General features: G+C 35.8%; 2 protein-coding genes across 2 annotated transcripts; both read right to left on the bottom strand.

Annotated features, from left to right (window-relative positions):
• Window positions 1-39454: 39454 nt before the first annotated feature.
• Window positions 39455-82914, bottom strand: LOC149166440 (U-box domain-containing protein 13-like). The gene is made up of 3 exons (XM_089430165.1): window positions 82599-82914; window positions 43673-44904; window positions 39455-39628 (listed from the first exon to the last, which is right to left on the bottom strand). The coding sequence occupies exons 1-3, from the start codon at window positions 82912-82914 to the stop codon at window positions 39455-39457; spliced, it is 1722 nt and encodes a 573-aa protein (XP_089286291.1).
• A 12927-nt stretch (window positions 82915-95841) lies between these two features.
• Window positions 95842-100870, bottom strand: LOC149166439 (uncharacterized). Its single transcript, XM_089430164.1, has 6 exons — window positions 100460-100870; window positions 98930-100243; window positions 96948-98446; window positions 96402-96414; window positions 96217-96309; window positions 95842-95994 (listed from the first exon to the last, which is right to left on the bottom strand). Exons 1-6 carry the CDS (start codon window positions 100868-100870, stop codon window positions 95842-95844), a joined length of 3483 nt encoding a protein of 1160 aa, XP_089286290.1.
• Between the last annotated feature and the right edge of the window lie 43309 nt (window positions 100871-144179).

The raw sequence follows: 144179 nt of genomic DNA, 5'->3' as shown, positions 1-144179 counted from the left end.
AACCTCTAACCTATCAATGGAAAATAAAAATTGAATCGTGATTGAGAAACTTGATTTTTTGGGGTTTCAAATTGGATTAGATATATGGGAAAGGATTTAAATGCTTTCGAACAAATTGCAACAAGATTCAAAGAGCTATTAGATCGCATCAAATTTGGAGTTTTTTTTGCCTCGTGGGGCCTACCGCGATGGCATCAAAGCTGGAGCTCCTATTTTTGGCGAGGACTGTCGTGGGAGAAGTAGAGGAAAAAAATGAAAAGGGGTGGTTATTCCTCACGTGATGCCCTACATTTAAGCCAAATCACGTTAAATTAAAGTTTGCAATAGTAATGCATGACATATCATTTTAAAGTCACATTACTTGGGTTGGTTGACTAGAGATTGATGTAGAAGAATGAACTTCTTGATATTTGGGTAGAGCTGTTATAAAAACATTGAACCCATTTCCATGTATAGACAATGTCATGGTGCCAAAGACAGTTGAGAACCGGCTAATGGAATGTTTCCTCGCTTCAAAAAATTGTGGCTAGTTGAATATATTAATGGATGGGTTGGACTGCTAATTGTTGATTGCAACCAACACTCAAGAAGCTTTTCCATGTATCCGGTAGGGTAAAAGCTTGACAAGCTCGTGTGTGATCACATCATCTCTTTGAAACTCTCGTGTGCTCTTGGAGACAGACCTACTTCTTTGGATTTAAGGAAGGCAACACTATAAATTGAAAGTGTGGTATCACAGTTGTTTGATCTGTGTGTTCCATTCTTTTGATCGCTATAGTGCGAAAATCATGATCAGTACAACATGAAAATCAGGGGGCTATATGCCTTATTCTCCCAGTGGAATAATTTCTACCTAGGAGCCTACCTGGAAACTATTGATTACTATAAAAGCTCCACATCTGTATAGTCTATGTGGGAGGGAGGATTCAACACTAATAACAATGTAGATATTATCGCATTATGGGGTGTACTTCGTACTACAAAGTGGTTGGGGTTAAAGATATTATAGGTTTTTGGTGATGCTAAGGGAATCATTGATTGGGTCAAGGATTATAATATATTTAATCCAACCATTTTATTAAACTGGATGAAGCATATCAGGAATATGGTAAGTACTTTCTAACACATTCAATTTGGTCATATTTGCAGGGAGAAAAATCTGAGTGCAATTCTACTATCCAAAAGAGGTATTTCGAAGGAGCCTCGTAAGATCTACTTCACAATTTTTGAACAAGATGTAATGATTAACGTTGGCAGCATTACATACTCTTAGGAGAGATTTTTTTTTTGTAAGCCCACGAGCGTCGTATTTTTATTTTGGGGTGAACATTGATGAGACTATGAGATGTAACAAATTGGTTTCTTTTTTAGCAACATGGATCTTTAATTTTGGGGTGAAACAATGAAGTTGTAACAAACTGGTTTCCTTTTTTAACAACAAGGATCTTTAAGTTCCAATATAGAAGATGAAAGGGTGGTAGATAGATTTCCATTTTTAATAGACATGTCCAGATGGTTGTCTATATTCAAATGTGACAAAAGAAAGTTACCAAGTCGTTGACCCATGATATTGTATTCTCTTTTCTATTTTAATGAAAAAAAAAAACATTTTTTTCTTCTGAAAAAAAGGTAGCCATTAATGAGAGTGATGTCCATGGCCTCACGAGAAGAGTAATTCATCAAAAAGGATTGCCTTTTTTACAATATTACATTGCACATTTCCCTTTCTAGTTACCAACTCGTCATCTCTGAGATAAATGACTCGACATCAATGCCTTAACTCATTCAAACCCTTTCATATGCCCAAAAACCCCACCAACTCCTATTAGAAAAATGCAAGATCCAAAATTTATAGAAGAGCGGATAAGTGGATCTGGATTTTGGAAGAATAAACACTTAACTGGATGGATCAATAGAGAGATCAGGATTCTGTGTGAGGGAAGGGAATCCTGGAGAACCGATATGTGCTTCAAGAAGACATCGAGGCATGATATTTTTAATAAGATCCAGGCAAATCAGAAATAGGTTTGAGAATAGATATGCTCAAGACTTGAGCAAAAACATTGAGTATACACATTCACAACTGAAAAAGAAAAATTGAAATTCCCATTTAGATCTAATCGAAAATTGAAAAAAAAAATTGACCCCCCAAAACAGATTAAGTGGGGCATGATCTCCTACTCTCACACCATATATAAGAGTAATTACTCACAATCTAAAAATAAATAGAATACTTCAATTATAATAATGGAGGAGGCCCTTTGTTGGTTAAATATAATTATGACAATTATGCATATATAAATTGTAGAAATTCCCACTGTAGATCAACAGATTATGCAATAGACTAAAGCAAAATACAAGATCTACTTCTACAATAAACTTTGCGGAAGCTTAATCAATTTGAGCATGATCAATGAGAACACATATAATTGAGAATGAGAAATCAATCACACATAACACAGAAGAAATAACCTGGGGAAAGCCTCAGCCTAAAACCTCAATCTTTGTATTATCATACAAGTGGAAATATGTTCAGATTACAAAAAGAATCAGCTCACAAGTGTTAGGACCTCATATTGTCCCTTTTTGACCATACATTTTGCCATGATATCATCCTTTTCAACCTATATTTTAAAAGTCCTTGTTAGTGTTTTAACCCAATTATCCCAAAGGTATGATTCTTCTCATCACTATACGTTTAATTATTTAGCATATAATCATGATATCTTCATAGTTAATCTTTAAATTGTTAAGTTGTTGAACAGTTAAAGAATGATGTGCAGTCTGCGTTGCTGAAAGTGCCTGGAATTTGCAAGACTATTTTTGCAATTGATGAAATAGTAAGAACGACACGTAAATCTCGAAGCTGAAACAGTTGAGATTTGCATTCTAAATTTGACAGCAACGGAGGAACCAGACTGATCAACGAGGAAGCTGTTGCACTGGATGGAACGCCCATAATCTAAAGACAGTATTATTGTAACAACATTTTGTTGACGAGAAACCGATTTCCTCGTTTTTTGTATAACGGGTTAAAATAGAATTTATAATGTAAGTCTTTTGTAATAGATGTCTCCTCTTTATAACAGAGGAGACATCTACATTAGAGGGGGGAACAGACTGTGGGAGAGGTTCAGTTGAAGGAACAGGACTAGAATTCTTTTTGTAATATGACAGATTGATGGATGAATAAAATTTTGTTCTGAACATATTTTTCTAGTTCTTGTCTCCTGGGGAATCTTGTGAGAAGGACAGGGCTGACCTTCATCACAAGATTCACCCATTATATTTCTGCAGTGTGTCAAGTGCGTCTTTTATTCATACCTTGTTAACAAGTACTGTTTACTGGATATTGTTTATAATACATTTGCTGAAACTCTGCTTCTTTCTCAATTGATTATTGTTCAAAGTTAATTCATGAGTGTTTCACTAGTGATTAAGTTACAAAGTGAATTGGCAAGCTAGATAATCAGAGGCAGGTGCTGAAGATTCCCGCTCTGGGGATAGGGTCCTGATTCTCTATTATAGCATAGCCATTGTTTTCCTTTGCAGATTGATTCTTTCCCATTATATGACTCTTTGAATGAAATTAAGCATTCTTTGATAGTTATCTGCAATAGATTGTATTTTCTGTAATTCAGAGTGGAGCTTCAGTTTGTTAAATTGAGGTGTGATTTGTTTGTACTACAACTTTTGTTGCTTTTAGAATTGAGTACATATAGTACGCAGTTTCCTTTGAAATAACAAGACTTCCCTGGGTTGAAAATTTATGTAGCACTTTGTTGTTTAAACCAATAAGCAACTAAAGTGACCAACATTTTGGCGCCGTTGCCGGGGAAGGCAATTATAGATTTTAAAAGCACTGATGATTTTCTTGTAGATATGAAGGATGTATGAGAGGACGCAAGAAAAATAATCCTATAGGTGGCAAGGGAAAAGGAAGAGGAGGAAGAAAAACTTTCATTGATGAGATTATTTCAAAAGCTGACACATCCCAGAGGCTAAGCTCTCGGAGGCCACAGATTCAGCACTCTCTCCAAATGGACTACCAAACAGAGGAAGTAGTGGGACTTGAAAGGGTTGTAGAAACAGTAGAACATAGCGAGGAACCAGTGGAGGAAATTGAAGAACCAATAGAAGATATTGAAATTGAAGAACCAATAGAGGGTATTGAAGTTGAGGAACCAGTTCAGGACATTGAGAGTCCAACAGAAAACACTGAAGACCGGGCAAGTGCAACAGGAAAGCAACCAATGGATGGAAACTTTGAAGGAATCTTTGTTGGAGGACGTAGAGGCGAAGGAAGAGGCGATAATTCTCTCTCCACCTTGGAATTCCCTATTGAGGAACTTCCTAGAGGTACAACTCCTATGAAGAATATTCCACTCTCAGCCCTACCTAACTTCCATGGTTTATCCTCTGAAGACCCTGATGAGTTTCTTTTCGAGTTTGATATATTGTGTAGAAGTTATGATTATGTTAATAATGCTCAAAAATTAAAGTTTTTTCCGGTAACATTAAAAGGAAATGCACTAAAATGGTTTATGAGCATGGGAGGTCATGTGATCACAACATGGGATCAGATGAAGGAGAAATTTCTAGCCAAATACCAAGACTATTGATGGACGAGAGAAAAAAGGGAGGAATTATTCAAGATGGTTCAGAGGGAGGATGAAAATCTCGAGGACTTTGTGGAAAGACTCCAGTATAATTTGCAGAGATCTGAGCACCCTGATGTAAGTAAAGATATTCTTAAAACAATATTATTGAAAGGGGTAAGGGATGATTGTTTAGATATGTTAAATATGCTTGGTAAAGGGGATATATCTAAAGAATCGTATGATGAAATCGTTAACCTCTAAAAGAGGTGTTCAAGAGGAGCTACAAATAAATCAAAGAGCAGGAATAGTACTTATTCAAGGGTGCAAAAATCAGCCAGTGGAGGAGCAAAAAGAGAGAAATAGGTAATCTACTTGAGGAATTCAAAACTGAAATTTTAAGTTCTTTTGCTTCACAGGTTGATACCTTGCAGGTTAAAAAGAAGCAGGCAGAGGAAGAAGTTGCTTTGGCCATTTTCTGCCCTAAATGCAGAGAAAAACATCCGTTAAGGGAATGTCCACTGGACAAGGTACCAATCTGCACCATTTGTGAGAAGGACCATGAAACTCAACAATGCCCCTCTTTACCCGGGATAAAGGCAGTGTTACAACAACTGAGGAGGAAGCTGAAGCAGTTTATCTGCTGACACAAAGGAGGAAATGGCAACCACGAGGACAAGGTACGAACTTTAGTATGCCATTTAATCATTGGAATAATTGTCCTTCTTTTAATCAAGCAAATTACCCACCCTTTAACCAAATGCAATACCCACTCTTTAATCAAATGAATTTCCCAGCATGCAGCAAACAAATCCTCCCTTTGTAGATCTTGCAATGTGGACTCCCTGGCTTCTACAAAAATCCTATTTTAATCAACGGAACCCAAACTGGAGAGCTCAACAAACTCCATTCACAAACCAATTTCCTCAGTTCCAACAACAAGTTTCTCTCCTGTCAGGTACCCCACCGAATAATCAGACCATGAAGCCTCAGCTGCCTATACAACCATACCCTAACCCTAATAATAATAATAATAAAGCTGTGTAAGTCATCGACATTCAGAACCTACCTACATCTCCTGTGCAATGTAATGATATTCATTTACGATCTGGGAGAATAGTTGAGCCAATCGTTGACGATATTACCTCTTCTAACTCTAATAAGGAAGAGACGGAAAAGAATAATTTACTGAATAAGGGTGTTGAAACAGTTGAGCCATCCTCTAACAAAACTGCTGAAACAGTCGAGCCATCCTCTAATAAAACTGCTGAAACAGTAGAGCCACCATTCCCGGAATGTCTAGCTCTTGCTAAGACACCTGAGCCGCCTGTTTTTAATCTTCTAGGGGAACTACAGAATCTTTACGTTAAAATTCCACTTTTACAAGCACTCAAAGATGTGCCCATCTATGTCAGAACCATAAGAGTCATTTGCATCAAGAAACCTGGTAGGAAGGCTAAAGATCCCCTTACAGTTCATGTGATGGGTGATCTAGCTGCTTTAATGTCAGGAAAAGTTCCTCCTATAAAATATGGTGATCCTGGTCACCCTACGGTCACAGTACAGGTTGAAAAAACTATTGTTTCACGAGTTCTAGTAGACCTAGGTGCTGCTATAAATATTATGACCCTTGAAACTACACAGCTGTTAAAGTTGAAAAATGTAATTAGAGAGACACCAACTATCCTGGAATTAGTTGATCGTTCCACAATCAAACCAGAGGGGGTCATTGAAGACCTAATCATTTCAGTCGAATCTTGGAATTACCCAGCTGACTTTGTTGTATTACAGACTAAAGCTAAGTTGTGGGGGCATCCTTTGATTTTGGGGAGACCCTGGCTGGCTACAACAGATGCTTTCATCAGCTGTAGTTCAGGCTCAATGACAATCTCTAATAGGTGTGAAACTAAGCAGCTTATGCTATATCCTCATGCCACACCTATGATTAACAATGATGATTCTGTATGGTTAGACTATGAGGATAATGATACTCAACCCATTTTGACCATTGGACAAGCCTTAACTCTTAAAGACACCACAGAAGATGAAGTAATTAGTAATTTTATTTCTGAACCTTCCTCAGTTACTTCTGAAACATATAATCAGTTAACTGCAATTCTGGATCCTGAAACACAGGAAAAGTTTAAATTTGAAAATCTACCTCAAACATCAACTGCTATCTCCTCTAAAAGCATGACAGTAGAAATCGAACCTGGCAAAACATTGAACATAAACCCCAATTTATCAGATGTTGAAACACAACAGCTAATGAAGTTGCTCTGTGAAAACAAGGAAGCATTCGCATGGGATTACACAGATATGAAGGGGATCTCTCCTGAATTATGTACTCATCGTATCTATATTAGGGAAGGGGCTCGACCAGTCTGTCAACCCCAGTGGCGAATGAATCCCAATTTGAGGGAAATTGTTAAGGAAGAACTTTAAAAGTTGCTTAATGCAGGGTTTATATACCCTATATCTGACAGTGAATGAGTTTCTCCGTTGGTAACAATACCTAAGAAAAGCAGGAAATGGAGAGTGTGTGTAGATTATAGAGCCTTAAACAAAGCTACCCAAAAAGATCATTTCCCCTTGCCATTTATTGATCAGGTGCTGGACAACTTGTCAGGGAAGAAATTCTTTTCCTTTTTAGATGGTTTTAGTGGATATAACCAAATCAGAATTCGACCCCAAGATCAAGACAAGATCACTTTTACTAGTCCTTGGGGGACTTTTGCTTAGAAAGTTCTTCCATTTGGACTATGTAATGATCCAGCAACGTTTCAAAGAGCAGTGATAGGAATATTTTCTGATATGCTTAATGATTCTTTGGAGATATTTATGGATGATTTCACTGCCTATGGTGTGACTTTTGAAGATGCATTACAAAACCTTGAGAAGGTACTTAAACGATGCATACAAGCTAATCTTTCCTTGAGTACCGAAAAATGTCATATGATGATGAACGAGGGAATTGTACTAGGACACTTCATTTCATTCCTTGGGATTCAAGTGGATCCATCCAAAGTACAGGTAATTCAGACCATTCCTATTCCTAAAACACAAACTGATGTAAGAAGTTTTTTAGGACATGCTGGATATTACAGAAGATTTATCAAAAAAATTCTAAAATAACTTCTCCTTTGTTTGTGTTACTTATGAAAAATGTTGAATTTAAGTGGATTGATGCTTGTCAGAAAGAATTTGATGAACTTAAGCATCAGTTGTCTACAACTCCTATTCTGAGGGGACCTGATTGGGCACTTGCCTTTCAGATATCCTCTGATGCTTCGGATACTACAATTGGAGCTGTCTTGGGACAAGAAGAGAATAATCTTCCTTATGCTATCTATTTCATTAGTAAGAATATGACCCCTGCTGAGCTTAATTACACAGTTACTGAGAAAGAATTTTTAGCAATTATTTATGCTATTAATAAATTTCGACATTACATTACTAGTTATCCTACTTTTGTTCATACTGACCACTCGGATATAAAGTATTTAATGAATAAATTTGTTACAAATGCTCGAGTTACCAGGTGGTTATTGTTACTACAAGAATTTGATATTACAATTGTAGATTGACCAGGTAAAGAAAATGTAGTTGTTGATTTCCTTTCTCGGATAAAAATGGATGATAATACTCCAGTAGATGATTCCTTTCCTGATGAATACTTGTTTGCAGTATCTTCTCACTCACCATGGTATGCAGACATTTCCAATTACCTGGTTGTAGGGAAGCTACCATCACACCTATCACATCAAGAGAAAAGAAAGACCATTCAACAAAGTGCTCGGTATAGCTGGATAAGTGGGTGTCTTTTTCATACAAGACTTGATCATGAAATCTGAAGATGCATTAGAGAAGATGAGGTTTATGATATATTGAAGGCTTGTCATGATGACCCTTGTGGTGGGCATTTTGGTGATAAGAGAACAGCACATAAAATTCTCAGGATGGGTTATTATTGGCCCTCACTTTTCAAGGATGCAAAGAAATATGTCAGGGCCTGTGACAGTTGTCAGAGAATGGGCCAACCCAATCATAGAGATGAAATGCCATTGAACCGTCAGGTAATACTTGAACCCTTTGAAAGATGGGCTCTAGATTTTGTAGGGCCAATCAATCCTCCATCCAACCAAAGAGTTTATATATTGGTTTGTACAGACTATATAACTAAATGGGTGGAAGCTAAGGCACTTATTAAAGCTAATGCAAAATCTATTTTAACCTTTTTATTTGAAGAAATATTCGTTAAATTTGGAGTGCCTAGAGAACTAGTCACAGATGGAGGACCTCCTTTCAATTCTCATGGTTTTAAAGCTACGCTTCAAAAATATCATATCAATCATAAAATGACTACACCTTACCACCCCCAAGCTAATGGTCAGGTGGAAAGTACAAATAAAGTCATAGAAGCTATTTTAACGAAAACAGTGAAGGATAATTGGAAGGATTGGTCTCAAAGACTGCCTGAGGCATTATGGGCTTACAGAACTACCTAGAGAAACACTACAGGTTTTTCACCCTATGAATTTGTTATGGTAAAAGTGTTGTTTTTCCTATGGAATTTGAAATTAAAACCTTAAGAACTGCTTTAGCTGTTAACCTTGATTTTACTGATGCACAGACAACTAGGTTGCAGCAGCTGCAGGAATTGAATGAAAAAAGGTTGGATGCCATCCATCAAACAACTATGATTCAACAGTAAAGAACTAGGTGGCATGATAAAACTATTAAGCACAAGCAATTCCAAAAAGGTGATTGGGCTTAATTATATGATTCCAGGTTTGAAAATTTTCAAGGGAAACTACGAACAAGGTGGCTGGGACCTTATGAGATAGATACTGTTTTTCCCAATGGAATAGTAAGGCTCCTAACAATTGATGGTTCTAAAACTCCATTGTTAGTAAATGGGTATCGGCTTCGTCTGTACCAGCAACCAATTTCTAAGGAGGATTTTAAGTCCACTTGCATGGCAGATTCACATTATATCTTTTTGGGGGAGCCTGCTGCCCCTCATTGCATTTAATATTTGCATTATATATTCTTGTATTATTATTAGATTAGATTACTTAACTAATAATCCCTGTCAAGGGCTGCCATGTTACAATTTATTATTTTGCAGGTCTTAGATTCGGAGGCTGGCTGAAGGAACAATTGCATTGCAAGCAGGATCAAGTTTCAGTTTGGGAAACATTGCCATTCCACTTCAATTCATAATCCATCCCCTCATACTACCCTTCAGCAACATTTTCCTATTTTTCTTTAATAGCAACATCTCTTTTTCCCGTTGCTGAAACACCAATTTTTCCCCATTTTCTCCATTGCTGAAACACCAATTTTTCCCCATTTTCTCCATTGTTGAAACACCAACCTTTTCCATCTTTCTAAAAAATCATCAATTTTCCCATTTTTCCGTAATTGAGGAATCAATTCCTCTCAAAAACGACCAATACATATCACTTTCCATTGAGAGAATCAACCATTCATCCTGATAATTGTGTTCCTTCACTATTACCTCCTGTGAATAGAGAAAGCCTTTCATATAAATACCCTCATATCTTACAACCCCTTTTCATAACCATTGGTGATCTATTAACGACAAGATTATACTTTCAGCACAACAATCAAAGGTAAAACGTGAGGTATGTGTGTTTATGTGTAAATATTAAACTATAGTTAATGAGAAGATTCGGATATGATTGCCGAAAACACCGTACATTCAAAACTTATCATTTTAGTCGCAGTTGGGGGGAATATCAAAATTTTGCAATCATTACCCGATAGGCCAATCACCGTCATTTTTACTACGATCGTGTCTCGTCACCCCATCTTTGTCTTATTATGTCATAACCTCATTTGTGATATCTTACTCTGTCTCCGCTACGGTAACTCGGCTCTGTATTGTGCATTTTATTGAACCGGTAACTATGGGAGGTAACGTTGTTCGAAATGAACCTGGTTCAACGGCTCTATTGGAATTACACCCAGAAGCATATCAAATTTTTTTGCAAGCAAGCTGGGTGGACTATTTCCGAAGGCTCCAGGAATTTGATTCTCAGCAAGTCCTGGAATTCGCACGTAATTTAAAGGAAGGTTACTCTACTGTTCAGGGAGTACGAATTCCAATAACAGAGGAAGATATAACGCAGGTTTCAGGATTACCATCCGATGGCATTCGTTGGTTCAGTCGTAAACACATTATTCTGAACGCACAACAAGATTTTCTTCTACCTGGGGAATGGGTTGAACCTAAAGGCAGGGGTGTTGCACTACATTCATTACCACCTCGATGGCCAAAGGTTGCAGAGTTTGTCAAACACTACCTCACCTGTGAAGGACGTTACCAGGTAGTGTACCAGCATGACTTTGTGCTGTTGAATCATTTAAGACATGGTCGTTTATTAAATATGCCATACTATCTGCGTGGGTTTCTAAATAATATGTCACATTATTCCACAAATGCAAAGTACCCACTCCTTTCCCTCACTCACCATCGCCTGGTTCAACTTCTAATCCAGAGGGGCTTTGCCCTGCAGAATCCTTCTCCCCTTAACAACCCACCCCAGGAAGCTGCTAAAGTTCCTCAAACAGCAGCCGAAAATCCCCAAGAAACTACCAAAATTTCTCAAGCAGCAGCTGAAACTCCTCAATTAAATGTTGAAAATCCCCAGCCACCCATGACAGTTAGTCAAATTAACCCCTCCATTGCATCAACCTCACCCCATAATTTACCTGAATCATCCACTCCCACTATCCATATCCCCAGCGATGATTTAGACGACGACATTCCCCTTGCTAAGCTAAAAAGGAAAAGGCAAGAAAAGTTTGTGCCCCCATAAAAAATACGAACAAGGGCCTCAATTAAAGAAGCTATCACTTCTGATGTCCCTCCTACCACAGATTAGGCCACCCATAAAAGAAAAACCACTATTTTTCCTGCCTTCTTACCTCGAAGATGAAGGAGGACGTCTTCTGAAGCAGCAACAGAGACCGCCACCCCAAATTCCCCACCCATTATCCTAAAACCTCATACCCCACCAAACCCCGAATCCTTACCTTCCTCACCCTCGGGTACCGAAATTCAAAATGTTCAGGATTTTGTGACATCATTCCTTTCAGAAGACGCAACTGCTCCACAAGAACCAGCTGCTGATTTATCAAAAGTAGACACCCAAGACGATGTACAGCATGTAGCTGTCCCACAAGAACCAGCTACTAACTCAACAGGTGTTACACAAGAACCACCTGCTGAGGAACAAAAGATAGACGACCTAGAGGTAGCTACCCCACAAGAACCAGCTACTAACTCAACAGGTGTTACACAAGAACCACCTGCTGAGGAACAAAAGATAGACGACCTAGAGGTAGCTTCCCCACAAGAACCAGCTACTAGTCCAACAGGTGCTACACAAGAACCACCTGTTGATGATCATGATCAGGAAATAGATCAGGACATAGCAGCTACTGACTCAGCAGGTGTTACACAAGAACCACCTACTCATAAACAAGAAATAGATAATCAACATGTAGCTGTCCCACAAGAACCAGCTACTCGCTCAGCATGTGTCACACAAGAACCACCTGCTGATGACCATGACCAGAAAATATACCAAGACATGGCTGCTACTGACTCAGCAGTTGATACACAAAAACCACCTGCTGATGAGAAAAGTGTAGATAACCAGGGTACTGCACGAACTGTAGTTGTTACAGAAGAACTAGCCACTCAGTCGGCTGATATGCAAAATTCGCATGACCAGGAGGATATAGCTGTTACAGAGCTAGTTGATGACCCAACAGTTGTCACACAAGAACCACCTGCTTAGGATGCAAATAATGAAGCTGTCATCAAACAACGATCCTCCCATCCATTTGAACCAACTATAGAGACTGCAACTGCTACAGAAGGCCCTGTCACATTAGCTTCCCTTCAACAAGAAAATGAGTTTCTGAAATCTGAGATTGAGGTTTATAAGCAGGAGTTAAGGATGGCAAGGGAAGCTTATGAAAAAGAACTTAATCTGTATACTTTATCTCAGGTAGCATCTGCAGTTGAGAAAGGTGCAAAAAAGGATCGATACAATGAATACAAGTGCAGCCAATGTGGTGATCTCCATTCTTGAGCTGGTTATAAGATAATCGAAGTCCCATTGCCTGGATCCACTCCTGCAGTTACTCTTGTTATAGTTAAAAAGGAACGCCCTGCTATTACACAAGAACCAGCAGGGCCTTCAAATATTTCTGAAGAAGAAGTGAAACCGCAAGTATCCCGGCCTACCCTGGTCGTTAAAGCTGAAAATCCTGCACCAAAGTCTACAAAGACGGTGTTTACCCAGACTAAACCTCGGTGTGCAGCGACTGTCTTCACTCAGACCTCAAGCATTCAAGAACTCAGGGATATATGGAAGAAAGAGTATGCCCTGTCACAAGAAAAGGCATTGCAGGAACATAAATCATTATGGCAGAATCATGTATATAGAAATTGGGAAGTCTTGGAATAGTTCCATGCACAACATAAGGAAAATAAGGAGTTGAAAACTAGACTGTCTCTTATCTTTGAGTTAGTTCAAAGACTTCTGGCCACCAGGAAACCATCCTTTAACTATTCTGTGTTTCTAGCAGAACGCCTAACATTCTTCCAAGTAAAAGCAATCAGAGATGGATGACCTCATGAGGTGTCTACACCCTAGCAGTGTATTGAAACCTTTGCAGCAGCATCAGTCAGTGAACATAATATATTATGTGAACTCTATCTCCATAATGAAGCCATGCCGAAGGATAGAAAGCTTAATTTGATTCCTGTGGCTGGTGAAATTCAGATTAGAGACTTTGTCTCTTTCATGGCCAATCAACTCACGTGGCAAAACACTTTACTTTCAGCAAAACATAACGAAGAAAATCACTTTCTGTGGATCCGAGCTGAACCAAAGAATGCTATTGTTTTTGTTGCTGAACATCATCGGGTTATAGGAGAACCAGGAATGACTAAGCATATCAGATAATTACAGGTAGCAGTGTTAAAGGAGTGTCAACATATGTCAAATAAAGAACCTCTTGCCATACAGGCAAACAATCTATTCTGGGAACATTGCCCTAAGGAGAGAAGGGAATACCATCCCTTTAACCCTCTTAATATTCACGCAGCAATTTCACGAATACCTATCTACGTTAAATGTGTTCAATAGTGTGGCGAAAAATGGTTGGGTTATCATTTTCATTTCCCACTTCTTCGGTTGCCAGTACAGCAATATAAGGCCTAATTCAAGGTGTCCAAAAAGGAGGAGCTTGCAGCATGGCAGAGATTACAGAGTGTCCAGGGCTTCAGAGATCCGGTTGATAGCACCTTCTATACTTACTGTATAAGTAATTTGCACTGTACATCCCAGTACTCATACTCAGACTCAGAGTAAATGTTGCATGGGGACATGCAACTGCTTCAGTTGGGGGGGATGTTAGGACCTCATATTGTCCCTTTTTTACCATACATTTTGCCATGATATCATCATTTTCAACCTATATTTTAAAACTCCTTGTTAGTGATTTAACCCAATTATCCCAAATGTATGCAATGATTCTTCTCATCACTATACGTTTAATTATTTAGCATATAATCACGATATCTTCATAGTTAATCTTTAAATTTTTAAGTTGTTGAACAGTTAAAGAATGATGTGCAGTCTGCATTGCTGAAACTACCTGGAATTTGCAAGACTATTTTTGCAATTGCTGAAACAGTAAGAACGACACGTAAATCTCGAAGCTGAAACAGTTGAGATTTGCATTCTAAATTTGACAGTAACAGAGGAACCAGACTGATCATCGAGGAAGCTGTTGCACTGGATGGAACGCCCATAATCTAAAGACAGTATTATTGTAACAGCATTTTGTTGATGGGAAACTGATTTCCTTATTTTTGTATAATGGGTTAAAATAGAATTTATAATGTAAATCTTTTGTAATATATGTCTCCTCTTTATAAAAGAGGAGACATCTACATTAGAGGGGGGAACATACTGTGGAAGAGGTTCAGTTGAAGGAACAGGACTAGAATTCTTTTTGTAATATGATAGATTGATGGATGAATAAAATTTTGTTTTGAACATCTTTTTCTAGTTCTTGTCTCCTAGGGAATCTTGTGAGAAGGACATGGCCCACCTTCATCACAAGATTCATCCATTATATTTCTGCAGTGTGTCAAGTGTGTCTTTTATTCATACCTTGTTAACACGTATTGTTTAGTGGATATTGTTTATAATACCTTTGCTAAAACTTTGTTTCTTTCTCAATTGATTATTGTTCAAAGTTAATTCATGAGTGTTTCACCAATGATTAAGTTACATAGTGAATTGGAAAGCTAGATAATCAGAGGCAGGTGCTGAAGATTCCCGCTCTCGGGATAGGGTCCTGATTCTCTGTTACAACATAGCCATTGTTTTCCTTTGTAGATTGATTCTTTCCCATTATATGACTCTTTGAATGAAATTAAGCATTCTTTGATAGTTATCTGCAGTAGAGTGTATTTGCTGTAATTCAGAGTGGAGCTTCAGTTTGTTAAATTGAGGTGTGATTTGTTTGTACTACAACTTTTATTGCTTTTAGAATTGAGTACATATAGTACGAAGTTGCCTTTGAAATAACAAGACTTCCCTGGGTTGACAATCTATGTAACACTTTGTTGTTTAAACCAATAAGCAATTAAAGTAACTAACAACAAGCTATCCTGCTCTCTCTGCAATCAAACAATGCTGCTCATAGACAGTCAAAGGCTCTCACAACCTTCTCCTCTACCCTCCAAGCCTCATATTTCCTTGCGCAATTTTTCCTGGGGTCCAATGCTTCCACTTGTGTGAATTCCCACCTCACATTGCTCACTTGGCTCAGAAATAACTGCAAACCTAAAGGAGATAATTCCTTCTGCATGGATGTGTTTCCTATATAAGAAAAATCCTCCAACTGATAGTACACTGTCCCTTCCTCGGATCTCAATTGGGTCTCTAACTAAATTGACATGCACGAGTTATTTATGAGAGAATATTGAGTTATTTGGAGGACAACAGTTACATGCATGCAAGCATTAACTAACTGAACTCACAATCAATTCAACAAAATGTTTGAATTAATCTAACTGGACTTGACTCAGTTAATTGAGCCAACTAATTACAACTCATCCTTATCTCTTTAACTGATGGATAAATTCCTCAATTAATGGAGACACTGTTGCATGTCCCCACATAGACTTCAAGTTTGATTTTCTACAACTAATTAACTCAAGATGAATTAATTAATTATTTTACAAAGAGTTGCTAAGATCAAATTCGAATTTTACTTCTCAATTTTAGTTCAAGGACTAACTAAAATATGAATCTAACCCGAAATGCTATTTATAGCAGTGCTATTTTTAGCACTTTCATTTTTCATTCCTTGTTGCTATGTCCAACATTGGTACCCGAACTGCTATTTATAGCAGTGCTATTTTTAGCACTTCTTGTTGTCATTTTCAACATAAATTTCTATTTGATCTTACAACACATTATAGTTATTGTTGGAGATTTAACTCCTACTTATCTTTGACATTCCCCATCGTAAAATGTAATTGTTACACGAGTTGCTTGATATTTTCTCAATTAGTTGATTGTGAGATCAAAATGGTATCTCTATCTTAGACAAATATTTGATGTATTTATATATATGTTTAATATAATAAGAATATAGTTTTATGTGTGCAATTATTTTCTAAATTGGTATCAAAATTGATACCTCTAGGTTAACTCCCTCAAGCCAAGGCCCAAGAATATGAGGGAAATGTAAGTGTTAAACACATACATAGAATAAACAGAATGTGAAAGATAAAACATGAATTACATTTACTATTCATATTGATGTACATTTATAATACATTGATATGACTGTTGGATTGATATTCCAATGTCTCTTGGAATCCATTTGGTTGTTCAACTTCCACACCATAACACTTAGCGGATTAGGTGTCCAACATCCCGCCCCCCTTAATCTGAAAGGGTATATACAAGTCCAAGAAGAGAGCTATAATACAAAATACAATAATGCATGACAAAAATAGGCTGAATGTGCTCTTTGAGATGATGGCATAAGGTGGGAGAACTCGAGGTCTCAACCGGCAGTGGTTTAAGGATGACCACGAACACTAGAATGCTTAGTGCAGTTCCTGTAACTCTTCCAAATCTGGCAAGAAGTTGAAGTCTTCTGCTAGAGGTAGCACTCCTTAATGCTTTAAAGAGGGACACCTTTAACCTAGAAAAGGGAGGTATGGACCCTGTGGTGGTTTAAGGAAAGCCACCAACCAAAGGAATGCTTATTGCGATTCGCGGAACTCTTCCAAATCTAGAAAGAAGTTGAAATATTTTTCTAGAGGAAGCGCTCCTAATTCTTTACAAAATGAGACCTTCAACCTAAAAAATGGAGGTCTAAAACCTGCGGTGGTTTAAGGAAGGCCACCAACCAAGGGCATGCTTATGAGCTTCTTTGTCTCTAGCTACAACTTTGAATCTGGGTATGGTGTCTCTAGCTATAGGCTCAGGTAGTCGGGTTAGGTTGTGGCTGAGGCTCGCTTGATACATCTTTGAAACTTGTATATGACCATCAATTCCCCTCCCGTTAGATACAAGGTGAGAAGATGAAGAAAACTAAATTGTAAGACTTTTCAGTACACGTGAACAAATTATGTGATATGAGCGAAATATCTTCTTAGCTATTGAAGACCATTTCCAAGAAGAAATCCATCCAAGTTGAATCTCTATTCTTGCAAAAGACTTGTTTCTAAAGCATTTGTTTGAAGAATGCGTATGCTGGCCACAAAGCTTGCACGAGTGAAGATCAAAACAATGATCTTTCACATGGCCAACTTAGTCACAATGTTGGCATTTGAAAATCTGTTGTGAATGTGGAGAAGGAGCAGATGAAGACGAGTTGTCTTGAAGGAATCTAACACTCTGAAATTGAATTGCCTTTGAGTAGTCTCGAGTCTGAAAGGATGCCTCCTTATCATATCCAAGACTTGTTCTATGCTTTTTGTTGATAAGCTCTTCCAAAGTTATTATGATTGTCTTAGGAAGTGTAGGTTGAATTTCCACACTTGCATGCAAATCTGCTCCTAAAATGGGCATTGGATTTGAATCAACATCAACTTGACCAACTTGATCACTTGGGGGCTGTTGATTCTCAAAGAGAGGATTGTTAAAAACAAGTTCAAAATGTTGCATACACTGTCTTAACTCATCTCATTGTCACTGTGATTCAAGTTGTAGAAACTCTATCTTTTCATGTGCATTTTGTAGATAGGTTTGAATGCATGAAAGAGAGGCTTTGCTAATTTTCACAATGTCATTATCAGTAGACAGTGTTAGGTTATTCAATAACTATAATACTCCATTAAGTCGAGCCGTTTTTTCAAACAAATCAAGCTCAATAAATGGAGAGGTGTTAGCTTCTCAAGGGTGTATATATTGAGCACACTTCTTTATGTTGTGATGGGGCTAATGCTAAGAAACCTAATGTTAGTCAACGAACTAGGTCAAACTAGTTCAATCACAACCTTCCTCTCATTATTTGATCCAACTTTCAATAACAAAGTCAAAAAAATCTTATGATCCAATAATAATGTCACTCTTGAATAAGACCACTTCTGCAAACACAAACGAACTTAAACCCATAAAATCCAAACATTTATCGAAGGTTGAAGCGCAAAAATGAATACAAGGTTGCAAAGATTATTCCAATAGGTGGAAATAACAAACATACAGGTGCAATTATAAATATGTTTGATGTAAAATAGTTCAACAACTCCAATGCTCATACATTGCGCCACTCTGAAGTAGACCTACGTTGTTCAACAAAGCTCACACACAATGGTTGTTTCAATGAAATTATGGGTTTCAACCTGCAAAAGTTAGCTATAATTTCATAATGACATCATAGGGCAACGAGACCGGTTTCAACTTGGAATATAGAAAGAAACTCACACATCTCGCAAAACGCAAATGTAACACGTTCAATGTTGAGTCACCATGAATCAATATTCAACGCTCAATGTAGCACATTCAACGTCGAGTAATACATTCATAAAATATCAATGAACCAACGCTACTATATGATAGCCGCACCCATGATGCCCAACACCAGAAGGGAAGAATCAACCACAATAACAGTCAACGGATGATGGAACTAGCGTACATTTAAACTTGTTCTCACACTCACTGCTCACAGATTGTAATGGAAAATCTCTATCGTTTTGGTTGGTTGGCGCAAAAATATTCATAACCAAGAAGAAGAGCCCCAATGGGCACAATAGCTTATTGAACTGACCAATCTTCCCACTTTTCTGTAGGTTCACTATGCTTCTGGTGTTTGACAATTTTTTTTTAATTTTTTTTCGTTGGTAAGATCACAATTTAGGTGAGAACATTCACACTACCTTACATTATGGAGTCAAGAGGAGACCGAAGATTTTAAGCTATGCGTGCTTTGAAACCAGAGACTTTGGACATATATTCTACGCTATCACCGAATGACTTTTTCAATGCAACGACCAACCCACTTTTTTTGTTTTAACACTTCAATCACCAAGATACAATATGTACCCCACACACACATATATATGACAGCACTAGGAGATATGACCTCAAAGGAGATATATTAATTGAACAACGAATATATAAATGCAGGATCCCCGCTCATAGTTGTGCCCAAAATTAAACAACAAATAACACAGGTCGATAATTCAAACCGGCTTTCACCAACACCCATAGGAAATCTCATCAAGTTCAAAATACGGCCCGTCGCCTTGTGAACTGTCCTTCCTTCTGTCTTCCGATTTGGAAATTTCTTCTGAGGATTTCCACGATACCAGCTTGACCATGCAATATTTCAACGCACCATACATTTCTCTAAATATTTAAGCTCTCCCTTAGAATAACTTCTGTGTGACAGGACACAATAGCTTTGTCTTTGTTATGCTGATGACGATGAGTTTCTTCCGAAGGCTGCTGCAACACCTCGTTTTTTGGAAGAGAGGGTGCAACAAGCTCCGTAAGACAACTCCCATTACCAAATTCCGGAGATTTATCTGTAACTACTTCTTTCGAAATATTATCTTCCTTCAAAGGCATCGCAGGAGCCGTTGCTTCTCCTACCTCGTCAGAAAACAATTCATTCGTTGGTTGCACTACTTGAGACCCGTGCCGCACAATTTCCCGGGAACCTCTTTGCAATGATGATCACAACAACTATACCTTCCCTCTACAGGGTAGCGATGGCATTTTCCGGTTCTCATGCTCATGCTCTCACATCTCATGGCACTTACACTCTCAGGTTATGTAAGAGACGCTCTTACAATAATTTTTGTTCTCGATTCAATCTTTTCACTCAATTCATAGACCAGACAAGGAGACATAAAGGGAGAGGTGAGCGTTAGGTATGCAACGCAACGTTGGGGAGCATTCAGAAAAATGTTATGTTACAGGTGTGGATGCACTCTTGAAATAGGCAGGTCTGGGCAGAGTGCACACAGATGGGTAGAACGCACCCAATTCACAAAGATAGAGTCAGAAAATGGTATTACTGTCATCCAGAGACCAAGAAAGGAAGTAGCTGACAAAGGGACAACTCTACACAAATGCAGAGAAACACCTGAAATCACTGCACCATAAAATTAGTGGTTCTACTTTGAGCAGGGTAGGAAGGAACCTCGCTGACAGACAGAGATGACACAAATCTTTTTTGAATTGATTTTCAGAGCTGTATGCACACAGGCCAATGCTATTCAAGGATAAGCTTAAATTGGGGACTTGTAAATCTGATGTTCTGATACCATGTTAAACACATACAATGCTCTGATATTATGTTAAACACATACATAGAATAGGGAAAATATGAAAAATAAAATATGAATTGTGTTTACTATTTATATTATATTGATGTAAATTTATAATACATTAATATGAATGTTGGATTCATATTTTAAAAGCTCTTAGACTCCTTTTGACTGTTAAACTTCCACACCATGACCTTTAAAAAATTATGTGTCCAACCATAAAAATATTCTACTGTAACAGTAAATTAGCGTGGGTGTGTGAAGAGATTTGTGTGACTATGTGGTGAGTTTAATGAAATGTGAAATTCATTATAAGCATGTTAATGTGTCTCATTATATGGCAAAAGCAAAAAAGTACTCAAATAAATAAAGATAAAAAAAAATAATATAAAAATATCAATTAAATGAGTTGAGTTTCATACTTGTTAATTATAAAAAATAAATGCTAAATTTGTAACAAATCTAACTCACAATAAATTTTGGTAAAAGCTATAGTGAACCTATTTAATGGGTTTAGAAAATATAAATAATGTTATAAAAAGTAAATACTAAATTTGCAAATAAGTCAACTAATAGTAAATATTGGTAAAAGCTATGGTTAATCACTCACAAAATATAAATAACTTGATGTAAAGTTAAATGAAATGCTAAAACTCTTTAAATATATATATAAAAATAGAAGTAGAATTTCTAAACAAATAATTTTATATATTATATTTTGAATAATATAAAATACCTTATTATAATCATAATTAAAAATTTTATTATAAAAAATATAAAATATATTTTAAAAAATTTCAAAAAATAATTTTAACATTTTGTTATATGTTATTTTCAAATTTCTATTAAATAAAAATGATTTTATAAACTTGAAAGAGTAGTTTCTTGGGTCGCAGTTTTATATATAGAAAATATGATCATTTTTACTAGTATTTTAGTAATAATTAAAAAATATGCTTACTTTTTATTTTTAAATTTGTTTAGCAATCTTTAGAATGTTTACAACACATCTCTTAAAGAAATTGGAATTAAAAAACATAAATCAATAGAGAAATGGGGGGTCGCGGTTTTGTCACTACTTAAAAAATTATGTAAAATATTAATGATACCTTTTAAAGAAAATGAATAAATTAGATAAAAATTATATATTAAATTTTAGAAAAAATATGACATGAAATTGAATTTAAATTGACATGTTTTGTCTTCTTTTACCACCACCTAGTTTTTGATGATTTTGTGAATTTAAGAGTAAACATTCCAACTCCATTTATTTTTATAAAACTTCTTTGCCACAAAAAGGGAAAAAGTGATACACATTAACATGCTTTCACCCAAGTCAAGTCTCACCATGCATTGGGCTAGGCACTCGGACCGAGGATTTTAGAAAACGATTCCCTGTTGTGATTTAGTTCATGTTATGTTATTGATTGTGACACATGGTTTGAGTTGTGATTTAGTTCATGTTATGTTATTGATTGTGACAGAGGGTTTGAGAAAATGATTCTCCGCTCTGATTCGGTTACTGTTATGTTTATTGACTGTGACGAGAGTGGTCACAATGTCATAACAATCTCCCTCCAATGCGAGCCTAGTGTGTTTCGAACACTACTTGTTGGAGTCACGATTGCCTTTACACCAAAACCTGCAGGTGTGAGTAAACAGACACATCACTAGATTTAAGCACATGCCACGAAACACATGGAGAGGGTTGACCTTCTACACCGCCATTAATGGGGAGCCAACAGAAAGATTGGTTCATTCTCACGGGGATGAAATGGTTGGCCTTGTTCGAGTGTACAATCACGATTTGAAATTCCACCTAAACATCTTGCGGGCTGCAAAGAGCTCATGTCTTTTAGAGTTGGTTTTGGCCCTCTGTTGTGTCGGACCTGTCTGATTATTGAACTGCACTATAACTTTTCACCAGGAATCATGGCAGCGTTAGTGCGTTGTAATTTTCAATCCTCCGATGATAGTCATGCTAATAGCACTTTGCTCATGGCGAAGAATTTGGAAATGTTGGTAAGAGCAATGTTTTGTGTTGTCACTGAAGAAATGGCTTCATCATGCAAAAGAATAAAATTCCATCAGTGTGGAAACAAATCACAACCTAGAAATTCTTAAGGGAGAATAACAAAAAATCTGACCTTTGTGATAAGCGATGTTTATATTCTTTGGCTCGGTTGGATGGATTTTTAGGAGATTATGCAAAGAAAAAAAAAGGGATTGAGCCAAGCTTGACTGCATGTATGAGTATATTCTCTCTACACCTCCAATCATAGCTATTGGTGGAAGCCCGAGAAGTATCTCCGCCTTCTTGAGCTCCTACACGCTTGTTCGATGGAACTCGTGGTGACAAAACCAATAAAATTTGTTAGAGCTATGATGATAGATCAACCCACCATTTTCCACAGTGTAATGATCTTACTATATTGGTCAATAGTAAATTGAAAGGGAATGACTTGAGCATAAAATAATCTTGCTGGGTGAAAATGGGTGTAAGCTGATCATGTCTTGGAAATATATATCTATTATTATATTAGTTTTAATTTGTAAATATGTATTAGTGATATCATTGTTAGCAAAATAAAAATAAATCATGAAGAATTACCAAAATCAGATAAAGAATTTATTTTGTAAAACTAATTTTGGATTCAGTGTCTATATTGATTACCTTGATTACTTAATAACTTGTGTGTAAGTTGGTTTGAAACAATTGTATTTTTAACGGATCGAGTGGATGTAAAGCTCAACATAGATGGTTATCTAGTTAGTTTGAAAGTTGTGGATTTAGAGAAGGATCTTCATTAGTTTTTTAAGAAATGAGAGTGGTTTGATAGTGAGGTTATGTGACAATTTGTGAATGTTGTTTAATAATTGAATTATGGAGATCTATGATGTGAGAGTTCAAAAGTGGAACTTGGGAATACATCTTGCCAACTAAGGTTATGAAATAGGTTTGATGCAGTTCACTCTACATGATTTCGAAAATGATTAGAAATGCTAATAAAAGCTTTGCTAAACAAGAAGATCAAAGATAAATACTCCTTAAAGGAGGGTGTTGGAAATTAACTCCTACTTTTCTTGTGCATATTGAATGATATTTCTTGACATCATAAAATGTAATTGTTACATGAATTGTTTGATTGTTTGTTAGTTAGATTTAAGAGATTTAGTCACACTAAAATATATCATAATTTAGTGTTTGGTTGAAATATTTTCTCAACTAGTTGATTATGTAGTTAAAATAATATTTCTATATTAAAGTAATATTCAATGTATTTAAATATATATGTTTATATAATAAGAATAGAGTTTTGGTGTGAAATTATCTTTTTAAACGCTAACTCTAACACTCGATAGAACACTACATAAAATTTTGTTGCTAGTGTAGACAATCTTGAATTTGTCGTGAATAGGCTCTTCCAACATTCTGTCTTTGAATGTGAGAGGCTTTCATGGTAATCATTCGATTTAGTGGTTGGTAATGATGGAAGTCGTGGACGAGGAGAATGTGGATTCCTGGAATCTGCCAAAGAGAAAATTAGAGATCGCGTGGATATAATGTGTTTCAATCCATTATGTTCACTGGGCAAGAGATATAAGGAACTATTCCAAGTTGGAATATATGCCTCTACTCATGCTTTATGCATTCCTTGGATATGAGATATCAGGAACGAATGCAGTATACGTGAATATGTGAGAAATAAATGTTTGAAGGCTTGGAATCAGTGACCAAACCGGGACCGTGTAGAGCCGCATTCTAGTAAGGCCCGATTAACAAACTAGTGAGGTTTGAACCATTAATGTGTTAGAAGAAACTGGAAGTAATTCCAACTACCTAGAACCAATATTCAATAGTGACTTTAAGGCGATTTCTAGAAACTGTTGACAAAGGGGCAAGCTTCTTCAGGAAGCCACCGCCCCAACCTCCAGAGCTTTCTCTTGATGTATATAAATACATGATTAAACAACGAATGAAACCAAGTTGTGAAGTTCAAGTCCTATTCTATGTTTGCGTCCCTGCTCTCTCTGTCTTGGTATCAGAGCTATATCTAATATGGTATCAGAGCTGAGGGTTTCGGCAGAGTGGAGAGCTTAGGAGTGTGGGCTGTTTTGAGTTGTGAGAGGTCGCCCTGTGGTGCTGTGTGCGCGGTCCAGAAGATAGAGCTCAGGCGAGTTGTGAACTTCGAGTGCTGCCTAGTTGAGTGTTGAGAGCTTAAGGCTCTTCTGTGAGAGAGAGTTGTGTGCTAAGTGCCGCTGAGTGCTGTGAGTGTTGTATTGACTATCTGCTATGTTTTGAATATATAATGATGTTGAAAGAGCATCATTGAAGCACCGCGTGTGGAGCCTAGAGCGCCGAGGAGAACCGAGGTCGGTGCAAGTGAAGCTGTGTGTTGAGGACGCGTTGAGTCCTGTGTTGCCGGGCTGTTAGAGCGCTGAAGTGAGGGTTTTAGCTTAGTTGCAGTGTTGTGGAGCTGTGACACTGGTGAGGTTGTTTTGTGCCAGCTGACTGTCAGATCGGTCCGCTGCGGTGAAGAACTGGAGACTGTCGCTGAGAGTCTTGTTTGTTTGTAGTGTTGTGTGTGGAAGAGCTGTGAGAGAGCCTGTTTTGTGCGTTTTTTAAGAACTAAGCTGTGCGGAGCCCTGAGAGCTGGTTGAAGAGGGCGTTGTGCGTTGGAGTTGTATGTTTGTTCGAGCGCTAAGGTGTGTGCCAAGAGGAAGGCGTTGAGCTTGAAAGTCTTTGACAGTGTGAAGAGAGGAGACCTGTGTTTGGCTTGCGTTGTTTTTTTTTGTGAAGGAGCGAGAGATTTGGTTTTCTTTGTGTGAATCCGGGACTGTTTTTGGTGGCTGCGCGTGGCCGCGGATTGCATCCGCTTGGCAACTTGGCCAGAGCTGGAGCTGTCGTGGCGTAATTTGTGTTGAAGAGACAAGGTGAGGGATTTGTGTTCATTGTTCGCGGGGCGGCCTTCGTTGTGCATGTTAAGAGCCGGGAATCTGCTGAGTTCTTGTGTAGTGCACGTGCCCAAGGCAGGTGCCTGCTCGGAGCGCTGGCACACAGGTTGCCTTAATTGATGGCAGATATAATAGGGAAGGAATCTGGCGTGGAGTGTGTCTCCCTGCGTGTGAATCTTTGTCATTGAAGGCCATCGAAAGGAGATCTGCTCCATCTCGAAATTGGAGAAGAAAAGCTTGTTGCAGCCAGCGTGGTCTCCGTGTGTGAAGTGGTGGATTGTGTGCCGCCTGGACGAGAATAGCAGTGGCTCTGTCTAGCGATTGGAGCCTGTGTGATTTAGTGGTGTGTAGGAGCCGTTGAGGCTTGTAAGCATCCGAGAGGGCCGAGATTTGTGAGGGTTGTGGATCTCACTGTTGGAAGAAATTGATCTGTTGCGTCTAGAGTCACAAAGTGTATTTTGAAATCCTGCCTTGCATGTTGTATTGTGCCTTCTAAAATGTTGTTGGTGTGGCCTATTGTGTGGAACTAGTTTGTGCTGGCTGTGGGGTAAAAGCTTGTGGCTTGGTATAGTGTGGCAGTTGAATTTTCTCAAATGGAAATAGTGGCAGAAGAAGTTCTGAATCAGATAGAAGAATTTGAAGACACTGATGCAATATTGAAACGACTAATGCTAGTTTTTCCAATTTTCTTAGGTAAAAATTTTAAGCTTTGGGCAATTAAAATGGAAGGATTGCTTGGTTCAGTAGATTTATGGAAATTTGTCCAAGAAACTTCTATGAATTTGAATGATAAGTGTAGAAATGCAGTAGCACTGTTTCTCATCATATGAGCTTTAGAAGAAAATATTTTGTCTAATATTTTACATGAATTTGGTGAAATGCATAATGCAAAAATATTTTGGAATGTTCTTGAAATGAAATACAGTATGGAGGGTAGTGAGAAAGCTGAAGTTGATGAAGGTGTTGTTGCTAAAAGTGATTGTGTTGAAAGCATCATAGCTGGGATTAAGGCTGAAAGTATGTCTTTAACTAACAATAGCATAGCATGTGATAGTGAGGAAATTATCTGTGATGCAGAAACATATGAAGTCAAATTTGATGACAATTATGTATCCCATGATGAGTGGTTAAATATGATGCATGAAAAGCATCTTATTGATGACTTGTTGTTTGGTGAGAAGAGTTGCCTACCTCTATACAAAAATCAAATGCAGGACAACATGTTTGTAGTAACAGAATTGGCGAAAGAGGTTGAAGACATGAATCAACCAACCATGTCAGCAAAGAAAAATGAAGGAAGCAAAGCTCTTTCCAAAGAGCACGATGACAAAAATCAATATGGTTTTGATTATGAATCTAACATTGTTTTTAAGTGTGCAGATATTGACAGCCAAGAAGAAGCAATAAAAGAAGAAATTGCAAGCATTAAGGACAAGTATAAGTCTCAAGAACATGAAGCAATGTTGAATACAAAGAATGTTAACCCGCAATCAAGAAAGGAGAAACTCAATCACTATCTTATGACAAGAAAGGTGAAAATGAAACAACACCAACAAAGAAAAGGGAACAAGCATGGACCCTTTAATAAGAAGGCAAAAATAAAATGTTTTGTTGTAAGCCTAGCTGAGACTTAGACCAGCAGGCATGACAATTAAGAGTATAGTGTCTTGTTTATTGTACTAAGAGTATGTTTGTTATATAGTTGGAATTAAGGGGGAGTGTTGGAAAAAACTGGAAGTAATTCCAACTACCCAAAACCAATATTCAACAGTGATTTTAATGTGGTTTCTAGAAATTGTTGACAAAGGGGCAAGCTTCTTCAGGAAGCCACCGCCTCAATCTCCAAAGTTTTCTCTTGATGTATATAAATACATAATTAAACAGCGAATGGAACCAAGTTGTGAAGTTCAAGTACTGTTCTATGTTTGCGTCCCTGCTCTCTCTTTCTTGGCATCGGAGCTATATCTAATATAATGAAGAATCGTTCACCACGAAAATGAATCGGCCAATATGAAATCCAATGCACACGGCAGTGCTCTACAGCTCAGGATATTTAGTAATTTATTAAATGTTATAAAGAAAAAATTTACGATTATATAAAATTTCATGTATTACTACAAACTATATATTGTAAAAATGTTGTATTAGCAAATCCGTTTGCCCTATATTTTTACCGAAAAAGTTTATGGAAAGTGAAATTATTAAGATATGTGAATCTTTTGTAATAGTGTAAGTCAAAATTTGGTAAGTAACTTTGTAATGAAGATTTCATTAAACCACAATTTATTCTTGGAGCAAGTAAATTCAATTCAAAGTTGAGTTAAAGTGGAATAAAATAAAATTAAAAACTTTATGGAAGTCGTTAAAAGTCATGGTCATGTTGACTCAGAGTAAAGTTGAGTTAAAGTCAAAGTAATAATTTTATAGAAATGCAAAGTTAAGGCTAGGTTAATTAGGTTAAATATATTATAAATTTGTGAGAGTCTAAGCCAATGCAAATCATGTAAAATCTTGATAAGGGTGTCTCAGTTAAATTTACTAAACCAAGATCAAAGGTTGTTTGATTGGACACTATATAATCTAACCTAAAAATATATTTTTATGTAGGTATATAGCATATTTCAGTTACGTCATGAAATTTGTTGCTATAGGAAACAAAAAATGAGAAAATGATAAAGAATTTATTAGAAAAAAGAAATATGATAAGAAGAAAACAATGAGAATAATGTAAGGACAAGTCTTTGATGAAGTGAAGGAAAAGGCAAAATCTGAAAAGATGAAAAAATAAGAATATGACAAACAACTAAAAGATAGAAGATAAAAGAGGATGGTGAAAGAAAGCGAAGGAAAACAAAATAATGAACAAAATATCTTGATCACAAACAAAATATGTAGTGACAAGTTGAATCCCAAGAAACACGAAGTTGTAAATGAAAAAATGAAAAATAAAATAGCAGAAGAAACATAAAATCAGTGACAAACAAATGTAACTAAAGTGAATCCATGGAAAATGAAATCCCTAATTTTGATAATCTTCCTTGATACTGTTGTTTTTTAATTATGGGAAAGAAAATGATAATGAGTTTGCAAAAGGGGCATACTAGCCTCTAACAAATATATATTTGAAACTTTGTCACTAAAATGAGTAATAATAGATGTAAGCAATGGTAAATAAATTATAACACTATAATTTAATTGTTGATGGTACATTGTAAATCAAAAACCACTTATCATGACAAATGAAATTTTGTGGCCAACTAAAACCACCTAGTGTAATTAATGATTCATGGTAAGTTGAAACCATTTGACAATTGTCTTGGTGGAGAGTAATGTACCAAAACCCACATACAAGTATGAAAGCTTATTCTTTGAGAAATTGTGAATGAATCATGTTTGAGAAAAAACTTATTAGGGAATTGGTGGATATATTAGTTGGTAATCCATTTATTCATGCAGATGATGAATTTTTTTTATGAACTTCAATAAACACAATGTTTATGTATTGTAGGTACAAGATGAAAATTGAAGAAGATGGAAGATGAAGAAATCAAAATATTTGAAAGATAAAGCTGACAAAAGCTAGAATAAGATTGAAGATAAATAACATAGAAGATGAAGACAAAGACTTGGACTAGTTCAAAAGAGCAATTGAAGAGACAAACGACCATGATTAATTATGTAAATAAGAAGTATTTGTTAAGGAGGAGTTTGAACAAATAACTCATACTTTGATGTATACATGTGTCTAGAGTATGTGGTTTCATAAATATAATGTAACAAACTAAGGTTAAATTTCTAGATACAAAATTATGAATAAGCTGTAGGTTTTAACCCCGTATAGAAATTACTTACATAAGAATTCTAGAAAACAAAAAATAAATGGCGAGAGCATAAAACACAAAACAAATATACACAGAGATTTTCTCCTGGATCCCAAAACTGGGACTACTCGATTGATTTTTCATTATATTCCTTTCAATGTTGCTATATATATATATATATATATATATATATATATATATATATATATATATATATATACCGAAGCATCCACAAACAAAAATTCATTAACCCTGGATTAGAACATAATCGTAGTTCCCTTAACTGGATCTACAAAATACTATGGACAAAAAACCATCGTGCCCAAAACCATGTGCGAAATCCATACACAAAACTATAGGTAGGTCCGCCCACCTAATATAGGGTCCAAAAAAAATTTCTCGGACCATTGCCCCAACTCCGTGCAGGGGGTTGCCACCCCCAATGCGTGGGATAGTAGTGAAAAGAATATAATACAAAACCAACATAAAGATAATAAGAAAAATTAAGAGTAAAAATTGATAATTTTTTTTTATAAAAAACAATAATCAATGGTTAATCTAAATATCTAAATAACAGAGTTGTTATAGCCCCTAAAGTATAAAAAAAAGCCTAATTGTACAATGAAAATCACAATAAAAATCTAATGATTAAATAACCCTTTTAATGTTTCTTGCAAACTCTCTATGCTCATTCTCTATTATGTGTTTGAGAGTATTTATTGCTAAAACTTAAACCCAACGTAGTGGACACTCGATTTTCCATTTATATTAAGCCACACAACAATTCATTTTGAACATAAACCTTCATCTACCACCCACAAAATACATTTGCTACAAACCTCAACGATAACAATTTTTTCCGGGAAAATTTGTTGGTGTTATTAAATGTATGATATAGTGACATCAACATGGCTAGTGTTGAAAGTGACTTAGCTATATTTTATTCGATGAAAATTTCTCATATTTACATATTATTACCATTTCTTTATTGAATTTTTTTTACTAAAGTGCAAATTTGTTAATACATTTAACCTATATAATATAATCCTTTAAAATTACATTAACATTATCATAACTAGTATTAAAAATAAATTAATTATTTCGTATTAAATACAAAATTCTCATTCCCACATATCTTTACCACTCTTACCAATTTTAAGTGGACAACTCTAAGGTTGTGTACAATAATAATAGTTATATTGATAGCATGATCATTATGCTCAATGCACTTACGATATTTGTATATTGATTAATGCAACAATTACTTTTAAATATTTCCATTACAGTCTATTAATTTTTTTATTCTTGTACCTCGATGCTGGTTTATGCGGTTTATGCACTCGTGATATTTTGCCTTGATTGATGTTTGTTTTTTTATTTCATATTATATTTCTATCTTAATCATTTCTAATTATTTTTATTTCAGGATATTAATAATTTTTCATATAATATATTTTTTTCGTACCAGTAAAATCGAATTTGTCAATGGTGCCACTCTATTTTTTTAAATGTAAAATGGAAGGTTTTTTTGGTATATATATATATATATTATATATATATATATATATATAATAAAATAAGATAAAAATAAAATAATCAGCACAGATTCAGATTCAACACAAATTCAGTTTTATATAAAGTAAATAATATGTATAAATACCAATAACATTGAGCTTGCCATTTTATTTGATTTTCCTCTCAATGTTTTTGTCTCTGTTCATACAGCTTTCCAATGGTGGAGTTCTTAATGGAGTCAAGGCGCCTCATTCTTATCATCATGATCTAGTGTGCTTGGAGGTGGCGGAACCATAAAATCTTCAGAAACTCTAAGGCTCAATACAAGTCCATTTTGCACTGTATCAGCTCTTTTTTTTTACTATGTTTCAAGCAACAGGCCTAATTCTTTGGGCTAAGCCTGTCTTTGCTCCGTTCTTATGATCATAATGATAAGCATATGTTCCCATGAATTCTGTCCCTTCTCATTTAGATACATCTGTTTCTTTTATCTCTACAGTCTTCCTATAATGCTGTGATATATGTCATCCATCTTATTATGATTCTTCTCAAAGATATTTTGTTTGGAACTGCACATTGTATCCAATCATGGTTTTTTATATTAACTTAATATAGTCTATGATGTTTTTCTTTATGAAAAAAAAATATATTAAACATCCAAAAAAAATCTAATTACTTTTAAAAGTCATAAATTAAAAAATAATGTACATTCAGCCGTTAGATTATACTTTTAAAAAGTCATGTACATTCAGACGTTTTATTTGGCATAAAATAGTCGTACGACCCGCATATCGAGGCTACATTTTGTCCGAAAATATTTTCTTGTGCCGTCTACAGAACTTATAATTTTGTTTGGAAAATATTTGTTTCCACTTCAATCTGATTGTTTTTGAACTGCAAAATCTGAAGGTTATTTGTTTCAATTGTGAATTTGATCGCTGTAACCAAAATTTCGCAAAAATTCTTCCGTAATTAGTCGAAATCAAATAGTGAGACTACGGAAAAATAGTTATATTTGTTTGCATTCATTATCATGAGTGCACTGAGTAGACTTTTGATTTTGTATAAAACAGTAATAGTAATAAAATAGTGTGTATAATTGTTTTCATTCATTATGATGAGTACAGTCAGACGTTTGATTATGCATAAAAGATTGTTGGTATACTTGTTTGCATTCATTCATTGGTATACTGTAGACGTCTAATGTATTTATGGCACTTTGGATTCCAAACTTCGCAACTACTAAGCACGCATACTAATGAATGCCATTGTTCCCACCAAGGACACATAGTCATGAATCAAATTCCTTGGTTATCCATTGCTCTTTCTCATTGGTAACCAATATTTACAATGTTATAGGTCTATTAATACACTCTAAAGATAGTTGTTGTTCATTTTCGTTTTGTCTATTCAAAATTGAACACGTAAGAGCCCTTCAACTTAGAGGAGTGCTCAGCAAAATTCACCAGTCAAAAAAATTTAAGATTTGATTTTTACAAGTTAAATTTCTAAAAAAATTTAAATAATATTATAACATGTCGTGTGAAGGCTTCGTGTCGACCTAACATTTCTGAAAATTCAGGTTATATCTGAAAATTTTCGTTATCTGTAGAGTCACTTTAGAGTCTAGGGTAGTGGCGCGAACTTGTAAGGCGATTGCATTGTCTATCGTACAACTTGCAGTTATCAACATTAATTCAGGTTCTATGAGGTGTCAAAGATCGACGACCCTCAACTTGGAAAATTTTTGTATCATTTGCTGTAACTATCCTTCCCAAAACGCTGCCTCGCGAACCATGTCAGTTTTTAGGCTTTTATTCATGAATTGTGTCATTGTATTGATTCTCGTTCGCGGAAGAGATATTGGACCCTATATGGCTATGATGAGAACAATGGATGGTGTTCTGATGGATTATACACGTCCAGGTTAGGGTTTCCTTTTTTATTTGTTGCAAAACCTATAATATCAATTCTAAAGATAACTTTACAATAGTCAAGACGTCTGTTCATATATATATATATATTCAAAGGTTTGAATATGTTATTTTTCTTTTTCTTTTCCCTCTTAGATTTGTGCGCTAACCTGCCTTGGTATTCCTCACCAGGGTTTTTACAAAGTACCTCAGAGATATTATTAGAGCTAAGTTCGTCGAACCTCATAGGAACTACATTAATTCGCAAATTGGGTAAGCTAACCTGCCTTGGTATTCCTCACCAGGGTTTTTACACAGTACCTAAGAGAGATTATTAGAGCTAAGTTCGTCGAACCTCATAGGAACTACATTAATTCGCAAATTGGGTAAGCTTTTTCCATTACAAGGATTACAGTATCCTTGCAGATTTCTAATTAAAGTAAAAAAAAGCTTGTTCTCGTTTGCTCAAGAACGCCATATGCTAATGGAAATAGGTAAAAGAAAATGGCATCACAGGCTTTCTATAACATAGGTAGGGTTTCTCCCGCATATAACCATATTTCACAGTTTCAATGTTAGTGTTTCTAACCCTTCTCTTCGTTGACACGCAGTATTATACCGTTCTAGAGCCATGTTATCTAACCACCCACTTGGTTGATACCCTCGACGTCCAGTCAACTAGTTTTATTGAGGTTCTTACCTATTTTTCCTTTTGTTTCCAGATTCTACAACCATGAGGTCGGAACACATTAAAATCATTTCTTTTTGACATGGTTTTTAGTGTACTAAGACCCTAGGAAAGGAAGCTTATTTCCAAATTAAATGACTTTATCGTTTGTATTTCATGTTCATATATAAATAGAATATAATTCTAGTAGTGGCAAGTTTGCAGCCATTACCGTCCCGACAGTTGTAGTGTAAAAAAGAGATGGCTATTACTTACACAGTTTATTCTTCTTCTCCTTTTCCCTGTGCTGCTTAATACTGTTAAAGATTGTATGTTCCTTTTTGCAGTGAAGATATTTCGACTATTTATGTTAAAACTCCACTATGATTGTACAAATTATGGTTTTGGGGTTTTAAGGGTTTCTTTATGTATTAGAGCTTTGTATGCATATGCTTCGATTTTTTTTTCTTTCATACGTTGTAATTAAAAAAATCAAGTGTATTAATCCAATACCTCGGCTATGGATTTTTATAATGAAACCTGGAATATATTTATTCAAACTCCAAGGGTTTTTAATAGTTTTCTTTGACATTAAAGGTTATGAAATTTCTAAATAAAATTAGATCTCTAAACTTTCTGCCTCGCTCTTTATCTCTGAAAATTATGCCATATGTAATAGCCTTTTATTAACACAAAGATGGATGCTTTTTTCTTAAAAAGAAATGTGAAGATAATATACAATGGTCAATTAAAATGCATTTTTTTAAAGATTTTCATTATGGAAAGGCTACATGAATATATGTTCTTTTAATTGAAATTTTAGAAATTAAGACTGCCCTTTGAAATTTGGCCACTAATCTGTAACCAATATTTACAAATTTATAGGCCCATTAATACACCATAAGGATAGTGTTGGGGAAGGACTCTAACATCTGTGAGTCCATATACATAATTTATTCTACAAACACTTTCCAATTAACAGTGACGGAAATGGTTGATGTCTCTGTACGTATTAACATTTATCATCCATGGTTGATGCAAATGTCAGATGATCCACCATGCGCATGATGGATCTGAACTACCCATATCATATTTTGAATTCATTCGAACCTCTACCGATATTTTAATTTTCCCACCGATTTTCTTTATTTTGAATTTGCCCACCCACTTTATTTTGAATTTGGTCGTGTATACTTCTAACCAAAGTTGTTTTCAAGTCTGATGTCGATAACATGTATGTTTGTCAAGTGCTAACCTTTAGAGGTTGTGATCAACTATGCATCATAACCTTTATATCTGTAGGATGCGTCAATTAGATTTCCTCTCTCGGTTGACCTCTGCTTATTTCTTTTGATAGTTCTTAGCTACCCTCTATGTCAAGATTTGTTGTGATAATTGCAGCCATATGTTCAGCATCGGCAGTGGCAACATCAACATTCATCTACAACGAGACCATCATCGACGACTTCTCAAGCATCTCAGTGCGACCAATGTTTGTTTTCATGTTGGTGATTCTAATCTTAGTCATGATGTCTCCGGTTGATTGTCTAGGGATTTTGATTGCAGCAATGCTAACAGATCGTCACGAGTATCCTTATTCATATCCATTGATTCAGACCAGTTTAATTTTCGAAATGGTGAGCTTCATATCTTGGAGTGCTCTGGCCACAAAGTTGGGTATAAAAGGTTTTGATAGAAGGGTATAGGGTGCTCTTCAAACACTCGTCTAGGTGAAATGGGCAACTGGCAGTTATTATTAGACAACTAATACTCAGGATTAGGTTTTTGTTATGGTAACTAGTTGTTAGAGTCCAAGAAGACTTGGAAATTGAATCAATGGTTTGTTTTATGTATTTATATGTGCATCATTCTTTCAGATCAATTAATATACAGTTGTATTTGGTTACCAATATTGTGTGTCTAGATGAAAATCAGATTTCAATTAAAAAGGAGTTGCAGCTCACAGGTGAGTACTGTACCTGGAGACTGCACTCAAACAAAGAGATTCTCTCTGTTCACTCTACTATACTATTCATGAATGAAAGATTACATCATTAAGTACATCACTAGAAATCAGGTAGTTGCAAACAAACTCCTAAACTCTAGGAACAAATCCTAAACTAAGGAGATACGTTACAACTTATGTAACCATTTCTCCATTAATACAAAATAATATTAATTATTTTCAACTCCCCCCCTTAATGGAGAAAGGATTATCTTGAACTCCTAGCATCCCTCTAAACAATTCAAACTTTACACGCCCAAGAGGCTTAGTAAAAATATCAGCCATGTTATCACAAGTTTTACAATATTCAACACATATCTCTTTTGACTGTTGCTTCTCTCGAACAAAATGAACTTGAGTATCAATATGCTTGGTATTTTTATGAAAGACTGGATTGTTTGCAAGCTTGATGGTACTCTGGTTGTCAGTTTTGATGATTGTTGATTCTTTCTACTCTTCTCCTGCATCGTTGAGAAGTCTTCTCAACCAGATAGCTTCACATGTGGCTGCACACAATGCTTGGTACCCAGCTTCACATGAAGATAGAGCTACAGTGCTTTGCTCTTTGCTGCTCCATGCGATGACCCCAGATCCAGTGCTGAATGCGTAACCTGTGATAGATCTTCGATCATCCAAGTTACCTGCCCAATCAGAATCTAAAAAACCTGCTAGAATAAAATCAGAAGTGTCAGTGTACAAAATGCCATAATTACTAGTACCACTAAGATACCTCAACACACTTTTTGCTGCGACCCAGTGACTTTCAAGTGGTTTTGACATGAACTGGCTCAACACACTAACAAAATATGCCAAATCTAGTCTAGTTGTAGTCAAATATATCAAACTGCCAACTAGCTGTCTATACATAGTGTCATCCACCTCTTTAGTGCCATCGTCACTCCTCAACTTTAAATTTTGCTGTAATGGTGTTGCTACTGATCTGCAATGCTCCATTCTGAACCTTTCCAACAAGCTTCTGGCATACTTCCCTTGAGTAAGAAAAGTTTGTCCAAAGTCTCTCCATACCTCCAATCCCAAACAATAATGAAGGTTTCCAAGATCTTTCATCTCAAACACTTGTGACATCTGCTGTTTGATTTCTTTGATCAGATTGTTAGCATTCCCTGTTATGATCATATCATCTACATACAAAGAAATCAAAATAATTTGCCTCTGTTTATTAAACTTGGTATACAAATTTGGATCATTCAAGCTCCTATGAAAGCCATGCTGAACAAAAAATGAGTCAATTTTCTCATACCACGACCTGGGTCCTGTTTTAAACCATAAAGCGCCTTTTTCAATTTACACACAAGATGTTCCTGTCCCTTTTTCACAAATCCTTCAGGCTGTACTAAATAAATTTCTTCTTTCAAGTCACCATTCGGAAATGCAGACTTGACATCTAGCTGGTGTAGTTGCCATTTGTGTTTTGTTGCTAAGGAAATTTGCATTCTAATGGTGTTTAATTTGGCTACAGGAGCAAAGGTGTCATTAAAATCTATTCCCTCTTGCTGTGAGTAACCCTTTGCTACCAGTCTAGCTTTAAGTTTCTCTATACTCCCATCTACATTTAATTTTGGTTTATACAACCATTTACATCCTATGGGGGTTTTACCTTTAGGCAATTCAACCAAATCCCAAGTATGGTTTCTGTTTATTGACTCTATTTCCTCATACATTGCAGCCCTCCATGCATCAGATTTACTTGCTTCCTCATAATTTGCAGGTTCTACAATGTTTAAAATCTTTGACATTAATGCATAACCTTTCAATTTAGAAGATAATCGAGTCTTCCTACCTGATCTCCTTTGTAGAGGACTTACCTCAATTTCAATCTTTTTCGAGCTTGCATCTTCATTGATTATATCATCTGTTACTTCTTCTTCTTGTTTCTCCTCCTGCTCTTCATCTTCCTCACTGTTTTCTTCCAATAGCAATGGAATGTGCCATTCACTGTTAGAGTCATTCTTTCCTTCTTCAACCTGTTCATGAAATATGACATCTCTGCTTGCAAAAACCTTGTGAGTCACAGGATTAAATAACTTATATGCCTTGAACTCAGTGCCATATCCAACAAATATACATTTCAGGGCTTTAGGATCTAACTTCTTCCTATCTGCCTTAGGTATATGAGCATAAGCTTTTGACCCAAATATTCTTAAATGACTCACTGCTGGTTTGAATCCAAACAATGCTTCAAAAGGGGTTTTGAAGCCTAAACATCTAGTAGGACTCCTATTCTTTAAATATACAACAATGTTAATAGCTTCTGCCCAAAGACCATTTGATAGACCCTTACCTTGAAGCATGCTCCTTGTGCACTCCACAAGAGTTCTGTTATTTTGTTCTGCCACTCCATTCTGCTGTGGAGTGTGAGGCCTTGTAAACTGTTGCACAATCCCATTATGCTTGCGGAAATCCATGAACTCTCCCAACCTGTATTCTTCCCCTTGATCTGAGCGGAGAATTTTTATCCTTTTTCCTATCTGGTTTTCTACCATGGATTTAAACTCTTTAAAATACTGAAAATCTTGACTCTTTTTACTCAGAAAGTATACCCATGAAAATCTAGTGCAATCATCTGTAAATAAGAGAAAGTAATATGCTCCTCCTAATGACCTGGTTTGCATGGGTCCACAGATGTCTATATGCACCAGTTCTAAAATATCTCTTTCCTTTCTTTTAACATGCAAAGGGAACTCTTCTCTATGCATTTTCCCTAATGCACATCCATCACAATCCAGCTTAACATTATGGAAAACAGGGAGTCCATCGACCATACCTTTTCTCTGAGGTAGGATGAGGTCTTGCAGATTAATATGGCCGAATCTCTGATGCCAGAGATTTTCAGCTGTCGATCCAGCTACAACCATTGCCTGCTGTGGCATACTCTTCACATCTAGTCTGTACAAATTCCCCAAGCGCACTCATGTTGTAACTGTTTCCATCTTGCTATCCTTAATGACACAGTTAGTCTTAAAGAATTGAACTTGCATGTCCTGATCAGTAATCATTGAGACAGAGACCAATTTTTTCTTAATTCCTGGAACATACAATACATTTTTAAGGTGTCTAATGTCTCCGCTAGGTAATTATACAGGAATATCACCATGTCCTTTGATCTCATGTCCACTATCATCTCCTAAATAGATTTTCGACCCACATGAAGTTTCTTCAAGAAATTCAAACCAATCCTTCTTACCAGTCATATGTGAGGATGCGTCAGAGTCGACATACCATATGTTGTCCTCATCTTCCTTTGAAGCTGAAAGAGCACAATCGACTATAAATAGTCGAAGTTCATGGCTATGATCCTCCTCTTCCTTAACGAAGTAACCCTTATGTTTTCTCTATTTGTTTCTTCCTTTGTCTGCCTGCCTCTTATAACAATCTCTAATCTCATGTCCAGGTTTTCCACAGTAAAAACATTTCTTGATGGGAAAATTATTAGGAGACATACCTTTAAACGGTCTCTTCTGAAATATGTTGGCTCCTTTCTGTTGTTGTTGCTACAATTGTTGATGTTGCTTCCCTTTAAACTGTCTCCTTTTTGCCATCAGAGCAAGGTCATTGCTCTGAGATTTCAAATTTTGTCGTCGCTCTTCTTCTTGTATCAGAATCCCTGTCAGCTCTTCAAATGAAGGGGCTTTCTCCCTTGCTGACAGCCCTGTGATAAATGTCTGGTAATCATCAATCATTCCATTCAACGTGATCGTGACCAGATCTGAATCGGAAACTTTCTCTCTAATATCTCCCAATCTGTCCTTCAGGTCTTTGACTCTCGCAATGAATCCAACAGTGGATTCATTCTCCTCCATCTTCAATGCAAACAACTTGCCTTTGAGTGACAAGACACGGTTTGAATTCTGCGTCTGGTATAGGTTTTTAATGGTCATCCAAATGTCAGCGGCCGATTTACAGTCTCTAATATGTGGGATAACATTGTCCTTGACGGACATCTTCAATATGACCTTTGCTTTTGTCTCCCTTTTATCCCAATCTTGTTCTTGTGTGGCTGATCCCGATCTCAGCTCATTTCCTTCAATGTGCCACCACCGGGCAAGTCTGATCTGCTGCCACCGAACAGATCTGGAACTCCAATGCGCCACCATTGGGCAAATCAGATCTGCTGCCACCGAACAGATCCGGAACTCCAATACGCCACCACCGGGCAAGTTTGATCTGATGCCACCAAACAGATCCAGAACTCTAATGCGCCACCACCAGGCAAGTCCGATTTTCTACCACCGAGTAGATCAAGAACTCCAATATGCCACCACCGGGCTACTCCGCTCTGCTTCCACCGAACAGAGCCGGAAATTCAAAGTGCCACCACCGGGAAACTCCGATCTGCAAAAGTTACAGACTTTTCAAAGAGAAAGAGGTTGGCGCTCCTTTGACAGCAAAATGCCCGCGCCAGAAACAAAATATACGCGAGGCACGAAATTGGCGCTATTCATCCTGGATTTTCCGCGCCAATTGTAATTTCTGGCACGCTGGCGCGCTTATCACCCTCAGAACCACACCAAGTGGCGCGGCTGTTCCTTAAAAACCCGCGCCAACTCTTCTTTCCGCTCAAAAATGGCGGGACTGTTTGCGTCAAAACCGTGCCAACACTTTCTTGCGCTCAGAGATGATCAGTCATCTGAGACCTGCCCTCAGGTGTTACTGCAGTCCACCTGATTCTACAAATGCGCCACTACAGTTCTGTAATCAATGATGCATCCTAAAAAAAATTAAGGCTATCCCTACTTTGAGCTCTGATACCAAGATAAAAGTAAAATTTGAATTAATCTCACCTGGAGACTGCACTCAAACAAAGATAATCTCTCCGTTCACTCTACTCTACTATTCATGAATGAAAGATTACATCATTAAGTACATCACTAGAAATCAGGTAGTTGCAAACAAACTCATAAACTTTAGGAACAAATCCTAAACTAAGGAGATACATTACAACTTATGTAACCATTTCTCCATTAATACAAAATAATATTAATTATTTTCAACTTGTCTAACAGTGATATCAGAGCAGGTTAAATGCTCTATTGAATGAGAGCATGGTTAATATGCTACGTTTAATAGAATGAGCCATGGTTGTATGGCCTTCTTATAGAATAGATGCATAAACAATGGTCGTTGTCAAGTACATAAGAAGGAGATCTAAAGGCGTTAAATTTGTTTGTTGGTACGACCATCGATTTTGAGGGTTTTCCCTTTCTATATACTAAGGGTAAACGATTGATGAGAATTATTACAATGCAAAACTTAGAAGAAGCAGGGTTCATCCTATTACAACTTTGGAACGTATCGAGAGAAAGGAGGAGTGAGATATTTTTGGATGTGAATGTAGATGATGGTGAGATATGCATTATGCGTTGAATTATTTGTGTTGATGAATTTTGAAAGGCCATGCTAGATATGTGTGATGATTCAATTTATATAATCCGAAATAGGTATACATTGGAGTTTAACAGTGACTACATATTAGTTTTCTCTGCGTTGAATCCTAATTTGATTATTTGAAAAAGGACTATTTTTTAGTCTCCAAGAAGAAGATAGCATTAACAATGTTATGTCATTGTCAGCTTTTATGCTAACGTTGCAGAGCGTTCAACAAAAAAGTCACTATTGGATTCCATTATTGATTTCTGGATTAACATAAAGTTGAATGTGTCCATGGATGAGTAAACAGACCCCCTTCCTCTGTTGCCTTTGTATTTTAGAAAGGTTGCTATTTTGGTTGGATGCCGAACTATGGCAAGAACAGGTCAGATAGCATTCACCACTAGAAAGTTGAAGACACATAGCGATTTTGGATCCTGCCTAGTTAAACTACGGTGTGGAATGTGAATGCTAGAAGTATAATTATGTGTGGATCAGTTTTACTGAAGGCCATCCTTGACTTTTGAGCAAGACAAGATTGAAGCAGTTCTAATTCTCCATTCGATCCCTGGACGCTAGACGACTTTGGGAATTCAACTCTTTTTTTTTTTCAGTCAAAGTCGTCTGCATTGGAAGTGAAACGAAGAACCAGTTGAAAGAATTTGAGTAGTTGGGTGTAATATACCCTCTATGTGACAGAGGTCGAGCAACACAAAGTAAAGAAAGCAAGTATCAAGTTACAATACCCATCCTAGCACAATAAGAAAGTCAGAATTTGAATTGCAAAGGTGTCTCCAACATTTCTAGAGCATAGGTATTGTTTGGATTTGCATGGGAATTTACCATTGTTTCTTGTGTGCCTGAAGATGTCGACAGAGTTAAAAGGCTTGCAGAGTTGACAATATGTTATTTTAATTTTTCAGAACTGTTATTTGAAGTCTTCGATACAAAATTTAAGTTTCTTGGATTGTTGGTGCAGTAGAACATTATTGTGTTTTGTTAGCATGTTGCAATGAATGATCATGATTCATCTTCAATTATGGGAAATAGTTCCATGAAACTAGAATCGTGTTGCACATGTTTGAAGTTTTTTTTAACAAAAATAGGTATGTGTGAATTTCAATAAATCTCATATCCGTGATGTGCTATTTGATTTGGTCGCTGATCACTGGTCGAAATTTTTGGGGAGCCATATTATTTAAATACAGTTTTACATTCATGAATCAGTACGACATTTCAGTTTTGTGATGCAAAGAATGTATTACCATTGAATGGTGTTATTAGCAACATGAATTTCGTAGTACTGTCAGTGTGTTGAAAACGTATGAGTCATGTACTGAATGAAATGGTCAAATGTCTTCAGTTTGTTAATGCCAGTATCCAAGCGCATGTTGACACAACATGTGTTTCCTTTAAAACCATAAATAACTCCACGGGAGCAGGGGTTAAATTTGATGGGTGACCCTACCCGTCAAGGAATTTTTTTATGATGTTTTTATTTTTAAACTTCCCATCATATGACTTTTAAAATTTATTTGTACAAGTTTAATCTAATTTCAAATTGTACTCATAATTGTTCAACTTTTTCGTTCTTTGTTGTACCATTCAGCTCAAGTCTCATTGCTACACTTTGTTTTGAGACCTGCTGATCAAATGTTTTTGCAAATTTTCCAGATTGTTCAAATGTTCTGAGTTTTTTTGTTTAAAATGGAAATAGTGATAAAATAGATGGGAAATATATATTGAAACAACAAAAAATAATATTATGAAGTGAAAAAATATATATTCATAATTACTTTCACAAGAAAATAATGAATGTTAATATTGTTGCAACAAATTTGACAAAAATAATTCACTCACACATACCATGTTTTCCATTTGAGTCACTACCATGTTAATCCCATTAAAAGAACAATAGTTGTGAAATAATTTTCAAACCAAAAATATATCTTGAATATTAATTAAACATTTGGTCACACTTATAAAAATAAATCAATATAATGATGTGCATTTATTTATAAAAATAAATAAATATAATGATGTGCATTGTTGATTAAGGGGCAGTTGGTTCTCAATGGAATAAACTTTTCACATTATAAATTCTCATTGGAATAAACTTTTCACTGTACAATAATTTGTGTTCATGTAGGGTCTCGTAACTTGGCGAGCACTGGGCAGCGCAAGAGAATTTCATAGAACTATTATTATTTTTACTTCAGTAAAAAAGCCTGGTGGGTGCCAACTGAAATATATGAATAAAGAATGGACCGCGCCCCTCGTAGGGGGCGACTCAGGGACTACCAGTTTCAAAATCTCAGGATGACCAAATCGACCTCTGTTTTCCTTAATTATGAGTCGCACTGGTCTGAATCCACCCTTTGAATTCAAAGCTGCTCCAGAGAAGCCGGAAATTTTCAATTCCGTTGAAGATTTGGTCATGGTGGGAAAAGCCACACTGGACATTACTGTTTTACAAATTGAATCTTCTGAAAATGGGGGGAGAGAATTTGGTATTTCTTTTCCCAAAGCAAAGAAAATGAAATTTTCTATCCATTGAAGATTTGGTCATGGTGGGAAAAGCCACACTAAACATTACTGTTTTATAAATTGAATCTTTTGAAAATGGGGGGAGAGAATTTGGTATTTCTTTTCCCAAAGAAAAGAAAATGTTGAAAGGCCAAATGGCATGGTCTTCGATGTGTGAAAAGGCTTTGATTCCAATGATTTTATAAATAAAATAAGCAATTCAGAGATGACACAAAATAAAAAATCATGGGCAATAAGGAATAAGCAACCAAGACAAGCTTGATGGCCTGGGTTTCCTGTTTTTTATTGGGCCTTGCTCCTATGTATACCTGATTTAATACGATATAAAACCGTAACCAACTGCTAAATCCCAGGACCAACCTTAACAATGTTCTGAAATTTTAGCACGGACAAGAAAAGTTCTTACCTTGCTGTTGTCTTGTCTTGCAAGATAACATAAGCATTCCATTGCTTTGAGTTGAATTGACTCCCATTGAAACGATGTTAATGCTAATAGTTTGGGGATCAAATTTTTCTCTTCAATTATTTGACTGAAGGAGCTCCTTTCCTGGCATAAATTACAGAGCTCTACGAGGGCTGCCTCTATCTCTTCATCACCACCTCCTCTAGGTGAGACCAATGTCTCTGCTACATTTTCTAATCTGAATTTGGCATTGTTCTCCTTCCACTCCTGTATGAGCTCCCTCAGACTGCGGTTAGGAGTCAAATGCTTAGTCATGAGCTCGCATTTCTTGACAGGGCATGTAGTGTTGCCACTCTCAAACCACTTTTCGATGGCAGATCTTTCATAAGTAATCCCCGACTCCAAATTCACTGGATCCTCCATTATTGTGTCCTCCAGTGGGCAACAGAAATGTGAAGGCGCAACAGACTGGTAATCAGGAGAAGAGAATGGAGCAGAAACAATACCAGACCTACCTAGAAATTCCTGTATTTGATCAAGCATGTAAGCCTCGGCCCTCTGTTTCTCATTCTCGAGGTCTTCCTTCTTCTTTCTTACAACTTCAATCTCAGACTGTAGAAAGCACTGGTCTGTGGGCACACCCATGGCGTTGGCCACCTGTACAATTAACTGCAACACTTGTTGGCTGTCACTGTGCATCTCTTTCATTTCTCTCTCAATCTCACTTGCAAGGGACTCGCTTCCAACCTCCCCCTGGAACTCCGCGTTCCTCATGGTCTCACACAGAGCAACTGTTTTCTCCTTGATCTCCAGTGAAACGTCCAGAGTAACAATCCTGAGAGCATTCAAAGACCGTTCTATTCCTTGAGTGATTTCCTTCATTTCATCTGGCAGAATCCTGCACTTGAGAAACAAATACATCCAGCTCCCTGAAGTATATGTGTTTATGAGCTTGGAGGCATTGTTCAGCTGTGTTTGCAAGTCTTCTAGCGGAACTCTTAGAGAGTTTGAAGACCCATGAATGTTTCTCTTCCACAACTCTAATAGAATGGGCTCTATTTTGTTTAAATGGATTGAAAACTCTCTGAAACTCCTCTTTGCAAACAACACCTTGTGCGCTGCAATGCTTGTGTCTTTTATTTTCATCAACAACCTTCCTATCAGATCACTGGCAATGTTTACACCTATTGAAGCCAGCGCACCTCTAATTTTGATGAATTGCTTTGTGGGTCTCTCTGCCTTGAATTATATTCTGAAGGGGGTAAATAAAGGCCTGCTCCCCTTAAATATAGCTGTACAAATGTCCATAGCATGACTGAAAATGCCAAGGCAACTGCAAAGAAAATTCCTAGCATTTATAGTGAGGCCGAAGTGGGTCCTCTTTGAAACTTCTTATGCCCAGCCCTGTGCCGCGGTCACTGTCCTTTGTCCGTAAATGCTAAACTTGCAAGTTGCCGGAGATTATACGGTATAAAAAATATATAACGTAACTTGTAATGTTAAATATATATATATATATATATATATATATATATATATATATATATGTATATATATATAATTTATAATTTTTTTTTTAACTTTTAATTTTTAAACATGCCCGTCAATATGACGTTTTTAAAAATTAATGGCAAGTTACACATGACGTGGAGATTTGAAATTAAAACATATTTTACGGGTAAAAAAGCTAAATACGGGCATACGGGCGTCAAATTTAACCCCTGCGCAGGAGCACTTGAGCGGTTTCTAGCATAAGGAATAAGTGATGCTGTAAGAAATTTGAACCGTTGATTTAAGTGATGAGAAATTTTGACAAACCTCCTCCCGGGACCACCTCGCCTGTTAAATTTCGACAAGAAACGTGATGTCAGGTACCTTTGGATACATTGAGAACTACTCTGAACCGTCGATTTTGTTTGACCGTTACGAGTACACAGGACCACACACCATTCATTTGTACCTACCCGTCTTTGATCTATTGTGTTGACTTTGATTTTGGCCTATCAATGAACAACAATTTCATTTCTAATATTTGATATAAAGTTGTGCATATTATTGATGTGAGAGCTATTCTCTGCATTGATCCCTGAGATAGTTTTGGATGATGAAGAATAGAGTAATGTCAGTATGTCATGAGTTTGAGTATGTTAACATTTTCAAGAAGTTATGAAGGTCGATAAAATTGGAATTTTAAATTTATTGCAATTTTATGGTTGAGTATGTTTGGCAGAGTTGGCATTATAAACTTTTATTATTAAAAATTTGGCATCAAGATTTGGGTTGGAGTAAAGAAATTACAGTGCAGATATTTGTGTTGGCTCATTGGTATTGTTGCTCCCATATTGAACTGTGAAGTGTCACTGCTACCCGGGGAGTGAAATTGAATAGTTTTTTCACTGCGGAAATCTGCGATAGAATGTCATCAATGTTTCTAATGCTACAAGTGTAAGGCATCATGAAGAAGTTGCAATTAACGATAAATTATTATTACAAGAAAACCTTTGTTAAATTATTGTTACAAGAAAACCTTTGTTGGATGACGACGAACTAATTAAAGAACCTCCCAGCATTGATGATCTTTTGATTTTGCTTGAAGTATGATTGTCAACTGATTTGTTACTCAGTAGAGATTGTTACATTTTGGCCAGGAAGTTTTTTAGTTGTCTGTTACATGTTGTGATTTGTGTTGTTAAAGTTGAAATTATTTTGTAAAACGAGTGCATTTTCGGTCGAACCCGACACCTGAGATTGAGTAAAATGGCTCAAATTAAGAATGTATTAGAAATTTTAAACAATCTCATCAATTCTACTGCTGATGAAATTGTAAATATCAGCAAAGCAAGTCTTGTTGATATTACAGTCTGTTTACATGATGCGTTGGAGACAGTTGAATTTCTCCAGATTGAGTCTCAAGTATATCGTGACGATCTTAATTCCCAACAACAGTCGAAGAGTAATGAAGCCATTTCAAGAGAAACTTTGGATGTAGCAGAAAATCATATTCAAGCAACTATATATGAGAGTCATTTGCATATAGATGTGAAAACTGCAGTTCCCAAAATTTTATAAGATCGTGGGAAGAGATTACAAATAAAAAACAGAGAACTGGTTTGGGTTATAACAAGGATGTATTGGATGTATGTTTTCATATTTCTGATTTTGCTAAACCTATACAATTTCAAAGTGCTATATTTCTAGATGGTGTTGTTCCAAAACAAATTAATTGGTGCCAACATTGTGACAAGGTTGGACATGTGAAAGATTGGTGTTTTGATCTTCCCCTGTGTGGTAATTGTGGAAAATGCAATCGCCATTCAAACCAAGAAGAATACTTTAAGAGATAAACCAAATTTTGGATGGATTTCTTCTTGGGATTGGTCGAAAATAGCCAAGAAGATTTACATGTCATATCGCGGATATGTTCAAGAGTATTGAAGAGCCTTGCAGTTATGGAAAAAAATTATCACCCTTTATCCGACAAAGGGGGAATTGTTAATGGTCTACTCCAAGTTCGAAGATGTCAAGCGAACCTGAGTTAGAGATCCACTGAGCCACAACCTGTACTAGTTAAATCTAGAGTTGTAGCAAGAGAGAGTTCAATTTTTTTAAATGCGTTGTTTGTGAACGAGCACTTCTAGATTCAGAGTTGTTCAAGAAACTAAATTGATAGTTCAAGAGTTAGTGGTCACCTTAAAACCACATTTTTGGTTGTTCTAAGAACTATTATGAAGGTTCAAGAGTTGGTGTTGGTTGAGACCTTGAGTTCTCCCATGATTTGGATCTCTTCAGCTACCAGAATTAACCAAGATATTTTACTTATGTGATGTTAGCATAATTTCATATAAAATAGTATTGAACAACCACATGTGTATGTTTTAAGGAAGATAAAACATAACGAAAACCATCAAATCATGAAAAAAATCACATTGATAACGGAGTTCAGCTAGTGTGGGTTAAGTCTCTAGGGCCTAGTGTCAAGAGTGTGAAGGCTGCTTCATTTAATTTTACAGATGATGATGATGTACATGGCATATTATTTGTCATTACAATGACAAATACCATCAACCTGAGTGGCATGTCTCTCCACGAGACGTTCTACCTATAAGAACTCTCACTCAAATGAGTATCCATCAACATAATGGTAATCAGGGATTTCAACAACAACAACATCACCTTAGAAAAATAGAAGAAAAACATGACATAACCGTATCATATACCTCCACTTTCGGTGGTGGCCAAAAAATGAAAAGATCAGTTGTTGAAATGGCTTGCACCACTGAATTCCCGACGATGAGTGGTACAAAATCAACTGTAAACTTGTCCAATTCTAACATCATCAAATTTTGGACCCTCAAGAATCTTGAAGATTCCCCCAAAGATTCCTTGCTACTGGACACCTGCAGTTCTGCTGCTCAGATGGAGATTTTGACTGCACAGTTAGACTCCTAGTGAGAAAACATGCAAAAATGACTATCCACTTGCCAAATTATGTCACTGGAATCTCTGGCCCTCAAGGGAATCTTTCTCGACATCTTAATATTCTCATTCATGGTTTCGCCTTCTCAAGTGCTCATGGTTTCATTGTTGGTTCTATCCCCCGTCGGTCACTGCCCTATGCATATGAGAAATGGTAGCTTAAGTAGTGGTCGGGTGGCAGACTTTACAAAGCCGTCATCCCTGGTGTAACGGTTAGACAGAGTACAGGGAGGTCAGGGGTTCCAACCTTGCTGACCCCACACCTTAGCGTTTTTTTGAGGCAATGTTTAATTATGGCACGCGGTTTGTTTGACTTTCGACTTAGTAAGAGCTAAGGGTTTTCATTGTTAAATATGGGACCGCCCATCGTGGGCCGACCCTTGTCGATCGGGAAAGTTCGAGCCCCCCCGTTCCCCCTCCATACATGCTCTGCCATGTGGCGGTTCCGACGTTCCATTGTTATGTGTTATATGTTGTCCGGGGATGGTGGGGTTTGGCCACCTTCCACCCTATATTACTTTGACTTTTAATATCATTTGACCATTGTGGGATGGGTGGGTCTTATGGGCCCGACTTGCCCCCTTTTACTTTTTAATTTTATTATATATATGTAACACATTAGTTAAAATTCACCAACCCAAAAATAAGGGATATAGGACAAATTAATCGTGCTACAATTTCGCCAATTCTCAAGAGCTAGATTACATGCTCCAGTCCCAGTCAACTTGTAGCCTCCTTAATCTTACCACTTGGCCAAGTTTGACTAAAACTTTGACCGCAAATCACTTGACCATACAAACTCAGATTTGAGTGTTATTCACACCATTAGAATCAGGGATGCGATAATTACGATCTGGGTCTAGTATTGGAGCAACCCAGTTACTTTTATTTTTGAGCTATTATGAGCCCTGTCTTGAATCTGAGCGTGTCTGGAGCCACCTGGTTCATTCCTCCCCAATGAGAAGGTTTTGGTCCTCCAAAATCATGAACATAATCTGCAACAACTGTGTACATCGTCTACACCACAAGTGTCCTGACAAGTCACCTTTCCTTCTCCTTCTCCTTTATTCTTTGGAGCCATAAGCAATGAGCCGACACTTGCATCCTCTACAAACGTATAGTACAATCTTTTAAAACTACATGCCTAATTACATGACCAATCATTACCCAAGCATCCCCTTACTTTCCAAGAGTTTATAACACGCACTCTCTGGTCAAGTTTACATCAGGATAGAAATCAATACCTCGTCTATCAATCAAAGGCCAAAACCTCATCGTTGCTTTAATAAGCGATAGAAAACACATCATCACTTTTACAATTTAAATTGCAATGCATGATTTACAAAATTCGGCCATGACAAGCTACCATATCTAGAAAAACCATCTCTCGCTCATGAAAGTGAATGGGTCATCATCTCCCTGTAGCATATTCGTTTGTTGAAGAACCTTTCCAACTCGTTCTTATACGAGCACTTTGTCCTTGAGACACTTCTCTAGATGGAGCCTCCAACATGTGGCTCTTTGATGTCCACCTCTGTTGCAATGACTGCAAAAAGTATTCTTCCTCTAGACTTGCTTAACCTTCTTCTTTTCCTGATGTGGAGAAGGCATTTCACACCTCATCCTTTTTCGTGCAACCATTCTCTTCTAGCACTTAGCAACCACATGGTTATGTAAACAACAAAAACTACATGGTTTTCTACGCCATGATTTCTTCTCATAATTAAAAATATGTTTGTAATCAAAATGAACTCTAGAATGTTGAGACTTTTTATACCTCTCATGGCTGTCTCTGGTGCAATTCTGGTGATGAGAGCTTTCCTTAGCTCTTCTTTTGCAATGTTCCCTCTCACGGGAGGATGGTGATTTGTTCCAATCATTCTCTTTCCTCAAAAGTTTCAACAATGTCTTAGAAGCTTCTAACACCTTTGAGAACTCTCCTTCGGTACATCCCAAACCTACAAATCGAGGTCTTTATACCACCTCCAATGGTTGAGTCATTCCTTGGCCAACACCAAGTCTTCCTCCTTTATACCCCATCTTGGTAAGTGTTATGAAACTAGCTCACAAAAATATAGAAAAAATAGATACACGCCTTAGAAATAAGCCTCTTCGAGGGTGCAACCTCCTTTACATTACACAATTGAACAATTCTTGGATGATACAAATGAAAAGACCTCCTTTCTATATATAGGAGTCTAAGAGGTCATAATATAATCAGAGCTGACATAACAATAATAATGTAAGGGCACAATAATAATAATAGGGGGTTGTTATGTGGCACAATAATAACAATATGGGGACTACATGGTCACAACAATATAATAAGGGGGTTGTACTAATAACAATAAGGGGTTACACGAGTAGTATAAGGACCTAACATGCCCCTCTCCTTCAAAAAGTGTTGTCCTCAATGCTTGAGTAGTTATGGTTGCTTCAGTGTAAAATTCATGTCCTCCCATGTGGAATATTCAGCGGGTAAGTTCTTCCACTTGATGAGATACTTTGAAATTGATCGATTTCGTAGCTGTCGGGTTCTTGTTTCTATGACTACTCCAGGTTCCAATATGATTTTTCCTTCCTCTTCAAGTTCTGGCAATATTGTTTGAACTGGGATCTTCTCATTATGTAAGGTCATCATTTCTTAAGTGCATGTAGTCTTACCAACATTTCCTTCTCATAAATAGCTTTGTGTAAATACTTTCCTTTGGCTAGATGACTTTCGAAAGAAATGGGTATTTCTTCTTGCGTTAAAACATCACCAATTCCATTTGTTGATGCATCATATTCCACAATAAAGGTTTTTGTGAAGTCTGGCGTAACTAAGACCAGTGCTTGGCACATTGCCTCTTTAAGATGTTATAAGGCCTTCGTTGCTTCTGGAGTCCATGAAAATGCATCTTTCTTTAATAATGTTTCTTTCAGAATGTCTTCAGTCTTCATTCTTATTTGATGATATCCTAAATGAAGATCCAACTTGGAGAAGTAAATTAATCCATGCAATTCATTCAATACTTCATCAGTGACAGAAATGGGAAGTTTATCTTTAATAGTGAGTTTGTTGAGCTCTCTATAATCCGAACACATGCGCCATGACCCAACCTTCTTGTGCATCAATACTACTCGAGCAGAGGAAGAACTTTGACTAGGTTGAATTATACCAGCCTCTAGCATTTCTGCAACCATACGTTCAATTTCACCCTTTTGGGCATAGGGATATATGTAAGGCCTGATGTTTGGAGGAACACTTCCTGGAATCAAATGAATAAAATGATCATGATCACAAATAGGTGGGAGGCCTTTGGGAGTCTCCAATATCTTGGAATGATTGTCCAAGACTTTTTGGAGATATGGAGAAATAGATGATTTCAATGTGGGAACCTCTAGTGAACATAATTGTGTAGTTACGCCTCATTTTTATTTCTTTAGAAGCTTTGTCAGTCTGTTAGAGCTGATTATCTTTCCCGGCTTCCCTATGATACCCCTTAATTCAACTTCCTTTCCTTCCAGAGAAAATGTCATGAGATGTTCTTGAAAATTAAAAGCTATTATACCCAAGGATTGTAGCCATTGGACACCTAGTACAACTTTAGCACCACGCATTGGAATGGAAAGCATTGGGCTATTAAATACATATTTTCCCATGGATAGCTTGATATTATGGCACTTTCCAAAGAAATTTATGGTTCCTCCATTTGCAACCATCACTTGACACTTTGGTGCTGGATATAGGAAGCAATTCAATTCCTTGGCTATCTTACAATGAATAAAATTATGGGTACTACCCGAATCAATCAACACTTTTACCTTTTTCTTCTTGATATGTCCTTCTATATTGATAGTTTGAGGAGTGGTAATTCCGACCAATGCATTACAAGATATGGTCGGATTCATTCCTTCTTTCTCGATGTGATCTTTAACTTCTTGAACCTTTTTTTTCTTGATATGTCCTTCTATCTTGAGAGTTTGAGGAGTGGTAATTATTTCCAATTCTTTACAAGATATGGTTGGATTCCTTTCTTCTTTCTCTAGGGTTGGTTCCTGGTGTATATCCTCTTCTTTTGATGTTTCTTGATCCTTTTCTTCTTCCTCTTCACACTCTATGTAAAATAATTTCCTCTCAGCATACTTATGACCTTTAATGTATTTGTTATCACAATTGTAACAAAGCCCTTTTGCTCTTTTTTCTTCCAATTGTTATGGTGTCAACCTTGTAGGTTGTGGAAGGCTAGGAGAAACAACACTTCCATATTTATAGTTGTGAGGGGTAGACTTCCTTGTTGCCATTATTTTGCTTTCAACTTTTCTTGCCAACCTAAATCCCTTCTCCAATGAATCAGGTTCCCAAAGATGAACCTCATGTTGAATTCTATCCTTTAAAGTCCCTTTGGAGACATCAATCCTCTGCTTATCTGGAATATCGTTTTCACTTATAGTCAATTTTTGAAAGTTCTCAATGTGCTCTGCCATTAAACACTTTTTTCTGAGATTTATCAATTGGCTAAAGAAGGTGTTTCTCTTTGTATCCTCATAATGTGCTATCAATTCCTCTGTGAAAATTTACCACGTAACAAGTGGTTTACTAGAACAAAGCCATTTATACCATAAAAATTGATCCGGTTCTAAATATGAAGATGTAATATGTACCTTTTGTAATAGTTTCACCTCATGTAGATCAAAATATTGCTCCATCTGTAGTATCCAATTTACCGGATCCTTGTCATCAAACTTCCTCATATCACATTTTCTTGATTTTAGGAGCTCGATCTTGAAATGACTGTAACTCTGTAATTTCAGATCTCCAAGTTCTGAAATTGCATCCTGTAGTAGCTCTCTGAGTTCTCTTTCTAACCCCACAAGTGTGATCAATATTGGATTCCTCAAGGAAGAGTTATGTCAATTCTCCCACGATGACCTAATTATAGACTAGTTCAATAGAGCTCACTTGTACGAAGTTCCGCGTGTCACTATTTCCACCTCAGGACCTGAAACCGATACAAAGAAAACTACAGTCCATCCTCTTTCTACAACTTCTTACGAAATTTCAATCTCATGCTCAGAGAGAGTTATGACAAGTTTCCCAAGGTCACCTGTTTAGGATGTAATTCGGGAGCCTACGGAAACCATAAATGTATTGGACAGTAACTCCGAAAATATAGCGAAATGAGATTTGAAATTTGGGTCCAAGCTTCACCAAAAGTGCGGATCAAATGGGTTTAAATTTTAGAGTTTGCACCTTCGTAGAAAATCAATTATAGCAAAAATTCCATGATGACCTGTTTGAGATGGAATTCTGGAGTTTTCAAAAACCCTAACTTCCTCATATCATATATCTGAAAATATAGCGAGCGAAGATCTGAAATTTTGACTCAAGGTTCAAAACGATTTTGGATCAAATGGATTTTTGTTTTAGCTTCTGAAACTTCGTAGCGAAAAATTTATAGGGAAAATTCCACGATGACCTATTTGGAGTAGCAAAACCCTAGAATCCAAAGCTCTGATACCAAATGTTATGAAACCAGCTCATAGAAAGATAGAAAAGATAGATACACACCTTAGAAATAAGCCTCTTCGAGGGGGAAAACTTCTTTACATTGCACAATTGAACAATTCTTGGATGATACAAATGACAAGGCCTCATTTCTATATATAGGAGTCTAAGAGTTCATAATATAATCAGAGCCAACATAACAATAATAATGTAAGGGCACAATAATAACAATAATGGGCTTCAATGGGGCAGAATAATAATAATACGAGGACTACATGGGCACACCAATATAATAATGGGGTTGCACTAATAACAATAAAGGGTTACACTAGTAGTATATGTGTAGAAATTCCCACTGTAGATCACCTTATAATGCAATATACTAAAGCAAAATACTAGATCTACTTCTACAATCAAACTTTGTGGAAGCTTTATAAATTTGAGCTACATATAACAGAGAATGAGAAATGAATCACACATGAACACAGAAGAATAACCCGGGGAAAGCCTCAACCTAAAACCCCAATCTCTGTATTATCATACAAGTGGAAATATGTTCAGATTACAAAAAGAATAAGCTCACAAGCTATCCTGCTCCCTCTGCAATCAAACAATGCTGCTCATAGACAGTCAAAGGCTTCTCCAAACCTTCTCCTCTGCCCTCCAAGCCTCCTATTTCCTTGTGCAGTTTTCCTTGGGGTCCAGTGCTGCCACCTGTGTGAATTGGCCTCTTCACACACTCACTAACCTCTGATCTAACTGCGCAATCCTGAAGGAGATAATTCCTTCTGCATGGATGAGTTTCCTATATAGGAAAAATCCTCCAATTGATAATACATTGTCCCTTCCTCTAATCTATCTTGGGTTTCTGACTGAACTGACATGCATGAGCTATTTATGAGAGAATATTTAGTTATCTGGAGCGCAACAGTTACATGCATGCAAGCATTAACTAACTAAACTCACAATTAATTCCACAAATTGTTAGAACTAATCTAACTAGACTTAACTCAGTTAACTGAGCTAACTAATTACAACTCATCCTTATCTCTTTAACTAAGGGATAAATTCCTCAATCAATGGAGAAACTATTGCATGTCCCCACATAGACTTCATGTTTGATTTTCTACAACTAATTAACGCAAGATGAATTAATTAATCATTTTACAAACAGCTGCTAAGATCAAATTCGAATTTTACTTCTCAATTTTAGTTCAAGGACTAACTAAAATTGGAATCTAACCCGAAATACTATTTATAGAAATGCTATTTTTAGCACTTCCTTTTTTCATTCATTGTTTCTATGTCCAACACTGGTACCGAACTGCTATTTATAGCAGTGCTATTTTTAGCATTTCTTGTTGTTATTTTCAACACTCCCTCTCAACAAGAAAGGCATTCAACTCGAACCCAATCCTGAACCTTTGGAATGTTATGCATGCAACACTTCTCCCAAGTGTTGTTGCTCCAGCAACTCTAGAAACAAAAAAATCTCCCAACTGACCTCCATGTTGGGCTAGAAACATCCTCTGATGCTGAAGCTTCCTCTGCTACTGACAAGTGCTCCCTCTGCGACCTCTAATCTATTGCAACACTCCACGCATCTTGCATCATTTCACACCTCTCTGTGTCATCCTGCACTGGTGCAACACTCCTATGCCTCTCACATTGTTGCAGCCTGCTAGCTCTGCACTGTCTTGGGATTCTTGAACTGTAGCTCTCTTTGCCGCTCCATCCACATCCATCTCTACCCACTCATCTAGTCCTGCTACTCCTTGTCGGGGCTCCCGTAGCAAGGTCTAGTCAAAGAGTTTGGGTACTTCAATGATCATGCCCCTATTCTAGCCTTCTTGGTACTGTCACTCCACATCGCCCCACCTCTAACCTGGAGGTATGGATGCATGTGATCCCTCTATCCACTTGGCTCAAAATTTCCCCCTACTGGAGGTCTCTGCATGAGTATATGTCTCTACTCGATCTCCTCTCGGCTTCTCTAGTTGTGGCTACTCCACAACCTCCTAAAGCTGCTTCACCAATTGTGGCTCTTCCACAATTGTCTGAGACTTCTTTTGGTGTTGCATGTTTTGAGGTAATGTACTCTCCCTCTCAACCACCAAGTCACCATCAGTTGCCTTTCTCCTCAAGGCTTTGCATGCATCTTGAACCTCAAGAGCATACAGGTTCTTGACTCGTGAACTAATCTGCTTCACCTGTCTCGTGGTGATGTGTCGAAGAAAAACCTTTCCCTTACTTAAGACTACATCATAGCCTTTGTCTTCCAGCATTGCAATCGACACCAAATTTTTCCTCAGCCCTGGTACATACTTGACATTAGTTAAGGTAATGGGAGCTCCATGCTCCCTCTGAAATACAATCATGCCTATGCCTGAGACACTATACTTTTCATCATTACACATCATTATGAGTATTTGGAGATCTTTCTCCTCCAAGGCACTGAACAAACTCTTGTTGCTAGTCATGTGGAAAGAAGCTCCACTGTCAAGAAACCAACCACATCCCACCATGGATGAAGCCATGCATGCGAAGAGTGTGAAATCCAACTCGAACTATGAGGCTAGTGCCTCACCTTCCGATCCTTCCAAGGATCCCTTCTTAGATTTCTTCAATGGACAATTTGTAGCAAAATGGCCCACCTCATGACAATGAAAGCATCGCACTTTTGATTTGTCAAACTTCTTCCCACCATAGGAAGAACTCGATTTGGGATGAGAATCCTTCTTCTTCCCTTTCTTTGCCTTACATGTTAAGGCACAATTTTCTTCATCCTCCTTGGATGAAGAACCATCTCTGGTGCTTCTCCTTATCTCCTCCTGCATCAGATCCGACCAAAGTCGTTCCCAATCTGGCAGTTTCTCTCTTCCATTTACTGAGTCTTGGTAGCTATGCTAGCTCTTAGGAAGACTGAGGAGAGAAAGACTCACCATGTCATCATCGACTGTCGTGATCCCTACACTTCCAAGCTCATCCATGCAGGTGGTGAGCTTATTCAGATACGTAGAGATCGTGTCGCCCTTTTCACACTTGATTTTCTGAAGCTTGTCTTTCAGCGCCAGCTTCCTCTGATCGTTGTTGTTCTGATATAGATCTTTCAATGTTTTCCACATCGAAAACGATGTCTCCTTCCCATGGAGGCTTGAGACAATGTGGTCTTGAACTCCCTCCAGGAGGATTCTCCTTGCTCTAGCCACAAATTTCTTCCATTCCGCCAATTCTGTAGCATCAGCTACTGCCGGCTTGGGGACTTCTTGATAAATTAAGTCCTTTAGACTGTTATCCTCTAATACTGCTTCCATGTAATCCTTCCAGGCTATATAATTCGAGATGCCATCAAGGGCATACTCGAGTCTTAAACCGTTGAACGCCATTCGTGAAATTGAGATGTGATAATAACTTGATTTCTATATTTAGGAACCTCAAAATTCGAACTTCTCCCTTCTTGTATACTGTTCTTCGCTTTGATCACCTTTGCTCTGATACCATGTAGAAATTCCCACTGTAGATCTCCTGATAATGCAATATACTAAAGCAAATTACTAGATCTACTTCTACAATCAAACTTTGTGGAAGCTTAATCAATTTGAGCTAGAACAATCAGAACACATATAACAGAGAATGAGAAATCAATCACACATGAACACAGAAGAATAACCAGGGGAAATCCTCAACCTAAAACCCCAATCTCTGTATTTTCATACAAGTGGAAATATGTTCAGATTACAAAAAGAATCAGCTCACAAGCTATCATGCTCTCTCTGTAATCAAACAATGCTACTCATAGACAATCAAAGGCTTCTCCAAACCTTCTCCTCTGCCCTCCAAGCCTCCTAGTTCCTTAGACAGTCTTCCTTGGGGTCCAGTGTTGCCACCTGTGTGAATTGGCCTCTTCACACACTCACTAACCTCTGATCTAACTGCGCAATCCTGAAGGAGATAATTCCTTCTGCATGGATGAGTTTCCTATATAAGAAAAATCCTCCAACTAATAGTACACTGTCCCTTCCTCTGATCTCAAATGGGTCTCTGACTGAACTGACATGCATGAGTTATTTATGAGAGAATATTCGGTTATCTGGAGAGCAGCAGTTACATGCATACAAGCATTAACTAACTGAACTCACAATTAATTCCATAAACTGTTAGAACTAATCTAACTGGACTTAACTCAGTTAACTGAGCTAACTAAATACAACTAAATATTACCACTCATCCTTATCTCTTTAACTAAGGGATAAATTCCTCAATCAATGGAGAAACTGTTGCATGTCCCCACATAGACTTCATGTTTGATTTTCTACAACTAATTAACTCAAGATGAATTAATTAATTATTTTACAAACAACTGCTAAGATCAAATTCGAATTTTACTTCTCAATTTTAGTTCATGGACTAACTAAAATTGGAATCTAACTCGAAATACTATTTATAGCAATGCTATTTTTAGCACTTCCATTTTTCATTCCTTGTTGCTATGTCCAACACTGGTACCCGAATTGCTATTTATAGCAGTGCTATTTTTAGCACTTCTATTTTTAGCATTTCTTGTTGCTATTTTCAACAATAGGGACCTAACAGTAAAGAGTCTCATGCTAATTTTTGAAATGGGTACCTCAACATTTCCAACAGAAATAACATCATGTGAATATGGAACTAAAGAATGATCAACATTGTATACCTCAACTATCGACTCTAAAGTAGGTGATGATGGCTTCACTAAGCCCTTGCTACGCTTCCACTCTTACAAGGCCTCTTTCGTGACTTTTAGCTAAAGCTGTAATCTCTACTTCTATTTTTCTTCTCGTAGAAGTCTCCTCAATTCAGCATTCTACGCTTGAAGGCTCTAACTGATCTCCTCATTTGAATGATGAGAAGACAATCAATAAGATGAATGTACACGAGGGGGTAGATGGAGCATCACCCTCTGCTCTTTCCTTCTCTCGTTCCTCTCTTGTCATCTTCTACTCATATGATGGATACATTATGTCTACCATTTTTACATCCTAAGGAAGGCCTCGTACATCTCTCTATCATCCTCCATCTTGTTGCACGTTCAATTGTTCACACTAGCAATTCACATCAATGAGAAGACCACTCTGATACCAAACTTGATCCAAATATCTTCAGCTACAAGAATTAACCAAGATATTTTACTTTTGTGATGTTAGCAGAATTGCATATAAAAGAGTATTGAACAACCACATGTGCATGTTTTAAGGAAGATAAAACATAACAACAACCATCAAATCATGAACATAAAAACATTGATAACGTAGTTCACCCAGTTTGGGTTACGTCTCTGGGCCCTGGTGTCAAGAGTGTGGAGGTCGTTTCATTTAATGTTGCAAACAATGATGATGTACATGGCATGTTCTTTGTCCTTACAACATAATGGCGTGTCTCTTCACGAGATGTTCTCCCTACAGGAACTCTCACTCAAATGGGTCCTCCTTCAGCATGACAAGCTAACAAATCTCACATGATGTGGAAACAAGTATCCCTCAACATAATGGTAATCAGGGATCTCAACAATAACAACATCATCTCAGCAAAATAGAAGAAAAGCATGACATAATTGTACAATATAACTCCACTTCTAGTGATGGCTAAAAATTGCAAAGCTTAGCTACTGAAATGGACTGTACCACTGAATTCTTGGTGATGAGTGGTGTAAAATCAACTATAAATGTGTCCAATTCTAACACCGTCAAATTTTGGACCCTCAGAAATCTTGAAGATTCACTAAAGATCCCTTGCTACTAGACACTTGCAGTTCTACTTCTCAGATGGAGATTCTAACTACACGGTTGGACTCCTAGCAAGGAAACGTGCAATAATGACTATCCACTTGCCAATTTTTGTCACTGGCATCTTTGGCCCTCAAGGGAATCTTTCTCGACATATTAATATTCTCTTCATGGTTTCGCCTTCTCAAGTGTTCATAGTTCTATCGTCGGTTTCGTCCTCCGCAAGTCACTACCCCAGCATATGAGAAATGGTATCTTAAGTAGTAGTCGTGTGGAGGAATTCACAAAGCTGCCATCCCTGGCATAATGGTTAGACAAATTATTTGAGGCGGGAAGGTCAGGGGTTCCAAACTCGCTGACCCCCCACCTTGTCATTTTGTTGAAACAATTTCTAATTGTGGCGCGTGAATTTTTTACTACCAGAATCTATAATGGCTAATGGTTTTGGTTGTTAAATATGGGACCACCCATTATGCATCCACTCTCGTGGGTCGGGTGGGTTCAATCCCCGCCGATTCCCCTTCCATACATGCTCTGCCATGTGGCGGCTCCAACATTCCATTGTTATGTATTATATGTTGTTCGGGGGTGGCGGGGTTTGGCCACCTACCACCCCCTATTACTTTGACTTTTAGTATCATTTGACCATTGGGGGTTGGGTGGGTCTGGTGGGCCTAACCTGCCCCCTTTTAATTTTTAATTTTATTATATATATATATATATATATATATATATATATATATATATATATATATATATATATATATATACATATATATATATATATAACACATTAGTTAAAATTCACCGACCCTAAAATGAGGGATATATGACAAATTATAAGTCCTACAATTTTTCCCGATCCCAGGAGCCAGATTCTTTATCCCAGTTCTGGTCAATTTGTAGCCTCCTTAAGCCTTCCACTTGGCCAAGTTTGACGAAAAATTTAACCGTGAATAACTTGACCATACGAACTCGGATTTGAGTATCATTTACATCATTGGAATAAGGGCAACAAGCACAACGATATGGTTCTGGTTTGGGAGCAATTTGACCACTTTGATTTTTGAGCTATTTTGAACCCTCTCCTAAATCTGAGCATGTCTCGAGCTACCTGGATCATCCCATATTGGTTTGTGGTCATCCTTAAAAACTATTTCTGACAGACATTCAACTCTTGTCTGAGATGCATTTTTACATTTTGAGCTCCTATTCTTGGACTTTGATACATCCCTTCGGATTAAGGGGGGCAATGTTAGACAACTAATCCTTGAGATTAGGTTTGTGTTATGGTAATTTGTTGTTAAAGTCCAAGAAGACTCGGAAACTTAATCAACGGTTTCTTTTATGTATTTATATGCACATCATGTACATAATTTTTTGAGATCAATTTTTATTTGGTTTCCAATATCATGTGTTTAACACTTATTTTCTCTGAGGAAGATTCCATAAAAATTTTTGAAGATAAATCCTCACAGGCGGATGCTTCGGTGTTACCCTTCCACGTTTTGGTTAAACGTTGTCCCGACTGGACTTAGGTACTAGTGGCCATGGAAACATAACAATTTATTTTAAACTTATCAGTGGATGATTCTTATCCCCCATGTCGTTGATGGACACTTATGATGTTGTTATATCATGTAATACGCAACCTAATTCGATTTTATTATTTTTGAGCGAAATAGATTTTATTCTTTTATTACATAGAACATCCTCCCATGACCTAGCTATACATTTCAATTTTCCATCTGTTCAAATAATAAGCATTTGTATATTTTTTTGAGATTCATAATTTTCATATGTCGGCGAAATTGGTTCTGGTGATATGTTATAAATGGAAATCAAATGAATTTGGTAAAGTTAAGATACAAAAATATAAAATCATATAAATGAATTTAATAAATTAAAATGCAAAGATATAAAATTATATAAAATGGATTTATAAAATTAAAATATAAAAATGTAATCATATATGTCTCGGGTATCAATTTTGTTTTATAAAATGTTAAATTATAATTGGGATTAATATTTGTTTTTATTTATAAAATTAGAATTAACCTTACTCATAGCAAATTTAATAATGAACAAAAAAAACATTTTTATGACTCAAAACCCAAACATATTTTGTAAGGGAAAAAATCTTCCTAAATTATTTTAACTTTTCGTAAATGTAAATATTTAAATATGCTATATAACAAATTGATGTAATACTGAACATGATAATCACTAGTTTTTTAAAAACTTAGTTTCTTGTTTTGTTTATTTTATATTTACAAAATATTAATTTAAAAGAGTTTTATAAATTTACATAAAGAGCATGGAAAGTGAACCATATCATAGTGCTAATAATAATAATAATAATAAAATATTTTTAACATGATAGCTAAGCTAGACACCATATTGGTGTATGAGATCCCTTATTTATTCTACAAGGATTTTTACATACCCTATCCTCCTTTATATTAGGACTTGTGATCTCTTTGGAGGAAAAACTGAAGATTTTTTATTTACTGGCCCAATTTTCTGGCCCAACACTAGAAAGTAACATGCCATATGTAGTTGCAAGAATATCAACTACCACTATTTCCATAACTAAACTCTTATTGGGTATTTGCGTAAGAGATACCACTACGTCCTTCATGAGACCCAAGCATTTTACCCTTCTAGAGTCGAATGAGTAAAGATCATGACATGGCTTGGTAAAATCTTGTCCTAACTCCACCATGACCAACTTGGGCATGAGATGATGGGATTTTTAGGAGGTAGTTGATTTGCATAAGGGGATAGTTCTAAATCAAGTAAAGGCATGGAAGTCTTGATCTGATTCCTTTCCCTAGATGGTGTGCCTAGCTTGGGACGTAAGTCATAATTCCTCAAAATTTATGCCATTATTTTTTCTATGATTCGTTGATATTAAGAGGTAGGAATATAATAATTCTTGTGTGAATTGTAGGTGTCTCATAATGCTAATGAGTTTATGTATTCGATTTATCTGATGTAAAAAGATGGGTTTTAGTCTCCTACCCAATTTATGTCTCCACCTTGGATAAATTCATCAGAAAAATATTTTGTTTGGAGGTTAAAATCCCTTCTAAAGGGAGGTTATATTAGTTTATCTTCAGGCCCCTTTACTCTGTGCATCTACTGACGATTGAATGTCCTACAAATGAAATTGGGATTTTGGGGTGGTTGCATTTGACTTTTTCTTGATCCTTCCAATTCAAGTTTTGTGATTGTATTTGACAAATTCCTTATCAGCCTAGTCATTTCTTCAATATTTTCTTCAAATGTATCATTATATGTGGAGTGGCTAGGTTTATTTTTTACCTTATTTTTTCATTTTGTCTTTCCCACTTCCCTTCTCTCTCTCAGCACCATAGTTTTTGTATACAATCTTAGTCCTTCATAGTTTCCCAACAATGGTTGGATTCCTTTCTATTTTCACTGCATCAGATTGCATATCCACCAAAGTTCTAGGTCTTGTTTCTCTCATCATGACAGGGAAATCAAGTTCAAAGGTTGTAATGTAGTTCACCATGACAACGGTAGGCATAGGTTTTATTTTTTGGGGATTTTGTTATAGAGATTATTGAACCTTTTAGTGAACTCTTCTACATTCTCAAAGGGTTTCTTCTTAATTGCTGAAAATTCAATAAGTTTGTATTGGAAATATTTCTTCTCACCCCATTGTGTATGGAAAGTTATCTCTATATCATCCCACGAGTGTAGAGAGTTGGGGCAAGAGTATGAAACCATTTTTGTATGTCTCCTTATAGGGTTTGTACAAAGATCCTCATGAACACATCCTCATCGTCCACCATAAAGTAATCACTGAAATCTTGGAAAGCACTTATATGTTCTTCATTTTCTCTTTTCCTTTCACCTCTAAATATGGGTAGAAGTTTCAAATAGTTTTTAGGCATATCATCTAATACCCGAGGAAAATAAAAATATGCATACCAATATTCTATCCAGGCCAATGACTAGTTAGGTGGGATTTTCTAATTGTGAGGTTTCCCTTTCCCAACCATAATGTGGTGTAGAATGGTGTCTCTAGTAACAAGTGATACTGGAGTTCTAGTTTTCCTTGTTATTTCTACAGTTTGGCAGGGTGTAAATGAAAGGGGGGTTTCATATGTGTGAGGAGGAATCGATAACTTAGAGTTTTTGTTTATTGGTGGAAGGGAGGTTGTGTCAGTTTGAGTAATGACTCAATGATTGAGTTGAGAAGTCACGACAGGATAAGGTTTGGATGCAGAATCCACTTTGTGATTATTAGAAGGCCATGGCTGTAGAGTTTTGTTTCGTTGTTTGTAAGTGTACACATAATTCTCAAGGATAAAAATGGGGAGTGTTAAGTTTGGGTCTAGCTGGTTACTCTAGGTATGTCTCCTTGAAGAAGTTAGATTTTAAATTTGATATTATTAAGAAATGCATAGTGAAAGGATAAAACAAGCCTGTAATGAGCATGCATACTAGGATAACTATATTCACAAAATATCATCATTGTAATATGTGGTGAACATAATGACAGTAATATAGTTGGTAGACAATGGATGTTATTAAAAATGGATATTATGAGAAGTGGAGTCGCTAGGTGGAATACACAACTAAAAAATTCAGATTTTTTCCACCTAAAAAAAATGAGAAAATTGTCATTTCACCTAGGGAATGTTTTTAAATCGTCCTCAGAAACAAAACCATAAGGTGTTTGGATCCTAGAGTCACACTATGTTGTGCTATAATGCAGAGACCAAGAACATCCAAATTTAATTTTAGTTTTATGTTTTTTAAAGATTATGTGCTTACTGAAAATCTTTGTATGAAAGTGCAAGGTTTACTTTTAATTATGCTATGTCTCTACATATTTCTAATTTTTAGTGTTCATGCCCATTTGTTTTAACCCAAAATTTTAATAAGAAAAAAGAAAGTATGAAGGGTATATTTTTGCAAGCCAAATCATATTTTCAATTTATGTTTTATGATCTTTGTTTCATCTAAGAATTTCAGGTATGAAAGTGTCAATAATTTACAAGTTTTTTTTGGGTATAATTTCCACATGTTATCAGGTTAGATAATTCATATTCTTTGGGTTTGAAATAAGGACAATGAGTGTTTAATGAGAAAAGAAAATATGAAGAAAATATTTCAATAAACCAAGGAGAGAAATTAAGAATTTGTTCCAACCTATTGATATAAAATGAAAAATTGAGCAATTAAGAATTGAGTTGTAAGAAAACAATAATTTGAATTTATACATTGTCATTTCAACCCATGTAAAAGTTTTCCAAAATAACGAAAATGATCTTTATGATCTTGATAAATTCCAAAAAAATTAAAGAAAACAATCTTGCAGATTAAGATTTCTCTTTAATTCACAATCACATTTAGATTCCATACAAAAATTAGGTTTACAACATGATTTACTAGGAAAAACTTCTCTAGTTGCATTAATATTGAGAAAAAATCAAATTACAAGATGGATTTTTAGAATTAAATGGAAAAAATTGATAGTCCAAGGCATACTTCAAAATTCCTCCCTTTACAATAGTTTCCAAATATCCCAACAATTTCCAGAAAAAAATTGATAGAATTTCCCTAAATCAGAATTTCTCTCCTTTTATGACAAAATGAGGCATATATATAGGTTCCCAAGTCCCAACACCCTAACCCCAAACAACTAGTGGTATTAAGTAACACTAGGAATCTTTCCAAAATGATAGCTTTTCTACAAATAAATTCTTCTAGAAGTTTCTAGATATGTGCCAACTATAGGGTGGGTCCCAACTACTTTGGTTGCCGTGGACTTGTCTCTCTCTCTTTCTCAAGCAATGGGTTATCTCTCTCTCTCATGCTTAGGTGTTGACTGCAAGGTTGTGCCTCACCTTAGGTGGGTCATTGGTGGGGTGTTTCATGGTTGTGTTGATGTCGATTGATGAGGTCGTGCTTGTTGTAGTTGTGGTAGCCCATAAATTGAGCTTGCTTCTATTGAAGACATGTGTGGCATTTCTCCTACAAAATAAGAATGTACAAGTCCCCTTTGAGTGGTCAATCCATACAAGTCCATTAAAATTTTTCATTCCTTGTGGAATGGAACATCACATGCTTGCACATCTAAAATGGATCCCTCCATATTTGGGACTGCATCATAGTCCACCTTGCCCTGTACTTTGAAAATATTCTTTAGAATGAGTAAGACTTTGAAATGATCTCCATACATGTTTATGATGGCCTTTCCTTGCAGGGCATGGTCCTCTTCCCCAAATCCTTTCTAATGGAATATAGGTCCCCATCGCCTTCAAATAATGTTGGAAATTTCCTCTTGTAGAACATCTCACATTTATCCTTGAAGCCTTGTACATCCTTTCCTAGTGCCTCTACTTCTTCTCAACCAATGTCACTAGTTTTTGTTTATTTTTCATCTGATTGGCCCTTGCTAGCAATGTGGATCTATCAATTTTTACTTCATAACATCCTTTCTAGGCATATGATTAAGGAAATATATTATCACTCCAACCTTAATGGGGAAGTCACCAATATTGTTCTTAATCACATTCATCTCTCTATGGGCTCTATGATAGTGCCTATTTCTCCTAAATTAGCTCCATAAGATCTCATTGCTTGTCCAATGTCTTCATTATCATGTCCCTAATTATGATTCTTCGAGCACCCTTAAAAGAGGATTTACTCGGATGTTTCCTCCTTAAAACCTCTAGTTCAACTTCAATCTTATGACCATCTTCTTTTGTCTAGTACAAATCTATCCTTGTGAATTTTAACTCCTCTTCCTTTTTCTTCAAATACTCCTCCTTATTGAAGAGTAAAACCTGCAGTTTCGTCGCATCCTTTGATACTATCATTGATTCCACTTGCCCAACTAGAAAAATATAAGTGGTTTGGTGGGACTGAGAAGTCTCACCTGTCTTTTCCTTCATCCCTTGGAATTGTACCTCCAGTAGCACAAACCTAATCCTTGTATTCTTTATTCTTAATTAGTGCATCATGGAGCTTTTTCTTTAACTCCTGGTTCTCTTTCTCCACCTCTACCAACTCATCTATTTGCATGGGGTGTGCATCTGGGATTTTGAACTACTTTTTCATGGAGGCTATCTCCCTATCCTTATCCTCCAACATGGTTTTATATTGCTTAAAATCACAAGGATATGTATCTAGGTGGGTGATTTTATCCTCCAAGTTTTTTATCTTCATTTTCCTAGATTTGCATACCATCATATTTCAACTCTTGCTCTCCTTGTTTTACAACTCATGCAAGTTCCTGGCTATGGAATTATCCTGATGCATTTTACTATGCATAATATGAGTCACTTGTATATAAAATCCATGATATATGTGGATATAATATGATCTACTGGAAAAGACATTTGATGGACTTCGTAGTTAGCCATGGACCTAACCATCTCTACGTTGGACTGTAACATCACCAACTTGATAATTCCCCTTTCATGTCCAATGCACTCGTAACTTGTATCCAAGGAAGAGACTGATTTTATGCTATTGTTATGTCTCTCTTCCTTTCTTTGGCTGCTTACTTAGCAATCTCCTAAAACTTTTCTACTACTGAGACTTGTCCAGGCTTGGAAACCTTGCTTGACTTTGTTGCTTAAGATGCTAACATGGTAGAGGGCATCTGTTCAATTATGAAAGCATGTTTAGATTGGGCTTCCTGTTGGTTGTTATACAACATTAGTAATTATGACTTTGTCTCCTCATTATTCTCCTCATCTTCTTCATTTCCTTATGCTTCATCTCCCTTCACTTTTTTGGAGCTAGGATCCTTCCCTTGGTCAATGTCCATGGGCTCTGAAGTGGCATATGGTTCCTATGCTTGTCCAAGCTTCATCTAATTGTGTAGCGCTCTACAATCCAATATAGGGGAGACGTTTTAGTGCTTGTAAATGAGTTGAATGTCAAAATGTTAGGTCAATATCAGGGATATTTTTTAGTGGTTGTAAATGAGCGTAAACATTTAAATTTGGGGTTAAGATGGGAGATATATTATAGTCTCCATAAAATAAAGAATTATATAAAAAAATAATAATAGCAAAGTATAATGTCGAATTAATTAAAAAATTAATAAAAAGAAAAAAAAATTAAAAAATAAATCTATTGAATTCAATTTCTTGTATTGTAAATATTTTTTATTAACAAAATTACAAACCTTTTTTTACAATGAAAAATCACAATGTAGATATCACATTAAAAACCAATTTTAAGAAGAGAAACAAATATTGTAGGGTAGCTTAGTCCCTACCACTCAAGTTAGAAATTATTCTCTAGGAAAATTTATATAAAAAATTATAAGTTACATTGTTTAATGCTAAATTAATAGTGATCATAGGCAAATAAAATCCTATATCACTTGAACTAGCCATATTAAAATATTTTTTTCGTATTTTCTCATGATCTTTCCATCTAAAATGTTGGTTTAGATTCTTTTGAATCCATCTATCTACATATTTTAATATGGATGATCCAAGTAATTTAATATATAATTAATATATTTTAATATAATTAATAAATATATAATTAAAAAAAATCCATATATTTATATATTTCATGTTTTTAAAACTCGGTCTTATAGTTTGGTTAAAACTAACTAGAAAAATGTTGAAAAGGTCATTATATGTTTCAACAAGATTTTAATAAAATTAAAAATAAGAATATCTATATATGTAGGAATGTGAAATTTATATAAATATAAATAATATTATTAAAAACTAGCATAGAGCCATCTTAACTTTGGATTTACCAAGCACAAAGAGGAATCAAATTTCTCGAGGTGCAAAACATCCTCACCTTTTGCACTCAAAATGAGGTTTGCATCTTGATATATTTGATCCTACTCGATGCTTAGTAGATCTAGAGTTAAGATGGAACTTCCTTAGTTTATCAACTCGTTGAAGGTGAAATCTTATATCACCATAGATGGACTTTCAATTAATCCATATGATTTGACATTTTTACTATTCCATTCATATTTCTTTAAAGAATTTGTATGGACAATTTTTTTTCCCAAGTCAATTCTATAACATATTTTAGGTCATAGTACATCCCCTTTATGGAATGAGAAGTAGTTTGAACTAGTAGGAAGAATATCACTTGGACTAGCAATATTAAAATATGTAGGTAGATGGATTCAAAAGAATCTAAACCCACTATTTAGATGGAAAGATCTTGAAAAAATATGAAACTCAAAAAGAACATGGATTGTTAATGTCAAAGTCTATACTCTTTAAGGAAGGAATAAAACATAATTAGGGTGCCACATGGTAGGTAGAGGTTGATTGGTTGATAAGTTAAAGTTGCATGAACTTTTTAAAAAATTAATTTAATTGATAATAAAGACTTGAACTTAGCCTCGAGGGTTAATTGAATTGGTCGAGTCCCCGTTGTTAAAAGCACCTATGTTATTGAGAGGTCAGAGGTTCAATTATCTCGACACTTTTAGGGTCAAGATCTGTGGTTGATTTGACAAGAAGTGATCCTTTCGAGTATATCTATCTGGTACAATTATTTCGTGGATGTAGTGGTCACCGATCTCCGAGGATCATGAACCAGATAGAAAAAATAAATAAATAAAGACGTGAACCCAAGGCCTTTTATTTATTAAACAAACATTCAACCAAGAGAGTTAATGCAAAATATATAAAAAATGGTTGTGAAGAGGGAGGATGTCCTCCTCCTCCTTCTTCAAATTGGTTGCCTCAAAATGCATGTTCACTCCCAAAATATTAGTTTATCCTACTGAATGATTCAACATAGTCACACATAAAAACAACTAGAGTTCTAAAAAAAAATATGAAACTTGACAAGATTAGCACTAGATTTTTATTTATCTACTTGGAAAATGCAATTTTCCTCTATTTATGTTTTTCAAAGATTTCATAAAGCATAGATAAAAGATTAAATGCAGGAAAAAGGAAAAAGAAAAACACCTTCCACTTTATTTCTAGTTTGTTCAGATCACGCAATTCACATAACATGGAGCACATGCAAACTTTAAAGGTAGCAAACTAGGAATATAAATACAAATCCAAAGTACAAGCACAATATTAAAGGGAAATTTAAAAATCATAATAAAATTTTATATGTATGGATCTCACAAAAAGAATTCTATCTTTGATAAAAGGAAAGATTTTTATGTGAAACAAAATGTGTTTTCAACTAAATGGAATTCTCTAAGTGCAATGGAATTGTTATTTAAGCCTAGAAATGCCAAAATCTAGTAGAAATGAATTTCATGTGAAACAAAATGTGTTTTCAACCAAATGCAATGGAATTGTTATTTAAGCCTAGAAATGCCAAAAACTACTAGAAACAAGAATTCATTTTATGCATATAGTAAAATCTGTTTAGGATTTTGATTAATAATGAGAGTGAGTTTTCATATGCACTTGCTAGTATGATAGATAAACATGATATTTACACATAGCTCAAATACCCTAAGAAACTACTCACAAAATCACTTCATATATTAGTGCACTAGAGAATTATATGGCTAGGACCCACAAACAGGGAAATAGTCCATTGCCCTGGCCACCAAAACTATTTGTAACAATATATTAATACAAAAGAAAATTTTTACATATTAGTTTCTCACAATCATTTATTAACAAATCACCCTTCATGCTCTTTAAATAGACATCATGGATGATTTGGGTGCTAATCCATGTATCAATACAACCATTAGTATCGAGGAGAAGGTGAAAAACCAAATCACTTTATACTTATAACATATCATAACCATGGATTATATAGCTACAAGTTCCCACTAATGCATACTAAGAAAACACACTATACCTAACGATACATTACACCAAGTTAAACTTAACTAACTCCCATGTATATAAATATCCTAAAGATAAAATATTATTATTAATGATCTTAGAAGGCCATAATGTCTTATCTCTTTACAATAGGCTTGGAAAGCTTTGTAATCTATATTGTCTTCACCATAATATAAGAAGACAAAAGCCATGGTCTTTCATTGAGTCCTAGTTTTCCCATATGGATTTATGTGGTAAATACTTGAGTCTTATTGCACTCCTTTTTTAGCTATTGTACTCTATTTCGTATAGTAGTGAAATAATTTGGGTGGTGTATCTAACATACTCAATACGATATTTAAATTATAAAAAACAAAAATTAAAATTTATTGTACAAAACCCATGTTTTGAACTACAACTTGTACAATAGATTTAGATTCAATGTGATCCAAAAACAATGGGCGGGGAAATGATCATTTTATTGAATCATAAATATTCAAGATTGTCAAAATTAAAAATATATACTTAGACTATCCTTCAAATTTACCCCAAAAATCTGTTAAACATATCTAAAACATCCCTAAAATCTATTTGAAATGTCCTTGAAATATGTTCAAAATATCCCCAACTATTTGGAACATAGTGCAAAATACTAGCAATTCCCCAATCAAGGATGAAGAAGTTAGAGACTCTTGCTATGTTTATTTATCCCCCAAACGAAACGTAGAAATATAAAGTACGTGGCTTTTTTAGGCATGGTCCCCATGCAACATGGCTTATTGTGTGTTTGAAAATATTTAATACTTAAACCCAATATTTGATATTCTGGGTTTAAGACCTCTATGGTTTATTTCTTTTGACTTAGTTACCAGAGAATCCACAGTAAGAACCATTTTCTGCCAACATTTCAAATCCGAACCGAGATCCATCATCAGGACTACTTGAATGCTTGACAGAAGAAGAGCTTAATTGAGAGATTAAATAGTAATGAGGAGAGTAAATTGAGATGAATGTCGACTTTCTTTTTTGAATAATATTTTTTGATTAATTATTGATGAGATGTCGACTCTTTTTTTTTTTAATGATGAGCTAATTAATTAATTTAAATTATTATTATGTTGATCATTATCATAATTAAAATTAATATTAATTAATTAATTATAATATTTTTAATAATTAGTTACTTTTAATTTAATGTAATAATTATTATTAATATTAATTGTAAATATTAATAATAATAATTATTATTATTATTAAATAATAATAATAATTAGTATTAGTAATATTAATACTAATTATAAAGTTTGGACTTACTAAGAATGTGAGAAAAGAACATTGCATCGCAACAATCAAAGAAGCCGCCAACATAAATCTAAAGGTTGTAGCATTATTGCTCTAGATAATGTGTATAGTTGTAGATATATTTCAAAGATGCCAATTGGCCCAAAAAGGTGGTGATTTAGAGTGTCAAATTGCTCTGTGCATTATTGAGAAAAATAATAGTTATTTCTCCCATAGTCTATACAAGTTGGAGTAATGAAAGTGTTAGAGAGCAGTGGACATGGCAGTGTTGTCAAACGAATCAGGCCAAAGTAATCTCAAATATTAAATTGAAATTATTGTGCAATAGTTTAAAAGTTGGAGTAATGAAAGTGTTAGAGAGCAGTGGATACCAGTGATGTAAAACGAATCAGACTAGAGTGATCTCAAATATGCAATTGAAATTATTGGGCAATAGTTTAAGCATATTTGTGACTACTCTATCACGTTAGCTTGTTCATCTGTTTATTGGATGGAAGAATTATCTATTCTCAATAATATGCTATCATCAATATTATAAGAAACTTTATCATAAAAAAGTGGATATGTAGTCCATGCTCATTGTTGTGAATGACTACCTAAATTATGTAGTCCATGCTCATTGTTCTGAATGACTACCTAAATTATTTAAAGCAATTTTTGATATGTGTTTCTTGATGGAAATCCTCTATCTATCGAAAATGATAGGCTCTACCTACAAATTAATGATCTCTGTAGCAGATGGAAGGATTTGGAAAGAAGACTAATCTATTCAAGAAACCTATTCCCAATCTATATGGTAGTAGATGGAGAGACGTCGAGGAGAACACCACATGTATCTGATTTCAGTTACATGAAGAAGATTATTGCCATAGGCAAGAGAAAATGAGAAAAGAATAAAGAATTTATTGGAAGAAAGCAACAAGATAAGAAGAAAATAATGAGACAAAGCTAAGGACAAACTTTTGATAAAGTGAAGAAAGAGGTAGAATTTGAAAAGATGAAAAATGAAGAATATGACAAAGAACTAAAGGTATGAGATAAAATAGGATGGTGAAAGAAAGAGAAGGGAAAAAAATATCTCAGGCAAAAATAAAAGATGTAGACGCAAGTAGAAATTCAAGAAACATGAAGTAGCAACTGAAAAAATAAGAATAAAGTAGTAGAAGCAACATAAAATAAATCGAGAAAACAATACTAGGCTTCAATCACTAACACACAAGTGCAACTAAAGTGAATCCATGGAAAATGAAATCCCTAAGAAGTTTGTTGATCCTCCTTGATAGTGTTGTTTTTTTAATTATAGGAAAGAAAATGGTAGACTAGCCTCTAAAAAAATTGAAATTTTATGTCACTAAAATGAGTGATGATAGACTTGAGGAATGATGAATCAATTATAACACCACAATTTAATTGTTGATGGTACATTGTAAACAAAAAACCACTTAGCATGAAAAATTAAAGTTTGTGGCTAGCCAAAAACGCCTAGTATAATGAATGATTCATGGTAAGTTGAAACCATTCTACAATTGTAATGGTTGAGAGTAATCTACCAAAAATCGGCTACAAGTATGAATTAAGGCTTGTTATTTCAGATATTTTGAAAGAATCATGTATGGGAAAAACCTTCTTAGAGAATTTGTAGATACGTTATTGCATTGAGAGGCGCTCTACAACCCAATATGGTAGTAATGTTAAGAAACATTATGTAAGGTGTTATGTAATTTAATGTTATGTTGTCTTGGTCAACATTAAAATTTAAAAGTTAAAAAATTAAAATTAAAGTTTTACTTAGTCATTTGATGGGTCTACCTACGTTGGTTTACAAGCCCAATATGGTATTTAATAGCCCATGGTATTTTTTATGGTGAAACATATTTAGAGGCTTGAGGAAATCTATTAATTCTGAAACTAGAGGACCCACACGGCACAAAAATATTATCACCCTTGAGTTCCATTAACTTACGCTCTCTTGTAGACTTCAATGAATCGGGTACATAGATATAAGAATAAATGAGAGAATGACATGTTTCACATTTCGCCTTAAGCGAGGAGTGTGGAGGTGCATGGAATGCATGCTCACAACATGCCACCTCATCTATGGCAATGGGCTCATACCACAACACTATTAATCACTTGTTCAATTTGTTGAAGGGGATAATGGAATCGGTGAACTTACAAGAAAGGACCTTAAAGACTCCCACAAAAAAACTTTTTTTGCTCCTAATATCATGAATATTAAAGGAGTAGTGATGAATAGGAACCTGCATGGTGTTAATCAAGGGATAATTTTCCATCTGGGCTTGCCATTGATCACGCTCTTTCCTGTCTCTTATATACAAGTGTGATTTGCATATTCATTAGCTTCCTTATTTTAATTACAAAATATGTGGTAGAAGGCCTTGCTAGGGAAGGAATCTAAGATACTAAGAATCCTTCAAAGAAGAAGACTTAGATGGTTATTCTTAGGTAGCAAAACATTGCTTAATTGTTGAATAGTGATAAGGGAATCTCCCCAAATTGCGATCTTGGACAGTTCCCTATCCTTAGCTGGTTAAAGACGAAATAGGAGCTAGTACAATTTTTCCAGATTATTCATTCTCTTGTGAAGACCCGAGGCATAATTTATTACTTGGTTTTCCTTGGGATTCAAGAGAATTCCTCCCCCTCCTTCCACCTCGGGATTCTATTTTGAGGCTCCATCAAAGAAGGGGATCCAAATATTTTGTGTTTTCTTCCACTCTTCAAAGTTTGCATATGAAAATTAAAGTTTCTAGTTCATACCATGAGGACAACTCGAGAGGGTAGAAAAGGGAATTTGTCCCAATAGATCAACCAGAGAGTCCAACCAATGTTGCTCTTGTCAGTCTAGGAGAGGACCACACTCTCTTAATTTTGTTCTGTTGTACTCTACACAAAAGGAGAGAGATTTAAATTCCATGATTTTGGGAGGAAAATTTATGCCTTTAAAGATTGAGTTATTACAGGATAACCAAATATTCCAACAAATATACTTTGGGAGGGAGTTCCAAATCCATTTGAGAATGGGCTTCATGGAGAATAACCCCCCATATTGTTTATGCCAACTAGAAATAAAGAAAGAGAGCTTTGAAGGAAACTTCAATTGAGGATACAAAGGGTCGAAATAAAAATACCAAACCTAAGAAGCACAAGGACAAGAAAGGAAAATATGGAAAATTGATTCTTCATTCTAGTTGTAGAGGGGGAACCACAAAGGACCTTAGATGCCTCTTTTTTGATGTTTTTAGAAGTCAAATTTTTTCTTGTGAAAGAGAAGCCAACAAAAGGTGTTGACTTTAGGGATGGCATTGTTCAACCACAAACGTTTCCATTGTGAATACTTAGGGGGGACCTGCATAGAGAAAATAAGTTCTTCATAACCAACACTGATGGTGTACACATGAGATTTTCAGCCTAAGTTGTCATTTTCATCTTGGTACTAGGGTTCACATCCTATAAGAGTTTCTTTTAACTTATCCACGGTCATAATAATATTATTAGGAATACTTTCCAACTTCCAACCATACAAAAATCTAGAACCATCCCACTAGGAGATTTGAGGTGATGAAGAGATCCCTTGACTAGATAAATAGAGCTGAAGAGGCCTCAGGGAAGAATATTCTTGATGAGAGGGATGGTTTATTGTAGTTTCAAACTAGATGTTAATTCTAGTACCATTCCTTAGCATCCAACTGATATTATTTTTAATAAAACTAGACAAGGTGGAGATAAGTTTCTAGACAAGGGAGCAATGCCTTGAAGATGGAGTAAGAGATGACCTATTCTTGGAATTATTTTGTAAATATTTGGCAATGACAAACTGATCCCACCAATAATCCAGATTGGATTTGATTTTCTAGGCGACTTTAGCACCCATTGCTTGGTTCATTAGGGCAAGATCCCTAATCCCTAAACCACCATGATCTCTAGGAGCATGAACAGTGGCCCAATTGACCAAGTGAAATTTCTTAGAAGAGGATTCACAACACTCCTAGAGGAAATTTCTTATAATTTTCACAAGACTAAGGAGAATATGCTGAGAAGATAACATCACTGAGAATTGGAATAGAGGGATGGCAAAAAAAATTTCATTTATCAGAATATTCTAACTTGATAAAGTAATCCATATGGCACCCCAATAATCTAGCTTGACTTTTACTTTAGATTAAACATATTTTCATGCTTGGGGAGGATAAATTTTGAGGCAAACTGGGATACCCAATTATTTAAACTCTTTCAAATTATCAATAGTGTTGAAGCCATAAATCTCCTAAATCTGTAGCCTCTTGGATGCCGAAATATTCCAAGTAAAGATCTGGGACTTGGAAGAATTTGTAAATCCCCCTAAAGTTTCCATGAAGTTGTCCATAACCACTTTGAATCTTTTAGATATTGCAAGTGAGGTGCCTTTGAGAAGGATAGTGTCATCTGCAAACTAAGAATGTTTGGCACATTCGATGTCATGAGTGAACTAGGGACCTTGAAGGTGGCCATTTTTGCACTCACATTGTAAACGTCTAATCATAGTGCATGCAACCAAAATATAGAGAAAAGGAGAGAGCAGACACCCGTTTCATAGTCCATGAGAAGCTTTGAAGAATTGGGTGACTCTACCATTTAGCAAGGGAGTGACCCATGGGGAGCCAATGTAGATAGAAAGCCACTAGATAAAGGTATTATCAAATGCCAGTCTACCCAGAACTTTGAAAAGAAAAATTTTCATGACTCTCTCAAAGACATTAGCCATATCGAATTCGATAGACATCCCCTTGTCCCCTCGTGATCTACACGAGAGAATGGATTCTTTAACAAGAATGATATTGTCAAGTATTTGCCTCCATGGTAAAAAAATCACCTTGATTATTTGATAAGATGGAGGGGAGAAGCTTTTTTAGTCTTTCAACAAGAATTTTAGAAATGAATTTGTAAGGGACGTTGCCCAAGGAGATGACCTTGAATATGTTGAAGGAGGAGAGGTTTTTTTCCTTGGGAATCAGAGCGAGGAACAAAAAATTGATCCCACCTCCTATGAAGCCTTGCTTCAAAGAGTATTAAATAATTTTGTAAAGGCCCCACTTGATTATATCAAGAATTTCTAATAGAAATTCATAGTAAACCCATCTAGGCATAGGGCTTTGTCCGGATGAAATGAGAAAATGATACGGTGAATTTCTTCTTTAAATGGAGGGAGAGTAAGTTGGTGGTTCATAGCTTCAGAAATCAATTGTAGATTTGATCTAACATATAGGCTTCAAATTCTTTATAGGGTTAGTCGCTTTGAGTGTAGAGATTGTTTAAGTAAGCCTCTAATTCCTCCTTCATCTAATAAAAATCTCCCACCTGGATCTCGTTCACCATAATCCTGAATTGTGTTTTTTCTCTCCCAATTTTTAGCCTGTTTTTGGAAAAATTTGGTGTTTCTATCTCCCACTTGAAGCCACATTCTTCTAGACATTAGTATCTAATGTTATTCCTCTTCTTTCAACAAAGAGTGGTATTTATCAAACATGGATCTATCCTCAATCAAAATTTCTAAGGAAACAAGTTCACTTTCCATAGAGGAGTGGAGCAAGTCGATTGTAAGGTCCCACCCTTACCAACCATTAGTTTTATATTAACGCTGACTCAAAATGCGATATTATTTTATTTTGTTTTATTTTAAGACGTAAAAGTTAATGCAAGGTCAGATATATATATATATATATATATATATATATATCTATATATATATATATATATATATATATATATATATATATATATATATATATATATATATATTATATTGGTATTCTTTACACTACACACTAATTTCTACTAACTAACTAACCCATGGTAATTTTAATCTTCTCACCAAATCTATAGGGTCATGGTTCGTCAAGATCCAAAACTTACAACCATGCCTTGAAATCACATTTAAATGATAGAGTCTTTAGTGGGATAAATAATATCAATCTTTACAAACCACAATTTCCAATAACATGATTGTTATTGCAATTAAATGTGTTTAACAGTGACTAATTTGATTTTGTTCTAAATAATATGCCTATGAATTATTTGGTAAAAGAAAGGAAAGAAAAACAAGATAATTCAACTTCTAAAGGAGTGGTTTCCAATGCTTATGAATTCATATGTGAGCTAGCAATTACAACAATTCACCTACCCAATTTGACTTCAATGGATTTTTAATTCAATGGAATCATCATGATTATTCATTGAGGTATTTCCAAAAACAACTTGGTTGCAAATCCTAAATTCACTTAGTCATATTTATAGACAATTCATAGATGTAATTAGCTACAACCATTGAAGCATTATGCCAAACAGTTGGAAAACATGAAATTTACAACCTTTGAGGCATTTTGTCAAACACTTACAACCATAACCCTTAAGGCGAGTTCACTACAATTAACTAACATGAATCTAAGATTACATAATTGATTTTTCATTGTCAGTAATGCCAATAAGTGAACCTAATACCTAAGTAGAAATATCATCCATCTTCATTGTTGCATATACAAAAATTTAAGCACATAAATGACTATAAACATTTAAGCAATTTTACAAACAGCTCGCAGTGATGTAGCTACAACCATTGGAGAATTTTGAGCAATGGTTAGTAGTCACAAAGCAAGTTTCTAACTATTAAACTGTCAAAAAAGAAGTCACAAGTTATTTAAACTATCAATGTATTAACCACTGAGACTTTAAAACAAGAATTCCAAGTTTATATAACAGGTTGGTTTCATAAATAGATATTACCAGGTAAATCAAAACTAAAAAAAACATTGAAACAAACCTTAAACTATCAATGTATTAACCATTGAGACTTTAAAACAATAATTCCAAGTTTATATAACAGGTTGGTTTCATAAATAGAGATTACCAGGTAAATCACAGCTAAAAAAAAAAAAGTGAAACAAATCACCAGGAAGCAACAACAAATCTATAAAATATACCTTCTTACATAACCAGATTCTGAAACTCTGGTTTTTGAAATGAAAGTTGGGGTGACATTGCCTTGAGGCACCAATACCCCATGAAGTTAAAATGAAATGAAACAGAAATTCCCAGAAACACGATTCTTTAAAACCACAACCAAAAACAAATTCCTACTATCTCATTTATCACTTTCATCAAACATATAATGTGCAAAATTATCTACAGTTGTAAGAAGAGAAGGAGAGACCAAATTTATGCTACTAATATGTTTTCATATAACTCATGGCATCCTGAATTCTTCAGCCACTAAGACATGATGTCAATCAACTTGGAATGAAACTGTACAAAAAAAACTTACATAAAATAAACTACAATTATTGCAAAATTCCTTCAACATTTAGTGTGTAGCATTTGATATACATCTAATTTCACTCAACAACCAAATAATAAAAAACCACGTATTGAACTACAAAAGGAAACACAATATAATGTTGTCAACATATGTGGCAGTGAATTTATACAACTCAAAAAGGTGGGAGTATGCTCCAGCTCCAATATCCTTACCAACTCATTGTGAACCACCTGGTTTTCCTGCCAACCATATCCAGGAAGAACTTCTTCCCCTGGAACACACAAGCTACAAAAGCTCATAAGCAGTACCAAAAGGCAACAGTAGAGAGATTTTCAAGGCGAACTAAGGAAGCAAGTTTTCACTTTCTCTCAACACCTCTCATGACCAACCTCAATAGCTATAGATCTTAGGATTTTAGTAAGAATTTCATATTTAATTTGGAAGAAATTGGCTACTCTCCCTATCTCTCCCTCTCACCATTTTCCTCAAGTCTCTTCCACTCTTGGCATCATAATCCACCCCCAAGTGAGAATACATGAGACTCATATATAGGAGGAGCAACCAATTCTTGTCATAAAGGAGGAGTAATGTACATGCATTGGATTCCATTTAGACGAGTGTAATTTATGCCATTAAGGAGAGGTATGCATGCCTTAGTTAAGGAGAGTGTAACATATGCATTAAAGAGAAGATAAGAGGAATATTTTATGACATATCTTTAATGAGTGAAAAGGAATATGTCATTCTTTGATGAGTGCATAAAATAGAGTGTAATGTATTATTTAAAAGAGAGAGAGAGAGTTACATAGAGCCATGAGAGTCATGAAGGAGAGGTGTGAATTGATTGAGGAGATGAAATTGACTTGTAATTACATTTTAATAATAATATAATAGTCTCATAAAGGATAATAATAATATTAATAATATTGAGGATTCAGTCAAGATTTAACTATTAAGATTGGTTAATGATAAGTTAGGAGGTTTTTCTTCAACTACACTCAATTACCAATTTATGCAAGGCAATTTACTAGGAAAGTCGTGCTTGGGATGATGGACATGACTTTCTCTTTTTAGAAAGTCATTCCAGAATTGTAAGAATGAAATTTTATTAAGGAAATTCATCCATGAGTGGTATTTTTCTTCTGGAGAATAGGGATTCCGCACCCCTATTTCATGCATCTCTGTGCCTTAGTAGATTAAGGACTCTGCACCCTGATCTACTCAAAAGATCCAAGATTCCATAACTTGGTATTTTTAAATATTCAAGATTCTATGCCCTAAATATACAAGACTCCACGTCTTTATCTTTCTTGGATTTAGGACTCCACACCCTAATTTCCATGCCCTCTCATCTACGGTGCTTTAAAACTCTATGTTTCTCCTTATGGTACTGATTGTGAGCTTTTACCCATCTGATGGTTTGCTTCTAAGGTCATGTTCAAAGACTTGCACACATTATAGTCTCATAGATCAAAGGAATCAAATGAATATCATAATGAAATTAACTTAATCACAAATTTACCGAGAATGATGCATGACTTCTGCAATCATTTTGGTTTTGAAGAAATGACTTCCACAATCATTCATAATTGAACATCCTTGTTGGAAAATGACTAGGTACCCTACCACATCCTGCTTAGTACAGTATTAGACATATATAATCACACAAATGATGTATCATCCATAAATCATATTTAACCATCTATTCCACATAACCATGAGCATCCATAGGTCTATGCGTCTCAACCTTGGATCACCATCCATGTCATGCACCTGCTTCATAAATCATATGCAAAAAGAGAAACATATGTATAACATTTACTTAATCAAAACCGTCTAGTACAGATAATCAAAGATACCACACATAAGAGGAAATATAACTATATAAAACATTGTTCCCCAATCCAGTGATCAATTTGCCATACATAAAGATAAAAGGAAATATAACTATGTATATAAAACACTATTCCTCAATCAAGTGATCAATCTGTCATATATATAACTCATCAAAATCACCCTTGATAGGAGTGGAAAAACTATACTAGGAAAAAAAAATAGGACACTGCATCGATTTTTTTTTCTATTTCTTGAATAGGTTCTTTTTTTTTCCCGTAGAAAAAGTCGTAATTTTATTCATAAGATAAAATTACATTTTGTAGATGCTAAAAGCATATGCCAAGGTACTGATCCAGTTTTCACATAAACCAAAGGAATAAAAAAAATGAAATGTAAACTATGCTTTTCTCCCTTTCTTTTTCTCCACCTTTCACCATCCCCTAGAATTGGGGGTAGTGGTTACTATGGAGAGATAACCCTTGTCCGACTCAGATCCTTCTGATCCATGAGTTCTCTTGTTGACGTATATTTCATTTCCTGTTGTCTGGAGGTCTTGTTTTTGTAGAGGGTTGTTGGGGGCTTCCTCTTGCTTTTGCATGTTGAGCTGGATTTTTTGTTCATCCTTTTCTGCTTTGAATTCTTGGTGTCTACTACATATTCTTCTTCATTCAGTGGCTTTGTGTTTTGCCATCCTTTAGGCTTCCTCTGTTGCTTCTTGTTCTAGTTGGGAGTGTTCCTTACCTCTGGACAAGCACTGAGGAGGTGGTCTATCTGTAAACATCCTTGACATCGAAATGTTTTGTTCTCATAATCCAAGGATTGTGCCCACTGAGTGTTGTTAAAGTTCAGTATTATACTTTTTGGTAATCCTTGGTTGAGATCTACTTCGACACATATTCTGGCGAAGGTAAATATTCCTTTTGCCAGTCTGTTGTCATAAATATTTAGGAATTTCCCCACGGTATTCCGAATTGCAATAAAGACCTTGTGATGCCAGAAGTGTAATGGAGGTTATACAACCTGACCCAGACAGGCATCTTTGATACCACCATTGTATTGGCGTCGAAATCTGGAAACCATGGTGTGACGTAGAGCCCTGCGCTGCCCCAGAACCATGGCCCCTTGTGAAGGATGTGTTCCTTTTCCTGTTCTGTGTTGAACCTTACTATTAAAAAACCCTTAGGGCATAAGTAGATTTCACAATTTGGTGTCCAGGTGGTGTGAATCCAGTGGTGCAGATCACCTGATTTGGGCCAATAACCGTTGAATCTATAGATAACAGAGTGAGAAAATAAATCTGAGTACAAATCATTTACCTCAAGCATTGCAATCATGAGAGCAGGATTATCAGTTTTTTGTTCAACTATGTAGGGCCAGGGAAGAACAGGGGTTGGTGTCGGATTGGCTTGAGCTTTCCCTTTACCCTACATAGCGTCCTTGAAGGAGCTAGTGTTCTTGGAGCTTGTATTCTTTGAGATGTTTCAAGAACATCCACCTCGCAGGCAGAGGTTGATGATGATGGTCAAGTTTGTAGTTATGCCGTAATCCTGAAGGATGTAGTTGTCCTGTAAGCTGCACCCGATGTAGATCAGATTTTTCCCCTGTACTGGTATGCCGAGAAGGTTTTGTATTTTATTCCGTAATTCCTGGATGCTGCTGCCCCTCCATAACCTCAAGCAATAACTCCTACCTTCCCGTGTTTTTATGAAGAGCTGTGCGAGATACGCCTCTATAGTGTTTGAGTCTAATTGTGTTTTCCCCTGATCCATTTACTAAATCAACCCATTCCCAAACCCAATATATTCGCCATTCAAACAATGCTCCTCTGCGTTTTTGGCCAGGGTGTCAGAGTGTAGGGGAGTCATGTTGAAGGTGTGCCCCCAGATCTAGATTTTGTGCAGGCTACGTATTCGTCTAAGTATCTGATCTGGTGGTTCAGTAGCAGATCTGGGCCACTATATACCTTCCGTGGTCAGGATGCTCGATCCAGATCTATGGATTGGCCTTGCAAAAATGCCTTGGACAAGTTCGAGAATAAAGGGAGGATATGTGAAATACAAATTGACCCTTACCACAAAGGTGATGCCTTGAAGTCTGCTTGATCCGGTCCTGTTAGCACTCAAGTGTCCCACCTGCCACTTGGCTGCCTCAGAGATCTGTAAACTTAGATCTGGGCTATTTTCCTCAACGTACTCCTTTGCGACTGTCGTCCAGTGCTTGATGGTGTACTCGCAGAAGGAAGAAATGGTTTGCCGGAGATCAATAGGGTGCGCGACCATTTGAGTGGCCCTGATGAGGCCAACAAAAAGATATATCTCGCCCTTCCAGTCACCGTTTTAGGCATATTGGTCGTCAGATGAGAGATCCCTGCTCTGGCCAGTTCGTCTGCCTCTAGTCAGGCGGCCGCATGGGTTTCCTTGGTTCCCCGGGTCCTTGGTTGAATCTTTCAGGAGGATCGACATGCTGGTTGCCAAGATCATTCCCCAGAGGTCAATCTTGGGAGCAATGACAGTTTCTGTTGTGGTAAACTCCTTTCTTGCACCACGCCAAACTTGTGTATTTTCCATAGCTCCTGATCCATGATTTTTCACCGTTACCAAATTCTTGAATAGCTTCTTATTTGGCAGGAAGAGAGGATTTTAATCCTAATTTGATACAAGCCTTTAGCCAGTTAATTTTCCTTTCCTAGATCTTAATAAGGATGCCTTCCACCCATGGGAGCTAGGACTGAGTGACCACCTCATGAAATTCGGGGAGTTGGAACCTTAAAGGGTTTCATCTAAAAGGAATATTACCATAATTAAGAAGGGGTACGGGTCATGGCAAGACAAATAGGGTGATGATCAGAATCATTCCACGAGAGGATATCAAATTTGAGGGAGAGATTACAACACAAAAAATCATCAAAGATGAGGAAGTGATCTAACCTAGCCACGATATGATTCGGACCCACTCTTTTATTATTCCACATATAGTTGAGTCCTGAGGGTTTAATGTCCATTAATTTAGATTGACTAAGAAGATCCTCCATATGCTCTTGGAAAGGGTACAAGCAAATCCCCTATCTTTTCCAAGTTGTGTGATGTAGTATTGAAATCCCCCCCCGCAAATGCTAAAAGCTTTGAACACAGAGTCCCTTAGGCCTTGAAGAATGATCCATCATTATTTTTTTTCACGAAAATTAACCAACATGTAAATATTGATGACAAAATATACCTAATTTGAAGAAAGGTCAGGAAAAGAGGTAGCAAGTCAATGGAGATTTTGGAGAGATTTTAAATGATGGACCTAGATTGAATCCCATAGAGTGCATATTCCTCTCCAAGCGCCTCTTGCACTGACTGAGATAATGTTGCTTCCATTCCATAATTGATGTTGCTCAGTTAAGATTTCTTTTTCTTCTAGTTTAGTCTCCTGCAATAGAGCAATTGAGGATCTTTCTTTTATAATAAGAGATTTTACATCCGACCTTCTTTCTTCAAACTCCAACTCCCTACAATTCTAGGAGAGGACAATTGTTGTTTAGTCCTTGAAGGTGGTGCCCCCATGAGGGAGAAAGTGATCATATTTCTCTTATTTGCCTCCCATATCTCCCAATTCAATGTTTTCTAGAGTGGCATGATGTCCAAGTTCCTTCTCCTTCTCGGTTTGTTCCATTCTTATTTCTTTGTTTGTCTTTCTACCAGAGTGACGAGTTTGATGATCCTTCTCTATAGCCTTGTATACTTTTGATTTCTCGTCAGCTAATATTTCAAATGCAACTAAAACAATACCTTCCCGTGATGAAAGGAATTCTTCTTCCTCTTAGAAAGAGTTGTCTTGAATGGCTTCATGTTCTTCGTTAGATTTTGTGTTGGTCAATGGTTCTAGAGGTACTTGGGAGATCGATGGATTACTAGGAGGATCTACATTAGTAAGGACTTGATGTGGGATATCCCCTTATTTTTATATGTTATTAAGAGCATCAAACTTATTATTAGTGCCTCCAATATTGTTTGACTTGCTCGTCCCTTCTCCATTATCACTAGATTTATTTTTGGGGGAGTTAGGACCATATCCTCTTTGTTGGGCTAGATTGATCTGTCAATTTGCAGGGGTTTTCTGCTCATGAGAACCTTTCTTCCTCTTTTCATATGGCCACTGATCTCCAGATTCACATTGCTTTTCCTAAACCTCCCTTTTTTTGGGACAATTTTTAGCGAAGTGACTGTAATCATGACAAATTTTTCATTTGAATGAGAGTTGAACGTAATCCACCTTCTAGATATGAGTATATATATCTAGGCTAAGGTCGATTGCAGTTGTTAAACCCTTATCAAGATCAACCTCAACACAATCCGAGCACAGGACAAGAGCCCATTGCGGAGTTCGACATAGTTGATATATTTCCCAAGAGTATTACCAATTCTTCTAAAGGTGGCATCATTTGAACAATACAAGGGAAGGAAGGGAAACTTTACCCAGAATGACACCATGGAGGGGACATCACAATAAGGATTGAAATTAGGCCTCTAGTGCTCTAAATAAATCCCTTGCACTACCATGAAATAAGGGCCACTCCAAAAGATCATATCTCAATTATATTTGTTCTCAAAGAAGAAGATAAAAAAATCCTTGTAGTAGAAGGAGGTGACCCCACCATTGATCAAATGTTTCCAATTATTCACTACCCATTGTCAAACGAATGTAGGGGAACGCCGAAATCCCATAAATTGTCCCACGAAACCCTGATCTTCTAGTTGGAGAGCACATAACTAGGCACGAGGTGTTGAAACGTCCACTTTCGAGATCTCATCCAACTTCATGACGAACCAATAGGAGGAGAGTTTTTGAAACTTATGGCCATATGAAACCAAAGAGTTGAAGATAGCAATCTCCTAGTCCAATCGAGAAGGGGAGGCTAGGCTTGCCATGATTGACCACCCAACATAGACGAGCACCCCTAAGCACATATTTAATAGCCCATTAAATGATCTAGATGTCGACTATAAAAGAGGGCACACATCAACCGATAAGTGACGGAAGGAAAGAAAGAAGGAGGTATATAAGGAAGAATGCTCGAGGCCACAGGGCCACCTATATTAATGGTTTTTATGCCAATAGGTGTGTCTATTTCAGAATAGGTCTTCCATAATTTTAATTTAATTATCAGTAACTATTAGGTGGATGATAGAGATTTTACCTCCATGAAATATATTGGAATACTCATAGTAGTATTCATAGATGAAGGTTAACATTTATCTTCAAATTAGTTATTCTCTTTTAATTAATTTGTCTCAAATTAATTAATTAAAAAAATGTCATATCAACACATGTTATGTTGGGCATGTGGTATTGATAAGCCATGTTATTGTAATAAGAGCTATTTACAAGTTAAAAATATCCAAGGTAAAGTGAGGGTGAATCTTCATTGTTAACAATATTATTACCTATTTTTTTAAATGTATATATGTTTAACTCATATAATAAAACTTTTTATAATTATAAAATTTAAAATAAAGTCATAATTTAATTGGTTTTGTTTTTTGTTTGTTTCTATTTTTTGTTTTTAAATTTGCGTAATATGAGGTGTATCATGGGGTAAGTGTTGATGTCTATTGGCATTTACCCACCATTTAATTTATATGATTGGACTAGCTTATTCCTATATTTGGATGGTTCTTTATGATGCCTAGTTTTGTCCATATGGGCTTGTAATATTTGATGATGCTTACATTTGTCCATATGCACTTGTGATATTTTTACTAGTTTAATTTATATGAGTGTACTAATTTATTTGTATATTTGGATGGTTCTTTATGATGCTTAGTTTTGTCCATATGTGCTTGTGATATTTGATGATTCTTACATTTGTCCATACACATTTATGATATTTTTACTTGTTATTTAATTTATATGATTGTACTAATTTATTATTATATTTGAATGGTTCTTTACATTATTTAATTTTATGCATTATATTTGAATGGTTCTTTATGATATTTAATTTTATGCATATCCACTTGAAATAATTTTTACTTGCCATTTAATTTTATTCTACCATACTTAATTTTATCCATATACACTTGTGATACTTTTCCCTTGATATAACAATTATTTTTAAGTATTATTATTTCACGTTATTGATTATTCCCTTGACTTAACAACTATTTTTAAGTATTATTATTTCACGTTATTAATTATTTTTTATTCCCAGATTGAAAACCTGTTTATGATGCTTAGCTTTGTCAATATGCTAAGTGCGAGACCATTTTAACCACTATAATTTTAACAGGAGCACAATACTCGGAGCATTTATTTTTACCTTAATTGATATAACCATTTTTTTTTTGCCTATTTTTATTTTATGGTATTACTGATTTTTATACCTACAATTGAATGTTTATTTATAGTATTTAGCTTTATCCATGCGATAAATCTAATACATTTTGGACTATTAAAATCCTATTATTAATGATATTTTATATGATATAATTTTTCCCTGTTGGGTGAAATTGAATTGACTTGTCAATGATGTGATTCTATATTAATATTTCAAAAATATAATGTTTAAAAAAAATGACCATAACATTATGGTATTTTATATATATTCTTCTGACGATATGGTATTTTATATTATGTGCGTTTGATTAGCTTAACGCTGGCAGTGACACTCTTACGGTGAAAGCTGCAGAAACTGGAAACGTTACAGAATGCTACCCTGTTTTACAGGGTGGTCGTTGATCCGAAATACCATCAGCTTTATTATGGGGAGTATTAATTCCAGTGCTCAACCTGCCAGTTCATTTCAGTGCTTTTCCAGTAGGCTGGAATAAACCTTGAATGAACTGGCGTTGTTGAGCAGTGGTGTTGTCTCGCGATAAGCTTCATCCAAATATTTTTCCATTTTTACATTAAGTTTGTTTGAAAGTTGAATAGTTGTTTGTCGAGTTAGAATTCAACAAATATGTCTGTAAATGAAATTTATTGTTTACATCTGATAACATAGGTAAAGTTACTGGATTATTAGAATTGTGTTTATTTTTGTGAATTATAAGTTATCAGTTTAAATCTATTTTAATTAGAAATTTATCAAGTTTCGAAGCTTAAAATCTCTCAAGTTATAAAATTTGAAAAAAACTTATACTTTGACAGATTCAGTTCTATTAATAAATCCAAAATTAAAATATATATTTTGCAAACTATTAAATATACTAATTTTTTTTGAATTGCTATCGCCTAAATTCCATTAAATATTATTTAGGCTCAGTAAAAAACAATTAGTGTCAGCAAGGTAGTTTCCAGTGTTTTTGGAAAAGCAAAAGAAAACATCAAAAGGAAAGGCATAGAACAATATTGTGTCACCGCATGTATTTTGATGGGTAGGCGAAGGTGTTCATAATTTTGTTAGGGATTTTGTTTAATGTTAAACATTATTATTTGGAATTTTGATCCAAGTTCTTTGCAACAACCAGATTTTGAGGTCATTTAAAAGAATGAAATTTGATTTCTGAATGCCCTTTATACAGCGCTTCATGATCGTTTTAATTGTATCATCGGGAGGCTCTGCAGGGCTTTGTGATTAGGAATGGACGGTGTACGTATATTTTTGGTCGCCACCGAACTCTTCCAAAAAAAGGTACCCACATTTAACTCGACTGGCGTTGCATGAACCGGACTGTGTACGTATTTTTGGCTGGCACCAATTACCATAAATGTTAGTCACATCAAACTAATGGCGCTGGCTACTGGATTTTTTATAATCTAATATGTGGGATTGTTTAACATATATTTCCTTTACCTAAATAGTATGTTTAACTTTCCTAGTTAGCCGCTTTATGTTAATTATAGCATTACAACTTTTTAAAAATTCTGCTTACGGATATTGTTCCTCATATTCTACTTATAATTCCTCATGTATATCTTTTGGCACAGTTCTGATTGTTATTTAGTGTCTTTGTCACATCGCTATAGCATTCCAACTTAACTGTAAAAAGAAAGAAAAATAATGACCATCGCTATTTAAAATTTAAAATTTAAAATTGTTATTTTTTGTTAGGTTTAAATGAACTAGTGGCTAGTGACATTTCTCCTTTTTAATGGAATATTTTCTGACTTTTTAAAGCATTTGAATATGTGCTTTATTTAATAAATTAAATGATTATGATTTTTTTGGTATTTTGTTTTGGTCAATTTTGCTAAAATCCAATAGAAATTTTAAAGAATTATAAATTTAAATTATTTAATTTGCAAAATTGGAATAGGTATTTTATTGTGCCAAATATATTTATATATTAAAAAGTGCACTTTAAACAAGAATGAATCACAATTTTGCTTAAAATTTTAGCTAAAAAAAGCATTTCCTCTATTAGTTAGACTAGGCCCTTTGAATATATGTAATACTAAGTGCTTGAAACCATCATTCTTGACCTAACAACCTTGACCCTTTCAACTAGAGAAGTTTAGATAACAATACCATGTTTAAACTTCATTGCCTCAATGTTGACCTAATAACCTTGAATCTTTCACCTAGCCAAGTTTATCTAGCAATCTCCCCTTTAGACGTGATTGGGGAAAACCATTACTCTTGGACAAACAATATTGACCACCATTGTTGACGTAACAACCTTGAATCTTTCACTCAATGAAGTTTACCTAAAGATCTTCGCTTTAAATTTTATTAGGCAAATTCTTTGGATTGAATCTGCAAAACACACATGCTCTCCTCCCCTATCACCTAGGTATACCTTTATGAAGGAATAACTCCTACTTGTGATAGAAATAAGTGAAGTCGAGGATAAAGATTTGATGAGAAAATAGCTATAGAGTTGATTGAACTCATTACACCAACCAACATTTACAAAATTTTAATTTAATTATCAATAATTAGATGTATAATAAGGATTGAACTAGCTAAGTAGGTCAAGTTGGTGGAAGTCTCCCCAACCAAGTAGTTAGCCTTTTCTCACTAGAGGTAAGTTCGATTCTAGGTGTAAGGCCCCTTATGGTTGGCTAATTAGTAGAATTACCACCCAAAAAAAAAACAAAAAAAACAAAAAAACAAAACAAAACAATATTTAATAATAATCATATTTCAAATTATGATTAATAATAATAATTTAAAAATAATTACCAACAAGAAAGAAAAATAGACTATTCCTCTCAAATTATTACTAACAAGAAAGGTAAACTACTCCTCTCTCAATGGGGTTTATAAATCCAAAACCAATCTCAAGATTTTACTTGGACAATGTAATGTTAAATTTTTTTAAATTTATTTTTTCTAAACAAATCAAAAAAACGTTTATAATCTAATATAAATATATTTTAATATAAATTTAAATTAATTAAAAATATATAAAATTTATTATTATAATTTTAAATAAATTATTATTCTTTTCCAAAAATTTTATAAAATTTTATAAGAGTTGTAATTATAAGTTTTAATTTTTAAATAAAATAAAATTATTTAAATGTATACAAAATAACAAATCAAAATGAGAATTTAACTTTCCATAAATATATAAACTCAAAAAACTGAACTTTATCCGCAAGTGAAGAGCTCACCACTATTAAAGGTCACGCACGCCAAATATTATGGTAAGACTCAACTCTTTCGCGGCACTTTAAATTAATCATAAATAGAAGTCTGTTAAGTGTCGATATAGTATGTAATATGATGTTTACTAAATGTGATTAATATATACTATATGTGATATGTTTTTTTTTGTTTTTTAAGACTAATCTATGTACTCACGGGGATTTGAACCGGTGACTTATTGCAAGGGGATTTGAACCGGTGACTTATCGCAAAGAGTGCTTTAACAACGCACCTATTCACCGTCAATCCAAAATCCCGTGAGAAATATATATTAATGGTTAAGTGGTGGTATAATATGCAATATAATGCTTACTAAATGCGATTAATATATATTATATTTGATCGACATATATTAATGGATATTATTATTTTATAATATTATTTATGATGTAATGTTATTTAACTAGTTTAGATTTATTTAATTTTGGATCTATTATGCACAAGAGGGGTCAAATTCCTCGAGGTGTAAATTTTTCCTCAAATTCGAAATAACTATATAAAACATTTGAATTAATTATTTTTTTAGATTTTTTGAAATTTTTATTTTGGCCAACATGAGAAAAATTTCAACTTCGATGACAGATTGACAGGTTTGGGTTACACATTTTAATGGGTTGTAGTGAGAAAAATTTCAACTTTGATGACACACAGACATGGTTACACATCTTACTGGCTTGTAGAATGGGCCTCTCGAACCAATAATTTGTATAATAATGTTATAATTACATTAAATAAATGTGAAAAGTTTAATATAGATTTAGAGACGTAAAGTACTTAATATATAAAATTAGGAAGAAAAAAAGTTTGGAAAATGCGATAATCCTTTGTTTATGATAAAAAAAAACAATTGTTATAAGTGTCGAATGAGAGAAACTATTGAAATTAAGAAACATCCTAACAATATTAAGAGAGATACTTTCCTTGAAATTAATAACAATTAGCTTCCCATGCTTTACAAAAAGCTCTATTAATACTTTTTTTCCCTTCCCATTCTTCACATCTTTCCCCTTTCCCCCATTTCTCCCCCATTTGACTTTTTTCTTCTTATTCCCCCTTTTCCTTATCTAATTTTTTTTATGCTACCTTTATATTATCCATATGGTTAATCTTATATATGCTTTCCTTCATATTAATTATAATTAAAAAAACTCCTCTCAATCCCTTATTATCAACATCCCTTAATATTAATAATCTCCAATATCCTATAACAAAAATAAATTAATTTCCAATCAACATATATAAATTATAAATTATTATTAGTTTCCTATAACAATTATTAATTATTATACTTCTCAATTATTTAACATTAACCTTAATAATATAATACTATTTAATTAATATCCATTCTTATTATTGAAGAAAAACCTTATATTAATTTTATTAATCTTATTCTTTTTTCTTTTATTACATATTATCCCATCATATATTATTATATGCTTCATAATTAAACTATATGACAATCTTCTTTTCCCTTTAATTTGTTTTTAGTCCCTTGTAGTTCTATTATCTTTGCTCATCATACCCACTCAAAGTCTTGACTATGAAACCAGTTAGTAGTTCCGAAATTCTACATGTGTGAATCTTCCTTTTCTAATCAAAACACCTACCATAGAAACTTGAATACTGCAAAAAAATTTCCTGTCAATATAATTAAATATTAATATAAATAAAAATATCTATTAGCATTTAAATAAATATAATAATACCATATATATTAAAATATACATTTTAAAATTTAAATGCTTTAAATTCATTTTCCCTAATTTTTAGGTCGAAATTGCCTATATGGTTTTTATTATTAATATTCAAATTTAATTTTATATATTCCAACATTTATTATTATTTATTATGCCTGATTGTATATTGTTTATGAACTATATAATATTTAAACATGAGAATATTAAATATGAATATTTGTCCATCGAATTAAATAACATTCAATGCAATATTGTCCTTCGGAATTAAAAGCAATTTAAATCTAACTAACACGGACAGTAAACAAGCGCAGTGACATTTTTCAGTGGTGGTTGATGATATATTAATGGTGACCTGTGCGCTGAGTTGTTTGTTTGTTTTTTTAATGAAGAATTATTTATTATTATTAGGACTGTGAAAACTGAAGTTTAATAAAGATTCTGAGTCTTTCGAGGTTAGATTAGATGCACATTAAGATAGTGTAATGGGCATGAAAATGATTTTTTCATGAAATTTGAATCAGTGATTTAAAAAAGCTAAATTTATATTAACAAGTTGATTTACAATTAATAAGTACTTATCATTAAATTTGAATCAGTGATTTAATAAGAAAAGACTAAATCTACACTAATTAATTGATTTACACTTCAAGGGTACTTATCAAGCGGGTGCTTATGAACTGTGAGCTGAGTTTATCAAGTTGGAACTGGTAAGCAGGCTTTAAAATTGATGCTCGTTTAGATGTTTTTATTGTTTTTAGCTGTAAAATACAGTTTATCTCAAAATAAACGCATCAATGTTAACTAGCTAATAATTGTAAAACATGTTATAATAACTGGCATATCCAAAAATTACAAATTTCGAATTATACATACATACATATATAGATATACATATTTTTGACCAGGTCCTCAATTGTTGCACCCTGTCGGTACTCTTCATTACGTTTGATTCAATAAGACACCAACCACGCAAAAATGGTAATAGTTCCACTGTCCCAGCTCCGACTCCCCAGTCCCATCCAACACAATTTAAGAGTTCCCTCACTGAATCATTATGTCAAGCAAGAAATAAATTATTTTTTGAACTCCTCGATTTTATGCAAGCGCTGGAACAAAATTTTGAACTATCTTTAAGAAAACTTCCCCGGAGCGCTCAACACCACAGAGATACAGAGAAGGCAAGAACTCCAAGGTTGACGTTTCAATTCAGCACAGAAATGGCTTGTTCCTTCATAATGTACATTATAATGGGAGCTAGCGCTGCATCTGTTACAATGGACTCTGAAGATTATCAATGGATTTCGCCTCCCAAGCGTCGAGGAGTCACCTGTAACGCAAATCAAGGGGTTAGGATTTTGAGAGAGTTTCTTAGAATCTTAATACCAAATTTTGCCAGAGAATAATTTATATGTTGATAAAATATTAATAAATTTGTACTTTCCATGTTCCTTTACATGTAAAGCTGGCATTAGGCAGGCTTGTGTTTCCTTGAATGTTGAAGACGAGAAGAACATGGTCTCTTCCCTTTTTGCTAAGCTTCCCTTCTTCCATGTTCTATCATCAATGGAAACTTTGAACTGATGGTTATATACACATATCAATTTTCAAATTTGGATTCTCTTTGCAAGCCACGTGTCACGACCCTGCTACTTTTACCATAAAAAAAAAACTTTGTTATGTCCTACCTTCCATTTTACCATGGTTAGGATACATTTGTTTCGCACGAGTATATGACTTTGTATAAACGTGGATTATGATTTATGGCTCACACACCTTAATCGATATTCTTTAACATATGTTACACCTCGTATGTGGTCTTACTATACATTAACTTTTTAATAACTCAACGCATGCTGGTGCATTGGTTTTCCCTCGTCCGGATGGTCATTAAACTCCAGCGCCACATGGTGAACGGTCATGGCCAGGTGGCTGCAGGCCATGTGGAGCCATGTGACCATTCTACGGTTTGTGCATTCGATAAACGTGCCATGCTCCCGCCCAAACGAACGATGAAGATTGTGTCTCCAGATCGGACGGTGAAAAATGACCTTAGGGTTTGGTTGACATATAAGTTTACCGAGTTCTTCGGTTCTGGCTCATTTGCACATTATGCATACACAGGTTTTCCGACAGACTCCACCACCATACCACTCTGCTGCTCGCACAGGTATCTTCTTATCTATGGTAAAATGTTACAGCTTACGGTTAATTCATGGCATCTACTCTCTCTCAGGTTCTAACGTTTACCTCCATACTTTGATGATTTACACAGTGCGGTGCCGTGCAGAAGGGTTTGGCTTCCATGGCGTCGACCATCTGAGGGATCTTCTGATCGACCTGCACTCCTTTCGGGTAATCCCTTCTCAGTAGTATGTCTAGACATTTAGTCAGCTTGGAATGAATGTTTGGCGGTTATTAATGACCGACGGAGCTGATGCACGGTATTTATGTGCCCAGGTCTGTTACTCTGGTTTCGAGACTTGATGTTATTCACAGGCGGCATTCTTGGCCGATTCTGTACTTTACAAACCCTTGGGTTTTAGAAGTTGTCGGTTTATGGCCACAGGCCAACCGAGGGTTTTGATATTTGGTCATGTTGTTTTACAGTCGTTTATATAAAGGATTTGCTTTACACAATGCACAGTCCATATTTCTTTGAAACTTGCTATTACTATGAGCCGGGGTTACCCGACCTGTAACGCCTGTTAGCATATTTATTTTTTCCTTACTCTACGGCCTTATGGCAATGAATGTAATATGGAATGTTTGCATCTTTTCGTGCATCTTAAGTTTATCCTTAGTTTTGTACAGACGTTCATCATCTCTGAACGAAGTTAATATATTTATATATAATTTCACAGGCATGTTTACCGTATGTATTGGTTTCATTTCTTGGGAATCATGACAAGATTCATTTGTTGCGGTCTCAGGCATCACGGCCTGCTTCCGGAACAAAGGGAGCAGGTCCAACCCTTACCGCCTATATTTTCTGGGTTTTGTATGAGGGTTTCTACTCAAGTTCGATATTCAGAAATGCATCTTAGTAAATTGTTTATGTTTATAGTTGGCGCACAGCACATCCATCTCATTTGTTTGGCATACCGGGACATTCATGTTTTAATGTTGGTTTGAGGTTTATCTGAGGGTTTACCCTGCACTACTGTACCTAAATGTTCTTTGTCAGTGTAATTATTCGGCTTTTTATTTATTAATGACCCGGCTGTTACACAGCGCTCTACCGTCTTTCTTATTATCGGTTAAGCTTCAAAAGTAATTTATGGTCTCATACCACAGGTTCATAGACATAGTGACTTTACATGCATTGCGTCATATCTATACTTGCATATGCTCTGTATCTCGCTGGTTTCTAATAATGAACTTTCTTTATTTGATTCTGGCCGCAGTATGCCACACCTCTGTTATAACTTATATTTCATCTATGAGTCTGTACGCGGTCGTTAAGAACAAGATTTTATTCTGTTAGCTGTATATTTATTTACACTCTCAGACTCAGGAATATTAACTCGTATATCTGTGTCTGTTTATTTCGGTAAAGAAAATGTCAGTTAGTGCATTTGTATATTTAATCATGGTTTCCATCTTGTCAACGAGAAGTCTCACTGTCGACTGTATATATAAATTCCACACTTTAAATATACCTGTAATCACCTCCATAAAGATAAACACAGGCACTTGTATTTGCTAACATTTCTTTTTCTAAATCAAGAATCTAGACTATTATATTCCATATGCAATCATTACCTGATTTTAAGTAAAGCTATCTAATAAGCGTACCTGGTAATCTGCTACTGTCGCTTTGCTGTAATGTTCACCTGCGGTAATCTAGCTCTTATCCTCCCAACCTCGAGAATCCACTACACTGGATCTCCCCTCCGAGCTATCTTGTAGGCCACAGCCTTTTTCAAGATTCAAGCACCACGGTGCAGGGTTATCTGGTCATAACCAGACTTAACCCAGTATTCACACTCTGCTCTCTCCTCTGGAGTCCGCCTCTGCCTGTTCCCTAACAGCCCAGAGGTTTTTCCTTTTCCACCCCTTTCTGGGTGAGAGGCAGTTGTCTCCTGTTCAGTTTCTTAACTGATTCTTTTCTTTTAATAGAAAAGGCCCCTTTGTGGAGGCTGCCATCATTCTTTCAACACATGTGTATAATAGTTCATTATATTTTCTTTTAACAAATAATAATGTCTTAATAACAAGCTGTCACCCATATTGTTTTTACCACAACAATTACCGGAAATTACAAGTTACCAGGGTTATTACATCTTCCCCCCCTAGGATTGGACATCGTCCCGATGTCCATTCTTATCAAATAAATTTGGATAGGCTTTTCTGAAAAGTTCCTCGTCTTCCCACGTAGCCTCCTCAGGGCCATAATGCTGCCACAGCACCTTAATTTGGGTAATAGCCCGTTTCCGCAGCTGCACTTCTCTCCGGTCGAGAATGCTCTGTGGTTCGACTAGGACCCCGCCTTCCGGTTCGACCTGCAAACAACCAGCACTTAATCAATTCCTCATTAAGTGTAGTGGTATAATTAAACCTAATCGGATCAATTCTTACCCGTACATCTTGCCATTGTATAACATGTCTAGGGTCATACACATATTTCTTTAGGACAGAAACATGAAACACATTGTGAATCCTAATGTGGCTGGGTAAAGCAAGTTGGTAGGCCACCGGTCCTACTCTAGCGAGAATCTGAAATGGTCCGAAATATCGGGGAGCTAGTTTAGCGCACCCGCTCCACTGCAGTGTGCTCCTTCTAGTTTGAATCCTTACAAATACATGATCACCCACTTTATATTCTGCAAATCTTCTTTTCTTATCTGCGAAACTTTTCTGTCTGTCTTGTGCAGCCTTTAGGTTTGCTCGTACTTTCTTTACCATATCTTCCATGTCCTTTAACATTTCTGGACCCAAATTCAATTTATCCTCTACCCCACTCCAACCCGAGGGTGTGCGGCATTTTCGCCCATACAAAACCTCAAAGGGACTTAGCTGGGTGGAGGTGTGATACCCATTATTGTAGGCAAATTCAATCAAATGCAAATATTCTTCCCACTGAGTAGGCTTGAGCATCACATTTGCCCTCAGCATATCTTCCAATACCTGATTGACACAATCAGTTTGTCCATCGGTTTGTGGATGATATGCTGTACTAAAATTCAGCTGGGTGCCCAACTCAGCAAACAATGTTTTCCAGAAAGTGGAGGTGAACTTCACATCACGGTCCGATATGATTACCTTTGGCATTCCATGCAGGCGGAACACATTCTGCATAAAGAGATGCGCAATTTGTACCGCCTTGTAGGTAGACTGTACGGGTATAAAGTGTGCTGCTTTACTTAGTTTATCAACTACAACCATAATAGAATCATTACCCTTCTTCGTTCGTGGTAAACTAGTTATAAAATCCATGGAGATGGTTTCCCATTTCCATTCCGGAATAGGTAGGGGCTGTAACAGTCCCGCGGGGTGTTGGTGTTCAGCCTTAATTTGCTGGCACTCCAAACATTTTGCCAAATATTCCACCACTTGCCTTTTCATTCCAGGCCAGTAATACTCTTTTTTGAGTGCCATAACCAACTTTTGATATCCTGGATGACCGGCATAATGGCTGATGTGGAATTCATCTAAGATCAGCTTCTTAAGGTCACCGGAGTTGGGTACATACATTTTTCCATTGAGATACAGCATCCCCGTGTTATCCAATGTATACCCTTGCTGTAACTTGTCATGATCAGCTTGCTGTACCTGCACTTTCAAATGCTGATATTCTGAGTCGTTGTGCGCTGCTGTTCTTATTTGTTCAACCAGCGAACTCTGCCACCGGCTGGCTGAAAGTTCACATAAATTATGAACTTTTCGACTTAAGGCATCTGCTACCCGATTTTCTTTGCCCTTTAAATGTTTTATTTCGAAGTCAAACCCACTTAGAAAATCTGCCCAACGACCTTGTCTCGCGTTCAAAGTGGGCTGATTGAAATAATGCGTTAGGCTATGATGGTCGGTTAACAGCAGAAATTTCTTTCCGAGAAGATAATGTCGCCACATTTTAAGGGCATGAATTACAGCAGTTAATTCTAAATCGTATGCAGAGTATTTCTGTTCATGTTCTTTTAATTTCCTAGATTCATAGGCTATTACCTGCCCTTCCTGCATCAATACTCCCCCCACGCCCTCTTTGCTTGCATCAGTGCACACCACGTAATCCTTATTAGGATCTGCGATTCTTAAGATGGGTGCGGTGGTGAGTAGGTGTTTCAAACGATCAAAACTCTGCTGACATTCTGCTGTCCACTTAAACGCCCTTCCTTTCTTTTGTAATGAGGTAATAGGATAGGCTATTCTCGAAAAGCCTTCCACAAATCTCCTGTAATAACCAGCTAATCCCATGAAGGACCTGATGTCCGAAACATCCTTGGGTGTAGGCCACTCCATAATAGATTTTATCTTCTCGGGATCAACCGCAATTCCCTCATTTGTAATCACATGACCCAGATATTGAATTTCTTCCTTAAAGAAATCACATTTGCTAAATTTAGCATAAAGCTGATGCTCCCGAAGAGTTTGCAACACCAATCTAAGGTGCTCCTCATGTTCCTGCTGGGAACGAGAATATATCAAAATGTCATCAATGAATATCAGTACAAACTTGTCCAAAAACTGGTGAAACACGCTATTCATCATGCACATAAAGGTGGCTGGCGCATTGGTTAAACCAAAAGGTAGCACTACGAATTCGTAGTGCCCGTAGCGTGTTCGGAAAGCAGTTTTGGCAATGTCCTCATCCTTGATCCTGATCTGATGATAACCAGATCGCAGATCAATTTTGGAAAACACCTTTGCTCCTTTCACCTGATCAAAAAGTTCATCTATTCTGGGTAGAGGATACTTGTTTTTGACCGTGAGCTTATTCAGCTGTCGGTAATCTATGCACATGCGAAAGGTCCCATCCTTCTTCTTCACGAACAATACTGGAGCTCCCCAAGGTGATACACTAGGTCGAATGTACTGCTTATCTAGCAATTCCTGGAGCTGCAACTTCAATTCCGTCAACTCTGGTATGCTCATCCGGTATGGTGCCCTCGATACTGGAGCTGCCCCTGGTACCAACTCTATAGTGAAATCTATGTCCCTTCTTGGAGGCAGACCCGGAATCTCTTCAGGAAAGACGTCTGTAAATTCCTGCACTACTGGTATGTCACTTAATGCAGACATCTTATCTTTTTGATTCGCATAGCCAACCTGTATGGCATAGATTTGACATTTCTTTCTAATACACTTAGCTAGTTGTGTTGCAGTTATAGGTCGAACCTGAACAGGACGTTTAATTCCCTGCAATTCCTGCTGCTGTTCCAAATCATCCTTGTAGTATATGGTCTTGGTTTTACAATTCACCAACGACCAGTGCTTCTCCAGCCAGTCCATACCAATAAGTATGTCATAGGAACCTAACGGAAGTATATTCAAATCTGCCTTTACAGGCTGTCCAGCTATACTAAAAGAACAGTTATTCACTTTAGCTAAAACCCGCCTTTTGGCCCCCGTAGCCAGCTGGACCAACCATGGGTTTTTAAACTTTTCTGATGGTAGCTTACAATGTTCCACTACTTTTGGACTAACGTAACTTAACGTAGCCCCTGGATCAATAAGTACAGCTACAGAAAGGTTTGAGATCTTACCTTCGAATTCCACCATGGAAGGTTGATATTCCGCTTGCCGGTCTTCTAATGCTGCATTGATCCTTGGTACACTGCGTGCCACGTCACCTACAGTGGAAGCTTCATGGATTTGAGATATCTGATCAGTTCTTTTACGCTGCGGACAGTTCCTAGCATAGTGCGGTCCCTCACATACCCAGCATTGAACTGGTGGTTTGGTTCCTTCAACCTCTGATTTAGCAGGGGGTTCACTAATCCTGTTCTCGTTTGGCTTAGGCCGGAAAGTTCCCTTACTCGTGCTTCTGTTAAACTGTCCTTTTCCAGCCCCTTTGCCACCATTTCCGTGGCTGCCTTTGTTGTTTCCAGCATTTCTGCTACCTTTTCTCTCATTCCATTTTCTGCTGGGAATTTCTCCCTTTTGTTTGTGCTGCTGGTAGCAAATTCTGGCCTTCCTAATTGCCTCATCCATAGTTCGGGGGTTGTCAAACTCGATTCGCTCTCTGATATAGGCTGGCAAACTACTCACAAACCTTTGCACCTTGGCCTTCTCCTCTTTTATGTAAGGCACATAACGCAGTAGAGAGGTAAAGCGATTTATGAATTCATCCATGGATTGTTGTCCTAGTCGTAAATCATGAAATTCTCGCGCCTTCTCATCATAAAAGCGCTCAGTTAAGTACCTCTCCTTAAAATATTTCTGAAACTTTTCCCAGGTTATGCTTTGCTCACTTACCCCCTTCACAATTTTAATTTCTTCCCACCACAAGGTGGCTTTGCCTTGCAACTGGAATATAGCCAACCGTGCCTTCAGATTTTGATCATATTCGTACAGCTGAAAATATTTATTAATATTAATCAGCCATGCTTCTGCTGCTTCCTCCTGTTCTCCATCAAAGAGTGGGGGTTTGATTTTTCGAAATTCCCCCTGTAGTTCCGTTCTCTGTCTCTTGGTAGCCTGCTGCTCTTGCACGTTATCAGAATGGTCTTCCCGCTCTTCTGAAATTTCAGGAGCATAATTCCGCTCCTCAGTGCCCCTTTGCTGTTCTGCACTGGGACTGGGTAAGGGTGGATTTTGTTTTACCGACAAGCTCTTCAATATTCTTTCCTGTTCCATAGTTAATCGTGCATTGTCTTCTCGCAAGCGTGCCATTTCACCCTTCAGTTCTTGAACGGTTTGAAGTATTGCCTGATTAGCACTGCGTGTCTCAGCACCAAGCTGAACCCACAGTCCTGTGTTGTCTGGTGGAATGCCACCAGCTCCCGGCATTTCCTCCATCTTATTGTATAACTGTCAGCTGTGGAATGTCTCAATATGTTCCTGGTATACACAAAAAGACATGATTAATGACATTGTATTGTATACATATATAAGATAATTGTTCTTTCTGTTCTTGTTGCTGTTCCAGAGGTCTCAGTTTTTGAAACCTCGCTCTGATACCACATTGTCACGACCCTGCTACTTTTACCATAAAAAAAAAACTTTGTTATGTCCTACCTTCCATTTTACCATGGTTAGGATACATTTGTTTCGCACGAGTATATGACTTTGTATAAACGTGGATTATGATTTATGGCTCACACACCTTAATCGATATTCTTTAACATATGTTACACCTCGTATGTGGTCTTACTATACATTAACTTTTTAATAACTCAACGCATGCTGGTGCATTGGTTTTCCCTCGTCCGGATGGTCATTAAACTCCAGCGCCACATGGTGAACGGTCATGGCCAGGTGGCTGCAGGCCATGTGGAGCCATGTGACCATTCTACGGTTTGTGCATTCGATAAACGTGCCATGCTCCCGCCCAAACGAACGATGAAGATTGTGTCTCCAGATCGGACGGTGAAAAATGACCTTAGGGTTTGGTTGACATATAAGTTTACCGAGTTCTTCGGTTCTGGCTCATTTGCACATTATGCATACACAGGTTTTCCGACAGACTCCACCACCATACCACTCTGCTGCTCGCACAGGTATCTTCTTATCTATGGTAAAATGTTACAGCTTACGGTTAATTCATGGCATCTACTCTCTCTCAGGTTCTAACGTTTACCTCCATACTTTGATGATTTACACAGTGCGGTGCCGTGCAGAAGGGTTTGGCTTCCATGGCGTCGACCATCTGAGGGATCTTCTGATCGACCTGCATTCCTTTCGGGTAATCCCTTCTCAGTAGTATGTCTAGACATTTAGTCAGCTTGGAATGAATGTTTGGCGGTTGTTAATGACCGACGGAGCTGATGCACGGTATTTATGTGCCCAGGTCTGTTACTCTGGTTTCGAGACTTGATGTTATTCACAGGCGGCATTCTTGGCCGATTCTGTACTTTACAAACCCTTGGGTTTTAGAAGTTGTCGGTTTATGGCCACAGGCCAACCGAGGGTTTTGATATTTGGTCATGTTGTTTTACAGTCGTTTATATAAAGGATTTGCTTTACACAATGCACAGTCCATATTTCTTTGAAACTTGCTATTACTATGAGCCGGGGTTACCCGACCTGTAACGCCTGTTAGCATGTTTATTTTTTCCTTACTCTACGGCCTTATGGCAATGAATGTAATATGGAATGTTTGCATCTTTTCGTGCATCTTAAGTTTATCCTTAGTTTTGTACAGACGTTCATCATCTCTGAACGAAGTTAATATATTTATATATAATTTCACAGGCATGTTTACCGTATGTATTGGTTTCATTTCTTGGGAATCATGACAAGATTCATTTGTTGCAGTCTCAGGCATCACGGCCTGCTTCCGGAACAAAGGGAGCAGGTCCAACCCTTACCGCCTATATTTTCTGGGTTTTGTATGAGGGTTTCTACTCAAGTTCGATATTCAGAAATGCATCTTAGTAAATTGTTTATGTTTATAGTTGGCGCACAGCACATCCATCTCATTTGTTTGGCATACCGGGACATTCATGTTTTAATGTTGGTTTGAGGTTTATCTGAGGGTTTACCCTGCACTACTGTACCTAAATGTTCTTTGTCAGTGTAATTATTCGGCTTTTTATTTATTAATGACCCGGCTGTTACACAACGCTCTACCGTCTTTCTTATTATCGGTTAAGCTTCAAAAGTAATTTATGGTCTCATACCACAGGTTCATAGACATAGTGACTTTACATGCATTGCGTCATATCTATACTCGCATATGCTCTGTATCTCGCTGGTTTCTAATAATGAACTTTCTTTATTTGATTCTGGCCGCAGTATGCCACACCTCTGTTATAACTTATATTTCATCTATGAGTCTGTACGCGGTCGTTAAGAACAAGATTTTATTCTGTTAGCTGTATATTTATTTACACTCTCAGACTCAGGAATATTAACTCGTATATCTGTGTCTGTTTATTTCGGTAAAGAAAATGTCAGTTAGTGCATTTGTATATTTAATCATGGTTTCCATCTTGTCAACGAGAAGTCTCACTGTCGACTGTATATATAAATACCACACTTTAAATATACCTGTAATCACCTCCATAAAGATAAACACAGGCACTTGTATTTGCTAACATTTCTTTTTCTAAATCAAGAATCTAGACCATTATATTCCATATGCAATCATTACCTGATTTTAAGTAAAGCTATCTAATAAGCGTACCTGGTAATCTGCTACTGTCGCTTTGCTGTAATGTTCACCTGCGGTAATCTAGCTCTTATCCTCCCAACCTCGAGAATCCACTACACTGGATCTCCCCTCCGAGCTATCTTGTAGGCCACAGCCTTTTTCAAGATTCAAGCACCACGGTGCAGGGTTATCTGGTCATAACCAGACTTAACCCAGTATTCACACTCTGCTCTCTCCTCTGGAGTCCGCCTCTGCCTGTTCCCTAACAGCCCAGAGGTTTTTCCTTTTCCACCCCTTTCTGGGTGAGAGGCAGTTGTCTCCTGTTCAGTTTCTTAACTGATTCTTTTCTTTTAATAGAAAAGGCCCCTTTGTGGAGGCTGCCATCATTCTTTCAACACATGTGTATAATAGTTCATTATATTTTCTTTTAACAAATAATAATGTCTTAATAACAAGCTGTCACCCATATTGTTTTTACCACAACAATTACCGGAAATTACAAGTTACCAGGGTTATTACACCACGCTCATTCTTTACTGTGCGTTTTGTCTCATATGACATGATTGAATGGATCTTTTGGAACCTATAATATTATAGAGGAAATTTACCTGTTTCACTATCACTCAGTCCTAAAATAGGTTTCTTACCATTTATTTTATGTATCATATGATTGAGTATCTAGGAACAGAGAAGAATTTTACTGTGGCTTAGTTATAAGTTATGAGTTATAAAGCGAAGTAAGAAAGTATAACTTCTACACCTTTGAAATGAAGTAGAAGCGGGTGCCAGGATGGAACTGAACCTTCTGTGATGAATGCTACGGTGGAACTGAACCTTGGGTATTTATTTAGAGGCAGGTTCGAGGAGCATATTGCACTTTCCGAGCTAGACTACAACTTCAATTGGATTCAAATAATAAAAATACACTTTCAAAGTTAGAATGTTAAGCAATCATGGTGCACCAACAATAAAGGTGCGTGAAAGGAATACAATTACATAAACCTAGGGAAAATAGTTATGACGGCTGCTGCAACAATGAGTGTCGTAGCGATAGATAACCAATATTTCCAACCCTATAGACTAATTAATACTCTTAGACGACAGATTCAGGTCATACATCCATGGATCATACATCAGCATCTCAATGGTTGCATGATATACTGTACACATTCAAATCACAGCTTAGGCCATACATCCATGGATCATAGACATCTCAGGGTCGCGTGATGTACCGTACACACTCAAATCACAGCACAATCACATTGAATGGAGAAATTTTTGTGGATCTTGAATGTCACCACATTTTCATCGCAATTTACTTTTCCTCGTCTCCTCGATTTACTCCAATCCACCGTATTCGCATCATCTTCCTTGCAACTAAACTCTTTGATCTGTGCTTGAAAGTCTCTAGCGCTGTGGTTGGAGCTTCACTGGCAGCAGCGAAATCCAGGATTTTAAGCTTGAATGTTTTCTCCTCTTCTCTTGTAGGTACATCTCTCTTAAAATCCATGATATTTCTCAATATTGATCGTAAATTATGCAAGGAGCAAGCTTTAAAAGTATTCCAACTTTGTGGTTTTTCATTTAATATATTGAAGGCCTTCAGGAAACAGATTAAAAAACAGAGTAACCGGGCCCGATTATTATTGGTGGTTCGTGTACTAGTAGCACCCACGCATCCCCAACCATACTCGAAGGACTATGTTTATTCCCCTCAATGCTTGGCTTTGTTGTTTTCCCATCGTACTCGATCAATTGTGCTTGTTTACCCACCACCAGCAATGTGTTTGGCTTAAATTAAATCTATCGTTCATTTTTTTTAAGGGAGGGAACAACTAATATGATCGAGCCAATGGGGCGATACCTTTTAATATTTTTGGAAATTCCTAAAGTTTATGCATTCAATGACTTCTAGTTAGTTTGATACTGTCATAGCTTTAATTCGATAACGTCAAACATAGTAACCAAGCTAGAGTATTGTTATGGTTTTAATTGGATAATGTCATGGTTTTAATTTGATAAAACTATAAAGTTCATGTTTAAAGATTTTCAATCAAACTTGGGTTTCATTCTAATTCTTAGTAAATTTATCCCTGATGTTTTAAGCTTGCTGGTGGAAAAAGGTATTTCATTCATTTTTTTTTATTGAATGTAAATTTTGGTAGAAAAAGGTATTTCATTCATCTCTAGATTAAATGTAAATTTTGTTGTTGCAAACTCTGGTAAATCTAAAATATTTGATAAATCGGAGGTATTTGATTAGAAGAAATAGAGAATTTAAACTTTTGGTGGCAAAAGCACTGAATTTCCGGAATTTCATTCAACATTTTAAAGTGAATTTTGCAGAATTTAGATTCAACTGCGTTGAATCTTCTTTCATCAGTTGTACATGTAGCTCTACACGGTAGTTTTTGTTCCCTTCAGTGTTTTACCTTACAAAACGCTGTCATGGGTTTTAATTCGATAATGTCAAATATAATGACCCGCACTGTTACTGTTATGGCTTTAATTGGATAACGTCATGGTTTTAATTGCATATTTCACCTTACAAACACTGTCATGGCTTTTAATTCGATAATGTCCACCGGATAACTATCATGGATTTAATCGGATAATTTCATGGCTTTAATTTGATAAAACTATAAATTTCATGTCCACAGGCTCTCAATCAAATTTGCGTTTCATTAGAGTTCTTAGTAAATTTCCCATGTTGTTGTAAAGACCACTAAATTTGTTTTTCCCTGAAACAGTCAAATCCGTTCCATACATTGTGTTGGTTATGGGCAGTTCTCACTGTCCTGAAACAATGTAATGCAGATATTTATATTATCTTAATATAAATCTATGATGATTTTTTCTGTCTGAAAAAAAAAAACCACTAAATTTGTGTTTCATTAGAATTCTTAGTAAATTTCCATATTGTTGCAAAGACCACTAAATTTGGGGCATTCATTCTAATTATTAGTAACTTTAAGTTTGTTGGCAGAAAGATGTTTTTCATTCATATTTTTATTAAATTTAAGTTTTTTTTTGCACGGGTGGATACAAAAAAAAATTTGCCCCAAAAGGCAATGAAATTTCTGGAATTTCATTCGACATGTTCAATCAATTTTTCACAATTTAATTGAAGTACGTTGAATTTTTTTGAGAATTTCATTCAACACGTTTAATCAATTTTTTCACAATTTAATTGAAGTGCGTTGAATCTTTTTTGACTGGTTCAACATTTTTAATCAATTTTCAGAATTTTTTGACTGGTTTTTCTGCCCTTCAGTGTTTAATTTTACAAAATATTTCAAGCCACTTACAGTTGCTTGGAACAAGTATATATCTGAATTCAATCCAGATAAATTAGCTTTTTACCTAAAATAAGTCAAGATATACACAATTTTTTTTATTTTTTATTTATACCTTAGAAATGACTAAAAGACTATGACATTTGATAGATTTTACTCAAATTAACCTTAACTAACTAACAGATTATACGTAAGAATAAATTATAAAGTATCTTAACATATTAGTTTGAAGGGGACATTTGGGCTCCCACCAGATTAGTTGGTTTAAGATCTAGTAGTTCATTAAATTTAGGTCTGCTTGGTTACTTCTATATAAATGAAATGTAAACCAAACATCACAGAAATTGGAAACCTTTCTAGAGAAATTGTATTATCCGTATCGTAATAAGTCAATGTAAAATAAAAGCTACGAATTAGTTACGAAACTAATTCTTGTTATTTGTGAAAACTGAAATCAAGAAAAGAAGGAAAGTGGAGGCATGTAGCAGTTGGGGGGTTGGGCGAAGAAGTGGGAGTTGCCTTTGAGCGCTCAATAGATGGGAGTGGGAGGTACCAGAGAGAAAGGAGTGCAGACAGTAGGGAAAACGGTTCCCAAGATCTTTCACAGGCGAACCCAAGTTTTGAAGACATACAGTATCACTGTATCTTTCTGTTATCTTGCGTGTCCAACAATGAAGGCATACATTATCGCAGTATCTTTCAATGAACCTCTGTTTCGTTAAGAGCGTTGAAATCAGCTGGCCCGTATTTCAGTAAAGGGATTGGGTTTGAAGGCCATTTTATTCCCTACCCTATTCAAGGCCATGGCAGCGTACAACAGCAATAGAATGAGGATAAAATCATAAGATGAACGCAAGTACAGCAGCAATAGAATGAGGATAAAACCAGAAGAGGAACACAAACTCTGCCACTGCGTGGTCGTGAGTTTTCTCTTCAACTGCTCAGGATTTTAATATCAGTTTAGTGGGCGGGAGATCTCTTACGAAGGGAAAAAAAAGAGACATGGATAGGCAAAGAACAAAAGCCACCAATCTACTAGGTTCGGTGTCCAGAACAGAGGTGATGGAGGCAAGAAGGCTGCCATGAAAAGATAAGTATCTTGTTCACTTTCTTGAAGAAAATATAGAAATATTTTATATGATTTCTTGGTAGAGAAAGTATTTGAATGCATGCAGTAAAAGAATGATTCTTTTATAGATTTTCTTGGTAAAGAAAATGTATTAATGCATGTAGTTAAAGATTGATTATTTTGTATGTTTTCTTGGTAAAGAAAATAGGTAGATCATATTAGAAAGACTGAAAGACTGCACGTGAATCTTGTGTGTGAAATGCTTGTCTCTTGTCATTTTCTTGTAATAAAATCCTTGTTAAATATAGCCAAAATATCTTCTTGAGAAAAGAAGACGAGGCATATAAACGTCCTGAGGACATAGCGTGAAAAGTGGCCAAGTTTTCTTGAATTAAAATATGTAATTTTATTTAATAAAAGTTTCTTGAAAAAGATATATATATGCTAATTGCATTATGATTCTAGCTAGTTTCTAAGTTTCTAGTGAAATGATTATGCATTACATGCATGATAAAGATAGCTAAAGATGTGCTTCTAGGCACATAGATATTCATTTCTAGATTTCTTGAAGAAAGAGTATATTATATATATACATAGATATAGCTTCATTTTAGAAAAGTGTGCATACTTCATGTATGAGGATGAAGGCTTTTATGAGAGTTTTTTTGAAAATAAAAATAGAGGTTCTTTCCTTTAAAGACACATATGAATAGTGTTCACACAAGAACCAAAATCCACACTTGTTTCATGAAAAGACTATGTGCATTGAAGTAAAAATAATTGTGTTAAGAAAAAAACACATGTTGCATGCACACAAGGGTAGCTATTGTGACTTTGGAAATATGAGTCTGTGTGTACTTAGAGAAAGTGATCATGTTAACTTTCTTGAAAATAATAATCTCTTGAAGAGATTGTCTTGTTAAATGAGTTGTGTTGATTTCTTGATTTTGTTGCATAAAGGGTAAGTAAAATTTGTTTTTGTATCTTGATTTTTTATGCATAAAGATGGATATCTTTAATAATTTTTTGAAAGGGAAGCTTGAGAAACCCTCATATAGGAAGATAGAGAAATGAGGTTATAATGACTTCCTTTAAGAAAGAGGTATGTGGTTTTTTGTATGAAATGATGCTAGTATTCTAGTGAGGGGAATACGTGTTGCATGCATTAAAGAAGGGCTAATATGATAAGCAATGGTATGAACAAGGAATAGTCATTGTGATATGGAGTTATGTTCTTTGTATGTTAGAGAGACTATGTTGAGTTCTCAAAAAATAACTATGTGAAAAGAAAATATGTGCTTAAGCATGGAAATAATAGTTTATTACATGTATGAAGATATAACAAATGTGTTATACATGATAGTAGAACTAATGAGTTAGAACTCTTAAAGAGAATTATGTATTAGTGTAAATAAATATTGTGGAGGTCAAACAATATTTAATTGGGCGTATGCACTAGCTAAATAGTATGTCATGCTTGCTCATGCATATGAGTAGATGCTAAAAGATCTCTTTTAGAGGTTGATTATTGATTCATTATTATGGTTTCTAATCTTGTTGCCAAAGCTTGTTGACGACAACATTGACAGGAAACGATGGTGGTTGGTGCCAAAGAAAAGTGATGTTAACATTGTGGCAGGAAAGTGATCAATGGTCCATGCAGATGAGTTCGAGTTGCAGGAACGTACATTGCTAGAACAATCATGCCACAAGGAATGTTGTATGTGGCGGTATGTAAGTAAAAGATTGCATGAAAACTGTATTAGCTTTTAGCTAGTTATGTGACAAATTAATGATAATTCATTGTAATGATTTTATAACAATGGTTAAGGGATGGAATCCCTTATAAGCCATTGAGTGACGGGTGAAATCCCTCACGAGCATTTAATAATGAGATTAAACGTTTGCTGGTTTTCACCCTACGGGGTTTCCAGGGTATATCGGTGTTCAATGGTGTGATTGCCTTTTGTGTCAGTTTGATGATGATGAATCCTTGATGTTGATGGTTCTTTATTTGATGGCATAATCATAATGTCCAAGTATGTGATTCACTAATATGGTTAATGAAATCATGAAATGGATGCAAGGATTTAAGAGATAGTTTATGATATTATACTACCACAGTGGTGGTTAATGGTTAAGCAACTTACTGTTCTTTTATTGCAATTGACTTGATGTGCTAATGTACATTATATCTAATGGTTAATGAGGAATTGTGGAGTTGTGAATTGGATAATTAATTGTTGGTAATTTGTATAAAAAAAATCTAACTCTCTGCTTTTACATGTGAGGTTATCGGGGTATGTGACAAGTGGTATCAGAGCTAAAGGTTGCAGCACTGGCGCCTTTGGAAATTGGTAAGTGGAAAAGAAATTGAGGTATGCCACCAGTGAGCATTAACTTAGGTATGAGTTTAACCATTCACATATTGATTTACGTAGTAGAATACTTTTGGCATGATAAGTGTGATTCGTGTTTAAACTGCTTGAGTAGTAAGTAAGTTGCTGCATAACTATGTTCATGACATTGGATTCCTGATGAAGAAAGTGACAATCAACTACCAACTTTCGATTTGCAAATATGGCAATAACAATGATGCATTTATTGAACAAGATTGAAGTTACAATGAATGGAATTTAATGAGGCAATGCATGAATATAAATTATGGGGAACATCCTTGAATAGGATGACAAATTGTTTTAAAAGGAGATTAGAAGAACCCCTTAAATATTGAAAACATGCAATGAGTCAAGCAGCGAGACTTGATTGTCATAACTAATTTTGATTAAGTTTTGCCATGGTTTCATTAAGATGATTGGTAGTTGTGATTGGTTAGTGTTGTTGACTAACTAATAGCACTTATGTGCATGAATTGAATTTGATTTAAGTTTATCACAATTCGCAAACAAGTGATTGTGGTAGTTACTTCATGTATTGGTCTGTTGATGGCAATACATTGAGGGAAATTGGAAAATGTTTAGATTGTTAGCTCAACTATTGTTGACATCTATACAGTAATGAATATTTGCATATACTTTTATGCATGATAGTATTGTGCCGCAAACTAAAAGATTAGGGAAGTGAATACTTGTTAAAAGGATGCATATGTATAACTAATGTTGCTAATGGGATTAAGTAGTGGTAGCTTAATGGCAACAAGAAAAACTCGTCACGTAAAATGTTGCAATGAGAATTGCAATCATAAATGAGAAAGAATAAGGTTATATGATATGCATGATTGTGTTATTTGGAAATCAGAATGCATACAACATGTATGTCAATTGTGTTTCCTATCAATCTAGATGTTGTGAACCCATGTTGAGGGTTAAGTGTAGATGCATGGTATACATGCATGTTTGTTTTGTTAATGATAATGATTATATGGTTCATTATGTAAATTACTTTGGGAAAGAGTGATAACAGAGAAATTTAACATGCCAGACAGTTGCAGATAGATGTGAAAGGCTAGAATGCCTTGGGTTGATGGCAGTTACCTGCCCGGAGGGGTTGATGGTACTTGTTTGCCCGGATTGTGAAAGGCTAGAATGCCTTGGGTTGATGGCAGTTACCTACCCGGAGGGGTTGATGGTACTTGTCTGCCCAGATTTGGGTTGATGGCAGTTACCTGCCCAGAGGGGTTGATGGTACTTGTCTGCCCAGATTTCCTCTCCCTAGAATTCTTGAGCTGGTTGGCCAGTGGAATTCCATGTTAGACCTGGTAAGGTCTCTATCAAAGAAACTGTCTGGATGTGAAAATGACTCGATTTGGTTGTGGAAAACAGTTCCCATGGGTTGGGAATTATTTAGCTTATTGTGGTTCTCATAGCTAAAAGAATTAACTAATCAGTTATATGTTATGTTAAAAATGAATTTTACATATAGTTGCGTAAAATATATCATGTACATTTAACAAGAAATGAGCTTAGTGCTCAATAAGGAGTTATTGGAAATTTTAATTCCTTTATTGTATTATTAATCTTGTGAACGTCTTAGTAGGGGCTAAGGAAATTTTCACTTGATGTAGTGATTGACTATTTGATGATTAGAGAGCTAGGTGCTCTTTTGGTACTTTTAGAAGTATTTTGTGGATGTCTTTAGTGAGAATTAATTCATTGTGCTTATGGAGTAGTGATGAGCTCTTTAATGTACTTGTAAAAGTACTATGATTTAAAAATCATCTAACATTCCACAATTTATTGATAGTTAAAAGTATCTCATTTGACTCAGAATATTGTGACTAATGCGATTGAATTTGTTTGTCATACATTACATGATTACTTACCATGGAGGGTTTATGGGTTGTCCAACCACTATTAAAATGTTTACGTGGAAGTGCTTATGATTTTCAAGAGTAGATGGTAAGTAATGGTAAGATGATATAGAGTTTGGTTTTTTGAATTTGAATAAGGGCCAAGTGTTGGCAATTAGAACTTGCCTATTTTGCAGTTATGAATGCTTATGACTATTGATCTTTCTTATGATTATATCATTACTATTTTGTTTGTTGTCATTTATTGAAATGAAATCTTGGATTTTAAAGAGGAAGGATCACTTTTTGTGTAGTTTAGATGGTTATATCATGAGTAAAATCTAAAGTTCCAACGAGAGATGAACACCGAGGATGGTGTTCTTGTTGAGGGGGGGAGTATGTAATATCCCTATCGTAATAAGTCAATGTAAAATAAAAGTTATGAATTAGTTACAAAACTAATTCTTGTTATTTGTGAAAACTGAAATCAAGAAAAGAAGGAAAGTGGAGGCATGTAGCAGTTGGGGGGCTGGGCGAAGAAGTGGGAGCTGCCTTTGAGCGCTCGATAGATGGGAGTGGGAGGTACTAGAGAGAAAGGAGTGCAGACAGTAGGGAGAACGGTTCCCAAGATCTTTCACAGGCGAACCCAAGTTTTGAAGACATACAGTATCACTGTATCTTTCTGTTATCCTGCGTGTCCAACAATGAAGGCATACATTATTGATTCATTATTATGGTTTCTAATATTGTTGCCAAAGCTTGTTGACGACAACATTGAAAGGAAACGATGGCGATTAGTGCCAAAGAAAAGTGATGTTAGCATTGTGGCAGGAAAGTGATCAATGGTCCATGCAGATGAGTTCGAGTTGCAGGAACGTACATTGCTAGAACAATCATGCCACAAGGAATGTTGTATGTGGCGGTATGTAAGTAAAAGATTGCATGAAAATTGTATTAGCTTTTAACTAGTTATGTGACAAATTAATGATAATTCATTGTAATGATTTTATAACAATGGTTAAGGGATGGAATCCCTTATAAACCATTGCGTGAGGGGTGAAATCCCTCACGAGCGTTTAATAATGAGATTAAACGTTTGCTGGTTTTCACCCTACAGGGTTTCCAGGGTATATCGGTGTTCAATGGTGTGATTGCCTTTTGTGTCAGTTTAATGATGATGAATCCTTGATGTTGATGGTTATTTATGTCTTCCATTTAGTCAATCCTACACCATATTTGGATCAGAGTATGAATTTGGCAGCCTATATTTCCAACGCTATAGACTAATTAATACTCCCTAAGGACAGATGCATGGCCATGCATCCATGGACCCATCCATCTACATCTTACCCGTTCACATCTTGTACCCTGTACTTACCCATTCAATTATATTCAACGTAGATATATTGAAATATTCATGAATACGAAACACCACCACATTTTCCTCTCCTCCTTGATGTACTCTAACCCACTGTATATTAATGATCTAGTTTTCTATCCATAGCTCGTTGTTGTAGTCTCTGTTGTTTTTAAGGAGGTTGTTGTCCGAAGAATATGAAGCGTTGATAGGAAGTTTGGCTCTCTGTTATTGCAAAAGCCCACCCAAGTAGGGTGCACACACTTTAGGTTTTTTGTCGCTTCCCTTGACCTTTAGGTAGGATGTGCTCACTTGTATATTATCTGACCATGCATTTTTTTTCATTTATTTAAGATGCATTTTCCTAAAAAATAAGTTGAACATTAGGAAATTTGCATAATGCCTCCAAGTCAAAAAATTTAGATACGATCTCTAAATAAAATCTATTGGATTTAAAAGGAAACCAAATAGCACCATAGTGTATAGGAAATACCTAAACAGGTGGCTTTCCTTTACCACAAAAGATTCCTGCAATCAAAATAGCTAGGGGGGTAAGCCTCTTCAAAGCTATATACATGGGTATATTGATCCCTTTCAAACTTGCCAATGCAGATGCCACATTTTCATTGTAGAAAAGTGAGAGAAGTAGAAGCCCTTTGGCTATATTCAGGGTTAAAGGTTGGGCTTGAGTGAAACCAAAGGCTCGACCAATGTATATAAGTAAAGTTGTTACCAATTTTTGCAGAGTAAGAAGAGTCATTGAATTGTTTCTCCCTTGACCTCCTCGTCCTGCCACTCGACCTACAAATTCCATTCCATTTTTCTCCAGGCGGTCTGCGACACCAACAAGGTTTTCTAGGATGTTTCTTGCAAGAAATCCATGGTGCTACATGAGAAAATCCGTGATGGGGTTGCCTTGTAGGAGCCCATGATCTCCATGGGCGGTACGAGGGCCCTTGTGAAACCCTTCATGGTTTCCAGAGAAGGGTACCTAATTGAGCCCTTCTGCATTACCCCCTTCGGGTCTGAGGACGGCCTAAGAAAGGCCTTTGATGATTAACTCTTGAATGGGTTCTCTTGTATTGAAGAAGGGTTTAGGATACTGAAAACTAGATGGAAGATCTTGAGATGTATGAATGTTCACTTGATTCATGTGTAACACCCCTCCCTTGTGTGCTAAATTATTGTAAACCTAAGCTGAGTTAAAGCTAGGTGTGATATCCTCCCTTGTGTGTTAAATGATTGTAAACCTAAGCTGAGGAAAGCTAGGTGTGATACCCTCCTTTGTGGGTTAAACTATTCTAAATCTAAGCTAAGGAAACCTAGGTGATATGTAATATGAAAAGCAAATGTCTTCTATCATATCCCTCACAAAGTGATACTGAACATCAATGTGCTTTGTCTTTTAATGATATGCATGGTTATTTGCCAAGAAAATTGCACTTTGGTTGTCACAGTCTATCCTTATGGCTTCCTGTACTAACCCCATACTTGAACACAATCTCTGCAACCAAACTACTTCCTTGCTTGCATGAGTGGTTGCCATGTATTCTGCCTCTGTATTTGATAGTGCCACTACAAATTGTTTCTTACTCATCCAACTGACTGCACCTCCAAATAGGTTAAACACATACCCACTTGTAGATCTTCTCTGATCCAGATCTCCAGCGCAGTCTGCATCAACAAAGCCATGAATATCCAAAACTCTGTCCAATCCTGGTCTTCCTTGGTAGCACAAACCATAATCACTAGTGCCACGCAAGTACCTGAAAACCCACTTCACTGCTATCTAGTGCTCCTTCCTTGGTTTTGACATAAACCTGCTCAATACTCCCACTGCATGTGCAATGTTTGGCCTAGTACAGACCATTGCATACATCAGGCTACCGACTGCACTTGCATATGGAACACGGGACATGTCCTCTTCCTCTTCTTGTGTCTTGGGACATTGTTCAGCAGATAACCTCACACCTACAGGAATAGGAACCTTCACCGGTTTACTATCCTGCATATTAAACCTCTGCAGTATTGTCTCGACATACTTCCTTTGGTTTATTCAAAGCTTCCTCTTTGTACGATCTCTTTTAATTTCCATGCCTAAAATATAGTTTGCAGCACCAAGATCTTTCTTGTCAAATTTGGAGGACAATTGGGTCTTCAAATCCTGGATAATTTCTTTGTCATTTCCAACTAGCAACATATCATCCACATACAAGAGCAGATAAATAAAACGGTCACCAATTAATTTAAAATACACACAGTGATCTGCTTTGCCTTTGGTGAAGCCAAGTCCCCGTATAAATGTATCAAATTTCTAATACCACATCCTTCGTGACTACTTTAACCCATACAGAGACTTCTTCAACTTGCATACCAGTTCTTTCTTACCCTTCACCGCAAAGCCTTCAGGTTGTTTCATGTAGATCTCCTCTTCCAGATCCCCGTGAAGAAATGTTGTCTTCACATCCATCTGTTGTACCTCAAAATCAAAAGCAGCAGCAACAGATAAAAGTAATCTAATAGAAGTTATCTTGGCAACAGGAGAAAAAATATCACCAAAATCAATTCCCAGCACCTGGGAATAACATTTTGCTACCAACCGAGTTTTGTATTTCTCCACTTTTCCTTCTGCATTTGTCTTCTTTTTGAACACCCATTTGCTGTCAATGGGTTTCCTTCCAGTCGGCAACTCCACTAGATCCCAAGCCTCATTTTTGTGCAAAGATGCCATTTCATCAACCATGGCCTCTTTCCAGAGTTTTCCATCCTCTAGATCCACTGCTTCCTTCACAGTTCTAGGATCATCATCAGTAACAGACAAAGTAAAATTTGAACAGAAAGCAGATGGAATATACCTTTCTGGCTGCCTTCTTTCTCGAACTGATCTTCTCATAGCTAGAGTTTGTGGCTCTTCATCTTCTGATTCCTCCTCTGCTATGGAGTCTTATTCTTCCTCCTTTAGCTCAAACTCTATCTTCTCAGGTTCCTTTGGTTGGACTTCATGTTTAATAACATCTCTCACCTCTCTAAACACCACATCTCGGCTGTACATAACCTTCCTTGTTACTAGGTTCCAAAGCTTATAACCCTTTAAACCATCCTTATACCCAATAAAGATGTACTTTTCAGATTTACTATCCAACTTGGTTCTTTTCTCCTTTGGAACATGTACATATGCATCACATCCAAATACCCTTAGATGTGAAAGAGAGGGTTTCTTACCAGTCCATACTTCTTGTGGAGTCTTATCCTTCAACGCTGATGAAGGTGACCTGTTGACCAAGTAACATGCAGTATCCACCGCCTCTGCCCAGAATTCTTGTCCTAACCCGGCACCACTGAGCATGCTTCTTGCCCTTTCCATCAATGTCTTGTTCATTCTTTCTGCAACTCCATTTTGCTTAGGTGTATATGGAGTAGTCTTCTACCATGATATACCACACTTCTTATATAATTCTTCAAATTCCTTACTACAAAACTCTCCACCATTATTTGTCCTCAGAACCTTTATCTTCTTCTCTGTCTAGTTATCCACCAGAGCCTTAAATTATTTAAACCTGTCAAATACTTCAGATTTCTTCTTAAGGAAATATATCCATGTATTCCTTGAGAAATCATCTATAAATGATACATAGTACACAGACTTACCCAGTGATGGAACCTTCACAGGTCCAAACACATCACTGTGCACAAGCTCTAATATCTGTTTTGCCCTCTTACCACCAAAAGGGAAACTCACCCGATTTTGCTTCCCATATACAAAATTTTCATAGAAATCAAAATCCAGAGAGCTATTACTCATACCTTCTACCATACCTTTACCATGAAGTATTCAAAGGCCCTTCTCTCCAATATGTCCAAGCCTTTGATGCCACAGCATGGTATTCTCTCTAGAGACCACTAGATTTTTTGCTCCACTTTCAGGAACCATAGAACTATTGCACCCATCAATAACAGTGCTACCTTGCAGCTTGTACAGAGTTCCAATCCGAACTCTCCGCATCAATACCAGTGCTCCCCGAACCATTTTGCAAGTATCCTTCTCGAACACTGTTTTTACACCTGCATCATGTTGATGCCACAGCATGGTCTTCTCTCTAGAGACCACTAGATTTTTTGCTCCACTTTCAGGAACCATAGAACTATTGCACCCATCAATAACAGTGCTACCTTGCAGCTTGTACAGAGTTCCAATCCGAACTCCCCGCATCAATACCAGTGCTCCCCGAACCATTTTGCAAGTATTCTTCTTGAACACTGTTTTTACACCTGCATCATGTTGATGCCACAGCATGGTCTTATCTCTAGAGACCACTAGATTTTTTGCTCCACTTTCAGGAATCATAGAACTATTGCACCCATCAATAACAGTGCTACCTTGCAGCTTGTACAAAGTTCCAATCCGAACTCCCCGCATCAATACCAGTGCTCCCCGAACCATTTTGCAAGTATCCTTTTCGAACACTGTTTTTACACCTGCATCATCCATCTTGCTTACAAAAATTAGATTTATGGCTAATGCAGGAATATGTAGAACACCTGGAAGCGTTCTAACCCTTCCACCTTGCAACTTCAACTTTACTTTTCCATGACCAATGATTCTAGCCTTCTTGTCATCCCCCAAGAAGACATCACCACCATCATATTTCTCATACTCGCAGAACCACTCTCTATGGGGAGTGAAGTGAAAGGATGCAACTGAGTTAATCAACCATGCCTCATGATCTACATGTGTACTTGAAGAAGCCAAGTACACATCCCCACCTTCATTTGAGGTGGTTTTCGCCTCTGTAGAAGGAGCCTCATCAGATCCCTTTCCTTTGTCAGAAGGTTTAGATTTACAGTCCCTTTTAAAGTGGCCTTCCTTTCTGCATTTCCAGCACACCACCTTTACAGGTTTTCCTGGAGATTTAAATCTCCCTCTAGATTTAGATCTCCCACTCGATGACTTATTTTTGTTTTTGTTCTAGGACCGTCCTCGTACAGACAAGGCATCACCATTCTGGCTCTCCATATTTTTCTGTCTCATCTCCTCTGTCAGCAAGGCTGAGACTATTTCATCAAACTGCAAGGCAGTTGCATTGCTACCTATTGCAATAACCAGACTATCCCACGAATCTGGTAGAGAACACAACAAACTGATGCACTTATCTTCATCTGAAATTTTAATATCAACAGATGCTAACTGACTTACCACAGTATTAAATGCGTTTAGATGCTCTGTCACCGAGTCTCCATCTTTCATCCTCAGGTTATACAGCTTTTTCCGTAGGAACAGTTTATTCATCAGAGACTTATATTGGTACAAAGTCCCTAACTTGTCCCACAAAGCCTTCGCTGTAGCTTCCCCTAATACATTCAGCAATACTGAATCTGAGACACACAATCGTATTGTGCTCTTTGTCTTCCGATCCAACTTCTTCCATCCTTCATCGGACACTCCCATTGGTTTACTACCAGTATCTACCGCGATCCACTGATCTTTATCCACCAACAAATCCTCCATCTTGAGTTTCCACAACTCAAAACTCTGACCATTAAATTTGTCGATCTCTATCTTTCCACTGCTCACCATCTTCTTTCACCACCAGAATCGATCTCGCAGATCTCCCACTAAATAGGGTCTACCACAGGCCTGAGTGAAACCCCTCAGCAACAAAGGCGTCCCCTTGAAGCCAAATCTGCTCCGATACTAAATGTAGGTTTTAACCCCATACAGAAATTACTTGCATATGAATTCTAAAACACAGAAAATAAATAATGCGAGAGAAGAACACATAAAACACATATACACAGAGATTTTCCCCTGGATCCCAAAGCCGGGACTACCAGCTTGATTTTTCATTATGTCCTTTCAAAGTTATAATACATATTTATACATGCCGAAGCATCCAATACCATGGACCGAAAACCGTTGCGTTCAATACCATGGACCAAAAACCATCGCGTCCAAAAAACATGTGCGAAAATCATGCACAAAACCATAGGTGGGTTCGCCCAACCTAACATAGGTTCCAAAACCAAAATTTTACGGGCGCTGCCCCAAACCCCATAAAGTGGGGTTACAGGTACCCCTCAAACCCCCTGTGACCTCCCCCCCTCTAACCCCCAGTTAAATACGTGGGCTAGTCGTGGAAAGAATATAACACAAGCCAACACATGATCTCTAGGAGCGTGAACTGTGGCCCAGTTGACTAAGTGAAATTTCTTATAATTTTCGCAAGACTAACGAGAAGATGTTGAGGAGATAACATCAATGAGAATTGGAATAGAGGAATGGAAAACACAAATTCCTTTATGAGAATATTGTAACTTGATAAAGTAATCCATATGGCACCCCAATAATCTAGCTTGGCTTTTAGTTTAGATTACACATATTTTCATGCTTGGGGGGAATGACTTTTGAGGCAAATTGGGATACCCAAGTATTTAAACTCTTTCAAATTATCAATAGTGTTGAAGCCCGAAATATCCACAACCTGAAGCCTCTTAGATGCCGAAATATTCCAAGTAAAGATCTGGGACTTGGAAGAATTTGTAAAGCCCCCTGAGGCTTCCATGAAGTTGTCCATAACCACTTTGAATCTTCTAGCTGTTGCAACTGAGGTGCCTTTGAGAAGGATAGTGTCATCTGCAAACTAAGAATGTTTGGCACTTTTGATGTCATGAGTGAACCAGGGACCCTGAAGGTGGCCATTTTTGCACTCATATTGTAAACATCGACTCATAGTGCATGCAACCAAAATATAGAGAAAAGGAGAGAGCAGGCACCCTTGTCATAGTCCATGAGAAGATTTGAAGAATTGGGTGACTCTACCATTTAGCAGGGGAGTGATCCATTGGGAGCCAATGTAGAGGGAAATCCACTAGATAAAGGTACTATCAAATCCCAGTCTGCCCACATCTTTGAAAAGAAATATTTTCATGACTCTCTCGAAGACATTAGCCATATCTAATTTGATAGACATCCTCTTGTCCCCTCGTGATCTACACGAGAGAATGGATTCTTTAACAAGAATGATATTGTCAAGTATTTGCTTCCCTGGTACAAAATCACCTTGATTATTTGATAAGATGGAGGGGAGAAGCTTTTTTAGTCTTTCAACAAGAATTTTAGAAATGAATCTATAAGGGACATTGCCCAGGGATATGGCCTTGAATATGTTGAAGGAGGAGAGATTGTTTTCGTTGGGAATCGGAGCGAGGAACAAAAAAATGATCCCACCTCCTATGAAGCCTTGCTTCAAAGATTATTAAATAATTTTGTAAAAGCCCCACTTGATTATATCCAGAATTACTAATAGAAATGCACAGTAAACCCATCTAGGCCTATGGCTTTGTCCTAATGAAAGGAGAAAATGATACGGTGAATTTCTTCTTCAAATGGAGGGAGAGTAAGTTGGTGGTTCATAGCTTCAGAAATCAATTGTAGATTTGATCTAACATATAGGCTTCAAATTATTTATAAGGTTAGTCGCTTTGAGTGTAGAGATTGTTTAAGTAAGCCTCTAATTCCTCCTGGATCTCGTTCACCATAATTAATCCTAAATTGTGTTTTTTCTCTCCTGATATTTAGCATGTTTGTGGAAAAATTTGGTGTTTCTATCTCTCACTTGAAGCCACACTCTTCTAGACTTTAGTCTCTAATATTATTCCTCTTCTTTCAACAAAGAGTGGTATTTATCAAACATGGATCTATCCTCTATCAACATTTCCGAGGACACAGGTTCACTTTCCATAGAGGAGTGGAGCAAGTCGATTGTAAGGTTCCACCTTACCAACCATTAGTTTTATACTAAGGCTGAATCAAAATGCGATATTATTTTATTTTATTTTATTTTAAGACGTAAAAGTTAATGCAAGGTCATATATATATATATATATATATATATATATTATTGGTATTCTTTACACTACACACTAATTTCTACTAATTAACTAACCCATGGTAATTTTAATCTTCTCATCAAATCTACAGGGTCATGGTTCTTCAAGATCCAAAACTTACAACCATGTCTTGAAATCACATTTAAATGAAAGAGTCTTTAGTGGGATAAATAATATCAATCTTTACAAACCACAATTTCCAATAAGATGATTGTTATTGCAATTAAATGTGTTTAAGAGTGACTAATTTGATTTTGTTCTAAATAATATGCTTATGAATTCTTTCGTAAAAGAAAGGAAAGGAAAACAAGATAATTCAAATTCTAAAGGAGTGGTTTCCAATTATTATGAATTCATATGTGAGCTAACAATTACAACAATTCACCTACCCAATTTGACTTCAATGGATTTTTAATTCAATGGAATCATCATGATTATTTATTGAGGTATTTCCAAAAACACCTTGGTTGCAAATCCTAAATTCACAGTCATATTTATAGACAATTCACAGATGTAATTAGCTACAACCATTGAAGCATTATGTCAAACAGTTTGCAAACATGAAATTTAGAACCATTGAGGCATTTTGTCAAACACTGACAACCATAACCCTTAAGGCGATTTCACCACAATTAACTAACATGAATCTAAGATTACATAACTTATTTTTCATTGTCAGTAATGCCAATAAGTGAACCTAATACATAAGTAGAACTATCATCCATCTTCATTGTTGCATATACAAAAATTTAGGCACATAAATGACTATAAACATTTAAGGAATTTTACAAACAGCTCGCATCGATGTAGCTACAACCATTGGAGAATTTTGAACAACGATTAGTAGTCACAAAACAAGTTTCTAACTATTAAACTATCAAACAAGCAGTCACAAGTTATTTAAACTATTAATGTATTAACCATTGAGAGTTTAAAACAAGATTTCCAAGTTTATATAACAGGTTGGTTTCATAAATAGAGATTACTAGGTAAATCACAGCTAAAAAAAAAAATAGTGAAACAAACCTTAAACTATCAATGTATTAACCATTGAGACTTTAAAACAAGAATTCCAAGTTTATATAATAGGCTGGTTTCATAAATAGAGATTACCAGGTAAATCATAGCTAAAAAAAAAAACAGTGAAACAAACCACCAGGCAGCAACAACAAATCTGTAAAATATACCTGCTTAAATAACCAGATTCTGAAACTTTGGTTTTTGAAATCAAAGTTGGGGTGACATGGCCTTAAGGCACAGATACCCCCTGAAGTTAAAATGAATCGAAACAGAAATTCCCAGAAACACGATTCTTTAAAACCACAACCAAAAACAAATTCCTACTATCTCATTTATCACTTTTGTCAAACATATAATGTGCAAACTTATCTACAGTTGTAAAAAGAGAAGGAAAAACCAAATTTATGCTATTAATATGTTTTCATATAACTCATGGCATCCTGAATGCTTCAGCCATTAAGACATGATGTCAATCAACTTGCAACGAAACTGTACAAAAAAAAACTTACATAAAATAAACTACAATTATTGCAAAATTCCTTCAACATTTAGTGTGCAGCATTTGATATACATCTAAGTTTCAGTCAACAACCAAACAAGAAAAAACCATGTAATGAACTACAAAGAAAACACAATATAATGTTGTCAACATATGTGGCAGTGAATTTATACAACTCAAAAAGGTGGGAGTATGCTCCAGCTCCAATATCCTTACCAAATCATTGTGAACCACCCGGTTTTCCTCCCAACCATATCCAGGAAGAATTTCTTCCTCTGGAACCCATGAGCTACAAAATCTCACAAGCAGTACCAAAAGACAACAGTAGAGAGATTTGCAAGGCAAACTAAGGAAGCAAATTTTAACTTCCTCTCAATACCACTCATGACCAACCTCAATAGCTATAGATCTTAGGATTTTAGTAAGAATTTCATATTTATTTTGGAAGAATTGGCTACTCTCCCTATCTCTCCCTCTCACCATTTTCCTCAATTCTCTTCCACTCTTGGCATCATAATCCACCCCCAAGTGAGAATACATGAGACTCATATATAAGAGGAGCAACCAATTCTTGTCATAAAGGACGAGTAATGTGCATGCATTGGATTCCATTTAGAGGACTGTAACTTATGCCATTAAGGAGAGGCATGAATTCCTTTGTTAAGGAGAGTGTAACATATGCATTAAAGAGAGGATAAGAGGTATATTTATGACATATCTTTAATGAGTGAAAAGGAATATGTCATTCTTTGATGAGTGCATAAAATATAGTGTAATGTATTATTTAAAAGAGAGAGAGAGTTACATAGAGCCATGAGAGTCATGAAGGAGAGGTGTGAATTGATTGAGGAGATGAAATTGACTTGTAATTACATTTTAATAATAATATCATATTCTTATAAAAGATAATAATAATATTAATAATATTGAGGGTTCAGTCAAGATTGAACTATTAAGATTGATGAGAGGTAAGTTAAGTGGTTTTTCTTCAACTACGCTTGATTACCAATTCATGCAAGGCAATTTACTATTTCCAGAAAGTCGTGCTTGAGATGATGGACATGACTTTCTATTTTTAGAAGTCATTCCAGAATTCTGAGAAAGAAATTTTATTTAAGGAAATTCATCCATGAGTGGTATTTTTCTTCTGGAGAATAGGGATTCCGCACCCCTATTTCATGCATTTATGTGCCTTAGTAGATTGAGAACTCCGCGCCCTGATCTACTCCAAGGATACAAGATTCCATAAATTGATATTTTTAAATATTCAAGACTCTGCGCCCTAAATATACAAGATTCCACGTCTTTATCTTTCTTGGATTTAGGACTCCACGCCCTAATTTCCATGCCCTCTCATCTACTGTTCTTTGAAACTCTGTGTTTCTCCTTATGGTACTGATTGTGAGCTTTTACCCATTTGATGGTTCGTTGCTAAGGTCTTGTTCAAATACCTGCACACATTAAAATCTTATAGATCAAAGGAATCAAATGAATTTCATAATGAAATTAACTTAATCACAAATTTACCGAGAATGATGCATGACTTCCACAATCATTTTGGTTTTGAAGAAATGACTTCTACAATCATTCATAATTGAACATCCTTGTTGGAAAATGACCAAGTACCCTACCACTTCTTGCTTAGTACAGTATTAGTATTAGACATATATAACCACACAAATCATGTATCATCCATAAATCATATTTAACCTTCTATTCCACGTAACCATGAGCATCCATAGGTCTATGTGTCTCAATCTTGGATCACCATCCATGTCATACACCTGCTTCATAAATCAGATGCAAAAAGAGAAACATATGTATAACATTTACTTAATCAAAACCATCTAATACAGATAATCAAAGATACCACACATAAGAGGAAATATAACTATATAAAACATTGTTCCCCAATCTAGTGATCAATTTGCCATACATAAACATAAAAGGAAATATAACTATGTATATAAAACATTATTCCTCAATCAAGTGATCAATCTGTCATATATATAATTCATCAAAATCACCCTTGATAGGAGTGGCAAAACTATACTAGGAAAAGAAAATAGGACACTGCATCAATTTTCTGTTCTATTTCTTGAATAGCTTCTTATTTTGCAAGAAGAGAGGATTTTGCTCCTAATTTGATACAAGCCTTTAGCCAGTTAATTTTCCTTTCCCGGATCTTAATAAGGATGCTTTCCACCCATGGGAGCTAGGACTGAGTGACCACCTCATGAAATTCGGGGAGTTGGAACCATAAAGGGTTTCATCTAAAAGGAATATTACCATAATTAAGAAGGGGTAGGGGTCAAGGCGAGACAGATAGGGCGATGATTAGAATTGTTCCACGGGAGGATATCAGATTTGAGGGAGAGATTACAACACAAAAAATCATCAAAGATGAGGAAGCGATCTAAACTAGCCATGATATGATTTGGATCCGCTCTTTTATTATTCCACATATACTTGAGTCCTGAGGGTTTAATGTCCATTAATTTAGATTGACTAATAAGATCCTCCATATGCTCTTGGAAAGGGTCTCTAACAGGAAAACCCCATATCTTTTCTGAGTTGTGTAATGTAGTATTGAAATCCCCCCAAAAATGCTAAAAGCTCCGAACATAGAGTCCCTTAGGCCTTGAAGAATGACCCATCATTATTGTTTTTCACAAAAATGAACTGACATGTAAATATTGATGACCAAATATACCTAATTTGAAGAAAGGTCAAGAAAAGAGGTAGCAAGCCAATGGACATTTTTGAGAGAGTTTGAACGATGGACCTGGATTGAGTCCCATAGAGTGCATATTCCTCTCCAAGCACCTCTTACATTGACTGAGATAATGTTTCTTCCATTCCATAACTGATGTTGCTTAGTTAAGATTTCTTGTTCTTCTAGTTTAGTCTCCTGCAATACAGCAATTGAGGATCTTTCTTTTATAATAAGAGATTTTACATCCCACCTTGTTTTTTCAGACCCCAACTCCCTACAATTCTAGGAGAGGACAATCGTTGTTTAGCCCTTGAAGGTGGTGCCCCCATGAGGGAGAAAGTGCTAATATTTCTCTTATTTCCTTTGCCTCCTATATCTCCTAATTCTATGTTTTTTAGAGTGCCCTGATGTCCAAGTTCCTTCTCCTTCTCGGTTTGTTCCATTTTTATTTCTTTGTCTATCTTTCTACCAGAGCGATGAGTTTGACGATCCTTCTCTATAGCCTTGTATACTTTTGATATCTCATCAGCTAATATTTCAAATAGAGCTCCAACAATACCTTCCCTCGATGAAAGGAATTCTTCTTCCTCTTAGGAAGAGTTGTCTTGAATGGCTTCATGTTCTTCGTCAGATTTTGCGTTGGTCAATGGTTCTGGAGGTACTTGGGAGATCGATGGATTACTAGGAAGATGTACATTAGTAAGGACTTGATGTGGGATATCCCCTTATTTTTATATGTTATTAAGAGCATCAAACTTATTATTAGTGCCTCATTGTTTGACTTGCTCATCACTTCTCCATTATCACTAGATTTATTTTTGGGGGAGTTGGGATATATCCTCTTTGTTGGGCTAGATCGATCTGTTGATTTGCAGGGGGTTGCTGCTCATGAGAACCTTTCTTCTTCTTTTCATATGGCCACTGATCTCTATATTCACGTTGTTTTTTTCCTCAACCTCCCTTTTTTTGGACAATTTTTGGCGAAGTGATCGTAATCATGACAAATTTTTCATTTAAATGAGAGTTGAACGTAATCCACCTCTTGGATATGATTCCATCTATCTAGGATGAGGTCAATTGCAGTTGTTAAACCCTTATCAAGATCAACCTCAACACATATCCGAGCACAGGAGAAGAGCCCATTATGGAGTTTGACATAGTTGATATATTTCCCAAGAGTATTACCAATTCTTCTAAAGGTGGCATCATTTGAACAATGCAAGGGGAGGAAGGGAAACTTTACCCAGAACGACACCATGGAGGGGACATCACAATAAGGATTGAAATTAGGCCTCTAGTGCTCTAAATAAATCGATTGCACTCCCATGAAATAAGGGCCACTCCAGAAGATCATATCTCAACTATATTTGTTCTCAAAGAAGAAGATAAAAAAATCCTTGTAGCAGAAGCAGGTGACCCCACCATTGATCAAATCTTTCCAATTATTCACTACCCATTGTCGAACAAATCTAGGGGAAGGCCAAAATCCCATAAACTATCCCACGAAACCCTGATTTGCCAGTTAGAGATCACATAGCTAGTGTTAGGATATTCCGACACATAGGAAATAGTTAAGTACAACTTGGTCTAGTATAGAGTTAGGTATAGAGTTAGGTAAAGTGTGTTTCTTTACTATGTACATTTTGTAACTTACAATCCGATGGTCACGATATGTAGTGATCCGACGGTTCATTCTCTCCTCGGTATTACCGACACTTGATCCGTGGCTTAACACCCGATTGGTCCATGATATCTATTTAAAGAGCATGGAGGGTCATTTGTAGGGTAATCCATCTATGAGAGAAGCATATGTAAATTTTCATTCTTTTATTAATAAATTGCCTGAAGTGGCCGCGTTGGCTCAGGCCGTGGACTGTTTCCCTCTTTGAGGGTTTTAACCACGTCAAAATATTGGTGTATTGATCTGTGATCTGTTTGTGAGCGGTGTCCTTTGGTGTTCTGTCTGAGGAACTTACCCTGTAAATTCCTACATGGTATCAGAGCTATTTGAGGGCCGCGTTCGTTGGTGATCCAAATCTGAAGCCAGTAGAACTGCATCCGACTGCCGTTTCCTAGATCTACTGTTTCTGACTGCTTTCGGGCCGAGAGGACTGCTCTGTTGTGTTGGGAGCATCTGTTCCATTGAGGAACCCCTTTCGTTTCACGCGAAAAGGTTTCCGGTAGCCCTAGCTGCGTCATTTTTAAGATCTGGAGGTATACAGTGTTTATTTGCAGTTTACAGTTATTTTCTCTCTGTTTATTTCGGTTTCGGTTTATTTAGCTTTTTTTATTACCGGATCCATACCTTTCATTTCTGCGTATGCTCTTTGCCCTGCGACTCTGTGCGATCTGAGCAAATTAGAAACAGAAAGGAAGGATTTTTCTCATGCGTATGCTCTTTTCCGCTGCGCCTTAGTGTGATCTCGGAAAATCAGAAACATTGAGGAAAATATTTAGTTTCCGGCTAAAGCTAACTTCGAGCCACAAGGTTCGTTTATTTTTGTATGTCCGTGTTGGGTTTTTTGTTTTTTGTTTTGTAGGGAAAAAGAGCTTTCTCAAAGCAAGCACGCAACCCAAAGCATCAACCCCCCCCCCTCTCTCTCTCTCTCTCTCTCAAACTTTTTGTATAGCTCACTTGGTGCAAAGCTAATTTATGAGAGTAGAGGTCTTGGGTTCAAGTCTCCATTTTGTGGGGGTGGATTTTTTCATTTCCGCACATTCCCGCACTTCGTTGGTGACTTCGTCAATTTTTTTCAAAAAGCCATAACTTCTTCATCCGGAAGCCGTTTTCAGAACCGTTTTTTTTGAAACGGCCTAATTTTTCGAGATCTTTCCATTGGTACACTTAGTTTCAGCATCTACAGCTTCAGTTTCTGTTAAAAATGGAAAGTCCATGCCAAGTCATTCTTGATAGCACTAACTACTTCCAATGGTGGTCCTACATTGTGGATTTACTTAGAAGTAAAGGTATTAACAGAATAGCCATAGGCCAAGAGACCAAACCGAAAGATGAAGATAAGGTAGCTAAATGGGAAAATAGGCAAGACCAAGCACGTGGGTTGATAGGGATGTCTATTTCTCCAGATCTTAGATTCCATATTGCAGAACTTGATACTCCTGATGAAGCACTGCAACAAATTACTAAAGTCTTTGGAATTAAAAATGAACTTAAAGCCCATCAACTTGAAATGAATTGCTTACATTGGACCCCAATAATTTTTCTTACATTGAAGATTTTTTGTCTAAGTTCAAGACCCTTAGACTTCTCTTGGAAGGTGTTAAGGTTAAGAAAGAAGATAGTAGCCTTATCTACTCCATTCTTACTAAGTTGGGACCAGCCTATTCTGTGTTTGTTTCCAGCTTCCATTCTACAAGAGACGCCTTCATTTCTCAAGGACAAACCTACAAGTCCCCTTCCTTTGATTCCTTTTGTGATTCTTTAATAAGAGAACAAGAAAATCTCTTACACCTTGGTCTTCTTCATCTTGGAAACTCTTCTAAGAAAGCGTTAGCCGCCCAGCAGCAACCAAATCCAAAGAATCCTAAGAAGTTGTATCCTAAAAAGAATGGTCCTAAACCAAACAGGGGTCCTAAGCAATTTCGGCCTCAAAATGAAAAATCATTTCAACAAAATGATAAGACAAATAAAAACAAAGGGAAGAAGACTGATAGACATTGCAACTTTTGTAATCGAGATGGCCACTTAGAATCCAAATGCTTTAAGAAGATGGAAGCCTTGGAAGCAGCGATGAAGAAGCATAACATCCATTTGGAGCAATCTTCAACTTCAACTTCATCTTCAGGAATGGCACTTTCTGCATGTGGTTGTCAAGCATCTCGGTCTGGCTATGCACTAAATGTATCTTCTTCTTCTCATTCTCATGAGTGGCTCATTGATTCTGGAGCTTCTTATGGCATGGCCAAAAACAAAGCCATGTTTTCTTCTTTAAATGATTGTAACACCAAAAATATATATGTTGGTGATGATAGATCTCTTAGTGTTGTAGGGACTGGAACTGTTCATCTAGACAATGGTCGATTTAATGATGTATTATGTGTTCCAACCTTATCCTGCAACCTTCTATCTGTATATTAGATAACCCATTCAGGTGAAGGTAAAATTGTTGAATTTTCACCGCATGATGTTGTAATTAAGGACCTAAGAGATCCTAGACAGATTTTAGCTACTGGCATTGCTGATGATTCTACAAGGTTATATAAGTTTCACAACTTTGGGTCATCAAATCTTCCCTCAGTATTTGTTGCTCATAATGATGAAGTGAGCAAACTTTGGCATGAGCGATTTGGTCACTTAAACTATCGCTCTCTTCAGAATCTATGTAAAGAAAATATGGTGACAGGTCTTCCAATGGTGTCTTGCAGAGATGGTGTTTGTTCCGGATGTGTACTCGGAAAACATCATCGGGACAGTTTTGAAAAACGTGCCTCTTGGCACGTCTCAGCCCCTTTACAACTCGTGCATAGTGATTTATGTGGTCCACTTCCAGTTGCTTCATTCTCTGGCTACAAGTATTTCTTAACTTTCATTGATGATTTCTCCAGATGCACTTGGGTATACTTCTTAAAACTCAAGAGTGAAGTATTTAACATGTTCTTGGCCTTTAAGGCCTTTGTTGAAAAACAATCTGGACATCAAATTCTTAAGCTAAGATCTGATAATGGCGGAGAATATGTTAAAAACACATTCATCAACTTTTGCACTGAGAATGGAATTCAAATGCAACATACTGTTCCACATACTCCACAACAAAATGGTGTAGCTGAAAGGAAGAATCGCACCTTAAAGGAAATGGCTAATTGTATGCTTCAATCTAAAGGACTTATTCTTAATTACTGGACAGAAGCAATTAACTGTGCAAATTACATAATAAATCGCACTCCTACTAAGGTTTTAAAGAATATCACTCCAGAAGAAGCATGGAGCTCAAACAAACTAGATGTAAGTCACTTTCGTGTTTTTGGAAGTGAAGCATGGGCCCATATTCCAGATGAGAAACATAAAGCTTTAGAACCAAAGAGTGAAAAAAGTATTTTTGTTGGATATTCTGAAGATGTCAAAGGATATAGACTTATTCCACTTAAGTCCAAAAATGTTATCATTAGAAGAGATGTAAAGTTTGATGAAAATATATCGGCCTGCGAGCCTAGTTCGGCGGATGTGCCACCTCTCCCTATCTCTTCTACTTTTGAAAATATTTATTCTTCAGATGATGAAAGCGAGGATGAAAATCCTCCCCCACCTTCTCAGGATCCTCCTTTAGCTCCTCAGCTTCCAAAATGGGTCCGTGCTACTCGGGATGCAGCGGGTGATCTTGCCGGTGATCCTACAGATCAGCGACGTACACGTTCTCAGTTCGAGAGAGCCTCTTCTTTACTGGCTCAAGCTTCAGTGAATTATGATCCTGACACCTTTGCAGAAGCTTCAGGCCATCCAGATTGGGAAGCAGCTATGAATGAAGAATATCATTCATTATTGGCAAATGATACATGGGATCTTGTTCCTCTACCAAAGGGACGAAAACTTGTTAGATGCAAATGGGTTTACAGAACCAAGTATGGACCAGATGGGAAAGTTGATAAACATAAAGCTCGTCTTGTTGCTAAGGGTTTTTCCAAGTTGAAGGCATTGACTATATTGAAACCTTCTCCCCTGTTGCCAAAATGAACTCTATCCGCCTTGTTCTTTCCCTTGCTGCCTCTTTCAAATGGGAAGTCCATCAGATGGATGTTAAATCCGCCTTCTTGCATGGGGACTTGCATGAAGAAATCTATATGGAACAACCTATTGGCTTTATACAAACAGACTCCAGCCTTGTATGTCGGCTTAAGAAATCCCTTTATGGTCTCAAGCAAGCTCCTCGGGCTTGGTATGCCAAAATGGATAACTTTCTTTTAGAATCTGGCTTCTCTAGGTGTCATTCTGACAATACTGTCTACACCAAGAAAGTGGGCAAGTCTCTTATCATTCTTGTTCTTTATGTTGATGATCTTATCCTGACTGGTAGTGATCCGAACCTTATAAACCATGTGAAGTCTAGCCTTAAAAGGAAGTTTGAAATGACAGACTTAGGACACTTACATTATTTTCTCGGTCTTCAAGTCTTGCAATCCAAGGAAGGTATTTCCCTTTCTCAGTCCAAGCATGCATGTGATATTCTACGCCACTTTCACATGGAAGACTGTAAGCCAGCCCCTTCTCCCTTTTAGTCTGGAGTCAAACTTTCAGTCACTTGTACTTCTCCTGAAGTTGATGCTACCTTATACCGTCAACTTGTAGGAAAACTTTTGTATCTAACCCATAGTCGTCCTGACCTTTCCTTTGCTGTTGGCCTTGTTGCTAGGTTTATGCAAAACCCACGTGAAAGTCATTGGAAAGCAGCTAAAAGAATACTTCGTTATGTTCGAGGTACAGTTCAGTTTGGGATTCATTACAGTGCCGAAGCATCTCCTCTATTGGTTGGTTTCACTGATTCCGATTGGGCTGGTGACCCTGATGATCGAAAGTCTACTGCAGGTTAAGTGTTCACTCTTGGTTCAGGACCTATTACATGGGCTTGCAAGAAACAAGGTGCCATTTCTCTTTCTTCAGCAGAAGCAGAATATCGTGGTGTCGTAGAAGCTAGTAAGGAAGCCTTGTGGCTTCGTCAAATCCTGTCAGAGTTTGGATTTCAGCAGCAGCATCCGACTACACTTTGGTGTGGTAATCAAAGTGTCATTCAGCTATGCAAAGATCCAGTCCAACATCAGCGCAGCAAACACATTGAATTGCACGTGCACTTCATCAGAAAGCTCATTCACGACCATGTTCTTGAAGTGCAATATTGTTCAACAGATGATCGAGTTGCAGACATCTTTACAAAGGCTCTCACAGAGGCGAAGTTCACTAAACTTCGATTTATGGTTGGAGTTCAGGAAGTTGTCACTAAGGGGGGATAGGCTCTAGTGCCTCCTTCCTTCTCCTATTGTGTCATATTTGTAAATCCTTCAATCCTATCCCAAGTTGTTCTTAAGGGGGGATGTTAGGATATTCCGACACATAGGAAATAGTTAAGTACAACTTGGTCTAGTATAGAGTTAGGTAAAGTGTGTTTCTTTACTATGTACATTTTGTAACTTACAATCCGACGGTCACGATATGTAGTGATCCGACGGTTCATTCTCTCCTCAGTACTACCGACACTTGATCTGTGGCTTAACACCCGATTGGTCCATGATCTCTATTTAAAGAGCATGGAGGGTCATTTGTAGGGTAATCCGTCTATGAGAGAAGCATATGTAAATTCTCATTCTTTTATTAATAAATTGCCTGAAGTGGCCGCGTTGGCTCAGGCCGTGGACTGTTTCCCTCTTTGAGGGTTTTAACCACGTCAAAATACTGGTGTATTTATCTGTGATCTGTTTGTGAGTGGTGTCCTTTGGTGTTCTGTCTGAGGAACTTACCCTGTAAATTCCTACAGCTAGGCACGAGGTGTTGAAACGTCTACTTTCGGGATCTCATCCAACTTCTTGACGAACCAATAGGAGGAGAGTTTTTGAAACTTATGGCCATATGAAACCAAAGAGTTGAAGATTGCAAAATCCTAATCCAATCGAGAAGGGGAGGCTAGGCTAGCCATGATTGACCACCCAACCTAGACAAGCACCCCTGAGCACATATTTAATAGCCCATTAAATGATCCAGATGTCGACTATAAAAGAGGGCACACATCAACTGATAAGCAAGGGAAAGAAAGAAAGAAGGAGGTATATAAGGAAGAATGCTCGAGGCCACAGGGCCGCTTATATTAATGATTTTTATGCCAATAGGTGTGTATATTTCAGAATATGTCTTCCATAATTTTAATTTAATTATCAGTAACTATTAGGTGGATGATAGAGATTTTACCTCAATGAAATATACTGGAATATCCATAGTAGTATTCATAGATGAAGGGTTAACATTTATCTTCAAATTAGTTATTCTCTTTTAATTAATTTATCTCAAAATAATTAATTAAAAAATGTCATATCAACACATGTTATGTTGGGCATGTGGTATTGATAAGCCATGGTATTGTAGTAAGAGCTATTTACAAGTTAAAAATATCCATGGTAAAATGTATATATGTTTAACTCATATAATAAAACTTTTTATAATTGATAAAATTTAAAATAAATTTATAATTTAATTGGTTTTGTTTTTTGTTTGTTTCTCTTTTTTATTTTTAAATTTGGGTAATATGAGGTGTATCATGGGGTAAGTGTTGATGTCTATTGGCATTTACCCACCATTTAATTTATATGATTGGACTAGCTTATTCCTATATTTGGATGGTTTTTTATGATGCTTAGTTTTGTCCATATGGGCTTATAATATTTGATGATGCTTACATTTGTCCATATGCACTTGTGATATTTTTACCAGTGGTTTAATTTATATGAGTGTACTAATTTATTTGTATATTTGAATGGTTCTTTATGATGCTTAGTTTTGTCCATATGTGCTTGTGATATTTGATGATGCTTACATTTGTCCATACACATTTATGATATTTTTACTTGTTATTTAATTTATATGATTGTACTAATTTATTATTATATTTGAATGGTTCTTTATAATATTTAATTTTATGCATTATATTTGAATGGTTTTTTATGATATTTAATTTTATGCATATCCACTTGATATAATTTTTACTTGCCATTTAATTTTATTCTACCATACTTAATTTTATCCATATACATTTGTGATACTTTTCCCTTGATATAACAATTATTTTTAAGTATTATTATTTCACGTTATTAATTATTCCCTTGACTTAACAATTATTTTTAAGTATTATTATTTCACGTTATTAATTATTTTTTATTCCCAGATTGAAAACCTGTTTATGATGCTTAGCTTTGTCAATATGCTAAGTGCGAGACCTGTTTAACCACTATAATTTTAACAGAAGCATAATACTCACAGCATTTAGTTTTACCTTAATTGATATAACCATTTTTTTTTGCCTATTTTTATTTTATGGTATTAATGATTTTTATACCTACAATTGAATGTTTATTTATAATATTTAGCTTTATCCATGCGATAAATCTAATACATTTTGGACTATTAAAATCCTATTATTAATGATATTTTATATAATATAATTTTTCCCCGTTGGGTGAAATTGAATTGACTTGTCAATGATGTGATTCTATATTAATATTTCAAAAATATAATGTTTAAAAAAAATACCATATCATTATGGTATTTTATATATATTCTTCAGGTCAGACTAGAGAAAGCAGAAGAAACTGGAGCAAATGTATTCGTAAGATGTGCGTTTGATTAGCTTAACGCTGGCAGTGACACTCTTACGGTGAAAGCTGGAGAAACTGGAAACGTTACAGAATGCTACCCTGTTTTACAGGGTGGTCGTTGATCCGAAATACCATCAGCTTTATTATGGGAGTATTAATTCCAGTGCTCAACCTGCCAGTTCATTTCAGTGCTTTTCCAGTAGGCTGGAATAAACCTTGAATGAACTGGCGTTGTTGAGCAGTGGTGTTGTCTCGCGATAAACTTCATCCAAATATTTTTCCATTTTTACATTAAGTTTGTTTGAAAGTTGAATAGTTGTTTGTCGAGTTAGAATTCAACAAATATGTCTGTAAATGAAATTTATTGTTTACATCTGAAGTTAGTGGATTATTAGAATTGTGTTTATTTATGTGAAATATAAGTTATCAGTTTAGATCTATTTTAACTAGCAATTTATCAAGTTTCTAGCCGCTTAAAACCTCTCAAGTTATAAAATTTGAAAAAAACTTATAATTTGAGAGATTCAATTCTCTATTAATAAATCCAAAATTAAAATATATCTTCTGCAAACTATTAAATATACTAATTATTGTTTTTTGAATTGTTATCGTCTAAATTCCATTCAATATTATTTAGGCTCAGTAAAAAACAATTAGTGTCAGCAAGGTAGTTTCCAGTGTTTTTGGAAAAGCAAAAGAAAACATCAAAAGGAAAGGCATAGAACAATATTGTGTCACCGCATGTATTTTGATGGCTAGGTGAAGGTGTTCATAATTTTGTTAGGGATTTTGTTTAATGTTAAACATTATTGTTAGGAATTTTGATCAAGTTCTTTGCAACAACCAGATTTTGAGGTCATTTAAAATAATGAAATTTGATTTCTAAATGCCTTTTATACAGTGTTTCATGATCCTTTTAATTGTAGACTCTAAACTCATCATCGACCATGTGCTGTCTAAACATATTATAAAGAATATACATCTCTCCAGTTGGTTGAATAGGCTTGAGGCTTTGTGGTGCAACAGAAAAGACTACACAATCTCCTACATTGTCAGGAATAAAAATTGGAACGCAGATGCATTATCTAAACAGGGGCTATCAGTGCCACAGGGTATATGGAGGATGCAGATTACAGTGGACAACATCACCCACCAGATCCAAGACTTTTCCATGCCGGGTACATAGTTTTCTATTTTGTGTTAGTCAAATCTGGTATGATTTTCTGTTTTCCCAACATTTGACTCATATTTTTGTCTTTTTTCCATATATAAGCTTGGCTCAGGGGACTGAATTTCCGAAATATCTATATATTTCTTTTAAACCATTATGTAACAGATCTGATAAAGCTCTATATATCTTTTCTCTTTATCTTTTCTCTTTATGTGGATGAACCACATTACATCTTCCATCTTCCATATCAGATATTTTCCACAGCAACATTACTGTACATATGTGTTGGATGAATAATATATGACCATATAGCTTTTTTTCGTTTTTTTCGTGCTGGGAAAAGAAATATTTTTGGTCGCCACCGAACTCTTCACAAAAAAAAAAAATGTACCCACATTTAACTCGACTGGCGCTGCATGAACCGGACTGTGTACGTATTTTTGGCTGGCGCCAATTACTCTAAATGTAAGTCACATCAAACTAATGGCGCTGGCTACTGGATTTTTTATAATCTAATATGTGGGATTGTTTAGAGCTTGAATGAAGTCATATCGACATATATTTCCTTTACCTAAATGGCTTTATGTTAATTATAGCATTGCAACTTTTTAAAAATTCTGCTTACGGATATTGTTCCTCATATTCTACTTATAATTCCTCATGTATATCTACTTATAATTCCTCATGTATATCTGTTAGCACAGTTCTTCTGATTGTTATTTAGTGTCTTTGTCACATCGCTATAGCATTCCAACTTAACTGTAAAAGAAAGGAAAATAATGACCATCACTATTTAAAATTTTAAATTCCATTGTTATTTTTTGTTAGGTTTAAATGCACTTCTGGCTAGTGACATTTCTCTTTTTTAATGGAATATTTTCTAACTTTTTAAAGCATTTGAATAAGTGCTTTATTTAATAGATTAAATGATTAGGATTTTTTTATTTATTTTGTTTTGGTCAATTTTGCTAAAATTCAATGGAAATTTTAAAGAATTATAAATTTAAATTATTTAATTTGCAAAATTGGAATAGGTATTTTATTGTGCCAAATATATGTATATATTAAAAAGTGCACTTTAAACAAGAAAGAATCACAATCTTGCTCAAAACTTTAGCTAAAAAAACCATTTCCTCTATTAGTTAGACTAGGCCCTTTGAATATATATAATACTAAGTGCTTGAAACCATCATTCTTGACCTAACAACCTTGACCCTTTCAACTAGAGAAGTTTAGATAACAATACCATGTTTAAACTTCATTGCCTCAATGTTGACCTAGTAACCTTAAATCTTTCACCTAGCCAAGTTTATCTAGCAATCTCCCCTTTAGATGTGATTGGGGAAAACCATCACTCTTGGACAAACAATATTGACCACCATTGTTGACCTAACAACCTTGAATCTTTCACTCAATGAAGTTTACCTAAAGATCTTCGCTTTAAATTTTATTAGGGAAATTCTTTGGATTGAATCTGCAAAACACACATGCTCTCCTCCCCTATCACCTAGGTATACCTTTATGAAGGAATAACTCCTACTTGTGATAGAAATAAGTGAAGTTGAGGATGAAGATTTGATGAGAAAATAGCTATAGAGTTGATTGAACTCATTACACCAACCAACATTTACAAAATTTTAATTTAATTATCAATAATTAGATGTATACTAAGGATTGAACTAGCTTAGTAGATCAAGTTGGTGGAAGCCTCCCTAACCAAGTAGTTAGCCTTTTCTCACTAGAGGTAAGTTCGATTCTAGGTGTAAGGCCCCTTATGGTTGACTACTTAGTAGAATTACCACCCCAAAAAAAAAAAAAAAAATATATATATATATATATATATATATATTTAATAATAATCATATTTCAAATTATGATTAATAATAATAATTTAAAATAATTACCAACAAGAAAGAAAAATAGACTATTCCTCTCAAATTATTAGTAACAAGAAAGGTAAGCTACTCCTCTCTCAACGTGGTTTATAGATCCAAAACCAATCTCAGAGTTTTACTTGGACAATGTAAAGTTAATTTTTTTTTTTAAACAAATCAAAAACATTTATAATCTAATAAAAATATATTTGAATATAAATTTAAATTAATTGAAAATATATAAAATTTATTATTATAATTTTAAATAAATTATTATTCTTTTCCAAAAATTTGTAATTATAAGTTTTAATTTTTAAATAAAATAAAATTATTTAAATGTATACAAAATAACAAATCAAAATGAGAATTTAACTTTCCGTAAATATATAAACTCCAAAAACTCAACATTATCCGCTTGTGAAGGGCTCACCACTATTAAAGGTCACGCACGCCAAATATTAATGGTAAGACTCAACTCTTTCGCGGCACTTTAAATTAATCATAAATAGAAGTCTGTTAAGTGTCGATATAGTATGTAATATAATGTTTACTAAATGTGATTAATATATACTATATGTGATTGACATATATTAATGGTTAAGTGTTGATATAATATGAAATATAATGCTTACTAAATTGATCGACATATATTAATGGATATTATTATTTTATAATATTATTTATGATGTAATGTTATTTAACCAGTTTAGATTTATTTAATAATTTTGGATTTATTATCGAGAGGGGTCAAATTCCAGGAGGTGTAAATTTTTCCTAAAAATTCGAAATAACTATATAAAACATTTGAATTAATTATTTTTTTTAGATTTTTTGAAATTTTTATTTTGGCCAATATGAGAAAATTTTCAACTTCAATGACAGGGTTGGGTTACACATCTTACTGGGTTGTAGTGAGAAAAATTTCAACTTTGATGATGCACAGACAAGGTTACACATCTTACTGGCTTGTAGAATGGGCCTCTCGAACCAATAATTTGTATGATAATGTTATAATTACATTAAATAAATGTGAAAAGTTTAATATAGATTTAAAGACCTAAAGTACTTAATATATAAAATTATGAAGAAAAAATGTTTGGAAAATGCGATAATCCTTTGTTTATGATAAAGAAAACAATTGTTATAAGCGTCGAATGAGAGAAATTATTGAAATTAAGAAACATCTTAACAATATTAAGAGAGATAATTTCCTTGAAATTAATAACAATTAGCTTCCCATGCTTTACAAAAAGCTCTATTAACACTTTTTTTCCCTTCCCATTCTTCACATCTTCCCCCTTTCCCCATTTCTCCCCCATTTGACTTTTTTCTTCTTATTCCCTCTTTTCCTTATCTAATTTTTTTTATGCTACCTTTATATTATCCATATGGTTAATCTTATATATGCTTTCCTTCATATTAATTATAATAAAAAACAACTCCTCTCAATCCCTTATTATCAACATCCCTTAATATTAATAATCTCCAATATCCTATAACAAAAATAAATTAATTTCCAATCAACATATATAAATTATAAATTATCATTAATTTCCTATAACAATTATTAATTATTATACTTCTCAATTATTTAACATTAACATTAATATTGACTATATATAGAGTTAGTACTATTTAGTTAATATCCATTCTTATTATTGAAAAAAACCTTATATTAATTTTATTAATCTTATTCTTTTTTCTTTTATTACATATTATCCCATCATATATTATTATATTCTTCATAATTAAACTATATCACAATCTTCTTTTTTTCCTTTAATTTGTTTTTAGTCCCTTGTACTTCTATTATCCACTCAAAGTCTTGACAACGAAACCAGTTAGTAGTTCCGAAATTCTACATTTGTGAATCTTCCTTTTCTAATCAAAACTCCTACCATAGAAACTTGAATACTGCAAAAAAATTTCCTGTCAATATAATTAAATATTAATATAAATAAAAATATGTATTAGCATTTAAATAAATATAATAATACCATATATATTAAAATATACATTTTAAAATTCAAATGCTTTAAATTCATTTTCCCTAATTTTTAGGTCGAAATTGCCTATATGGTTTTTATTATTAATATTCAAATTTAATTTTATATATTCCAACTTTTATTATTATTTATTATGCCTGATTGTATATTGTTTATGAACTATATAATATTTAAACATGAGAATATTAAATATGAATATGTGATTATGAAAGTCATTTTTGTCCATCGAATTAAATAACATTCAATGCAATATTGTCCTTCGGAATTAAAAGCAATTTAAATCGAACTAACACGGACAGTAAACAAGCGCAGTGACATTTTTCGGTGGTTGTTGATGATATATTAATGGTGACCTGTGCGCTGAGTTGTTTGTTTGTTTTTTTAATGAAGAATTATTTATTATTATTAGGATTGTGAAAACTGAAGTTTAATAAAGATTCTGAGTCTTTCGAGGTTAGATTAGATGCACATTAAGATAGTTTAATGGCATGAAAATGATTTTTTCATGAAATTTGAATCAGTGATTTAAAAAAAGCTAAATTTATATTAACAAGTTGATTTACAATTAATAAGTATTTATCATTAAATTTGAATTAGTGATTTAATAAGAAAAGACTAAATCTACATTAATTAATTGATTTACACTTCAAGGGTACTTATCAAGCGGGTGATTATGAACTGTGAGCTGAGTTTATCAAGTTGGAACTGGTAAGCAGGCTTTAAAATTGATGCTCGTTTAAATGTTTTTATTGTTTTTAGCTGTAAAATATAGTTCATTTCAAAATAAACGCATCAATGTTAACTAGCTAATAATCGTAAAACATGTTATAATAACTGGCATATCCGAAAATTACAAATTTCGAATTATACATACATACATAGATATACATATTACAAATTTCGAATTATACATACATATATAGATATACATATTACAAATTTCGAATTATACATACATACATAGATATACATATTACAAACGAATTATACATACATTACATATATAGATATACATATTTTTGACCAGGTCCTCAAGTGTTGCACCCTGTCGGTACGCTTCATTACGTTTGATTTAATAAGACACCAACCACGCAAAAATGGTAATAGTTCCACTGTCCCAGCCTCCGACTCCCCAGTCCCATCCAACACAATTTAAGAGTTCCCTCCCTGAATCATTATGTCAAGCAGGAAATAAATTATTTTTTGAACTCCTCGATTTTATGCAAGCGCTGGAACAAAATTTTGAACTATCTTTAAGAAAACTTCCCCGGAGCGCTCAACACCACAGAGATACAGAGAAGGCAAGAACTCCAAGGTTGACGATTCAATTCATTACAGAAATGGCTTGTTCCTTCATAATGTACATTATAATGGGAGCTAGCCCTGCATCTCTTACAATGGACTCTGAAGATTATCAATGGACTTCGCCTCCCAAGCGTCGAGGAGTCACCTGTAACGCAAATCAAGGGGTTAGGATTTTGAGAGAGTTTCTTCGAATCTTAATACCAAATTTTGTCAGAGAATAATTTAAATGTTGATAAAATATTAATAAATTTGTACTTTCCATGTTCCTTTACATGTAAAGCTGGCATTAGGCAGGCTTGTGTTTCCTTGAATGTTGAAGACGAGAAGAACATGGCCTCTTCCCTTTTTCCTAAGCTTCCCTTCTTCCACGTTCTATCATCAATGGAAACTTTGAACTGATGGTTACATACACATCAATTTTCAAATTTGGATTCTCTTTGCAAGCCACGGTCAGTCTCATATGACATGATTGAATGGATCTTTTGGAACCTATAATATTATAGAGGAAATTTACCTGTTTCACTATCACTCAGTCCTAAAATAGGTTTCTTACCATTTCTTTTATGTATCATATGATTGAGTATCTAGGAACAGAGAAGAATTTACTTGCTTTGTTATAAGTTATGAGTTATAAAGCGAAGTCAGAAAGTCTAACTTCTACACCTTTCAAATGAAGTAGAAGCGGGTGCCAGGGTGGAACTGAACCTTCTGTGATGAATGCTACGGTGGAACTGAACCTTGGGTATTTATTTAGAGGCAGCTTCGAGGAGCATATTGCACTTTCCGAGCTAGACTCCAACTTCAATTGGATTCAAATAATAAAAATACACTTTCAAAGTTAGAATGTTAAGCAATCATGGTGCACCAACAATAAAGGTGCGTGAAAGGAATACAATTACATAAACCTAGGGAAAATAGTTATGACGGCTGCTGCAACAATGAGTGTCGTAGCGATAGTTAACCAATATTTCCAACCCTATAGACTAATTAATACTCTTAGACGACAGATTCAGGTCATACATCCATGGATCATACATCAACATCTCAATGGTTGCATGATATACTGTACACATTCAAATCACAGCTTAGGCCATACATCCATGGATCATAGACATCTCAGGGTCGCGTGATGTACCGTACACACTCAAATCACAGCACAATCACATTGAATGGAGAAATTTTTGTGGATCTTGAATGTCGCCACATTTTCATCGCAATTTACTCTTCCTCGTCTCCTCGATTTACTCCAATCCACCTTATTCGCATCATCTTCGTTGCAACCAAACTCTTTGATCTGTGCTTGAAAGTCTCTAGCGCTGTGGTTGGAGCTTCACTGGCAGCAGCGAAATCCAGGATTTTAAGCTTGAATGTTTTCTCCTCTTCTCTTGTAGGTACATCTCTCTTAAAATCCATGATATTTCTCAATATTGATCGTAAATTATGCAAGGAGCAAGCTTTAAAACTATTCCAACTTTGTGGTTTTTCATTTAATATATGGAAGGCCTTCAGTAAACAGATTAAAAAACAGAGTAACCGGGCCCGATTATTATTGGTGGTTCGTGTACTCGTAGCACCCACGCATCCCCAACCATACTCGAAGGACTATGTTTATTCCCCTCAATGCTTGGCTTTGTTGTTTTCCCATCGTACTCGATCAATTGTGCTTGTTTACCCACCACCAGCAATGTGTTTGGCTTAAATTAAAACTATCGTTCATTTTTCTTAAGGGAGGGAACAACTAATATGATCGAGCCAATGGGGCGATACATTTTTGAAAATTCCTAAAGTTTATACATTCAATGACTTCTAGTTAGTTTGATACTGTCATAGCTTTAATTCGATAACGTCAAATATAGCAACCAAGCTAGAGTATTGTTATGGTTTTAATTGGATAATGTCATGGTTTTAATTTGATACAACTATAAATTTCATGTTTAAAGATTTTCAATCAAATTTGGGTTTAATTCTAATTCTTAGTAAATTTATCCCTGATGTTTTAAGCTTGCTGGTGGAAAAAGGTATTTCATTATTTTTTTTATTAAATGTAAGTTTTGGTAGAAAAAGGTATTTCATTCATCTCTTGATTAAATGTAAATTTTGTTGTTGCAAACTCTGGTAAATCTAAAGTATTTGATAAATCGAAGGTATTTGATTGGAAGAAATAGAGCATTTAAACTTTTGGTGGCAAAAGCACTGAATTTCCGGAATTTCATTCGAACATTTTAAAGTGAATTTTGCAGAATTTGGTTTAAATTGAACTGTGTTGAATCTTCTTTCATCAGTTGTACATGTAGCTCTACACGGTAGTTTTTGTTCCTTTCAGTATTTTACCTTACAAAACGCTGTCATAGGTTTTAATTCGATAATGTCAAATATAATGACCCGCACTGTTACTGTTATGGCTTTAATTGGATAACTCATGGTTTTAATTGCATATTTCATCTTACAAAACACTGTCATGGCTTTTAATTCGATAATGTCCACCGGATAACTATCATGGATTTAATCGGATAATCTCATGGCTTTAATTTGATAAAACTATAAATTTCATGTCCACAGGCGCTCAATCAAATTTGCGTTTCATTAGAATTCTTAGTAAATTTCCCATGTTGTTGCAAAGACCACTAAATTTGCGTTTCATTCGAATTCTTGGTGAATTGGTGAATTTCGAGGTTGTTGCAAAGACCACTAAATTTGGGGCATTCATTCTAATTATTAGTAACTTTAAGTTTGTTGGCGGAAAGATGTTTTTCATTCATATTTTTAAATTTAAGTTTTTTTGGTTGGACGGGTGGATAGAAAAAATTTTGACAATGAAATTTCTGGAATTTCATTCAACATGTTTAATCAATTTTTCACAATTTAATTGAAGTGCGTTGAATTTTTTTTTGAGAATTTCATTCAACAGGTTTAATCAATTTTTCACAATTTAATTGAAGTGCGTTGAATCTTTATTAATTGGTTCAACATTTTTAATCAATTTTCAAAATTTGTTGACTGGTTTTTCTGCCCTTCAGTGTTTAATTTTACAAAATTTTCAAGTCACTTACAGTTGCTAGGAACAAGCATATATCTGAATTCAATCCAGATAAATTAGCTTTTTCCTAAAATAAAATAAGTCAAGGCATACACAATTTTTTTTACAATTTTTTTTATTTTTTATTTATACCTTAGAAATGACTAAAAGACTATGACATTTGATAGATTTTATTTAAATTAACCTTAACTAACTAACAAATTATACGTAAGAATAAATTA

The sequence above is a fragment of the Pinus tabuliformis genome, chromosome 5_1 (genome assembly GCF_031772625.1).
Source record: "Pinus tabuliformis cultivar Carrire ecotype Pingquan chromosome 5_1, CPIR1, whole genome shotgun sequence".
NCBI lineage: Eukaryota > Viridiplantae > Streptophyta > Pinopsida > Pinales > Pinaceae > Pinus > Pinus tabuliformis.
The sequence above is the reverse complement of the archived record's forward strand: the minus strand, read 5'-3'. Positions and strand labels throughout refer to the sequence as shown.

Coding starts and splice junctions, on each gene's coding strand:
- LOC149166439 (XM_089430164.1), bottom strand. CDS start 100,870: ATGGAGGAAATGCCGGGAGCTGGTGGCATTCCACCAGACAACACAGGA. Junction 98,447..98,929: donor AGCAGTACATTCGACCTAGT/GTATCACCTTGG, acceptor GATTTCTTTAAG/GAAGAAATTCAATATCTGGG. Junction 95,995..96,216: donor AGAATGGACATCGGGACGAT/GTCCAATCCTAG, acceptor GAAACTGAACAG/GAGACAACTGCCTCTCACCC.
- LOC149166440 (XM_089430165.1), bottom strand. CDS start 82,914: ATGGTCGCGCACCCTATTGATCTCCGGCAAACCATTTCTTCCTTCTGC. Junction 44,905..82,598: donor GAGCATCCTGACCACGGAAG/GTATATAGTGGC, acceptor AATTCAAGGCAG/AGAGACCCACAAAGCAATTC. Junction 39,629..43,672: donor CAAGACAAGACAACAGCAAG/GTAAGAACTTTT, acceptor CGGTGGAAGCAG/AGCGGAGTAGCCCGGTGGTG.